The sequence below is a fragment of the Mesoplodon bidens genome (genome assembly GCF_964165515.1).
Source record: "Mesoplodon bidens genome assembly, chromosome: 18".
Lineage (NCBI taxonomy): Eukaryota > Metazoa > Chordata > Mammalia > Artiodactyla > Ziphiidae > Mesoplodon > Mesoplodon bidens.
This window is the reverse complement of record NC_138175.1, coordinates 34,347,599-34,489,687: the sequence shown is the minus strand read 5'-3', so window position 1 is coordinate 34,489,687 and position 142,089 is coordinate 34,347,599. Positions and strand designations below refer to the sequence as shown.

Below are 142,089 nucleotides of genomic sequence, written 5' to 3'. Positions count from 1 at the left end.
CTCCTGGGTATTTGCAGCCGCCCTTGCTACCCCTGGCCATGTGAGGACCAAAGGCCCAGACTTGATTCCTACAGCACTTTCCAGGTTTTTGGTAGCTGAGCAATCTGGGTCATGCAGATGGAGGTCAGGCAGGCAGTCTGAACTTGGAGGGGTCCTTGGCTTGGAATCTGAGAGCCTGGATAACAGAACTGGTTTTGAGTTGCCTGTGTGACCTAGGCCGGGTCACTTGGCCTGATTGGCCCTCAATTGTCTCACCTGTAACACGGGGCATAACACTTTCCCTGCTGTGAATCTCAGATGATAAAATGAAGTTCAGGCACTCTGTAGGCTTTGAAATGCTGTTCAGAGGTTGAGATGCAACAATAATGTGACACCTGACAATTTCTGAGTCTTGACAAGGAGTGACTTTACATGCATCATCTCATTTAATCCTCAGCAATCCCAGGTCATAAGGTACAGTTACCCTCTTCTTAGAAGTAAAGAAACATAGGCCCAGAGTTACAAGTTAAAATACAAGCCCAAGGTTGCACGGCAGATAAGTTGCAAAACAAAGATTCCAGAATTTGAGTTATTCCTAACCCGTGTGTGTGTGTGTGTGTGTGTGTGTGTGTGTGTGTGTGTGTGAGAGAGAGAGAGAGAGAGAGAGAGAGAGAGAGAGAGAGAGAGAGACAGGCTGCTAAGGAGACCTTTGCAATATTTTAGAGAGATTATATAGAGCTTGAACGTTACGTGAAAAGCATGGGAAATGCTGTAAGACACTCTGGGTGTTTCCTGGGAGGACCAGGAAAGGTCCGTCTTTCTGGGAGCACCATCTTCCTGACCTTCGAAGTTATTAAAACCTGCCAAAGTGGAAAAGGGTGGCGTCTAAGCAAGACTGGGACCAGGAAGGGTGCACGAGACCTCTGACCTACAAGGGGCTGACCGCTGTGCTGGGGGAGTGGGGCATTGCTGTGGGAGGCACCGAGGTACCGCAGGTCTGGGGCTCATGGGGCTGAGGTGGCTCTGAGGGGTCGGAGTGGGGGCCGGGGCTCAGCTGGGCTTACACGGGCTGTGCCCTAAATACCTGAGCACTGGAGAGCCACGTTGGTATGAGGTGCAGCTGCCCACTCCACAGATCCTAAATCCCTGCGTTGGAATGGCAGGCACTGTGATCACGTCCCACAGCCTGACTCCCCTTTCTTGCTGATAAAACCCTAATTAGATGGCCATGTCTTCAGGGAAGACTGGCCGTCCTCCCAGTCAATGAGGTTGATCTTGACCATACAGGGCTAATCACACAAATGTCATTCTCCTGGGCAGAGACGGGCCTGTGATGGAATTCTGGCTCAATGAGGTATGAGGAGAAGTCAGGGGAGGGGCCCTCCTTAGCTTCTAAAATGAGGCTCAAGGTAAGGATGTTTCCTTTTTCCACCTTTGGACATTATTGTGTGAGGATGTGATGCTTGGCACAGCTGCAGCCATCCTGTAACCATGAGGAGAAGGATCAGCTCTCTAAAGGCAGCAGAGCAGAACAAACAGAAACATGATGGCTGGGAGTGATGATGGAATTAATTGACCAAATGTTTTGTGAGATGATACATTTCTCTCGGTTAAGCCACTTTGAATTGGGTGCTCTGTTAATTACAGTCACATGCAACCTGTCCTTGTACATTTTGCTGAGGTAGGAACAGAGTCAGAGTGGGAAGGTGAGGGAGACACTATCTAATTAAGTTAAGATAATTATCGAGTGCTTTAATCTCAGGACTACTTTACACTCCTAAATGTACTGAGGACCCCAAAGAATTTTGTTTATGTGGATTACAGCTATCAATATTCACTGTATTAGAAATTAAAACTGAGAAAATTAAAAAATGCTTATTTATTAATTTTTTAAAAGTCCTCTCATGTTAACATAATGTTTTCCAATGAAAAAGAACTAGATTTCCCCCCCAAAAAACGATTTGGTAGGAAGAACGGCATTGTTTTTCACCTTTGCAACTCTCCAAATGTCTGGCTAATAGAAGACAGCTGGATTCTCCTATCAGCTTCTGCATCCAATTTGTTCCAACATCACACGTCTTGTAGTCTCTGGAAAACTCCACTGTACGCTCAGGGAGGAATGAGAGTGAAAAAGGCAAATGACGTCTCAGAATTTGTATTAGTTTTCTGTGGCTGCTGTGACCAATTGCCTTAAACTTGGTGACTTGAAACAACAGAAATTTATTTTCTCACAGATCCAGATGCCAGAAGTCCGAAATCCAGGTGTCAGCGGGACGATGCTTCTTCCACAGGCTCTAGGGGAGAATCTATTCCTCGCCTCTTCCAGCTTCTGGTGGCCGTCTGCATTCCCAGGCTCGCAGCTGTGTCACTTCCATCTCTGCCTCCATCTTGACACCAGCTTCTCCTCTGTGTGTCTATCTTAGAAGGCCACTTATCATTGGATTTAGGGCCCCCGTGGATAATTCAGGTCGACCTCCTCATCTCAAGATCCTTAGTAACATCTGAAAAGAATCTTTTGTCAAATAAGATCACGGTCGCAGTTTCTAGGGATTAGGACATGGGAATATCTATTGAGGGACCACTATTCAACCTACTACAGTATTATTATAAAAATACTTTTTTTTTTTTTTTTTGCGGTATGCAGGCCTCTCACTGTTGTGGCCTCTCCTGTTGCGGAGCACAGGCTCCGGACGTGCAGGCTCAGCGGCCATGGCTCACGGGCCCAGCCGCTCCGTGGCATGTGGGATCTTCCCGGACCGGGGCGCGAACCTGCGTCCCCTGCATCGGCAGGTGGACTCTCAACCACTGCGCCACCAGGGAAGCCCTATAAAAATACTTTACCCTGTGGATCCCCTGAAAGGATCTTTGGGATTCCTGGGGTCCCTGGATCACACTTTGAAAACGAGGGATCTAGTTCAATGGTGTCCACACGCACATGCATAAGTAGTGCCCAAGCAAACAATGGAAGGAGGGCCAAATACGCTTTGCCTAATAAACCAGTGAAAATAAAGTTTCTAGGGAGAGTCCTAGGGGAAGGATTCCAGAAAAAGTAGATAGATAACTGTCCAGTGTGTGAGAGAAGACCCAGGCCAGGTGGAAGACTAGGGATTGTGGTGGTGGTGGGGGCAATGGCAGGTGAAGGGCTTCTAAGTACAAGAATGCCTAGTTTGGGGTTGTTTGCTGGGTGGTATTGTGATATAACCCCCTCCATCATCATAAAACCGATCAAGGCTGATGTCCACAAAGAGTTTTGTATGAGTGATGCTAGAAGAGAGAGAGGGTATTCAAGAGAAATGGCTGGGGCTCCTGTCTGGGGCAGGGGCTGGACAGGATGTGGTGGGCAGGATGGTGACTGACCCATCACTGACCAGCTCAGATTAGGACATTGAGGGCAGGGGTGATGGAGAAAACCTAAGAGATTCCCCAGAGATTGTGAGAGGGGAGGGTGTTCCCATTCCTAAGGCCCCAAGAGCTGGAGGAGAGATCAGCCTGGATGATTGGTACCTCAACCAATACCCAAGATATTTAGTTGAACCATGAGTGGAACCAGGAACCCAGGAAAAAGACAGCTCAGACCTCTTCCCATGTCCTACCTCCCCGAGGGGGTCTGTGGGGAGTCTCAGGACTCCCGAGCCTTGTGGATCACATTTTAAACATCACAGATTTGGTCCATCCCTCCCCATTTTACAAAGGGGGAATCATAAAGAAAATGATTGTTGGTCATACAAATGCCCCAAATCCTCAAACCCCACGAACTCTTTTGTGGCACAAAAATCACCTTTAGAATGGAAAAAAAGTAAAGTTGGAAAATATCTGCAATATATCTGAAAGGCAAAAGATGAATACCTCTAATATGCGAAAATAAATCCAGTATGCTCGGCAGAAAGAAAAATAGGCAAAAGACATGAACAGGCAACTTAGAAAAGAAGTATAGATGGCTAATTAATATGAAACAAGCTGTTCAATCTTACCAGAAAATGAAAGAAATGAAAAAATATCTATAATAAGCTGTGATTTTTCACATATCAGTGTGGCCAAGACTGGCAATTCAAATAATTGATAGCATCCAGCTTTGGGAAGTATGGAAGGAAAATTGAACTTTTGTGCTGTTGGAGGGAGAATTAATTGGTCTAATGGGATGGAGGGCAGCTAGAAAATGTGAATCAAGATGGAAAATGGACCTGCCCTTTGACTCCGCAGTCCCACTTCTGTAAAATGGGGACAATAAAAGTTCCTATTTCAGTTAATCGTTGAGAGGCTCAAGTGAGCTAATCCATAAAAAGCATGTAATGCAGTGCCTGGCAGAAAGGGCTAGAAATATTAGCTATTACTAGGAATTTACCCTAGAACATAAGCCCCCCCAGGCAAAATTATGTGTATGCAGGGGATTGTCCTTGTGGCTTTGTTTACAACAGCAAAAAAATTGGAAACAAACTGATTGTTCATCAAGAATCAAGGAGGCTGATTCCACGAGGGTAATGCTCTCTGTGATTGCAGGATGAACCAGAAAAATATCTGAAGGTCTTCGACTGACACTGTTTCTTGAGCTGGATGCTGGTAACAGCTATGTTCACTTTGTGAAATTTATCAGGCTGCATCCTTGTGATTTGTGCCCTTTTCTGTTCTACTTCAACAAAGAGTAAAAAAACCCTGTCTGTATTAGGATATGATCTCATCTAAATAAATATGTACATATACATGTATAGAAACAAGTCTAAAGGGACGTTTACTCCATTATATTTAAAATGGTTTCTGGGTGTTGGGAGTAAGAATCATTTTTATTTTCCTTTGTGTGTTTATCGATATTTTCTGCTGATCTTCAACAAGTATGTATCACTTTTGTAATTAGGGAAAAACATAGCCACCATTACAACTCTTCGGTTGTAATAGTCAGAAACCCAACTCAATCCTATTTAAAGAAAAAATGCAATTAATTGGCACCTGTGACTGAAAAATTTGGCCATAGATTTGGTTTCAGGCCTGGATTCAGGCTCATATGAGGTCATGGGGATCCCATTTCTCAGCCTTCTTGGAGTTATTGGCCTAACAGGGAAGGTGAGAACCAGGGGGTGTGTATCCATAGGTACAAGTAATCAGAGCTGCTGTACAATGCAGAAGAGGGAGACTCCTTCAAGGGCCTCTTGGAGGAGGAGGCCACTGAGTTGGGCCTTGAATGATGGGCAGGATTTTCATGGGCAATTGGGGGAGAAAACGGTTTCTTGGTGGAGCACAAAGCTCTACAAAGTGCTGGGTTCAGGATGGCATGATGAGCATCTCAGCTGCCTGGAGTAAGAGGCTCATTATTAGAGACAAGAATGAAAATGTGGGCTGGGGTTTGATTGTAATGAGCCTTCAATCCTAGGGGCATTAATCAAGTTTCTCTAGGTTTATAGTTGCAGAACCCTTATCCAGATGGAACCCTCAAGAAGAGTGGGTTTCAGGCAGCAGCTAGTTCCAAGTGCTCAAACTATATTTGTTATCAGGACAGAGTCTCTCTGATTCTCTTGATCTTGTGTCCAGTTTCCTCTCTTTTGATTTTATTCTCAGAGTGCCCCTCCCTGGCAGCATCAGGCCCAAATCCTACTTAGCAGCCCTGGGAGACATCGTAACTTTCCCCCAGTAATTTCAGCAAAACTCCAGGATTGATGCTCACTGGTTTGCTTTGGTTTATGTGCTCATTCCTACACCAGTCACTATGGCTGGGGGCATATTTTCTTGAGGAATCAGGTCTGGTTATGAGTTCACTCCTGGAACCAAGGGCTGGTTCACACAAGTGATTCACACAAGTCACTCAGGAACAAGAAACTATGATCAGATGAAGAGCAACATGCTCTCTGGGTAGGCACAACTGCAGTTGTCCAATAAAAGGATGACAATCTCCTCTGGAGGCAATGATTCAGGCTGCCCAGAAGGAAGACAGCTTTTCAATGTGGTGGGGCACTAGAACAGGAAGTCCAGTTTACCCTTATGTCTCCTCTTCCCCATGAAGCCAGAAGCTCAAGAAGGCTGGGTGCCGTTCTTGACCACCCTTGCATTTGCCATGCTGCCTGGCGCGTTATGGGTTTGTGTGGATTGCATTTCATGGAGTCCATGTAGTGACCTCTGTTTTAGCCAAATCTCTTTAAGTTGCAAGTGACAAACACTCAGTTCAAACCGACATAAACAAACACAGGGAATTTATTGCCTTTCATGTAATTAAAAGTCTTTGGGAGTATTTTTGCTTCAGGTATGGCTGATTCAACTGCTTAACAGATGCCATCAGGTCTCTCTCTCTGTCTCTTGGCATCCTCCATCTTTTTTCCATGCTTTCTTCAATTTGGCCTCATTCTCAGGCAGACTCTTGTGAGTTGGCAAACACTGTCCCCCATGGCTCCAGGCTGACATCTTACCAGTTGAGCAACCCCAATGGAAAGCAAATACCCATTTCCCAGTGATTCCATCCAGAGTCCTGGAACAGACACTTATTTGTCCAGCATGGGTCACGGGACCAACTCTGATCCAATCACTGGCCAGAGGATAATGCTCTGATTGGCCAGCCCAAAACATGGGCTCATCCTTAAAGCTACAGGTGGTTGAGGCTGGTTCCTTAAAGAAAATCAAAGTACTGGAATGATGGATGTTATCCAAGCAAAACTAACATGCATCCACCCACACTGACATCAGACCTTTGGGCTTCCCTGGTGTTGGGGACCAGGCAGAGCCAGTAGCTCTGAGCCCACAATTAACACCTTTTTTTGGAAGGACCCGTGGCTCCCACCTCCAGAGGCTCACCCTGAGTGGGGCAATGAAAGGAAAGAACAGGGGAAAACCAGCCATCCCTCCCCTCTGGGGCTGCCGGTGCCAAGTTTCTGGCTGAGCTTCTCTTAGAAGACTGGATCACAAAGCTCTGGAAATGGGTGTTTGGGATGGAAACACAGACACACAGTTAATTATGGCGTCCTGCTCGGCGCCACCCTAATTAAGGCAGTTCCCTGGTGGAGGCCAAGATTTAATGCTCTCTTTTATAGTGCTTGGTGGCAAGAGGGCGGCCCTGTCCTCTCCTCTCCCTCTGATGCATCCCCGTCTGGCTGGCCGAGAGCTGGGTGGAGACGGTGGCCTGGCTGGCTGGCAGGGAAATGAGAAGGCAGTCTAGGCCCCATTGGAGTGACATAGCTGCCCTCCCAGAACAAGGGACAGGACAAGTGGGAGGCAATGTGAGGGGCAGGAATGTCAATCCTGGCTGTCTCCTGCTGGTAGGTGGTGACTGGGCAGAAGTGTCCCAAGTTGAAGGTGAGTGTTAGGACTCTCTTGGCTCTGGGGCCCTCCAGGAAGTGGGAAATGGCTCCCAGAGGGCTGGCCAGGAGCACAGTCAGCTCCTGACGTCTGGCTTCATGACCCTCCCTGATACAAATAAAACAAGGAGGTCAGATCTACTGCCAAAAAAATATATTAAAAAGTCCATAGAATTTCATTTGAAACCAACTGAATTTCCCTCTACTATCCACAATGTAGAATTTTCCAGGCTGCTGTTATAGAATTCATCGGACCACAGAGCTGGCAGGGACACAAAAATCATTTCATATAATAGGTAAATAAATAGAGGCCAAAAGAGAAGTGTTTTTCTCAAGATCCCAGAGTTTGTTCGATTAGTGTAGGTGACAACTGGCAAATAGATCTCACCTTGTGTACCAGTGCTGAATGATTGGGCAGCTGGAAGCTATGATGATATGATTCTGAGGGCTTCATGTGCAGTGGGGAACAGGCACTTGATCGATTAATGATGTCTGTCATGGGCACTGGTGGGAATGTGGTGGTGAATGTGCATAGTTTCTGCCATCCCTGCCTAGATGTCAGAGGGGTGCTCTGAGATGGACCCTGAAAGTAAGCCATCTTGGAGGGTTTTGGCTGGATCGAGAAGACGAAAGTCAAAACAGGTTTACTAAGAGAGACATGAAATTCTCAAAGCTCCTCAATGAACTACCTTCTAGTTACCACGAGGGATGGATGGTCAGGATTGAAAAATGGGAATTCCCAAGGTTTTTCACTCTAAGGAATCTTATGATGAATCTTGGGCTATTTCTCTGGAGCATTGCCTGGCCCCCAGAACTGTGAGTCCCCTAGTCCCTTTCCTTGAGGGGCTATGGGTCAGTGGTCTTGGTGGTAGATTCCAAGACCTTTGGAAGAACTGGGTCTTGTGTGGAGACATTGATCTGGGATACTGGTCACAGAGTACAGAGCTGAAAGGCCCGAGCTGAAGGCCCGAGTGTCTTGCTACCAAAGTTCTTCTCCTGCCTCCGCTATCACCACTCTGTACCTGGAACAAGCCTCTTTCTCCATTGAACTTCATCTACACAGTGAATGAAGGTCTCAGTGGTCTTATGGGTTCCTAGAAGCTCTCACACTTGACCAAATCATCTAGCTTTTTTTTTTATTACGATAAAATACTCATAAAATTTACCATTTCAACCACTTTAAGTGTATAGTTCTGTGATATTCAATATATTCACATTATTGTGCAACCATGCACCTCCAGAACTTTTTCATCTTACCCAACTTTAACTCTGTACACATCAAATAATAACTCTAGATTTTCACGTGCCCCTGGCCCCTGGAAACCACCATTCCACTTTCTGTCTCTCTGAATTTGCCTATTTTAGGCACCTCATACAAGTGGAATCGTATAGTATTTACCTTTTTGTGACTGGTTTATTTCACTTAGCGTAATATTTTTGAGTTCCATCTGTGTTGTAGCATCTGTCAGAATCTTTCTTTTTAAAGAAAAAGAGCCTGAATAATATTTAATATATTTTTAAAAATTTAATGTTTAATTTTTAAATGCTGAATAATATTCTGCTATATCTATCTACCATATTTTGTTTATCCATTCATCTCTTGAAGGATACTTGGGTCACTTCCACATTTTGGCTACTGTAAATAAGGCTGCTGTGAACATGGGTGTACATATATCTGCTTAAGTCCCTGTATTCACTTCTTTTGTGAATCTGTACACCCAGAAGTAGAACTGCTGGATCACATGGTAATTCTGTGTTTAATTTTTGGGGACTCGCCATACCATCTTCCACTGCAGCTGCACCATTTTACATTGTCAACGGCAATGTACAATGGTTCCAATTTTGCCACATCCTCATCACACTTTTCTTTTTTGCTTTTCAATAATAGCCATCCTGATGGATGTTAACTGGTATGTCATGGTGGTTTTGAATTACATTTCCCTCATGATTTGTGATGTTGAGCATTTTTCATGTGCTTATTGGCCATATGTATACCTTCTTTGGAAAAATGTCTATTCAAGTCCTTTGCCCATTTAAAAATCAGATTGTTTGTTTCTACCTTGGTTTTAATCTTCTAGCAGGGCCCTGAAAGATTGGTACTAAGGAGTGGTAATTTTGTTTTCCAGGTTTATTGCGGTATAACTAACAAATAAAATTGTAATGTATTTAAAATGTACAATGTGATGATTTGATCTATATATACATTGTGAAAAGAGCCCCACAATCAAGTTACTTAACACATCTATCACCTCACATGGTTACCTTGTGTGTGTGTGTGTGTGTGTGTGTGTGTGTGAGAATGTTTAAGATTTACTTTCTTAACAAATTCAAGTATACAATACAGTATTGTCAGCTATAATCATCACGCTGTACATTAGATTTTCAGAACTAATTCATCTTTTTCTTTTAAGGAAAAAGTTTTTTTTTATTAGTTTCTGCTTTATAACAAAGTGAATCAGTCATACATATACATCTGTTCCCCCATCCCTTCCCTCTTGCATCTCCCTCCCTCCCACCCTCCCTATCCCACCCCTCCAGGCGGTCACAAAGCACCGAGCTGATCTCCCTGTGCTATGCGGCTGCTTCCCACTAGCTATCTACCTTACGTTTGGTAGTGTATATATGTCCATGCCGCTCTTTCGCTTTGTCACAGCTTACCCTTCCCCCTCCCCATGTCCTCAAGTCCATTCTCAAGTAGGTCTGTGTTTTTATTCCTGTTTTACCCCTAGGTTCTTCATGACATTTTTTTTCTTAAATTCCACATATATGTGTTAGCATACGGTATTTGTCTTTCTCTTTCTGACTTACTTCACTCTGTATGACAGACTCTAGGTCTATCCACCTCATTACAAATAGCTCAGTTTCGTTTCTTTTTATGGCTGAGTAATATTCCATTGTATATATGTGCCACATCTTCTTTATCCATTCATCCGATGATGGACACTTAGGTTGTTTCCATCTCAGGGCTATTGTGAATAGAGCTGCAATGAACCTTGTGGTACATGTCTCTTTTTGAATTATGGTTTTCTCAGGGTATATGCCTAGTAGTGGGATTGCTGGGTCATATGGTAGTTCTATTTGTAGTTTTTTAAGGAACCTCCATACCGTTATCCATAGTGGCTGTACCAATTCACACTCCCACCAGCAGTGCAAGAGTGTTCCCTTTTCTCCACACCCTCTCCAGCATTTATTGTTTCTAGATTTCTTGATGATAGCCATTCTGACTGGTGTGAGATGATATCTCATTGTAGTTTTGATTTGCATTTCTCTAATGATTAATGATGTTCAGCATTCTTTCATGTGTTTGTTGGCAGTCTGTATATCTTCTTTGGAGAAATGCCTATTTAAGTCTTCTGCCCATTTTTGGATTGGGTTGTTTGTTTTTTTGCTATTGAGCTGCATGAGCTGCTTATAAATTTTGGAGATTAATCCTTTGTCAGTTGCTTCATTTGCAAATATTTTCTCCCATTCTGAGGGTTGTCTTTTGGTCTTGTTTATGGTTTCCTTTGCTGTGCAAAAGCTTTGAAGTTTCATTAGGTCCCATTTGTTTATCTTTGTTTTTATTTCCATTTCTCTAGGAGGTGGGTCAAAAAGGATCTTGCTGTGATTTATGTCATAGAGTGTTCTGCCTATGTTTTCCTCTAAGAGTTTGATAGTTTCTGGCCTTACATTTAGGTCTTTAATCCATTTTGAGCTTATTTTTGTGTATGGTGTTAGGGAATGATCTAATCTCATACTTTTACATGTCCCTCTCCAGTTTTCCCAGCACCACTCATTGAAGAGGCTGTCCTTTCTCCACTGTACATTCCTGCCTCCTTTATCAAAGATAAGTTGACCATATGTGCGTGGGTTTATCTCTGGGCTTTCTATCCTGTTCCATTGATCTATCTTTCTGTTTTTGTGCCAGTACCATACTGTCTTGATTACTGTAGCTTTGTAGTGTAGTCTGAAGTCAGGGAGGCTGATTCCTCCAGCTCCGTTTTTCGATCTCAAGATTGCTTTGGCTATTCGGGGGTCTTTTGTTTTTCCAAACAAATTTTGAAATTTTTTGTTCTAGTTCTGTGAAAAATGCCAGTGGTAGTTTGATAGGGATTGCATTGAATCTGTAGATTGCTTTGGGTAGTAGAATCATTTTCACAATATTGATTCTTCCAATCCAGGAGCATGGTATATCTCTCCATCTATTTGTATCATCTTTAATTTCTTTCATCAGTGTCTTATAATTTTCTGCATACAGGTCTTTTGTCTCCTTAGGTAGGTTTATTCCTAGATATTTTATTCTTTTTGTTGCAATGGTAAATGGGAGTGTTTTCTTGATTTCACTTTCAGGTTGTTCATCATTAGTGTACAGGAATGCCAGAGATTTCTGTGCATTAATTTTGTATCCTGCTACTTTACCAAATTCATTGATTAGCTCTAGTAGTTTTCTGGTAGCATCTTTAGGATTCTCTATGTATAGTATCATGTCATCTGCAAACAGTGACAGCTTTACTTCTTCTTTTCCAATTTGGATTCCTTTTATTTCCTTTTCTTCTCTGATTGCTGTGGCTAAAACTTCTGATTCATCTTATGACTGAAAATTAGTACACTTTCATCAACCTCTCCCCATTTCCCCCACCCCTAACCCCCTGCAACCACCACTGTACTTTCTGTTTCTATGAGTTTGACTTTTTGTTTTTAAAGATTCCAGATATAAGTGAGATCATACAGTATATGTCTTTCTCTGTCTAGCTTATTTCACTTAGCAAAATGTCCTCTTGATTCATCCATGTTGTCACAAAAGGCAGGATTTCCTTCGTTTTTAAGGCTGAATAGTATTACATTGTATATATGTACCACATTTTCTTTATCCATTCATCCATTGATGGACACTTAGGTTGTTTCCATGGCTTGGCTATTGCGATAATGCTGCTCTCTCTTCAAAAATGATTTCATTCCCTTTGGATATATACCCAGAAGTGGAATTGCTGGATCATAAATAGTTCTATTTTTAATTTCTTGAGGAACCTCCATACTGTTTTGCATAGTGGCTACACCCATTTACATCCCCACCAACAGGGCAAAGTGTTAGGAAGGGTAATTTTTGATGGAAGAAGAAATACAGATGAAAAGGCTCAAGGCTGAAACAGTATTCTAAACCTGATTTCTCTCTGTCTGAGCAGTCTCTTCATTCCTCGCTCTGTGGTGTTGGCTTCATCCTTGGGCTTCCAGTGGTGTCTGTCCCTCCCCAGCCCTGGTTGCTCCAGAGCCTCCTCTGTTTTTTTTGGATTTTAAAAGTTTATTATTTAGAAATATAAGCCAAAGTCTGCCCAGTAGCCTACAGAGCCCTCATGATCTAGCTTCCCGCCACCTTCCTGACTCTTTGTGTTACATCCATTTCGCATACCATCCCAGGGCCTCCTCTTGTATCACCAAAATAGAGGGAACAGCAGCCAGGTGAAGAGCTCACACACACTCACTAGAGCAAGTCTCTTTCCCCAACTGTCCAAGCTCAGTCTTGAGGCCTGGCTCTCACTGGACTCATCTAGAAGCAGGGGTGGAGCCTCAGGAGCATCCCTGCTCCTTGCAAGAGGCTGTTCATGCCACGAGGAATAGAGTCGCTCAAGTTATCTCGATAAAATTGTCCGAGACTCTCTAAGAGTAGGGATGGTCACTGCTATGCTGAGCGGTAGGGGACTGGAAAGGCGTTCAGAGTGCCCGGCAGCTGTCCCCAGGGGTATGCCAGCATGGAGGGCAGAGTCCTCAGCTCAGAGGAAACATCCAGAAGGTGACTCTCCTATTGCCTCTCCACCTCATGTCGGCTTTCTCCTAACTTCTGCCAACTCAAGGCCTCCACTCCCTCGTGGCCCCTGTGGCTCCGTCTCTGTCACAGCCTCTCAGCATTCATTCCCCTCATGTTTCCCAGTCCAGAGAGGAGAATCAGACTGGCTCAGTGTATTTGACACTGACCAGACGCCTACGACCCCACCTGCTCTCGGCCCTCAGCCCCTCGCTCTGTCCCCAGCCCGAGTGGTCCCACAATGGTTAGTGCTCTTCCTGCCGTCGGAAAGCCCTGTCTGCCATCTCTGTCACCTCATCTCTCAGCACTGCTGGCCACCTCAGCCTCCCTCGGGGCAAAGCTCCGGCTTTGGTATGGCCTCCACCGTACCTGCACAGGTGGGAGAGGCCTTTGGGATGGATCCGATGGGGCCCAGGGAGGCACTGGCTTCACCAGCGGCTGCTTGGAGGGGCTGAGTGATGCATGGAAGAAGAGCGACCACCCGGTGAGGCAAACCTGGATGAGCGAGAGTCAGGAGATGAAGCTTCTCACCGGTCTTCCCTCTGACAGACCCTTCTGAGATGCAGCACTTCCCCGTGTCCTCTGTGGAGGTGGACCCATCACACAGAGCTGGTCAACCCACTGGATTTTCTGGGCTGCTGGAGTCAGCTTACATTTTTATTTTTTATTTATTTACACTTATTTATTTAGTTATTATTATTTTTAAATTTTAAAAATTAAAAAAAGTTTTGATTTTTATTATTTATTTTTTTATTTAAATAATTCATGTTTACGTTTGAATGGTGCTTTCCCCCTGTCACTCTTGGTTCCCTGGGAAGCAGTGCCTGAGATGGAGCTCAGCACTCAGGGGGTTTATTGAGGGTGCTCCTGGGGTCACTGCTGGGGGACTGGCCAGATGGAAGCAGTGCTGGGCAGAGGGAGATGTGAGTTGTGATTTAGTTTCCCTGATGGGAGTCTGGAAGCTGGCATGACCTTCAGAGGTGTCCAAAGTTGGGGTGAGAGGCCCGGCTTTTAATGCCCCTGTGCTTATCAGCTATTTGATGGGCTGCTCCAGGAAGGGGACATGACCTGGAGCCAGGTGACTTCAGTGAAAACAACTCCAAAGAGGACTGGCAGCTGGGGGCCGTCCTCCAACAGCACTCCCAGGAGCTGGGGGAGAAGTTCTTCACTTCTGAAGGGGGAGCCACTGTGCCCTTCTTCCCTGCCTCACTTCCGTTTCCCCTCCTTCTTGCTCCACTGGAATTATATCTACCAAAGAAGCATTAGGAGATAAGTTTGACCCAGGTTCTGCTTTCTGGGGAATCTGGGGTAAGACATCCACTAAACCACCATCATTGCTATTGGGGAGGTTTTTGCATCGAGATGTATCATAGGCTGTTGGCTAACCTATGACATAACTTCCCTTAGGTCAGGTGATCGATTTGACCACTCATCTCTGGTCAGAGGCAGGATGGGACAGACATTGGCCACCCAGGCTCCAGGGGCAGTCTGTCCCCTCTTCCCTCAGTAGGGGACAGTGGGCATGGCAGGCGCCAGCACTGACTCATCAAGTACAGCTGGGTGCCTGCTATTGGATGGACTTGACCAGGCAGGGGAGCAGGGAGAACAGGAGGACTTAGGCATGATTTCTGTCCAGGGTGCTCACAGTCCAAGTGGAGTCACCCATCTTTTCTTCTCAGAGCCCTCACGGGGGAACCCTAAGCAGTGGCGGAGGCAAACGCTCTTGGTTGCCCCCTTCCCCCTCAACAGCCGTTCCCACCTACCCTTGCAGTCTCAGGGGTTGACTTGTGAATGTTCTAAACTCATGGTGGCCAATGCTTGGTTTGGTTCTGGGTATGGGACTCAGCTTCGTCAGTGGCCCCGAGGCAAAGTCTCAAAAGTTAGACTTGGAAAAGGAGTTGCAGAACTGCGTGTGATTTTCTGAAAATGCTGCAAGTACAATGTGCCCGTCTGTGGGGTTGGGGAGACATGGTGGACGTGATAAAGACAGCATCTTTGATGATGTCGCTGAACCGCAGAACTAAGCCCCCAACAAGAGCTCTGGTTCTGGGCTTGTAGTTCTATGAGGTAATTGCATCCTTACTAGTGCAGCAGCCAAGACCAAGGTCTCTGAAGCCTGACTACCTACAATTTACTAGCTGTGTGACCCTAGGCAGGATGCTTAACCTCTCTTGTCTCCATTTCCTCATCTGTAAAATGGACATAAAATAAGACCCACCCCATAAGGCTGCTGTGAGGTGTAAATGTGTTTGTATACCTGAAGGACTTACAACAGTGCCTGGCACTCAGGAAATGGCATATAAGTATTGACTGTTATTTAGATCCCCTTTAAAAATAGATCTAAGTTAAAGGGTAGACAGAATTGGATCAATCATAAGCCTTGATTCATGACATGCCATTGGTATATTTATTAAAATAACAAACATCTGTGGACCCATTGCTCAACTCAAAACTCAAGAACTAGAATGTTACCAATCGTTGTTGCTCCTCCACTGGCCCCCTGACCATCCCCCCCCCTTACCCGCTCTCCCACTCCTGAATTCTACATTTATTATTCCCGTGTATGTGTGTGTGTATGTGTAGCTTCGTCACATATAAAGGTACATCCAAACAACATATTGCTTTGTTTTGCCTGCTTTTGAGCATTATAAAAAGGATACACACCACGTGGTCTTCTGGGAGTTTTTCTGCAAAGACACGCTTATTTGGGGGCTTCTGCTCCACACAGCTGAAGGCAGTCCAGTCACATGGCGCCTTCTTGAAGGGAGAAAGAAAAGCCCACTTTCAACAGAAAGAAACAAAAGTTAAGTCTTTTCTTCTTTCTTGCCCTTCATTTGGCTGCAGAGGTGTACTGGCCCTCATAACGGTCCTTCCAGAATTGCCTTCCTTCTGAATTAGTGTGTGAGGGGGTTCATGTCCTTCTGGCCTGGCTGCCCTGCTGGGCACAGGGTCCAGGTGTGAGGGACCAGGAGATGCGACTGCATGGAGACCTGGCCCATGTGAAGAGAGGCTGTGGCCCCTGTGGAATTTTTCTGATGCTTCTGAATCCCCACTGGGAGTCATTTTCCCTTTTCCATCCCAAATATGGGCTCAGTTCTGGAAGGCGTGGGAGAACTAATTTGAGGCGAGTGTAAACACTTCCATGCCGGTGGAACCCTGGCCAGGAGGAATTCCAAGCCATTTGAGAAGTCTGCCAGCCTAGAGTTGGACTTTGGCTGGGACCCTCTGGTGTAGCTACTTTTAGCTGGGAACATTTTTTCCCAGACTCTGGAAGGCCACACTTGAAGGATTACGATTTACCCCAAACTGACCGGGAGCATTTCTCCATTGAGTTGGCCATTTTCATGCCTGCTTCCCAAATTTTGCCTTTCTAGAGAGTGGAACCTACCTACTCGTTAAGACCCAGAGCTTGGGAGGCATATGAACCTGGCTGTACCTCTGGGTCTACCACTTGTTGACTTTGGGCCAATTACCTAACATGTCTCAGTCTGCTTCTTCATCTGGAAAATGGCGATAATAATAATACCTATTTCAAGAGTTGTGGTGAGGATCAAGTGAGATCATATGCATATGAAAATTCTTGTACATGACAGTGCTTGTACCAGTCAGTCCAGGCAAGGCTATGCTGCAATAACAAATATCCCCCAAAAGTCAGCGGCTTAACACAGCAGAAGTTTATTTTTCACTCTTACAAAGTTTGTTGTTGGTTCAGGCCACTCCCCAGGGCAGCATTCCCCCACATGTGACACATGATCCAGAAGATCAAGTTCTGGTTCCACCATTTCAACAAGAAGCCCTCAGGTTCACTAGAGCAGAGGAAGAGATTAACTAAAGAACAAGGCAGAAGACTTTTGATTTCCATTTTAACTGACCAGAACTAGTCACATGGTTCCATCTAACAACAAGGGTGCTGAGATAATATAGTTTTCTATACGTCCAGGAAAGAAAAGCAAACCCGATGTTGGGGAGCATTTGTAATATCTCCCACAGTGTTCAATAAACAATATTGTCCTGCCTTTATTTTCTACCCTCAGAGAGTTTAGAACTTTTCAAGGTGACGAGGCAGAGATAGATGAAAAGATAAACGTATTTTCTTAATTCCTTAGAAGCATGCCGGCCTTTGCATTTTGTAGGAGGCTTTTTCAGCTTCATTTCCGTAGTCTTCTGGGGAGGGTTTTTCCTCCGGTGTATAAGGAGAAGGAAGCTGGGAAATAAAGGGCTGGGGGCCTGCTCAGTGACTGGACAGGCAGGTGTCAGAACCAGCTGGCTTTGCAGAGGAAATCCACTTGCACCAAGCCTCAAGGAGGGCAGAACATGAGGCTAAAAGAAAAGGACATCCCAAGTGCCAGGTATCAAGCCAAATGCTATACATGCTGTCACTCATGTAGTTATAATGACTGCTGCAATTTTACAGATGAGGAAACCGAGGCTCAGAGAGCCAGGCAGCAATGGCACAAGGAGGAGGGAGGGATGACAGAGGCCTGGGACCGTCTCTGGCTTGAGGAGTGGGACAGGGATGCCGGAGTCCTCCCTCGTCCTGACTACTCACGCTATGGCTGAACAGCAAAACAGAGGAAGTTTTTGGCAAAACACCAAATGTGACAACACCTGAGAGGCTCTTAGCAAAAATCCAGAGTGCTCATGGGGATTTCTTACAAATAAAAAATGAGTTAACTTTTCTGTAGTGTAGAAGCAACAAGTTCCCCCTTTTGGATAGAAGGGAGTTGGGGAAGGAGGGAGGGATTGTGTAGAGTGAGGGAGGGGGCTATCCTCCATGTTGGGGTCTTGGGTGGGCTGAGATCAGAATCAAAGTCTCCCTTCCTTATTTGGGGAAACTGAGTGCCAGAGAGGGGAAGGGTTTGTTCAGGGCCACAGAACCAGGAAGCAGCAGAGGCAGGTGAGAAGGCAGGTCTCCTGATGCTTTTTCCTTCCCACAGCCGCTCCATTGCTGCCTCAGGGCTAGAGAGAAAGGGAGGTGTGAGGGCCCCAAGTCCACAGCAGCTCCCAGCAAGCCCTGTATGCAGGCAGTGCTCGCCCAGACCCCCCCTCCAGCCTGGTCTGTCCCTGCAAGCCCACAACATTACAGATAGGAGGGAGGCAGGGGAAAAGTCACCTCTACTCACTTCTCCCCAAAGTACCCCATTTTCTATAAGAGTGATGGGGTTGCCATGGCATTTGTTAGGATTCTGATAAGATGGAAGAAAACTCAAGGCCAAGAGGCATAAAGAGAAGGAGATCAAATGGGGGATCCCTTTGTTTCTGTGTTTACCAACCAATGCACCAACGAAGCAGGTCCCCCCACTAGCTCTGCTTTGGCCCTCGCTAGGCTTATGTTCCCTATTCTGCATGTGACCTGCTCCCCAATCCCAGAACGTGGTTTTGCCGGGAGCTGAGATTTGGAATGTTCACACGTGTATAGGCTGCTTGCAGGCGGAGGTGGGAGGAGCTTCCCACCCCTGGGCGTGCACAAGCTGAGCGGGGCCCAGTGTGGCACTCTGCAGGGGTGTCCCGCGGTGGATGGCATGCCCATATGCCCCTCCAGATCCCGCTCTGTGCTCGGGCAGCTTCACCTCTCCATCAGCGCCTCCCTCTGGCTTTTGCTTGGGTTTGGCCCATGGGAGGCACCATCTGGGGACAAGAAGGTGGTAGGAGAGAGCAGTCATGCTGTTCATTCCCTGCTTCTCTCCCTGCCTGGCCACAGCGCCTACCGGGTGGCCTCTCCAGATGCCACCCTCTCTGGGTTCTGGTACCTGCTCCATCATCCCCTCGTTCTTTCAGTCCTTGTGGTAGTAACCACTCCCCACGGGTGCTCACTGTCTCTGGGACCTTTCTGGTTCCCCTTCCCCTGTAAATAGCCCCGTCATAAACTACCCCCACTTTCCCTTTGGAGGATGCCATCTGTTTCCTGCAGAGATCAGACTGATACAAAGAGGAAAGATGGGACGTCAACCCCCTGGACCTCGTCTTTCCCAGAGGCCGAGGTTCACAGGCCCCACGGTCGCCTTGCCTGCCCACACTTCCGCCAGCCCGGCCCCTCCTCGTGCCAGGCCTGCGCCGCGCTCCCGCCAGCCTTATTTATTTATTGAACAACATGCAAGCTCAGTTTCCTTTTGTGTTTAATGTGTCAGCGTTTCAGTGGATTCGGACTTCAAGGCTTGGATTTTGTTGACAATAATGAGATCACCCAGACAATTATCGTTTGATTTTTCAGTTTGCCAGAGAGGAGAAGATTAAAGAAAAGTTAAGAAGCTTTGGCTGTTTCCTGTTATCCGTTTGCTGGGAGGGGTGGGGGTGGGGTGGAAGGGCCGGGAAGAAGAGAAAATCTGCTTAAAAATGACCACATCAGGAGACAGGCAGACTGTCTGCTCCCCGCCGGCTTCGTATGTCTGTGATGGTCCCACGTGGGGTGACCCAGGAGGCACCTGGAAGGCTCCTTCCCCACCTCAGGCCACAGGGTCTGAAAATCCATCGGCTCCAATAGGAGCCATAGGAGACTGGAATTCAACAAACATTTTTTATTTTCAACCACTCACTGGTTGATGTGGGATGGCTTCATGCCTCTGGCCTCAGTTTCCCTTCTGCAGTGACGAATGCTTGAATGAGATGATCCAAACCTACCTCAGCCCTGAATTCACCACCCATTGCCACCTCTTATTTGTGTGGCTGGATTTTTCAGATGCGGAGACCCCAAGGAGAGGGTGCTAGAGTGCTGAAGGAGAGGAGGAGGGTGCTGGAGGGACAAGCAGGTGCTGGAGCCTTCCTTCTTCCCATCATGCTCTCCTAACGGGACCCCAGCCTTGGAGGAGCACCCCCCTCAGCTGGGCACTTTCAGAGCACATGTCCCAAGGAATTCTGGAAGAAGCAGTGGTGCTGGGAAGGCAGGGCAAGCTGGAGGGTCTGTTCCCTTCTTCCATCCCTCCATCCGGGGCTCCTATGGGGACTCCTGCTGTGAACTAACCCCACTGACTGCCAGAACATGGCTTTTATGCTCAGGAAGACCATCTAGAAAACGACTCTACCTCTGGAAATGTTCTCATGGCCCCGTCTACCTCACGCCCCTTTCTAGAACACCGCAGAGACCCTCACCCCCAGTGGTTCCGCCTTTTCCTTGCTTGTCACCTTCTCTCTTACTCCCTGCCCCTTCTCGCTCGGCCTCAGCGCCCTTCTGCTGCTCCCAGGTTGTCACTCTGCTGGTCTGCCTTGGTTTTGGCACTTTCAAACAGCCTGCTATGTATGGGATGTTAGAAGATGACCATTGGGACAAAGCTGTTTGTCACTGAAAAAAAAGAGAGAGAGAAAGAGAGAGAAATGATGGGGATGGGGTGGGGTTAAGGGGACTCAGAATCTTTGAGCAAGAAGAATCCTAGACAAATGGGAAAACTGAGGTCCACAGAGAGGACAGAACCCGTGTCCCCTAGTCTGGCTCTGAACTGCAGGCCTTCATCTAGGGTTTGAATTCCCCACAGCCAAATAAGGCCAGTGAGGGCAGTATACTGAATTCTTCATAAAGCCTTTTATTCTGAGTCTGTCCTTCCTATTTTTGGCGTTTCAATGTCCCTTCTTTTATGAAATCCTGGTGATAATGAATAACTGCCGATTTCCCTTTTCAATGGACTTGCTTGGCATAAGATTTAAATGAAAAAATTGGCAACATCAAATTGATAAGCCAAATTTGGGGGAAATCTGACCGTTGCCCAACAGCGAATGTCTGAGAACGTACGCCTCCCAGCACTCTGAGGAAACGCAGACCAGCATTTGCTGAATTCCTCTCCTGACGGGGAGCTCCCTACCTCCCCTGCAATGTGGTTCCGAGGAGCACAGGCTTAGGGAAGCCCAGGCTCACAGCTCTCACTGGCCCAGACCCGGGCCTGCGGGGGCACCCAGAGCCCCACTGTGGGAGGGACTTCACAGTTGAGCCCCAGTCACTCTGATTCCCAAGGTCTTACATCACTGTGGGTCAGAAAAAGAAGGACCAGATTTTTCCAGCTCATTCAGTGATTAGGAAGGATGTTTCACTTTCTTTGCTGTGTTTTACTATTGTCTGAATTTTACAAGGAGCGGAATAACTTCTACCGCCACCTCCGATAAATCATCTCTATATTGATAAAACGTAAGCCCGTAAACCTTTGCTCTCCAATTTTAAAAGTAATAATTGCTCGTGGCACTGAGCTGGAACACCCAGGGAAGGATGATGAGAATGACTCCCTCCGCCCTGCTCCCACAGGAGAAAATGGCCAGGAGTTTGGGTCTCCCCTTTCCATCCTTAGGACCACTTAGAAATGGAGGACACAATTGGCTGTTCTGTGGATGGTCGTGCAGGGCAGGTAGCAAACACCTTTGCTCTGGGAGGACCCTGGTGCCGAGATTAAGTTTGTTCCTTCTGGGGGCTCCCCTCTCTCTTCTGCTCGTCCACTGACCTCCGCAGACACCGATGCCAGCGCAGCAGGGAGCTCTCCTGCTAAATATTTGTGGAGCTGAATAAAGAAGCAGCAGAGAAGAGTGAGCCCCGTGAGGTGCGCAGCCACTCCCGGCCCCCAGGAGGACTCTGAAGGACTTTGACAGACAGGGGTTTGTTTCTTCACGTTGTTTAGCTCAAAACAGAGCTAAGACTCCTAATCGTCTCAAATGACCTGAAATGGTTTCCCAAGCAACCTGGGCAGACCCTGGGGGGTCCAGAGGGCATTCAGGGGCCCTGGGCCTCTGGGGCTGGAGGCCTGCCCGCCCCTGCTCAGCCTGACACAGATTCCAGAAGGGCGGCAGATGCCTGGTGCCGAAGGGCTGGGGAGGGGGGCGGTGAGAGTGTGTGCTCCTTGGTGTGGGGAAGGGCTAGGCGGGGAGCAGGGGCTCCAGCCTGGGCCCAGGGCATTGTCTGCAGGGGCAGGCAGGAGGAAGTGGCCTGGGGTAGCTGGGGACAGCGATGAGCCAGAAGAATGGGGTCATTCTTCCAGAAAGCTGAATGCTCAGAGCTGGGGTAACTCCCAGGGGTGGGGGGTCCCGGCTACCATTTGCACCGGGCAGGGCAGGCTGGGGGTCAGCGCCAAAGCATGGCTGGGGGTGTCCTGCTGGAGCGGCCGGTCCCGGAGTGGAGGGGGAGCTGGTGCTGGCACCCCATGTTGCTCTGGGACCTGGGAGGCCTTGCAGTGGTCAACAGGGTGGGGAAGCTGAGCCCCAGGGAGGAGCAAGGACTCTCCTCATCTCCCTTATGAGTTACTGGCAGAGCTGGGACGTTAAGCCTGGAGATGCTGGAGATCTGGGTTTGAATCCCAGGTTGGTGGCTTATGAGGTGTGTGTGTGAGCCATGGGGCCTCAACTTTTCTTTCTGCAAAACGGAGATAATTACAGTCCCCCAAGGAGCCGATGCAGGACGCAGGGCTAAGGTGTGCAAGAGAACTTCCTTGCGTGCTCTTTATAACTGACTCCGAAGCCTAGTCTCCACACTCCTGCTTGTCCTCAGCGGCCCCTGACAAACACTCTTTCCTCCTCCCGTCTCCTCCGTTCAGCTTTTCTTGGGGACACTGGTTCTTCCCCTGTTCTCAGTGGAGGACTGGCTTTTCTCACCTCCCTACTCACCTCCTTTCAAATCGTATGGCTGGGACAGAAGCCCTTCTTCCAGTTCTGGGCAGGGCTGATCAGCTAGGGTGAGAAGCAGAGTGACTTCCCAGGGACTGAGGTGACTTGTCACCTGGGTTAATGGCTGCTGAGAGTGGGGGAGTCTCGCAAGGAAATCAGCATCTCTGTGCACCAACCATGTGCCTGCCACAATAGGGTCATTTAAGCCTCACAAAAGCCCTGTGATGTTCATGGTATGTATCCCCATTTTACAGATGAGGAAACTGAGGTCTGATTTGCCAGAATCACTTTCCTTTGGATGTTTTGCATCTATTTAGCCTGAGTCCTCCAGGCCTGGTGCTGGCACTCTGTCCTGTTTCTCACTTTGACTGGGCAGGGCCTGAGTGCCCTCTTACTGGCCAGAACTGACACTAGGCCGGTTCAACACCAGTTATTGGTGAGAGAGACAGAATTGGCATGATGGATTTAGACTGGTCAAGATTCGTCCTGAAGATGAAGTCCAGACACCCTCTAAAATCCATTACCTTAGACCTCTACCTTGAGGAAGAAGAGGGAATTCTAGTAACAAGCAATCAAATGTGTCTCCCTCATATATGTATCTATCTATCTCAGACAGACACACACACACACACACATTTGTTTGTTTGATTCATTTTTAAAGCACCTATTTAAAAATTCTGATTCTGGTGCCCCCCCCGCCCCCCCTGAGATTCTACTTAATCGGCTGGGTCTCACCTGGGCTTCAGGATGACTAGCAGCTGCCCAGAGATTCCAACATGCAGCTGGGTTGAGGATAGAACATAAGACACCTGGGCTGGTTCGCATCCCCACTATTAAGACAGCCAACACTCAGTATCATTTTCACCTTTGCCAATGCTGTGGATGAAAAACAGTACCTCCCTGCTGTTTTAATGGGCATTTCTCTGGTTACTTCTGAGGATGGGCATCCTGGTGTCTCCCCAACCCCATGATTTTCTCCCCACACCCTTGCCCATCTCATCCCTCCCAGAGCCAGAGCCCTTCCATATTCCTGTCTCACTGGGTCTCCTGGGGTCCCTGAGGGACAGGCAGAAAGGGCTGTGGGTCCATTTCCCATTTTAGAGAAGTGGACATAAAAACCTAAGAAGGACCAAAGGTCACACAGATCGGGATAAGAGGCAGAGGTGCGTTCACACCAGTGTCTTCACACTTAGGTCCACCTCTGTTTTCAGGACGCTGATAGTTTCCAAAAATTTTTACATAAGGAAGAAATTCTTTTTTGACATCTTACGTGTAACCCTAAGTAAAAACCAGAGAAAAGGGCTGTCACTGGGGAGCATGGTTTAAAGTCTTGCCTCTCTGTCACTCTGCTCCTTGACGGCAGGGGCTGGGTCTTCCATGGTCCCTGTTTTGTTCTCCATGATGCCCAGGACAGGCCATGGGCTGGATGTGACTTGTGGTGCTGCTTTGTTTGGCCCACAGAGTGATTTTTATTTTATTTGTCATGTTTTATTAAGGTATATTGTTTTATAAGGTATAATTTTATTATACAATTTACATATAGTAAAATTCATATGGTATATAGTTCTGTGAATTTTGACGAACTACAGCCATAAGCAACACATAGATCATCTCCATCACTCCCCAAAATCCCCCGCATGCCCATTTTAGTCTATTCCTGCCCCATTCCCAACCCCTGGCTACCACTGATATGTTTTCTGTCCCTATACAGTTTTGTCTTTTCCAAAATGTCATGGAAATGGAATCCTACATTAGGAATCTGTTGAGTCAGAGGTCTTTCACTTGGCAGAATGCGTATGAGATTCAGCAATTTTGTTGCATGTGTAGGTGGGTCATTCCTTTTATTGCTGATTAGTATACCACAGTTTGTTTATCCATTACCCAGTTGAGGGAACATTTGGATTGTTTCCAGTTTGGGCGATTACAAATAAAGCTGTTATAAACATACACTTACAGAGTTTTGTATGAACATAAATTTTTATATCTCCTGGGCAATACCTAGGAGTGGGATGTCTGGGTTGCATAGTAAGAATATGTTTAACTTTATAAAAAACTGCCAAATTGTTTCCAGTGTAGTGGCACCACTTTGCATTCCCATCAGCAATGTTAAGATTTCTAGTTGCTCCACATATTTGTCAGCACTTGGTATTGTCAGTTTTTTTATTTAGCCATTATAGCGGGTGCATAGAGTTATCTTATTGTGGTTTTAATTTGTATTTCCCAAATGACTAATGATGTAGAACATCTTTTCACATGCTTATTTACCATCTGTATATCTTCTTTGGTGAAGTGTTCAGATCTTTTGTTTAATTTGTTTTTAATTAGATTTTGAGAGTAATTTACATATTTGGGTATGATATAAAGTGTTTTTAAAAATCAAAATTTGTTTATAATATTTAAAAAGATTTCAAGAGATTTCATGTAAAAGTTGGATTTCCGGTTTAATAAAAAATTGGAAGATCTGGCAAGGTTGAGCCCTGTATTCCATGAGGCAATAGTGGCTGAGGCTGGGTAGTTCCTGCACCTTTACATGGGCTGCATCCTTCAGTCTCCTGCCTCTTTTACTTGCCAGCCTGGTTCCTCTAGGTATTTGAGTTTGAGACCCTCTGAATAACATGGTCTTTTGTTAGACCTGTGATGTGTTGGCCACATAGACAGCGCCCCCTAGGGCTGAGTTCAGGTTTTGCACTGTTTTTCTTCTCTTCTCAATCACCTCTTGCCTGGGGCGGAATCCCCAAAACCCACTTATTCAGGTGACCACAAGACCCCTCCTCATGCCCCCTGGTTCCCTGATGTTCCCCACTTGGTCACCATGTTTTGCCATTCAGGTGGTAGTTTGTGTGCATGGCGCCCTCTGGAGTTGTGCAGTGCATGACCCACACTGCCACCTTACATGATAGCCAAGTCCTTTGTGCCCACCTAGCCCAAGACTCAGGGGTTTATTGTTTGCTCTCCAGGTGGGAGGATGCTATGCAGCTGAGACTAGAGCCTGAAGTTGTCTCAAGACAGTCCCACTTTCTTGGGTTTTGGTTTTAAACTTATTAATTCACTGTAACAATTATACTGGACCAGTGGTTCTCAAACTTTAGCATCCATTAGCATCACTTGGAAGCCTTGCTGAAACACAAATTGCTGATCTCCACTCCCAGAGAGTCTGATTCAGCAGGACTTGGAGGGGCCCAAGAATTTGCATTCCTATCAAATTCGCAGGTGATGTAGATGCTGCTGGCCTAGGACCACACTTTGAGAACAATTGTCCTAGATCATTCCAGAGTGAAGGAGTGGGAGGACAGTGATTCTGAGTGGGGGAGGTTGATTTGGGGAGAGGAGGTGATAAGAGGAAACTTAAATTCCCTGAGGGAGGAAAGGGCTGTGTGGAATTCTCAGATCCTTAAAGTAACAGGACAGAACCTGGGGACAGGGGTATGGTAGCCCCTCCGAAGGAAATGGCCACAGCTTGGGCTGCTGGACTGAGAGACTCCAGATCTTAGCCAAGATCCCATGCCCAGGTGTGGCTGGAGGCATCTGAGCTGCAGCCTCTGAGGGAGTCTTTGGGGTTGTCCAGCTCTGCCTTGGCATGGGGACTGATCAACAGTGACCAGGGGCAAATTTCTAGTCAGGCTGCTGGGAGGGTGCTTGGAATCATGTTTAATTTGATTTTAGAAGAATAAAATAAGAACTTTTTTTTACACATCTAAGATCATGGAGTAAAATTCACACCTGCTCTAGATGATTTAGTTGTAAGCACCTCTGTCTCCACGATTGTAGGGTTTTGCTACTGATAAATAATTCTGTCTTTCCTGAGCATATGCAGAAACTGATGATGGAAAGACATCAGCAGATAATAAAAATTAATTTGTGGATACTCTGCAAAGTGGAATAGTCAATAGTTGGTTGAAATTACTGCTTGTTCTCCTCGTCACTAAAGATTTCTAATGTAATATAACAATGATGATAAAAGCTCTGGCCAGGTGCTGGGGCTCTGCTGCATCAGGTCCTATGTACAAGGATCTCCAATTACATTATTTATTTTGAATCTCCGAAAAGCCCCATGAGGTAGGAATTTATTTCTCCCGCCTTATAAATAGGAGAAACTAAGGTTAATAACCTGTCTAAAAGCACACGGCCAGGGGCAAAGGCAGGATTAAAACCCAGCTCTGTCTTACTCTGTTTATCTGGGGGATTATATGGCTGTAAGCACAGATAATCTCTCAAATCACCTTAAATATAAAGTGATGCTCCGCAGGAAGGATACAGGGTGATGTCAAAGGGCAAGGGGCGGGTGAGGCTGCAAGACCTGTACACAGAAAGTAGAGGCTCCTCCCTCGGCTCTCTGGGGCCATCTGGGCTCAGCATCTGTTTCTTTCTGCACATCAGCTTCATCCTTCTTTCCTTTCGGACATTTCATCATCTTGCTTGCCTGTGGTCCAGTTTTGGTCACCTCAGCACAGCTTTTCACAACTGGACTCCACTCTCCTCTCCCCAGGAGGAAGGAACTGATTGGTCCAGCGTGGGTCAGGTGTCCACTTCTGGCCCAATTGGCTGTTGCAAGGGAGGGCATAGTTGGGGGGAGATAAGCAAGGCTGCGGGTGCCTTGGGGGTAGGGAGGACCAGTCCTGGGTGGAAAGGTTGTCCTCCGAGCAGGCAGCCCCCATGTTTTATAGGAGAACCAGAGGCTCTGAGAAGTAACCACGCAGCTCATGGTGAACCCAGAACAGAACCACCCAGACAGGCAGACCTGGGTCTAACCCTTGTACCCACTGGGTAACCTTGGGCAAGTCCTTGAGTCTCCAAATACTCAGTTTTCTCAGTTGTGAAATGTAGAAACTATAACTCAGCTCATACGATTGTCGTGAAGAGTAGATGATGTCTACTCAGCTCCTTGCACAATAATACACCCCAAGTGCTAACTTCAAGCTTCCCTACATTACGGGAAGACACTTTCGTTGTGCTTTTCTCTTCCAAAATAGTTATATTGGCCATAATATCAAAATAAGAGAGGACAAATAAGTGTTAATTCCCTTTGTCTTGTAATTTCTACTTCTCAACTCTATCACTACCCTCTGTGTGACCTCAGGCCAGTTATGTGACTGTCACGCGGCCTCAGTTTTCCCATCTGTAAAATGGGCACAACCATTTCCCCACTACACCCTACCACCTCCACAGACAGGGCTTAGGTTCTGCTGGGCCCAGGGATACAAAAACAGGAACTTCAGGGGAAACAGTAGTTTAAAGCAACAGTTTTTTTTAAAAAAGTCACCTGAAATGCCCCATGGATGTCACTAGGATGAGGGAAAAACCTTTAGAAAGCTGGTTAGCTCACTCCCTCTTCAGAGGCCCAGTATTGCCAGGTATTCTGATCTTTAAAAGAAAGGAAATAGAAGGGAACTACTCTATTTCTTTAAGAAATATTTAAGCATCTGCTATATTAAAATTTAAAAACATATCAGAATTAAATATTTAAATAAAAAATCACCATGGGGGTCAAATAAGACCTTCCCGGGGGGCTGCCAGTTGGAAAGCCCTCCTCGGAGGCAGGCAGGGAGGTTTGGGGTCTTATTCTGAAGGCCGTCCCCCACTCAAGCTCTGGTCCAAGCCTCTGGCCAGGCTACAGCAACCCCTCCCCAGACCCCCTCCCCGCCTGGTGCCAGGGGTGACTTCAGCTGGAAGACAAAGGGGCCTTCATGTTCAAAGGCCGGCAAGAGGGTTCATCCGTCCTCCACAAACAAACAGGGCGGCTTTGATCTGGCCGGGGGTGGAAGCAGCAGCTCCCATTAGGAGATCAGCCCGTGACTGGGCTAAAGACTGTTTGTAATGAACTAAAAGAGCTAAGTGGCGGCAATGCAGGGTAAGAGAACAATGGCGTCACTCGGGATTCTCCCTGAGCCGCCCCATTTGAAGTGGATTAACCGACTGGTACAGGACAGGACAAGGGGCCAGTGCCCAGGGCCCGGCCCGGGACTCCGCCTCACCCCCAGTCAGGGTGGGGTGGACCCTCCTGGGTGCATACGGAAGGGCACCCAGAGGAATCTATTTTCTGAAGCATGTCCCTCCTCTCCTTTGCAGACACTGCCCCTTCCACCCAAGTGACCGCCTTCCTTCCGTCAAAGCGTGGGAGTCCAGACCTTCCCTGGTGACCTTCCTGTAGGGAAGACACCTCTGCGGTCCCAGCCTTGTCCCCCTCACCTGCTGTGGGTTTCTTCGCTCTGTGGGGCCTGACCCATGGAGTTTGGTTCTGCGTTACAGCAGGACTTGGGCTATTTCCTGCTAGAAACGTTTGTTCCTTGAGGGCAGGAACCCTCACAAACTGGAGATGGCCATTCTTCCTCAACGTTGGCATCCACCGTACTCATTATGGAGGAAGGTGCACAGGAACGACTTTGAGTTCAGGCTGATGGTTTGGTAGGTAAGCTTACACAGACGGAGGCACATGGGTGGTATCTCCAACGTGGCAACTGTTTTACATTCATCATCAGGGTTGCTGCAGACGGTTGTTCAGACTGTGCACTGCACAATCCTAGGGATGTCATTTACAGTCTAGGGATTGCCTGTTCCCATTATTCCATTTTTCTTCATGATAATGCTGCAAAGCAGTCATTTTGATTCTCAAATGAGGGAACTGAGGCTCAGAGGGGTTGAATGGTATCCCCCAAGCAAGACGACTGAGTTGGGAATGTGGGTCCTCCAGACCCTTGAAGTCCTTATGTTACCACATCAGGATACGACACTGAAGATGACAGCCTGGAATAGGTATTTATTTAGTAGACACTATTCTAGGGCTCTATGCATAAGAACCCACTGAATCCTTACACATCCTGATGAAATGGTTACGATGATTATCATCTTCATTTTATATATAAATTAGGAAGCTGAGGCAGGGGGTGGACTTGAAATAACTTGGACATTTAGCAAACAGAGTTGCAGGTATTTGAACTCAAGGAGCTGGACCGTCAAAGTCTTTTTTTTTTTTTTTTTTTTTTTGCGGTACGCGGTCCTCTCACTGTTGTGGCCTCTCGCGTTGCAGAGCACAGGCTCCGGAAACGCAGGCTCAGCGGCCATGGCTCACGGTCCCAGCCGCTCTGCGGCATGTGGGATCTTCCCAGACCGGGGCACGAACCCATGTCCCCTGCATCGGCAGGCAGACTCTCAACCACTGCGCCACCAGGGAAGCCCCGTCAAAGCCTTTGATGTTACCCACTCCACCATCTTGTCATCATTACTACCTTGCGTCTGGCTACTTGGTCTGATTTTCTGGTCTTGGTTTTTTCCCCCTTTTAAATTGGTAATTCCATTCACCTGAGAAAGCCTTGGGGAGAATATTTCTTCTTTCCTAGACCAGGTTTCTCCCCTCCATGTGGGCAGGGACCCCTGGGCAGGAACTTCCTGGGGTGAGGGATCTTCCTCCTTCTTGGCACCCAAGCCATGCAGCGTGCCTCTCCCTGCTCTGTCCTCTCCCCCTCCCTCCCTGAAAGAAGGTCCTACTTCTGGGGAAAATGCCCAAGAACAGCCTGGATTTATCTAGAGTATACAAAATAGAAGGCGTTCCTTTCCTTGACACGGAATTCCTTTAGCTTTTATTTTATTGTTTCAGTTTCTAATTATTAACTTCAACTAATTTGGTATGACTTGATATCCACTGCATAACCAGTGAGTAGATGTCATGGGGATATTAACCTTGTTCCTGTTTCCTCCGTGACATGGAAAACAACTCTAAGAGTTTAAGGCAGTTGTCTCCCATCCTCCTGGTGGTGGAGGAGGGAGAGGGCTCCAGGGAGGCAGTTCTGGAGTTGTGACTCTGATCTAGCTCTTGAAACAGAGGAGATTTTTGAGCCTATGTGGTCAAGCCAGTTTCTCTCTGAGCAAGCATAAGCAAATCCAGGAGGTCACTCTGGAGGCAGCTTCCGAAAGACACACATGTGTGTTTTTCTTCACATTGGTCACAGACTTTTAAAATCCATGAAATTTTGAGTTAGGTTCACAAAGTCATACCTCTGCCTACTTGCACGCTGGCCACATTGCTGAGCGTAAATCCAAGCAGACTCAAAGCACAGTGAAGAGGGTCTCTGCCCTTTCCAGGATTCTGGGTGCATAAGGCTCCTTTGCTGGCAAATTCCACCTGGCATTCCCACCCACATTAGGGAGGGCAATCTGCCTTACTCAGTCCCCCCTGATTCAGATGTTAATCTCATCCAGAAAGTTCCACACAGACACACCCAAGCTAGTGTGTAACCAAATGTCTGCACACCCTGGAGCCCCGTCAAGTTGACACATACAGTTCACCTTCACCACTGCCTACAGAAGCCAACTCTTTAGAAAAGAGATGGACATTTGTCCCTGTGCTCGCTGCCTTGACATTGCTGACGGAAAGGTTTGTGCACAGGGAAAGACTTGAGCCACTCTGTGTGCCACTGCGGGGACTTTTGAGGGTCAATCTAATTTCACCATCCACTCATGAGACCTTAGCACCCCCTAAACTGTACCCCCCCCCCCCCTGGTTGTTGTGCTTTCCCCATCCCACCCCTCAGGCCTGCAAGTGTTCCCCCTTACCCTCACATCCAATCCCAGAGCCTCGATGCTGGGTGGTCCCAGCCGCCTCTACCTCCTGGTTGACACCCCCCTCCCCTCTTGCCTCCCAGAGGCCTCCTTCTCCCTAAACCTCCCCGGGCTGCTTGGGTGGCCTTAAAAATGCCCTTCATCCACTCGTAGACCAGTGTGGTTATTGGAACTGGCAGGGCCTTTAGGGATGGTGTATCTTCTCCAATCCTTCTCTCCTTCCTTACAGCTGGGAAGCTGAGGCCCGGGGAGGGGAAAGGACTTGCTTAGGGTGGCTGCCCTGATCCCTGGGCCATGGTCTTCCTGTGTGTTCCCAGGAGGCCAATGGGGGAGCAGTGAGGAGAGGGCTGTGGGCCTGATGGGGAGAGAGGATGTAAGTAACGTGATTAGGGGTGGAGGTGGTGGAGGACTGGGGAGTATGTGAGTGTGAGGTGGAGGTACGTGACACATACATGTGCCGTGTGCACGAGTCGGTATGTGAGTCCGTGCAACTAATACAAAGTGACAGTGGATGCTGGATGGGGGGTGGGGGGTGGGGAAGGGAGATGGGCAAGGGCCAAGCAGTGTCAGCTAGTTAACAACTTAAACTGATTCTCTAGGAGGCTCATGATGGGAGTGAGATCTTCACCCCCTCCAGATACAACCCACTTCCACACATGCCTCACTGGGGGCTTCCAGGGGGGCTATTCTCCTCCCAGATCTCCCGGGAGGGATGGGGTGGGTGTAAAAGCTTACCTGGGGTCCTCCTGCCAGTTGGTGCCTGTCTGGAGGCCACCCCAGGGTCCAGCCCCATTGAACCATGCTTAGCTCTGCCCCTGCTAGCACTCAGCCCTCTGGGGTGTAATTTCTCTCATCTGTACAAGAAGGGGTGTGTCAGGCTGGAGGCGGTTTCTAAACACCCGTCTTCTAGGCCAACATCTGCCCCCTGGCCTTGGCACAACCAGAAAAGTAAGGACAGTGCAGTGAGCTGTTCAGAAATCTAAATGCATAGAGTTGAATGGGCTATCCTTTCTTCTGAGATGACGTCCTTCTTCTTTCTGATATTCAAATGCCCTTTTAAAAATCAAATGATAGAAGCTATGAGTGTGTGTGTGTGTGTGTGTGTGTGTGTGTGTGTGTGTGAGCGCAGGCATGCACATGTGTATGCTTACGGAAAAAGCCAGTGAAAGTGAATAGTGAAAGTCAGTGCGTATCAAAGTGTGGTCTCAGAATGCCTGGGTCCCTGTCAGGGAGTCTACAAGGTCAGAACTATTTTCATAATAAGACTGAGATGCTATTTGCCCTTTTAACTGGGTGGACATTTGCACCGATTGTGCAAGAGCAAGGGTGGGTAAGCCTCCTGGCGCTGGAGCATGAATCAGGCTGTGATGCAGTCCTGGTAAAACAAACACACAAACAGAAAAAACCAGAAAAAGAGACAGTCATCATGTTAGAATGTCCTTGAAGCAGGAGAATTGATTGATTTGTTAATTTCTTGACCTTTGAGTACAAGCCATTTTCATGTTCTGTGTGACCAAATGCATAAAGCATTTCTCCTGCTGAAGTACAGTAGTTGTCTTGAAAAGAAGTACTTGGGCAATGGTTTGAATTGTGAGCTGATCTAACTGAACACCATTTTTACTTGGGAAAAAACGACTAAGAGAGAAATTATGGTTATTCGGACTTGAGTATTGGAGACATTTTCCCAAAAAGGAATGAAACGTGCCTGTCACTTCAAGGAAAAAAATTGGACAGTGTTTGTTGTCAGTGATGTAATTCAAGCTTTCAAGATAATGGATGCCTGGACCAGAGTGGGTAGGCAATACATGCTAGCCTTCCCTCTTCCCTGCCCCCAGTTCTCTCCTTCTTTTCCTCTCTTTTTGGTGGGGAGTAGCTCCTGGGCCATGTCTGGCAAAGTGTCTGAGGATTTGGTATGAACTGGAAGAGGAGCTGTCAGTTAGGGCACAGGTACGCGGCTGTAAGAACAGCGCCCCCATATATGGCAACTTAAACTAGGTAGAAGGTTATTTCTCTCAGGTAAAACTCAAGTTAGGAGGTGGTCTGGGAGTGGAGGACAATTGCTCTCCATGAAGTGGGTCAGGGGCCTAAGCAACTTCCATCTTGTTCTCTGCTCATCCCCATGGCTGAAGCCGGATCTCTACCCCATGTCTATGTTCCAACCTGCAAAAAGAGGGAAGGACAAGGGCAAACACACATCCCCTCTGCTAGTGTGCTGCTCACACAGGGCCATGCTTAGCTGCAAGGGAGGTGGGAAAATGGTGTCTGGGGCTGTGCGGCCACTCTCTTACTAAAGCAAGTAAGGGAGAGTGGATACTGGAGTAGAGATAACTCTTTCTGCTACAATGGGAGTGGTGTAGGATCAGGAGAGAAGAATGTGGGAAGAGCAAGAATGTGGCACGTATAGGCTCTCGGACACAAAGAGATTCTCAGGTGAAAGCCCAGAGAGGCCCATGTAGACTCAGCACACTGGCATTCCTAAGTCTCCTTACCTTGTCAGGCTCTTCACATGATCTAGGCCAGGTGCATTCATGTTTGCCCCAAACATCTGAACCTGTTGGATTTAGAAGAGACCTCAGAGATACCCCCCATCCTATAAAAGGGGAGCTGAGCCCCAGAGGGGGAAGACTCTTGCCCAGTGACTCACAGCAAGTCCAGGGTGTCACTAGAACCAACTGTCCTCCTCCTGGCCCATGGCTTTCCTGCTGAGCCACTCAGTTCTCTCTGCTCCCTCCTGGACACATCAGGTGACTCCCTACCTGAGCTGACCACCTGATTCCTTGTTCTGTGTTACCTTGCAAAGCACTGACATACTTTAAATAGGAAAGGAATAAAGCAAACCTGTAGCACACAATCAAAAAGAACAAGCAGAGAGATGTAGCTGAAGAAAGGTCATCCACGGAAGGGGTTTTCCCATCCTGTTTCTCACATCTCTCAAGATCTGCTTGGCTGCAAAAATTTCACTCATACTTGCTTACATAACGAAGGGGCATTTATTGGCTTGTATACTTACCAATTCCATATATATATATATATATATATATATATATATATATATATATATTTTTTTTTTGCGGTATGCGGGCCTCTCACTGCTGAGGCCTCTTCCATTGTGGAGCACAGGCTCCGGACGCGCAGGCTCAGTGTCCAAGGCTCACGGGCCCAGCCGCTCTGCGGCATGTGGGATCCTCCCGGACCGGGGCACGAACCCGTGTCCCCTGCATTGGCAGGTGGACTCTCAACCACTGCACCACCAGGGAAGCCCCCAATTCCATATTTTAATGGAAATTAAATTAGGTCACTTTCAACACCCCACTCCTGGTACCAACTTCTATGTCACTCCATGTGTCTTGTTGACAAAATGGAACAATGGGCTCCGGCTAACCTGAGCCTTTTGGGGACTTTTATCGGAATAATCTTGGGGTATTCTCAGAGGATTGAACATGGGGCTGAACAGCTGGATCTGGAAGTTCTATCTCAGAGAATGTCAGCAACAGGAGTGTCTGTCACCTGATGTTTCTTCTGCAGCCAACTTCCACCCCTGAGTTCAAGGGCCAGGTCTGGGGAAAGGAATTCTGATTGTATGCCCAACTCTATCTGATTCCAGAAAAAGCTGGGGTGAAGAGGGGGAGCTATGCCTGACAGACAAAAGCAATCACCATCACAACTTCCATCTCCCATAGATGTGCCCTGTTATCCATGTTTGTTTAATGGATTGGTTATGGCTTTTTTTCTCAAGTTTAACTTATAGATATGTATCTAGACCCTACTGATGGCATCTTTCTAATGGAAGGCAGTACATATAGCAGTTAGAAAACCTTGCTCAACACTTATTAACTATACAACCTTGGGCAAGTTACTTAACTTCTCTGAGACTCAATTTCTTCATCTTTAAAATGGGGACAAAGATTCCTTGCAAGGTAGTTGAGATAGTTAAAAGATAATTCATGAGATCTTGAAGTAGAGTGAGCATTCAATAAATGACAGCTGCTTTTCATTGTTTTAATCTCCCTCTCTCTCTTCTCTCTTAGGTCGGGTTCCCAGAAGCAGATTTCAAAAGAAGGAAATGTGTAGGGGGTTAGGCAGGTGAGGCCAGGAAGGGAGGGTATCAGGGCACAGATACCCAAGCCAGGACGTATTATCTAGCAAAGATGTGGTATCAAACAAAGTCCTCCAGAAGGTAATTTGGGCCCACTCCCACAGAGGAGATCTGTAGTCATATGAGCTGCGTGAGCTGGGGTAGTGATACTCCCAGACTGATGGACATTGGCTGAGGTCTCTGGTTGCCTCTGGGTCAGAACTCGCCCACCCTGTGGCTCCAGGACTCTCCTCTTGGAGCTGCCGATTTGCAAAGCCCTTCCAAGTAGGAGGCTCCCTGTGCTCAGCTCAAAAGCTAGCAGTACTCGTTTGAAATCCCAGCCTGAGGAATTAAGGATTTAGACCCAGAGGTCTATTGCACTGTGGCATTTCACTAGCAAGCCCTGGGCTGGGCCAGGCTGCATACGTATATTAGCCCAAGCTCAAATCGTTCCTGCTTGCTCACATGTTGAGGGTCTAGAGGCAGTTGGGGCTTTCACAGTTGGCAAAAGGCTCCCTTGCTCAGGCATTCTCCCAGTACTTCCTCAGCACCCACCAGGCACCAGGCACCGGCCTCAGTGCCCGGGAAGACCTCAGGCCTCACAAGGTCACAGATGACTTCAGGTCCTGCCCAACATCAGAACAGAAGGACAGATCAAGCGGGTTGGGATGCTGAGGAAAGATGCCACTTCCCACCTGGGGCTTAGGGAAGGCCTCAGGCAAGGGTGGCTTCTGAGATAGGCTTGAAAGTATCTGAACTTACTGAACTGGGAAAAGGCAATCAAAAATGCCTGATTTGGGCTTCCCTGGTGGCGCAGTGGTTGAGAGTCCGCCTGCTGATGCAGGGGACACGGGTTCGTGCCCCGGTCCGGGAAGATTCCACATGCCGTAGAGCGGCTGGGCCCGTGAGCCATGGCCACTGAGCCTGCGCGTCCAGAGCCTGTGCTCCGCAACGGGAGAGGCCACAGCAGTGAGAGGCCTGCATGCCGCAAAAAAACCCACAAAAAAACAAACAAAAAAAACCTTATTTAGCCCATGGCCTAGAAGTTATATCTTTCAATATTTATTTGAGAAACATTCATATGGCACTTACTGTATGCTAGAAAAATTCAAGAGCTTTGCAAATGTGAATTCATATCTTATTTGCAGGGAGTGTGGAGGTTCAGGGGATGTTTGTGTGGATTTGGATGCCTAGAACCTGACCTTGTCCTCTTTAGGAGTCCCACCTGTTCTTTCTCTAGTAGCATCTAGGGTGTGGCTGCACCAGTGGGGTGCTTCCCTCTCCAAAGAAGCAGGAGAGTCAAAGATTCCCCCTCTGCAAGCAGTGGCTTAAAGAACTAGTGCCCAGAGTCCAGGTAACCAGTGGTGCTCCCATTTTGACTATGCCTCTTCTGGCCTTGGCCCAAGCTGCCTGATTTTCTTGCTTTCTGCCCATTTTCTCCATCTGATTTTACAGGTACCTCTGAGTCCCTTTACTGTTAGGGTTCATCAGGGTTGGATTCCGTTTTGGCACCCAGAGTCTTGACTGGTTCAGAAGAGGAAGCGGGGAGATGAGACCAGAGAGATAACTGGGAGTCAGACCAAGGAAGGTCTTGAATACCAGGCTAAACATTTGTGACTTTATCCTTCTGGCCAGTGGTTCTTAACCAGGGGTGTACTTCAGAATCACCTGATGTATTAGTTAGCTATTACTGCAATAATGCTGTGTAACAAGTGACCCCTGAGGCATACAACAACAAAGATTTATTTTTCTCACTACAGGTCGGCAAATCAGCTGGGGTGACTCTGATGAACTTGACTAGAATTCGCTGAGCTCGAGTCCACACTGGGGGTTGGATTCAGCTCTGTTCCGTATGTGTCTCATTTGGGGACCCAGGCGGAAAGGGTAGCAGCTATCTGGGGCATACTCTTTCATGGGGAATGGCAGGAGTGCAAGAGGGAGGAGTGGAAGTATGCAGTGCCTCTCAAGGCCTTGTCTTGGAACTGGCACAGTGTTGCTTCTGTCCATATTCAATTGGGCAAAATAAAAAACATGGTCAAGTCCACTGGTGTGGGAGCATTCCCTCTGCTCACTGGGACTCATGGTACAGGTAGGCGAGGAAGAATCATTGGCAAATAATTTTCACCATCTGATACCCTGATTCCAAGCCTTTGAATGAAATATCTGTATTTTGATAAAGATGCCCTGGTAATTCTGACGTGCACTCCCAAGGGCTAAGTACTGTTGTTATGGCCAGTGAGAAGCCGTTGAAGGCTTCTGAGCATAAGAATGACACCCTCAGTCCTGGGTCTGGAAAATAGCCTTGGGAAATAGATGGGTGTGGAGGCTGGGAGATCAGTTAGTTAGCAAATAATTCCAGCAGGAAAGATGAACGCTTGATGCTGGTATTCAGGTACTTATTGCTGTGAAACAAACCACGAGAAAACTCAGTGACTTAAAACAACCCTTTTATTACCTCTTGTGGTTTTGAGGGTTGAATGGGCTCAGTGGGGTAGCTCTTCTGCTCATGTGACGTCGACGGGGGCTGCTGCCATCTGGGGACTCTTTCATTCTAGACGTCCAAGATGGCGCCCTCCCATGGCTGGCAGTTGTTGCTGGCTGTCCGCTTGAAGCTGAGCTGGTGCTGCTGACTTGCAGAGATACGTGACCTCTCCATATGGCTTGGGCTTCCAGCATTGCAAATGGGTTCTGAGAGGGAATGTTCCAGAAGTGAGCATTCCAAGTGGGAGAAAACGAAAGCTGCCTGTCCTCTTAAAGTCTAGGCCCAGCACTTGCAAGCCTCACTTCTCCCACACTCCGTTGGTTCAAGAGTCACAGGGTCAGCCCAGACTCAAGGAGGAAAATAAACACCTCTGTTCCATAGGGAGAGCGACAAATCATGTGTGGCCATCTTTAGTCAGTCACACCCGGACAGTGGCAGTGTGGAGGGAGGGGATGCAGATCTAAGGGGGATTTCAAGAGAATGGACAGGAGCTAGCACCTCATTGGTCATGGAAGGACGACTTGGGATGCCCAGAAATCCTGGCAATGGGGATTTATTGGGGTGGCCGCTTCAAACCCTAGGGCCAGCCTAGGGAACAATCCCTTTCTCGTGTATTAAGTGTGTCCCCTGGGAAGGAAAGGTGATTGGCACTTTTACCCAGGCCAATTACAATCATTCCAGCGGCATCAGATAGATTAGCCAGGCTCCTCATAGAGCAGTAAATGAAGAGGCCACAGGAGACGTAAGTTTGGATAACAAAAACGTAGGAAAGGAAAAATACTGGATGCTCCTGGGAGAAGAGGGTTGCAGAAACCAGACTAAGATGTAGTGTGAGCAGGTCAGGAAGAGGGACAGAGACTGGCCTCTGATTATTCTGAAAAGTAAATTTCTTGCCTATATCATCAGAGACTGAATTATTTGCCCTCAAGGGTGGCACCTGGCTTCCTCCCAGTGGTGTCAGTTGACCCAGGTGATCAGTCTTGATGGCAACGTCCACTTCATCATTGTCCTCCATCTTTGGAGGCCCATGCTCATCTGGAGAGGGAGGGCTCATGGTTCTACTCAACAGGAGAGAATCCAAAAATCCTCTTTCTCAACATCAAGACCAGGTCTTGGAGGGCAGCCCTGGGTCATGTATGATATATATTTTTCTATCCTTTTTTCACTAAAGTATTTTTTCCCCCTCTGGTTCCCTCACCAAACCAGCTTTCCTTTAGACCTGAGGATTCTGGTCTCCAAGTCACCTGTTTCAAGGTCAAGGACAGCTGCTAACCTGCTCCTCAATTTGCTCAGTCTCTCATTCGTGTGTCTCTACTGTCTTCCCGCTTGCTTTCCCAGGGGTCAATTTCAAGAGGTCGGGTTCACCCATTTAAAAACGTTTCCAAAGATCGAGCTTGGCTCTGGACGCAGCTGGACTAGCCCAGGCAGGCAGCCAACTAAGTTGGGGAAACGTGAGTGCCTGTGCATGGTCAATCTTTCTCTTCTTTCTGAAGAAAGAAAGGGATTAGATGTGAGGAAAACTATGGAGGCAGAAGTTCCTAGACTGAGTCCCTGGGCCACCACTTACAGATCATGTGACCTTGGGCAAGTTATTTCATAGATTTGAGACTCACCTTCCCCATCCATAAAGTGAGGATAATACCTCTTTGACAGGCCCTGAGTTCATGTATTGGAAGGGTGGAGTTCTGAGGACATTCTGACTTCCTCAGGTAAGATAATGTCCCCTTTCCCCCTTCCTTTAGGGGACTTGCTCCTTCTCATCCACTATTGTCATTGAGATGGGGCTGCCTATCAACTCCATCTGGCCAAGAAGTTGGCCATCGGACGCAAGTTGGACCCACCAAACTCCTCTAGTGATTGGTCCAGGAACGTGTACATGACCCAAGCTAGACCAATCAGGGTCCTTCCCCGGGATTTTTCTCATCTGACCGGGGGGAGAATAATTCTTTTTTTTACTCTCAACCCAAGGTTGTCAGGTTCTAAATTGAAGCTGCCCATGATCTGTCCTCCCAGAACCTGGGTTGTGTGAGCCCATAAAGTTCCTTTATGCTTGGATTAGTTTTAGTGGGTTTCTGTCCCTGTCACTTCCAACCAAAAAGTCCTAAAGAAAACATTATTTTTTTGGTGTTCTTATAATAATAAGGATGAGATCCCTTTTACCGCATATCTGCTATTTACCAGGCTCTGTGCTAAGCCTTCCCATACCTTAGCTCATGATTCACCTCCATCGATGCTATTGTGTGCTCATCTCCCAAGGTTGGGTTTGTCTCAGCACTGCCTAGAGCACCCAGCATGGTGCCTGTCCTGCACGGGGTGTAGGGCAGCCTAATGACAGCCCCCTCAGTGGGTCACCTTGAACTTAGCATCCAGTGTATGGTGGATGGGGTGGTCAGTGCAGACAGTCTGTCACCCCACGGGTTCCACAGGCTACATGGAGTTGGTCCTCTGGCCAGGGGTTGGTTTGGGACTGATCTTCAGAGGGTAGCCACTTAAACGTGGGATGGATCCCCATTCTTGCTCATCCTGTGAGCCCCAGCCTCGGCACTTCCTTTCTGATTAGTATGTTAACAGCTGGCCCCAGAATTCCATCTGGGGGCTGTGAGAGTTGGGGATGAGTAAGTGTGTTATTAAGTCACTTGGGTTGAAGGAACGAACTCCCCAGGGCTCCAGCTGGACACTAAGACAGGAGAAGGGCTGCTGGTTTATAGAGGAAGAGGTGACATCCAGGCTGGGCCGGAGTGGGGAGAGCAGTGAGTGGAGCAGCAGCGAGAGGACAGAGGCAGGAGGCCACCTGGCTGTCTGAGGAGCTGGCCAGAGGCTGGAGCTCGAGGAGGCCTGGGCCGATGAGAGGGAGAGTGGGCATCCCAGCACTTGCTTCTGACATGCCGGCACATGCTGCTAATTTTTGAAAACAGAAAAGCTGACATTTTTCTTGGCATTTAACATTTTTTGAAATCTGAATGATTTTCATCTGAAGTTAGAGATATTCAGAATATTACATGTGCATTAAAATGTTGACTTGTATAAAGGGGGCACTGGGTTTGAGAAGGACTACAGTTCTCCTCTGTTCAAATCTCTTTCAAGATATTTAATTGCGGGCTTCCCTGGTGGCGCAGTGGTTGAGAGTCCGCCTGCCGATGCCGGGGATGCGGGTTCATGCCCCGGTCCGGGAAGATCCCACATGCCGCGGAGCAGCTGGACCCGTGAGCCATGGTCGCTGAGCCTGTGCGTCCGGAGCCTGTGCTCTGCAACGGGAGAGGCCACAACAGTGAGAGGCTCGCGTACTGCAAAAAAAAAAAAAAAAGATATTTTATTGCTGTTTAGCTCCCATTCTCCGGGATTTTAGTGAGGCCGAGGAGCTTTTTAAAGGTTTACTAGTCCTCTGCATGTTCCCTGAACCATTTGGGCCCCCGAGAGCATCTCCTACAAAGAGGGAGGTTAAGGGTTTAGGGGAGGATCAGGGAGCAGAGGGTGAGGGGTTTCTGGGCCCAATTTTCAGCCTTTCCCTCCTCTCTCCTTTTCTTTCTGAGGCCAGTGGCCTGACCTGCCAACCTTGGATAATGGGTTTTGGCCAGCCCTCCTCCCCAGCGTCCTCCCTGGAGGAATCCAAGGCAATGGATGGAGGAGCTTCAGCCCTTGCCCCAGCCCCCCTGCTCAGGGGGAGAGCACGCCAGGGTGGAGGGCAGCTGACACGGCGGGCCCACTCCCACTCCACCCTGTCTGGGGGCTCCGTCACATGACTCCTCTGTTGCAAACGTGAAAGGTCAGCTGTGCTGTGCAGCCCAGTGAATTCCTTGGAAAGAGTTGGTCTGATGCCTGATGGGAGCATGAACCATGGGATGCTTTTATGCAGGAGGGGGGCATGGCCCCTCCGGAGCATGGTCCCGGTGGTGGAAGGTCACAGAGGTGATGATGATGACAACAGTTAGGCAACATTAATGATGGCTGATGCTTACCGAGAACCCACCCTGAGCCGGGTGCCGTCTGCCATTTTTAGATGGAGGAAGTAAGGGTAAGTAGCAGGTCACGGTTACCCACCTGGCAAGTGAAGAAGGCAGAGTTACCTTGTTTAGCCTAGAATCCCTCTCCAGTTGTTCCAGGGATGTTAGAATTACTTCCTAGCTATAACCTCCATTTACAGATGAGAAAACTGAGGGCAAATATTGGAGCCAGGAAGTGCTAATGTTCTGCTTTGCTTCTTTCAGGTACCCATGGAAGGTGGAAAGTCTGGGCAAAGGGGGACATTTTTTCTTCTCCAGGAGCAAGATTTGTGCTGGAAAGAGGTTCTCAGGGGAGGCCCCAGCCTCAGCATTCTTGAGCTTTATATATACTTTGATGAACATTTAATTTGTTGTAATTTGTCTGTTCTACCACAGGGTTGGCATGTACAGTTGCACAGGTTACACACTGCACAACACCAAGAGTTATGTGGCATAAACCTGGGTCATCCATCTTGCAGGTCAGTGTATAGTAGTGGCCACAGGCAAGGGCTCAGCTGGCAGGCAGTGGGGAACCTAGTCTCTGTCACTTTGTTGAGAAGTTCTGTTATTCTTCTTGGGCTCATTTCCTCATCTATAAAGCAGGGATGGTAATCATAGGTCCCTCCTCCCCAGGGGGTTGTAAGGATTCTGTGAGGTAACAAAATGCATACAACCCTTCACACAGAGCCTAGCAACAGTGAGCCCTCAGCACAGCCTAGCTTGCCATACTTCTGTCTGCTTGCCTGGACTTATAGAGTCCTTTCTGATTCGTTCCTGTATCCCCTGCACCCAGCCCAGTCCTGGCATATTGGAGGGACTTGGTACCCATTTGACGAGAGATTGGAGGGAAAATGCTGATGGCAGAGAGGGTGTTTGGGGGACACTGGGGCAGGAGGCACCACTCTGCCATCATCTCCCCTCTTTTCCCCTTTTGGAGAGAGCCTGGGCCTGGTCTGAATTATTGCCTTCCCCCCATCTTGCCCGTCTCCAATGTACATTTCCTCTGGATGAATTTACCTAAGCAGAAGGTGAAACTGCTGCCCAGGGGCTGGATCCTAGGAGGAACACATGTTTCATGTGTTCCTACACTATGACTTAAAAAATTTTAAGTTAGCTGCCAATATTTTAAAATTTGGAGATTTCACTTAGAAACCTGGATTTGCAGCTACTCCTGAAAAATCAAAAGATCCAGCAACTATGGGCCCTTGGGCTGGCGTTGAGCTGCAGCTGGCCCTTTAGACTAGGCAGATGCCACCAGCTCTACCTGTCCAAACCCCTCTTTTGTGTTTCCTGACCTTCCCCTGGTGTACCCGTGGCCGCTAGCTCTGTGGAGCTCCTGGGCAGTCCCGGTGACCTCTCAGGTCTGCGTTTGGCAAATCATGGCCATGCCAGGGCTTTTGTCCGCGTAACAAGTGTACCTCACCAGACAGACTCAGCAGAGGTTCTCTCCAAATGTGCCAGCCAACGTGCTGATGCTCACGGCCAAGCCTCCACTGTAACCATCCTGCTGACTTTCTCTTCCTCCGCTCCCTGCGCCCCCCCACCACCCCGCCCTGGCTCCATCCATCCAGCGAGGCTGCTGCATTGTTTTGGGACACAAACATACACACGTTATTAGAACCCCAGATCAAAGGCGGCGTCCCATGGCCTGCCTCTCAATGGTCCCTTTGTGCAGACGGAAGCCAGTGAGAAAGAATCAGAACCCAGGGAGAGAGGGAGGGGCCGAGGAGGGGGGCTCAGTACAAAGATACTTGTCACCCAGAGAGGTCCCCAGACAATGATGTTAAAAGAGACGCCAGGTGGAGGATGTACCCCCGCTCTCTGTTGCAAGATGCAAATGGAGAATTCTCCGTTCTGTGGAGAAGAGAACACTCATCCCAGTGGTTTCAGAGAGATGGGATGATGGTGGCGGGGTGTCTGAGCACCTCCGTCTGCCTTCCTGCCTTGGCTGGGGGTTGGTGTGATGCGGGTAAAAGCTGCTTGGAGCAATAGGAAGGCAGCGACCTTCTCTTGGGCACCGAGTCCGAAGAAACAAAAGTGACGTGGGAGGGGGTTTTGGAGAACTCCGGGAGATGCCGTGGGAGACAGCGTCACCCCTGGCCAGACAGGCCCATTTGCTCAGTCATTCCTGCCTACGGCGAACATTTCTAAAGCCCCAACTGTGGGCCAGGCCCGCGGTGGTGTGAGGCAGGCGCAGGCATGGCTAACTTGGGGAGGGCAGGGTTCTCTGCTCTAAGCGCCTCATCAGAGACAGCTGGCATCCACCGGTCCCGAGCTGGACGCCCGGAGCGCTTCATGCACGTTGTCTCGTTTATCTCTAGGGCTGGTTTGAACAAAGAACTGCTTTGAGACTTGAGATGCTGAGCCAGGAATCCTGCCTGCTCTGGGGAGTGGGGGTGGGGGTAGGGTGGGGGGGATGGGTTAGGGCTTCAGGGGTGGGGTGAGCAGGTGTGAGAAGGATTTACTGAGCAGGGGGTTCTCTAGGAGGGCAGCCCGTGTACACTGGATGGGGGTCATGAGGTCGCGGAGCCACTGAGATTCCGAGGAGATGGGCAGATTCTTGCCAGTCCGTAAATTTGCTCTGTCCTTGGCCCTCTTCTCTTCTCTGTCTGCACTCATTCTCCTCACTGGATCTCATCCAATGTCAGGCTTTAAATTCCCTCTCGAGGTTTAGGACACCCAGGTGTAGCTCTCCGGCCTGCAGCTTCTGAACTCCAGGCGCATGGATCCAACTGCCTACTTGATCTGGCTGCTTGGATACCCAAAAGGCCTCTCAAAATGACGTGTTCCAACTGAGCCCTGAGCTTCCCTGCTCTGCAGACAGCTCCTCGCACAGGCTTCATCATCTCAGTTAATGGGAGCTTCTTTCTCCCAGTGGCTCAGGCCAATGATTTTGGCAACTTCCTGAACTCTGCTCTTTCTCTCCCACCCCATGCCAGTGTATCAGCTACTTGTCGCCACTAACTTCCAAATGCATTCGACCTCCAACCTCTCACCTCCTCCACTGCCATCACCCTGGTCTAAGCCACCATCATGTCTTGCCAAGGCTGCTGCCATCTCCTCTTGGCTGGTCTCTTGCCTCTACCTGGTCTCCTGCCACCAGCCCCGCATCCACACTCTGCTCTCAACCCAGCAGCCCCTTCACTCCCGGTCACAATCCTCTAATGGCGCCTATCTCACTCCAGTAAAGCTGAAGCCCTTGCCAAGGCCCACAGGGTTCTTATGATCTACGCTTGTCACCTCCCAACCTCATCATCCCCTCCCCCCCACTTTCTCTGCTTCAGAGCCACTGGCCTCCTTGTTCCCAAAATATTCGTGGCATGTCCCCACCTCAGGACCTTTGCACTTGCTGCTCCCCCTGCCTGGACCTGCTTTCCCCTGGCGTCCTTATGGTTCCTTTCCTCATTTTCACATTTTTGCTCAGAGGCTACCCTCTGACCCCTCTACCTAAAATTGCAACCCCTCCCCTGGTGTTTCATTTCCCTCTTTCTTATGTGATGTTTCCCATAGACACACCGTATATTTCACTAACTTATTTTTGTCTGTTTTGTTAACATAACAGCCTAGTGTAAATTAGGCCCTCAACAAATCTTTGTTGAATGACTTAATTAATAAAAGAGAACACCTTTATTTCTCAGGTCCCTCCTCCCTGCCGTCTGTCTCTCCTTCTCCTGCCCAGTACTGCTACTTACTCAATGAAGAAGCAAGTTCTATAACCCTAGTAGCTGCTGAGAAGCCTTCACTTTCTAGAGCCTCGAATGCAGTCTACAGACCAGGAGCTTCATTCTAATCTGGGAAGTTGTTAGAAATGCAGAATCTCAGGTCCCACCCCAGACTGCATTTTAACAGGATCCCAGGGGATTCATATGCATATTAAATTCCAGGAAACCTTCATCTTGGTTCTTTGACCCCAGCCTAAAACAGAGGGACCAAGGGTCTCTCAGGGACCCAAGGTCAGAACAGAACATACAGGCAGAACTAACAAGGCTAGGAGCTGGGAACGGATAGTATCAGGGACCAAGACAGTCTGTGTGTCTGTCTGTCTGTGCATCTCTCTCCACCTGGTTTACTGTCTCTGCCTGTCTCTGACTGCTTCTACTCCTGCTTCTTTCTGTTTGTTCATCAGCCCACATGGACTCCCAAGCAGCTGCTCCAGCCTCTGGGATTATGGAGCCCTTCAGCTTCAGAGACCACCAGCAAACACACCCCAGGCCCTGGGTCTTGCTCTTCAAACTCTGCAAAAAGATCCTGATTGGTCAGGCTCATGGGTCAGGCATCCAGTCAGCTGTGGCCAGGGAATGAAGAGGTCATGTGGTACCAACATGGCAGCAGGGCCACCCTGAAGCTGTGCTCTCTGGGATGGAAGGAGAAGGTGGTGGTGGTGGGGACTGAGGAGGAGGAGGGGGGAGGGGAGGCTAAGCTTGAAGGGAAAGCAGGTGAGGCAGGCAAACTGACCATGAGCTTTGTAACAGTGATGCTTTTCCTTCTTGCCTTGAGCTTTGGCCTTAAGAAGCCCCACATGCAGCCTCATGCATGGGAGGTGTCTGATTGCTCAGAGGCCTGGAGCTGGATGTACGCGTTCTGAGACATGTTAAATGCACATCATAAACACGTGGGTGTACTCCTTCAGGGAGCCTCCCCGCACTGGCTTTGTCCCCAGTGAACTTTCCTTCCTGTCACCCTCCTAGGCTAGGTCCCTGGATTTAGTACTTGGAATTTCAGATTAGAAGGCATCTTAGAAGCCACCTAGTCCAGCATTTTCCAAAGTATGTTCCATGAACATTTGTTTTCACTTGCACCTCTTATAAAGGATTCCCCAGTCTAGTGAGTTTGAAAAACACTCCTTAGGATGCCCTCCTCTTGGAGAATCACAAAGCTTCGCTACTCACTGAAGATTCTGACAAGTCCTGCAGAAAAGGAACCTGTCTCCCTTTGCTAGGCCAGGACTGCCCAAAGTTTCCTACGGAGCCCTTTCTTTCACACAATAAGAGCATCTCACAATTCTGGTGTTCACTGGAACCCGTTTCAGCAAATAGTGAATAGTGCTGGACGCTTCCTTCTATTTTGTGGATGTGCAGACTGTGTGCATCTGGGTGATTAGGCCCAGATGGTAACTGAAAAACAAAACCTTAAAAAGATGGGAGTTTCTTTCTTCCTTTTGTGAAAGAAGTTGGGAAGTAGACAGAGTGGTGCTGTGACTGGAAGGGCTTCTCAGAGGAGCCTGGAGAGGAGCAGAGGGGCAGGGACTGGAGGAGAGCAGGGGCAGGATAAGGCCAGGCTCGCTGTCTCCCTCCTCAGAGGTCACCTGGGAAGCCTGCATTCTGAACTTGCTGAGACACCCTTGACCTGGGACGTGTCGGCAGCACAAAAATTCAATTCACTGAGGCTCAAGTAGTTGTCTCTGGGGAGTCTTTCCTCTAACACCTGAACAGAGTGGCTTGAGGACCCTACCCCTTGTCCTGGGGGAAGCCCAGCCTCCCCCCACCACATCTCCAAGGACTGATGCTGGGGCTGGCGTTCCTCCCGGCTGCCTCTTGCTCCCATCTTTTCCTGCTGATGAACATGTCCGCTCGGAAGACTGTCTGTGACCCGTTGCCCTATGAAGGGTCTGTGCTGGGCTGTCTTTCTGGTTCCTTCCTTCTGTCCTCCGCCACTACCCCAAAGACGTGGTTAGGATTTTGCCAAGGTTTGGAGGGATGAAGGGCGATTACAGAACAAAGCAGAGCAAGTGACAACTGTCAACCACATTTTAGACTTCACTGTCCTGAAAATGAATGGGCTGCCCCTACCTCACTGGATTGCCCCTTCTTAGGCACTTAGATTCGTCACTCGCTTCTCATATTCTTTCCCTTGCTACTCTTTTCTTCCCTTTCCTGGTTGCCATCTTGAAAGTTCCTGTGACTTTTTCATGCAGGATAGTTTAACTCTCCTCTTCTCACCCAAACCCGGTTTGGCACTTAGCAATGCCAAAACTCACCAGGGACCTGTGGAATGAAGCAACGCCCGGGACCTCGGGGGAACCGGCAAAACTGGGGCATTCATTATTTCTTCAGTATACCCCAGATCATATTCTTGGGAGCCCTCCCACCCTCTTACCGATCACAACGCGTCACTGGGTAGAGACGGGACTGGGCCGGTTCCTCTCGTTTCATATAGAGCACCTCCTATGGGCAATGCTGGGTACTGCATCTAGAGATGTGAGTCAGACAAGAGCCCACCTCAAGGAGCCCAAACTCTAGGAGGGAAATTTAGCTCCATCCTTAAAAATTAAGGAGCGCCAAGTGGAGAGAGAGAGGAGGGGACCTTGGCTCTTTCAGAGTGGTCAGAGTTCTTCAGATGGGAAGGTCAAGGAGGGCTTCCTCTAGGAAGTGGCATTTGAAGGGGGCCAGAGCAGATGGCTTATCTTGGGGACGAGCGTGGGGCAGCCAACCAGGGTGATTTTTTTTTTTTAAACCTCCCAACTTCACGTCTAACAGATTTCACCTAAACCAGCCTTGCTAAATCTCAAGCCCCATGAAACCCGTTTCTGTTATAATCTCTCTCTTATCTCTTCCTTGCCTTCCTTCCCCATTCTCCTCCCCTACAGGATGGGAAATCTTCAAAGAAAAAGATGTGTCACTGTAAGTATACAGCCCAAGAAGTGGGCCAGATAAATTATTAAAACACATAAAAAGACAGTGAGTTGTGCGGCAGGAAACCAGCAAAGCCCGAATAGCCACCCCAGGTGGACAGTGGGCTGGTGGCCCCTGGGGAGCCCCTCCTCAGAGGCCTGGACAGGCTGAGGTTTTACCACCAGGCCCACCTCTCCTGTGTCTCCCCCCAGGGCCAGGTTGGTGGGGGTGGGCGTGTCACTATTCCAATAGCAGTGAAGTCCCAGGCGCCTGCTGGGCTGGGAAGGGTCAGGCTGAAGGTGGAGGGGGGCCTTTGCATCTGGGCTGGACATTTGGGATTTACTTCCCCCAAGACTTAAAATGGTAACTGCAGAGTTTTAGTTCTTGCTTTTATCTCTTTTTGAACTGTAAAAAGAAATTCCCAAGGGGAAGAGGGGTTACTTTTTTCTCATGCAAGAAGAAAGCCATGACCGGTTTAAGGAAGTAACCAACTTTCTGAGCACTGTGAGAAAGACCGCTCAGAGTTTTGCTTTGATTTAGATGCACCCTGGCGCTGGCGGGGGGCGGGGGTGAGAGAGACAGAGAGCACCCCCCAACCGAATTCCATTTCCTTTGGAGGGGTCTGCAGGAAAGCTCCTACTGGAACTCAGACACACAGAGCCCCCCACCTCCCTCCTACTTCTGATTCCTACCATCCTGCTCTGCTTTTCCATTTTCCTGCAGCTCAGGGGTTCTCACTTTGGCACTATTGACACTTGGGGCTGGATCACTCTTTGTTTTGGGTGGCTGTCCTGTGCATTGTAGGATGTTTAGCAGCAACCCTAGCCTCTACTTGCTAGATGCCTTCAGACATTGCCAAATGTCCCCCAAAGTGCAAAACTGCCCACAGTTGAGAACCACTGGTATAGCTGGTGATGCCTTCTAACTTACCATACTGTTTGCCCATTCAATTATGTTTACTGTTTTTTCTCTGTCTTCCTCCCAGTAGAGTGCAAGATCCATGAGAGTGGGGATTGTTTGTTTTGTTCACTGATATATCTTAAGTGCCTAAAACAGTGCTTGGCACACAGCTGGCACTGAATCAGCATTTGTTTCCAGATGGGTGAGTCTCTCTCTAATGGTGGAATGTTAAGTTTGGACAGCCTGGTGTAGTAAAAAAACAACATGGGCAATGGAATCAAGGGGCTTGGGTTCAGTTCCTAACCAGGTCATTGCCTAGCTGTGTGACCTTGGGCATGTGACTTCACCTCTCTGAGCCTAGTAGTTCCCTCCTTTGTAGAATAAGTACGAGCCTGCATCAAACAGTGGTTGTAAGAGTTATACATGACTTAGGACAATGGCTGACACACAGTAGGTACTGAATAGAGAACTGCAATATAAAATGGACAATAATAATGTTTTGGGGGGTCCCAGCACTCCTCAAGTGAAACCAGCCTGCTATGAGCGTTAATGTACCTGCTTATAAGATTAGCCTTCATTTCCACACAAATGGGTGTGTAGAAAGCAAGTTTGGAGAATGGAAGTAAGACACTGTTGGTTGAAGGGATTTATGACTCTGGAGGCCCACGCAGTTCCCAATATACTTTTGAGACACGTAGATGCTCCAGAGTTATGATGTCCAATACAGTAGCCACCAATCACCCATAGATATTGGTCACTTGCAGTGTGGCTCGTCTGTGTTGAGATGTGCTCTAAATGTAAAATACACACCAGATTTCAAACAGTGCAAAACAAAGAATGTACAATATTTCATTATAAGTTGAAATTAAAGCATTTTTGATATATCAAGTTAAAGAAAATATATTAAAATAAGTTTAATGTTTCCTTTTGACTTTTTAAAAAAAATGTGGCTACTAGGAAATTTGGAAATTACATATGCTGCTCACATTATCTTCCTTTTCGGCAGTGCCCCTCTAAGGAGTTGGCAAGAAGCGCAGAATTGAGCCTCCATTTTACAGACCATAAAACTGAGGCTCACACAGAGAATTCAGTCCTAGCACAGAGTTTTCTTTTCCCACGCCTAGGCTACCGAGTACCAGGACGAACTTAACAGGCCCACAGCGTCCCTAGAAGAGCAGGCGTTCTCTCTGAGAACCACAAAGGTGGAGTGGAACCCCTTGATGTCGCCCTCCCCTCCGCAGAGACCTCCCCAGACAAAACAAACAAGCCCTTGGTCTGGCGAACTGCAGCGGGGAGCGGAAACCAAGGAAGATCAAAGACCCAGCGGTTACCCCCTTCCGGGCTGCACAGCTGGCAGCGCGCCCCGACCCCCGGCGGGCACCCTCGGGCCCCGGGATGCGGGGACAGCGATTGGCTGGCAACTCGTGGCTTTCGGACACTTGTAGCCGCCGGGAGTTGGCTGGGTCCACAGCTGGCCGGAGGCGCAGTGGGGGCTTCTCCTGCACAACCAAATCAAAACGTCGAGAGTCGGAGGAGAAGGTGGGCGGGCACGGGGCGGGTAATAAGCGAACACTTTCTGCAAAAGTCCGATCGTGCAACGGAAGGGGCAACGCTGCGGGCGCTCCAAGCTGCGTCTCTTCTCCGACCTCAGTTTCATCACCTGTAAAGTGGAGCCGCTGAGTCCTCCTGTCCGCTGCCAGGAAAAATAGAGCGGAGGGAACGCACAGCCCCGTGAGCCAGAGGAGCGGTTATTGTAGAGCGGGCAGGACCCAACAGGGTGTCTGTTCCAATACTCCTCCTGGCCAGAGCTCCTCCGCCTCCCATCACCCACCCCCCCCAACCCCGGTCCCCAGTACCGGGTCCCCAGCCACCGGCCCGGGTCAGAGACCGCAGCCTGGAGCGGGGGCGCTGTGTCCAGCCCTGCAGCGCCTCTCCACGCCCCGCCCCCAGCCGGCCGGCCCCGCCCCCAGCCTTCTCCCTCCGCGGCCCGCCTCGCCTTTGATGCGCCGCGCCCGGCCAATGGGCGCGCGGGGAGGCGCAGGCTGCGGCGGCGGGCTAGGGGTTCGGCGCGCCCGGGCGTCAGTCCGGCCGCGGCGACGGCGGCAGGATCGTGTAGCGGCGACTCTTCACGATCCGCCCGGCTTCGGGGCTGTTTCAGGAGGAGGAGAGCGAGGCGCGGCGCGGCGAGCCGCAGGGCCCGCGGGCCGGGCGCATGGCTTAGGGACGCCCCCTCCCGCAGCGCCCCCAGCATGGGGAAACTTCACTCCAAGCCGGGTCAGTGTCCCCGCCCGCGTGCCGGCCCCCTGGTCCCCGCCGCCCTCGCCTCCGCGATTGCTAACTCTCTGCCTCTCCTTTCTTTCCGGCTCCCGCCGCCGCCGCGCGCGATGTGCCTGCAGCCGCCGTGTGCAAGCGCAGGGAGAGCCCGGAAGGTAGGGGCGCGCGGGGCACGGACCGGGGGGGATAGACTGGGAAGCACCGCGGACGGCGGCGGAATGGCCTAGCCCGCGGATCTTATTACCAGGGCCACCCCCACCCGCTACTCCAGTCACCAGTCCCACAAACCCTCTCCTTGGAGCAGACTTTGTGTCCCCTCCTCTGTCCATCCTACCCGCTCCCCGCTATCCTGTGCTCTCTCTTCTGACTCTCAACCCCTCCTGTTGCGGTACCCCGACCCCGCACTCACTGCACCCCCTTTTCAGGCTCCTAAGCCCCTTCTCCAAGAGCCTGCGCCCTCTCTTTCTGGCCCTCAGCCCCCTCTCCCGAGATCTTGGCTCCTGCGCCCCCTCTCCCGACGCTCAGTTCCCCTCTTCCCCTCACCCCGTGTTCATCCCTCCCCTCCTCAGTCCTGGCCTCTGGCGCTCGCTCTTCTGATCCCCAGACGCGTCTTCCTGGGGTCCTGCTTCCCCCTTGGCTCCGCTCTCGATCCCCGCTCTTGGGGCTTCGCTGAACTCCCTTCTTCTGACTACCTGCGTCCTTCTCTCGGATTGTGCGCGGCTCCCAACACCCTCCGGGTCCCTGCTGCCTCTGCCTCGCCCACTCTCTCTCTCCTCTCTCGGGTAACTTTCAGCCTAGGGGCCAGACTCAGGGGCTTCGTGTCGTCCCCACCTCAGGTGACAGCTTCGCTGCGAGCGCCGCCTGGGCTCGGAAAGGCATTGAGGAGTGGATCGGGAGGCAGCGCTGCCCGGGTGGCAGCTCCGGATCCCGACAGCTGCGGGCGGCTGGCACCGTTGGCAGAGGAACGCGGGTACGATCCCCACCTACGTCCCTTTCAACCTCAGAGATGCGTCTCCATACCTACCCCCCGACCCCCAACTTTTAGCACCCTCTCGGCGCAGCTTCTAAGTCCAGAAATCCCTTCTCAGCTGCCCCTGACCCACCAATATGACCCTGTACACCCCCTGCCTTGGGGAACCTTATTGGTGACACAGGTGGCAGTCTCCTGTTCGGTTGGGGGCAGAGGGCTGCCGGGGGGGGGGGAAATGTCCTAGGTGACGTGGTGGTGCAGGTCCAGTTGATGGGGAAGCTTGTCTGTCTGGAAGGATCTGGGGGCCTGCTCTGACTTCTACCTTGTTTCTCTGGCCAGCATTCAAAGGTGGATTTGGAGTTGGGGCTAGGGAAGTGGGAAGGCATCTGGGGGTGTCTGGGTGGAAGGCAGGACTGTGCCGGCCTCCGAATGTGTTCCAAGTGTGTGACATTCATCAGTACCATCTGCCCTGCAGCCCCCGTAGAGCCGGCTGTGACCTGCTGGCGGGCAGAACTTGGGGGGTACTGAGATCTGGGAGACCCCTTGGCTTGGCCCACAAGGAGAGAGAGAGGGCCTCATTCTGCTGTAGCCTGGGCCTACCCACAGCCTTCCCCCAGTGGGTCCCTGAGGTTAGAGTTGTTCCTAGGGGAGCAGTAGATGTGACGGGAGTGAGTGAGTCCGGCCTCAGCTCCTGGCCTGGCACTGGTGTTCACAGATGTCCTATGGGCTCCAGAACTCTGCACAGGGCTTTCAGATGGTCTGCGTGGAACTCGAGCAAGCCAAGGATCAAAGGATGAATCAACTTTTTGATGTGACATTTAATTTTTTTTTTTTAACTTAGAGGAGAACAGACTGAGTTTAAGGTCTGGTTAGTTCTTTGGTCTTGTCCATGGGCTGGGGAGGGGCCAGTGGACTTTTCAGATGTGTGTGTGTGTGTGTGTGTGTGTATGTGTGTGTGTATTTGGTGGTGGGACCTGGACTGGGTGCAGCCAGTTGGAGGAGGTGAGCCTGTGGATAAAGTTGACTCTTGTGCACGTATGAAATAACCCCTGCATCTGGAAGAAGCTCCCATCTCCTCCTCCACTGCCACTGCTGAGCTGGGGGCCTTCTCTTCATCTGTTGGCTGGGTTAGAATTGGAGCTGCTGTCCCCTGGGAAAGGCCGAAACTGGGTGGGCGGGGGCACTGCAGTTGGGGCCCTTTAAAAACAGAACTACAAACTTCCCTTTCTTCCCCCACCATTTCTAGTTTTTGATCTCCTTATTTATTTAAAGCCCAATGAAAATGATCCGATTTAGCCATATGAACAAATGCATTTGCAGCTGAAGACAGAGGCCAACTGAGTGGATTTCCATTAATCAAGTTTTGGGTTTTTTCAGCCTGTTTATTTTTACAAAGTATTCCTGCAGAATGACATTTATTTGCAGTCCCCCCTGCTTTTTTTTTTTTTTTTTTTCTTTCCTAAACTGCCAGGCAGCTTGCTCCATGCTTTAGGGGAAACTTGAAATACAGCGAGGGCTTACTTCAATTGACTTTTATCTTCAAAGCCATAACAAATGTTACCCGCATGTTTTTGGTAGGTCTCCTTGGCATCCAGTCCTGGAGGATGGGAGGGAGGAGGAAGGAAGGAGAGGAAAACAAAAGTCTGTCGTTTTTAATTAAATAGTAGTGTTCCCAGCAAGAGGAATGTGAGCCAGTAAAAGTTGCCATTGGGGGAAATGAGGGAGGGTAGGGAGGGGGCCCCAGCTTAAGACTGTGGCTTTGGTAAAGTCACGGAATTTTGTTGCCTGGTTTCTTCCCCCAGCTGAGGACAGCATGGGATGGTGTTTGCCCCCTCCTTTCCCAGCCCCCTCTCTCAGAGAAATGCTGAGGGGTCATTAGTGTTTGTTCAAAGCACTTTTGAAGATGTGAGACACAGAGCCATCAGCATGACATATGTTGGGCGGTGGAGCGTGGGACCTGCCATCCAAGATATTAAGGGAAGGGAATCTCTGCTGCCTTGAGAGTTGTGCTTGGAGACTGGGACCTGGATGCCTGGGTTCCCACCACCGCTGGCCTCGCTCCTGAGCCTGCAGAGGTGGCGATGGCCCAGGGAGAAGTCAGGGTGAGCCCAGGGTGTGGGGCTGCACTGTGGAGGCCTGTGAGGTGATTTCACGTGGTACCTGGAGGAATATTTCTTATCTTAATAGTTACTTTTTTTTTTACCAGAAAAAAATAAATAACTGGGACATAAAACCCTTGAATTCGCACATATTATTGCTTAGGAGGAAGCTAAGTGGAAAGAGATAGTCTAAAGTCAATTCTGAGAAAAATATTAAGTACAACTGGTCAAAATTGTGAATGAGAACGGAATGCCCCAAATTTGGGAAACGTTGAGATATTGAACAGGATAGCAGTAGGCAACCCTCGGTTCTGTTTAATTTCTGTGATTTCCAGTGGCACGGAAAGGGTGGCTCCAGGTTCTTCCATTATCTCATCAGGATGTAGGAGGGCGTGGGCTCCAAAGTGTGCTGAGTTCTAAGGGCTGGCAGAGGTCCCCTCACCAGCCCCAGACCTGTCCTGGGGTTGGCCTCTGTGTCCACTTGGTCACCCAGCCTTTCACCAAAATGGCGGGGGGCACATTCGTGGCTCATCCAACCAGCATTTTTACTGCAACAATAACTACTATTTATTAAGCGCCTGTGTGTGTCAAGCACTTTGCTTACATTATCTTAATCCTCCTCATAACCCTGTAAAGTTGCCAGCCGGCTGGTGTGGACTCTGGTTTTCTCCCATTCTGGAGTACTTTCTAGGACAGTGGAAGCCATGTGTGGTAAAGTTCCACACCAGAACATCTGCCTGGAGGGGGTCGCACTTATTCATTCCTGAGAGGTGGCACCCTGGCCGGCTGCCGAGTACTTTGGGATGAGGCAGGTTGTGGGGCAGGCAGAAGCATGAGGGGCCCCTGCTTGCCCTCTTCCTCTCTGAGGGAGCCTGAGTAGCTTAGTAAATGTTTAAGTTGGGTCTGAGTTTCATGCAAGATCCTGGGATATGAGAGGGTGACCTCACCGGCAATTAACCCATGCCTGCCCTCCCAAATACAAAACTAAATGAGGTCAGTCTCGGCCACAATAGCTTGTCACCTTGTATAAGCCATTTTACCTTTGTCTACCTTACTTAGCTCATCTGCAAAATGGGTGTAATAACATGCTCATCCCTGGCAGGGTTCTGGCAGATAACTCTTCACTGAAAGTAGAACGTGGGGAGAAAGGTACTGGCAGGGTCCTGAGGCCCTGGGAGAGGTGGAGATGGGGGCCCATATTATGAAACCAGAGGCTCCCCCTCCCCCATACTCTGTAGCCTCACTTGGAGGGACACAGGCTAGGGCTTCTGCCCTTTCAGTGGGTACATGCTGAACTTCAAGGGAATATGAGCTTGGAAGAGAAAAATAATGAGAAATGTGAGCTGTACAAGTACTGCAGAAGATGACTGATATGTGAACAATTTGTATGCCAGACAACAATGTGCTAAACAATTAGAAATTAAAATAAGCATAATAATCTCAGAGATAAAGGGTGATATTAGAAACATGAAGCAGCAACAGGCAGTTACAAAAGAAAACCAACTGGAACTGTTGGCTCTGGAAAATATAATGGATGAAATTAACAAGTTTAGTAGATGGATGGAGTAGCGTAATGGACGCAGACATGTTGATAGGAGAACACTCAGAGAAGCAGAATCTGCGTGTCTGTGTACGCTCCTGCAGCGTGTGCACACGTGTGCATATATGAATGTGTACAACTGGATTTAAGACCATCCCCTCCCCCACCCCCCAGTTTGGTCCTTTTGTTCTTTTATGGCAGAGCCGCCTGAAGAAACAGGCTGAGAGCTTCGGTGCAGGCAAGTCTGCCTCTGGATCAAAGGTGGCTGCCAGGCAGTTTGGTAATTTGATTAGGGGGCACCTAGTGCATTTTGATGTTTGGGGAAGATTGGGAGGGTGCAGGCCCTGTTGGAGCCCGTGGGGATGTATGGAGCTGGGTGATGAGATTGGAGGCTGGCCCAGCTGCTGCCTGAGTGCCGGATTCCAGGGGAATTACCCTTGAATGATACCAGTTGGCACAATTAAAAGGCCCCATGTCTTCACCATATGGAAAGTGTTAGGCCTCCTTACGTGGTTTCAAAGCTATGTGCCGGGAGGTGGACTTGACATTTGAGGTAAAGCATAAATTAAATATTTGGTGTTTCAGAATTAAAAGATGATTTGCTTTGAGGCTAGTGGAGGCGTTTGGACCTCCTCTCACTGGCTTCTTTGAGTTCTCTGCGGAGGGTGCCCTCTGCTCCTGGCACCCAGGCCAGCTTCATAGCCCCACCTGGCAGCTTTCTGGACCCCTGGGGAATGGGGAGGAGAGCTGGGGCAAGCTGGAGCTGGGCAGAGTGCCAGGTGGGGCTTCTGGTTCCTGGTAGGTCTGGATCCCTCAGGAAGGTGGGAGGTGGGCAAGGGTGTCATTCTGGGTATGTTAATGCCTCTCTGTGATGGGGTCTCTGGTAGAGGTTTCGAGGAGTGCCTTATCCTCCCTTCGAAGCTTTTCTTCTTTGAGAAGGACACTGGTCCCCCGAGTCAGGCTGTGTGTGTGTTGTGTCCCTCAAACTCAGGAACAGACCCTCTACATTCATATCTTGTACAAACTGTCACAAACTCAGGGGGAAGCTAAACCAGGAGACAACCTCGGCATGTCCCACAAGCTCCTAGCCTTGGGGAATGTTCCATCCCCTCACCCAGTGGGAGTGTCAGAAGTGAGGAGAGAAGGTGGGTGATACACAGACAGAGTGAATTCCTCCTCATAACAGGAAGCTTGGGCCCCTGGGCTCAGGGACCATATTGTCCCTTTGAGGGCTTAAAGCAGCAAGGCTGAGCTGTCAGCAATGGAAGAATCACTTTCTGAGGAGTCCGTCTTCCTTGTGGCAGCCCTGGGGCACATGGTGGGCTCTCATGATATATTTGCTGAATGAATGAATGAATGAATGAATGGAGATAGATTAAGTCACCATCCCTGCCTCTTCCTCCCCCAGGTTCTCTTCCCCAGCCAGGTGGAGCTGGAAGGAGGAATAAAGGGAAGAGTGGAATTAGGCCTTTTCTTTCAGACACTCAGCTATTAATTAATTATGATCAATAATGAATTGTTATCAATTATGGATTCCCTAGCTGTGCCGGGTGTTGGGGCTACAGTGGCAAATCACAGAGCTGTGGTGCCTGTCCTCCTGTAGCTTCCAGTCTAATAAAGGAGACAAGGAATAAGCTTGGCCACAGGCACACTGGCAGACAGTAACACTCATGAGAAGCTGAGGCAGTGAGGAAGAAAGTGTGGGAAGAGGGGATGGGTTTGTGCAGTGGGAGCTGGGGGAGACGCCTTGCTCGCTAGTGTCCATGGACAATGCGTGGTGCTTGGGTTGGGCCCTTGAGAAGGGACTGTGGGCTCCAAGTGGCTCTGCAGCCTGTAGGGTCTGGAACTCTCTCTGGTGCTCATTCTTTCTGCAAAGCCCCCCATGTTAGTGGCTCTTGGCACGTCATGTGAGCTACCTTCCCCTCTGGACAGGTGGGTGGGGCGGAGCCAGGCGGGCAGCCACCAGCGCACTCTGTAGAGCTGATTCGCATGCAGCATCCTGCACAGGGACTTGGGGCATTACTCCAGCTGTTTGGGTGGAGGGGCGGCCCCTGCTGCCCTGCGGGGGAGGAGGGTCAGAAGCCCAGCCATGGTGGGATTGGCAGAGGGAGGCACCCCAAGAGCCAGGGGGCAAGAGGCAGTGACAAGCCAATCCCAGAGAGAGCCCATCCTGCCCCAGAACTGCTGTGAGCCTGTGCCTGAGGGAGGAGCGTCTCCTGCCTCAGTTTACCAGATGTGTCTGAGGAAGGGGCATGCAGCCTGACTCTCTGGGCAAGAGGCAGGGGCCCACGAAGAGATCTGCAGGCACGGGGGAGTCAGGGACCCCTCAGTTCTCCTTGCTCGGGGGGTTCTCGCAGCCTCACTCACTGGCTGTAGGTTCACAACTTTGGAATTTTTAGGTCGCTCGTTGGATTCCAAAGCAGGCACTTCCGGCTGCCTCCCTGACTTACCGCTCTCTTTTCTACTCACGCATGTTCTTTTTGTGGCTCTTGTCTCTCACAGACATTCTTTCTCTTCCTCTCGCTCTCTCTCCCCCCTCCCTTCCCCACCCCCTCCCAGAGGAAGGAAAAAATTCAGACTCTCACAAACAAAATATCTGCCATTCCATCCGAGGGAGAACTGAGGCAGAAGCCCAGAATATCCTGGAAGAAACGCCAGAGAGAGCTGAAGGCCTCAGTTGTTTAATCTGGAAGGCAGTCTTTGATGTCACCGTGCTCCGTTTATCCTGGGAAGCTGCCTGCTTCTTTATGGCTGGCTTCAGACTCTGTGCATGAAAAATGGCCGAGTCCCTTCACGAGCTGGAGGGAAAGCCTGATCCCTCCCCAGAGGGCAGGCCTGGTGTTGCTGCCGCTCCTGCCAAGCCCAGGTGGGCTGGAGAACATTTTCCAAACAAGCATTTCCAGAGACATAAGTAATTCTTTGATAACTTCCCGGGAAAGCAGAGGAGGCTCTTTATCCATGTGGGTACCCGTCACGGGGCTTCGCGAGGGAAGCCTCAGGTCCCTCCACTGAAGTCATCCTTAACCCCAGAAGGGCGGCACACAGGAGCTCTCACCAGACGGCTCTGCCCTCCGGGGTGCGTCCTGGATGTGTGTTTGTTTAGAGGGCTCCGAGGAATTGCTCTGGGCTTCACTTTCCTTACTTGTTGAGCCATATGGGCTGCGGTTTGTGTGTGGCTGACGCCTTTCAGAGGATCCCAGGGTAGTGGGTGGGCTTCACAGTGGTGTGGCATCAGCTGAAGGATCCCCCCACCCCTTCTCTGGGCCTCGGATCTTCTGGCTGAGAAGTAGGATAAAATCATTTATTATAACTTAGGAACTATGTATTAAATGCATTCTATTCAAGTCATTCATGCATCTGTGCAATAGAAATTGAGTACTTACTTTAGGCCAGGTATACATTTGCTCTGTCAGTAGAGCATGGTCCTGGTTTTCATGGACCTTACGCTCTAGTAGGAAAAGATAAGTATTTTTAAAAACACATTACACAACCTAAGCTGTGATTTATGCCTCAAAGGAGAAGTGCTGGGTGCTTTGAGAACATTTAATAGGAATCAGACCTAATCTGGGTGGCTGTTCATTCTGCAGATATTTGAGCATGGGTAGGATGTTGTAGAAACTATGAGGAATAGAACATAGTTCCTGCCTCATAGAACTTGGAGTTTAGTGGAACTAAACTTTCATCTTTGCCTCTCATCTATTTTTCTTATCTTATTGCATTAGTTAGAATCTCCTCAACTGATTAGTAACTATTAAGTATGATGTTCATTGTTTATCTAGTTAAGAAAGCTTTCTTCATCTCCTGGATTGCTAGGATTTTTAAAACCAGGAATAATGATTGAATTTTATCAAATGCTGTTGGGGTGTTGATGGAGCTGGTGATTCTTTGCTAATATAATGTATGATTTGTATGCATGATTTACATAACTAGATTTCCTAGTGTTCAACTTTCTTTGCACTCCTAAATTAAATCCCTCTTTGCCATGATAGACTGCTGCTTTAAATGTTGCTGTATTTGATTGGCTAATATTTTACTTTGCCTTGATATTTGTGTTTGATTGGCTCATGGTTTGGGAAGGTAGCTCTTGAATAATGAAGACAATGTTCAGGGAATGTTAAGAGGATGCTCTGGAGGTTCTAGAGCAGGAAGTACCAACTGGTCCAGGGTCAGAGGTAGTCTCAGAGGAGCTGTGATTTAAGGCCAAAGGTGCATGGGGGCGGTGGGTGGTGAGCAAGGCAAGGGGAGAGGACATGTAACAGCCATGAGTGTTTGCCGGACCGACCGGCCACATGTGAGAAAGCCCTGTAGAGAGGAGTGTGGTTCATTTGAGATGCTGGTTGAAGTTCAGTTGGCTGAAGAGAGGCCACAGCCTGGACCTGGGGGCCTTCTCAGCCATGTTATGGAGTGTGGTCTTTGTCCAGAGGGGAGACAAGTGTGTGAAGGGCCTGTGTGAGGGGCCAGCAGGAAAGAGGTGAGCCCTGTGATCTGGGGGGAGAAGGAATGTGGGGTTGGGCTCTCCCTTGTAAAAATACTTTGGAGGATAAAGAGGAATCAAGTGACTATATTCTGTGGGCTCAGTGAGAGATTCTGGAAGGTCTGCACTGGTCCAGGCACAGTGCTTGGTTCTCGAGTGTCACCCAGGGGACTCTTGAGAAGGCCATAAGCAGGTGAAGGACCAGGAGAAGTAGATTAGGACATCAGGCGGTGTAGGGTGGTGCTTAAAGAACGAGAACTTTGGAGCCCGGTGTCTTGGGTTCAGATCCTGCTGCACCATTTTCTAACTGTGTGACCTTGGGCATAGTGTCAAACCTCTGTCAGCCAGGGGTCTAGTGGGAAACAGATGCACTCCAGAGAGTTTAAATGAAACTAGCTTCCAGAGGTATGGGCAGGGTTCAGGGATACTTTATGGGGCGTTGAGGTACCCAGGGACTGATGGTCCCTGGCAACAGTGGGAAGCTGTTACCACCCCTAGGGCAGAAAGGGCCAGGGGAGGAAATGTTGGATATTTTGGATTGATCCCTGTAGGAACCACAGCTGACGATGGGTGGAGACCAGGCAGAAGCTATAAAGATGGAGGATTAACCACAGTCAGAGACATGGTACAGAAGTAGTGAGGGAGTGGAGAAGAAATACCCTAACTCCCATCTCCTCGCATCCTCTCGTTTCCTGCCGGGGCTTCTCATTGGCTGAATTCAGAAGCCAGAGGCCAGAAAGCTCCAGTGAATTGGTCCACAGGGTCAGCTTCCTGAAGGCACAGGGCAGTACAGAGAGGGTGGGGAATGGATGGGGGTGGGGATGGCAATAGAATAATCAACTCTGCTTGTGTTTCCTCATCTGTAAAGCTGGGATGATAATAGTACCTGCATCATAGGGCAGTTGTGAGGACTCAAATTGTAAAACAGTTGTAATGTCAGGCGCACCGTAAGTGCTCAACACAAGTTCGCTCTTACAGTTATAAGACCAGGAAGAGACACAGGGTTATGGAGATTCGGGGGGGGGGGTGTTTCTGAAGGAGGTGGCATGTCAGTATGGCTCTAAGGATGGTAAGACTGGGACCAGGGGTCAGAATCTAAAGGCCAGAGAAGTCATATTCATGAACGCAGCAGGCTGGGAGGGAGACACCTGGGAGGTGGGGGGACTAGGGTGCCCTGGGGAGCACATGTCCTGAGTCAAGAGAACAGTGTCCCTCAGCCCCAGCCAATTGTTGTCATGTGGGAATGTGGCCCTGGTATTGCCACATCTTCTGATAGTTAAGAGAATCCAGCCATCTGGATTTTTATGTGAAATTTTTCTAATTTAAAAAATTATCATCAACTACATAAAAATTTTCAAAAACACTTTTTTGGGTGGACCCAGATAGCTGGATTTGGCCTGGCTTGTGATTGTTGATTTAGACCTACAAGATTTTGGTGGGGTATGAATATGTTAGTGATAATAGTATATACAAGGGAATATTAAAAGTGCCTAATGCTTTACGTGCATTCTTTACATGTATTATTCCCCTGTGTACAGATGAGGAGACCAGCTCAGCAAGTTAAGTCCTGAGCCCAGCCAAGGGAGAGTGGATTCAGGCTGCCTCCAAGGCAGAGGGTACAGACCAAGCCAAGGCTGGGTGCTGGGGAGTCATGGATAATATGTTTCAGTTGCCGGGGAACAGGATGGGAGGGCAGGTGGGGTAAGTACAGTATAGATGTGGTTTGGGCCACTTTATACTGAGGCCCAGCATGTGCATGTAGTAGGTGTCAGGAGTGTGTTTAGAGCTTTCAGAATCAGACTTCTTGGGTCCAATTTCCAGCTGCACCTCTCCCCAGCCGAGTGGCCTTGGGCCATGTGACGGCTCATTGCTGATCCTCAGCTTTCACATCTGGTGGAATGGGTAGTCATGGTTCCTTCCTCATGGAGTTGTTCAAGGATTGAAATGAGTTCACGCTGGCAAACCAGGGAGAATAAAGCAAACGTCACCCCTCCTCTTGCAGCTTTCTCGTGTGGTTAGCTGATGATCACCCAGATGTGCGCTAAATGTGATGAAGGGAAAGAACAGGGCATGGTGAGAGAGAATGAGGAGAGTTCTACTTTGCACTGGGGAGTTAAGTTGTTGAGACCCAAAGGATAAACAGCCAGGTGATGAAAGGTTTAGTAAAAACATCTCAAAGGGTTTGGGAAGTGCAAAGGCCAGGAGGCACGACTGGCAAATAGAGAGTCTTCAACCCACTTCTGGGTGTCTGGCTTAGGACAGAATCCAGTCCCTGAGATGTTCAGGCAGAAATACGCGGTCCAGCACCGGGGGTGGGTAGCTCTTGGGGGTTGCGGGACGCGATGCTATATGTTGCAACCTGTTTTGGTTCTTTGTCCACCTGCTGCAAATCTTCTTCCACAGTTTTATTTTTATCCATGTCCGATCACTCCAGCGTCTCTCCTTTCTGGCTGGGTGGGAGGTTGGGGAGAACCTCCTGGTCCCACGAAGTAGTGTCAGCTGGGAGCTGATTGGCTGGTCTGCCATGTGCTGCCCAAGCCCCTGGCCTTGAGCTTGAGTACAGAGCTGGGGCCCTGGAGAGGGTAGGGCAGAGCATAAAAGTCCCTGTCAGCAGGATGGGCCTGGCCACCCTCAGGCTACAGGTGAGGCTGGGGAAGACCAGGACCTCCCTAGTGGGCTCAGGCCCAGGGTGTATCTCTAACTGCAGAAGTCTGCGCAGGCTGGTGGGCCCCTCTCACGGAGGCTTTGGCTGACGGCGGCTCCACTGTGTAGGTTTGGGGGTGCTACCTTGGGGTACTGAGGCCACTCCAGGCCTGACTTCCAGAGGTAACCTTGTTACAGGGCAGTTTTTGACCCTGACCTTGTTTTACCCTTCTTTCCCCTAGGGATCTAGATAGACTTCAAAAGCAAAAAGATGATGTCAGAAAACTACTACAAACCAGGAACGAGGTTGCCTTTTCAGTGCATGGTGGGAGCACTTATCTTGCTCCCCTGCCCTGGAAATCCCAAGGAGCCCACTGCCCCGGTCAGTCTTGGGTATGTGCCTCCTTTCTCAGTGTTCTGTGGCGGCAGCCTCAGTGTGACTATTAAGTGCTTGTGTATGCTGAGCCCTGTGCTGAACCATAGGTGCAGCATTAAGTATCTGCTATATGTCAGGCCCTGGGCCAAGAGCTGTCCCTACCACTCAGTTCTCACAACACCATTATGAGGCAGGTACTATTATTATCCCCATTTTACTGCTGGGGAAACCGAGGCTTTTAAAAAATTATTTATTTATTTATTTATTTATTTATTTATTTTTGGCTGCGTTGGGTCTTCGTTGTGGTGCACGGGCTTTCTCTAGTTGTGGCGAGCAGGGGCTACTCTTCATTGAGGTGCGTGGGCTTCTCATTGTGGTGGCTCCTCATTGCAGAGCATGGGCTCTCAGCGCATGGACTTCAGTAGTTGTGGCTCGCGGGCTCAGTAGTTATGGCTTGTGGGCTCTAGAGCGCAGGCTCAGTAGTTGTGGCACATGGGCTTAGTTGCTCCGCGGCATGTGGGATCTTCCCAGACCAGGGATCGAACCCATGTCTCCTGCACTGGCAGATGGATTCTTAATCACTGGGCCACCAGGGAAGTCCTGGAAACTGAGGTTTTAAAGAAATCTACTGTCTTGCCCAAAGTCACTTGACTTGGAAGTGGAATCTTGCTCTAGGAAGATTCAAATTCAGATCAGTCTGATTTTAGAGCTATCTTAAATCATTATAGGTGAGTTTTTTTTTCCTTAAACTGTACGTTATAACCCCATTCATGGCTCATGAAATCCATGTAATGACCAGCATTAAAAAAAACGAAATAGACAAAAATAAAAATGTAAGAGAATAACCTATATAGTAATAGTAAATATTGCTTTGTGTAACTTTCTGTTTAGTTTATAGGTGTGGATAGCCATGTCTATAGATGATTGATAGATAGATATGGACATATAGACATAGGTATCCATACTGATAAATAGATGGATGTATTTATAGATAGATATGTGTATATCTAAATGCACATCTATACCCAAACCCATATATACAGAGGCCCATTATAAAACATAATTCTTATTGTGGGTCACTATCAAAGTGTTAGAAAACACTGGTGTTTGGTCACTGGTCTAGACTCTGAGTCTGAATACCTGGTTTCAGGATCTAGCTCTGCTTCTCACTAGCTGTGTGACCTTGGGTAAGTTCCCTAACCTCTCTGTGCCAAAGTTTTCTTTCTTGGCTTCAGAGCCTTTTGATTTGTTGACTTTTTGGCCAGAACAGACTCTCCCAGGATTACCATGGTTGCTGTCTTGTTCATCAACTCCATTTGCTTAGGGCATGAAGAGGGCTCTTGGGGACCCCCATGTCCTCTCACTTTAGAAAGCAGCCTCTGAACATGACAAGCAGCAGCTGCACCCTGGCAACTAAATCTTTCTGGACAGAACATTGTTTTGGGAATCCTGAGCCTGGGGGTGGCTGCAGCTTAGCTATTAGGTATCTATTGTGATCTCTCCTGGCCTTTGCTTCCTCCTCTCAGAATGTAGTAAAGAAAAGGTGGATGTCTAGGTTATCTTTTGCTGTGTGACAAATTATTCCAAAACTCACTGACTTGATATTTTATGATCTGCTTAAGATTATGCAATTTGAGCAGGGCTTGGCAGGGGCAACTTATCTCCAGCTCCATGTGCATAGTTGGGTTGGCTCAAACAACGAGGAGGGGCCACCTGCCACAGATCCACTTGGCTTACATGTCTGGGGCCTCAGTTCTCTTCCAGGTGTCCTCATCACTGGTTAGCTTGGGCTTCCTCGTAGTATGGCGATCTCAGGGTAATCAGACTTCTTACACTGTGGCTGGCTTCCCAAGAGTGCAAAAGTGAAAACTGCCAGGTTCTTTAGGTTTAGGCCTGGAATTGGCAGTGCCACATTCTCTTTGTTAAAGCAAGTCACAGGTCCAGCCCCGGTTTAGGGGAAGAGATTACACAGGGGCATACATACTGGGAGGTGTGATTGATTGGGGGCCATCAAAGTAGTGTACCAGAGAGGATGTGGTCTCCCTGAGAGAAGCGGCTGAGAGACTGAGTAAGGAAAAGGACTGAAAGGTGTCCACTGGATTTAGGGTCCTTGTGGTCACAGTCCAGTTTGACAGGAGCTGTCGTGGTGGAATGGCAGCCGAGGTGAGATTGGCATGGGTCCTGAAGGGACTGGGGAACACTAACATGGGAGCAGATGCACATACTTGTAAGAACATCCATGGCTACATTATTTGGAAGAAGGAAAATTTGTAACAACTCAAATATTCATCACCAGGAGACAGGCTAATAAACAGTGGTGTAGCTATTCCATGGATCTCTCTGCAACTGGTAAAACCAGGTTGAGTGAGGGCCACAGGCTGATAGGAAGGAGGCCCTGAGATGCTGTTGAATGAGCAAAGCAAGAGCAGAACATCAGTATAATGTGGCCCCGTTTTCTGCACTATACAAAGGTCTGTTCAGGCCTATGTCTCTATATATTTGCAGGTGCACATGGAAAGATCTGGAAAAATACACTGTCAAAGTCTGTTTCCCTGAGGAGTGAAGTGGTGGGAGGTGGTAAGGAGAGAAGGAATTTCACTTTTCACATTATATATTTCTACATTGTTTGACTTTTTTTTTCCTCAGAGAGCGTGTACTACTTTTGTATTTTTCAAAGAGCCAATACATTTTATTTTTATTTTTATTTTTTTAACATCTTTGTTGGAGTATAATTGCTTTACATTGTTGTGTTCGTTGCTGCTGTATAACAAAGTGAATCAGCTATACGTCTCGGGACAAGCTTTTGTGGAAGGGGTGGAGAGAGAAGCCGGTAGCTGGAAGGGGACGTGGGGCTGGGATGGACTCAGGGTACGGCCGGAGGACCACCTACATCTGAAGTTCTGAGTGCTGTTTAAAATGCTGAGACCTAGAGGCCCCTCCCGCCGCAAGCCCTCTGAATCAGAGCCTCTCTGTGTTGGGTGACTGGACCCTGTAGGAAAGGTGTTGGTGGGAGGGAGCTGGAGGGCTTAGGGTGGAGGGAGGGAGGGTGCTCCCCATCTGTAGAAGGGTGGGGATCGAGTGTGTGGCCCAGAGGAGAAGCCGGCACAGTTCCTGACTCATGACATGCTTTCAGTCAGTGATTCTGTCTCCTGTGCAGTTCCCTATGGCTGTGGATCCTTACCCCCTATAAGTGAATTTAGAACTTTGCTGACATTTATTGATACCTGGCCTCTTTTTCAAGACCGGCCAGGCCCCTCCTTTTATAACTGGAAGGGGGGAGATGTTAAAGGGATATTTAGTTTAGTGATAGAACTTTCTGTGATGATGGAAATGCTCTATGTCTGCACTGTCCAATATGGGAACCATTAACCACCTGTGGCTACTGAGTGCTCTGAATGTAGCTACTGGGACTGAGGAGTTGAATTTTAAGTATATTGTATTTGAGTTAATTTAAATGTAAATTTAAATAGCCACGTGGGGCTAGTGGCTTCTGCCTGGATAGCACAGCTCTGGACCAGTGGAGGAGATGCAGCACTGCCGTGCATCATCAGGCTAACCCCCATCCCGAGGCGGGTGGGAGGGGCTATTTGCAGCAGATGATGGTGGAAGGTGAGCTCTGCCCCCAGGAGGCACTGGTGAAACCCTCCCTGGGGCCTCTCCAGACCCTGCTCCTGGGAGGCGCAGCTTCCCTTGAGCTTGGAGGGAGGAGGCCCAGGCTGGCCACTGCTGTGGTCAGTGATGGGAAGGATGGTGGGTCTCCCAGGTAGGTGGATTGGTGCACCTTCTCCTGGTGTCATAAATTGGGGCCTTCTTAGCCTTCTCAACCTTGGAGGGCCTGCTTGGCATCTGCTTCTGGGGTTCGTGGGTGAGGACTTGTCCCCTTGGCTCTGGTCTGAGGAGCTGGAAGGCAGAACCCGTTCATGGGGCTGGGGCTCGGCATTGAGTGGGACCAGCTTTTCCCCAGGAGTCAGAGGCAGCATTCATCTCAAGCTTTATGGTTGGCAAAGCCTTACTCGCAGTGATTTGTCAGGCATTTACTATTTGCAGAAACCTGGCCAGGGTCAGTATTAATACTATGGGGAAACTGAGACCAGACTGCAGAGTCCATGGGGCAGGCTCTGTGTGTCTCACTGCTGCGTCCTCAGGGCCTTTTGCACTGCTTGGCACGTGGTGGGTGCTCAAGGAACATTTGCCTGGTGGATGAGGCTCAGGGAGGCCTAGCAGCTTGGCCAGAGGGCACATAGCCTCTGGAGGTCCTGTCCCTCCAAATTCCACCTCCTTTTGGCCTTTGATGAGAGCCTCCACTTGCATCTCCCCTGCCTTTCAGAAAGGGGCCTCGCCAGTTTTCTTCTGGTAAATGAAATCATGCACACGGTGAAAAACAAAAGGAAAAGAAAATTCAAAACAGTACTAAAGGGTATGTGATCAAAAGGAAGCCTTCTTCCCACCTCTGCCAATACCATTGGTCTCCCAGCACCCCTCTCCCAAGGCATCTGCTTTTTCTGGTCCCTGGAGGTGCTTCTAGCCGTGCTCTGTGAGTATGGGCCCTTATCTCTGCACAGACAGTAAGCAGTCCTCTTGGCCAATAAGACTGGGAAGCATTGGTATTTGTAGGTTAATTGAAAAATTCATTTAAGGTGGGGATGCATAAAAAAGTGATAGAGACTTTCTTTCCTTTTAACCTAAGTTGCCTGTTATAATCTTGTTCTGTACCTTGCCTTTTTAACTTAACAGTGTATCTTGGAAATCATTCCATATCAGTGCATATAATCTAATTGCCCGTCAATCTTATTGCTCTTCATGGCTCTCAAGGCCTTCCATTGTAGGGATGGACCATACTTCATTGCACTGATTCCCTGTTGTTGGGCATCTAGGTTGTTTATGGGCTTGTGCCTATAGTCTAAAGTAGACTATTAGATCAATGTGGTGCATTTCTGCAGCTGTGCTTCTGCACACACCCCTGCTGCCCCAGCACACACACTGCACACCCGATGTGAGCTCCAGGCATGGTTCTACTTCTTTTCTGGCGAAGCCAGAGTTTCTCCCGCAGGCCAGGGTCTTCAAAATCCAGGAGGGCAGCAGCTTCACGGGGGTTTGTGGTTAAGTACGTGCGACCTTTCTCTGTGTGGATGAGTCAGAATCCTTTGGTTTTTAAGCCCATCTCAGCTGTTTCGTACAGCCGCACATTATTGGCCTGTGTAAAGGGGAAGTTGGGAGGGTGAATTGAATTCAGGGACAGCTGGGTCCCAGCTCCAACTCTGCCCTCAGCTCTGGTTTCTTTTGGGTCGGCTTCATTCTTGGGCAGACTCTCCCCAGGTAGTGGCAGTTCGGCTCCCAGCGGTCTGGGCTTCCATCTCCAACTAGAAGAGAGAGTTTCAGCCAAAGCTTAGTCTGGCTCCCATTGTTTTGACTTGAGTCACATGTCCATCCCAGAACCAAACCCTCTGCCTCTGCTGGTTCTGGGTCATGTGGCTACCCTCGAGTGGGGGCTGGGATCGACTCCCCCAAACCTCAAGGGCTGGGAGTGCGGGGGTGGTTCCCTAAAGAAAAACCACCTGTGAGGAAAAGGCTGCAGAATGCACACTGGGTGGACAGAAGCAACATCTGTGCATTGTGTAAGACTCACCGACCGCAGCTCCAGTCAGCAGCTGGCAAGCGTGGGTGGGAACGAGGCAGTCTGACAATTAGCTGACTGTCCGGGGAGAACCACTCCTCGCCATCGGATCTTGGAAGAGCCTGGGTGATTTGCCGTCACCTCCGTGCAGCCCACATGGGTCACAGCTTTCCTTTCAAGCTCCTAGCCTCTCCATTATGATCATAGGTGATTCTTAACCCTTAGGGGGTAGGTAATAAGACCCTTTTGGGAATCTGCTGTATTGGATGGTGTCTTTCTCCTCACGTAAGTGCTCTGACACCTTTACCCCCAATTTCAGGGCCCCCAGGTTAAGAACCTCTGCCTCAGTTTGTATGGATATTTTTAAAACCTCATTATTTAACTTTTTTTTTTTCCTATATGGGTCTTATCTACTCCAGGGGGCACAGAGCTTTGGACCTGGTCTTCAGATCGGGGTTTGTACTGAACTGTATTCACTGTGGGCTTTACTTTTTTTACCTGTAAAATGAAGGAAAAAAGTATCCATCTCTTGGAGTCATTTCAAGGATTAAGTGAAACAACTTATGTTGTGATTTAAGGCTTAGCATGCAGTAAGCACTCAGTAAACATACTCAGTAGTCCGATAAGGCCTCTGGAGCTGCTGATAGGTTCTGGAAGATTCCCAGTGAACCTACGCCATCTCTCTGAGGCCCATGACAGTCTCTGGAAGGGGCTTGGTTGCTGTTTGATGGATGAAGAGGTTCAGAGAGATCATCTTTGTTCACTCAAGAGTTCCCTGGAGTGATTGTTTGCCATGTCCAGGTGGGCAAACTAAGGCCAAGGAGGTTTCAGTGACTTATCCAGGCGTCTTGGGGTTAGTTTGGGTTAGTAGTGAGCACTTTTACATCCTGATCTTAGGACACCCCTCACTTATTTTATAAACTGTGCCTCCTGCATGGCCATGGACAGGCCACAGGTGACAGCTCACCTGTGCATGATGCCTGCCTGCAGGAGTTCCCTGATCTCAGCAGCATCCTTTCCGGCCCCTGAGCCCCAGCCAGTGGCTCCTCTGCCCGCCTGGCTGGACACCAGGTCTCGGGTGGTGGGTATTGTTCTGTAGAAATGCAGACTGGTGCTTTGAGAGTATGAAGACACAAAGTCCCTGTGGTTAACAGCAAATCAATCACAGCATTAAGGAGGGAATGTCTGGGTAGACGTGACTTCATGAGTCTGTCATAAAGTCTGTCCCTGCCGTGTTTCACTCTCCAAGATTTTTGACTTTCAGAAAAGGAACCACAGATAGAGTTACCAAGTTTTACAGAAATATTTTTACTGGGCAGAAGATTGCTTTCTGGTGAGAGCCAGTTATTTCAGGAGACAAGCAAAGAGCCCTTTATTCTCACGTTCTGTGGGAGGAAAATATTATGCTAGGAAGCCCGCTTCTTGGACGGGCTGTTTGAGAGGCCGGGCAGCATTTCTGCAGTTGGGAGTGGGTGACATGAATGGTGTGGGTGCCTGGGGGGCTGCTGGGTGTGCCTCCCTGGGGATTGATCTGGGGCTCGTTGTATGGGCATAAGGGAGCCTAAGCTACAGAGCAGGGAAGGGAGGTGATCAGAACTGGGCTTTGACCTGGGAATGCATGGCAGAGAAAGGAAGAAACAGGGTTGTATGCCAGCGTGGGAGCCCCCCAGCTGGAGAGCAAGCCTGGGGTCAGCTGGCTATGCCATTTACCGGCTGTGTGACTCTGGGTCCTCACCCCTCTGAGCCTCCATTTCCACATGTAAATTGGGGATAACGAAGTTATCCACCACATGGGCTTGTGTGAGTGTTAAATGAGATCATCTATGTCAAGCATTTTCTCATTTACTCAATCTGTGATATCCAGTGGTGACTGTCAGAGGGAGGGGGATGGGCCTTCTTCCTCCACATTCTGGAACCAACTCATCCTGCAGCGCATCCTTTGCTGGTGCCTTGGAGTGCAGCGGGCATATTTCCTGGTCCCAAATGTGACTTCCGGTTGGATACTGTGGTGGGGGATTGGAAATCTGGGTCCCTCCAGCAAACTGGAGATTTATGAGCCTCATTCCTTGAGCTCTAGTCTGTACTTCAGCTCATGGAAGGGACTGTTTTCTCCTGGAAATTAGGGGAAAACAATATGGGCTTGATTGTATTCAAGGAGGATGGGTTTGACCTTTGTGGATTAAGAGTTTTTTTCCCGGGCTTCCCTGGTGGCGCAGTGGTTGAGAGTCCATCTGCCGATGCAGGGGACACAGGTTCGTGCCCCGGTCCGGGAAGATCCCACATGCCGCGGAGTGGCTGGGCCCGTGAGCCATGGCTGCTGAGCCTGTGCGTCCGGAGCCTGTGCTCCGCAACGGGAGAGGCCACAACAGGGAGAGGCCCGCGTACCTCAAAAAAAACCCCCCAAAAAACAACAAAAAAAGACTTTGTTCCCCCCTCCCCCCATGACGTGGAAGAAGGATGCCTGCCAAGAGTTTTGTTTGTGTCTGGAGCAGCCATGTGTCTGATAAGGAGACGGCATCCTTGCCCTCTTCTTGCTTCTGAGCATAATCCCTTTTAAGTTGGGCAGTTGGAGAGGGTTGATTTATTTCGTTCTCTTCCTCACCTCCCTGTCGTTATTTAGAATGTGAAGGAGAGTTTATCTTGTTCTCCAGGAGATCTATCGTTTCAGCTTTGGGATGGTACCCAAGTTTATAGAATGGAGTCTGGTGCCCAGAGCCTTCTGGTAAATATTTTGGGAAGTGGGATTCCTCTGGCATTATAGCCCGTGAGTTGGGCAATGGGTGCTTTTCCATGACTTGAAGATTGAACTTGACCTCTTCTCATACAATGCCCTGCACACGGGCTACTTGGGGCTACTTGGGGCTACTTGCTAAGGCATCTCAGCGCCCAGAATTCCTGCCTCTTAGGGGTTCTCTTGTGCTGTGCCTTCCGCCAGGAATCCACGCATCGCTTCTTCATTCCTTGCAAGTGCACGTGCCCCTTCTTTATCCTCAGAACCTGGCTACCTTCTTCCTTCTCATGTAACCTCCATCGTTCATTCATACCCCCCCCCAAAGCCTTCCCTCAAGGCTGCCCTCCTTGTTGCTAAAAGCCTTTCCATTGCTTTGCTGATACCTCTTGTGTTCTGCCCTGGGTTGGCCAAGTCAGATAGGATGGCCCTGGACAAGATCCATGTTCTTTCAATCTGTTTCCTCATCAATAAAATGGGATGGTAATATCGACCCCCCCCACCAGGATGAGTGGAAGGATGAAAAGATAATGAGTGGGAAGACTCAGGGCCTGGTGTGCAGTAGGGTTTGGTAACTATTTCGCTCCCCCTCTTAAATTATAAACTGCTCGAGGGCAAATGCCAGTTCTTAGTCATCTTCATATCTCCTTGAGAGCATCTTAGCCTGGTGTCTTGTTCATAGTGGGCCTAAGAACACAGTAAGTAGGACCCACTGGTTAGGAGTGGTGGTGACTCTCCAAAGGGTTCCTTGGTTGAGAAAGTCTCTCAGAGCATCATTTTCAAGGCTTTGGGGAAGATAAACAATATTGCTTTAGCTGAGGGGTTAGGGCATGGGGGTCACTGTCTGCTATGTGGCCACTAGCCTCACATGGCTGTTGAGCATTTGAAATAGGGCCGGGCTGGGTTGTAAATAGCCAGCAGATTTCAAAGGCTTCGTGTTAAATCAGAGAATGTAAATTTCTCCTTAATAAGTTTTACATTGATAACAAAGAATGATGATATTTTGAAATGGCAAGATTTTTGATATTTTGGCTTAAATAACATTATTAAAATTAATTTCATCTGTTTCTTTCTCTCTCTTTTTTTTTAATGTGGCTACTAGGAAATTTAAAATTACACATAGGGCTTGCATTCTATTCCTATTGGGCAGCACTGGTCTAGACTCTAGTCCATTCTCAATGGTGATGATATTGCCCCCAATATGCGTGTGTGTGTGTGTGTGTGTATACACACACACATACATACACGCAAATAGACAAAACAGTATACCTATGGTATACCCAAATTTCATGTTGGGGTGATTAGGAAAAAAAAGTGTAAATAGGCTCAATATGGGGTAGGGGCAGATAATAAAGAATGAGAAGTGCTCCAGAGACAGCCAGACCTGATGCAGTTGCTGACTTTGCCACTTACTAGCTATGTGACCTTGAGCAAGTTCCTTAACCTCTCTGTGCCCCGTTTCCTCATCCGTAAAATGGGAGGAGAAATGATACGTACCCCACAGAGCTGTTGTGTAGATTGAGAATGTCCGTGAAACACTTAGGACCTGACACACACAGAGCAGGCCATCAATAGGGCATTTATTACTGTGGTTCATATTGATATGTAGTAAGCGAGCCCTCTGGAGGCAGAATGCAGTAGGACTTCCACTTCCAGAATTTATAGTGACCGTAATGTTTGTTAGCCTCGGTTTTTCCATCTGGAAAATGTGTCGCTGCTGGGGGGACTGTAACATCTGTGCAGCACTTCGTGCTGAGCGAGGAACATGGCTGCAGAGTATTTGAATGATGTGTTCCCCCTACTCCCAACCGTACCAGCACCATGCCAGGCACTGAGGGATTTCACACCGAGGGCTGGTCACCAGTGGTCTTCTCCGGGCTCCCGGCAGACCCTTCTGGCTGTGAGGGTGTGCAGCTGTCAGGGCTGGGCCACGGCTATGCTGGGCAGCTCCTCCCTGGGGCTGCCTTCAAAGGGAGAGCTGGAAGGAAGGTGGAGGGGGGAGGAGGGGCTGCCCATTGACTGCCTGACACAGACAATTGGATTAAAGGTCCCTTTCAAGGCCTTGGAAATTGTCAGTGACATGGGCCCTGGCTTGGGGACTGCAGATGGCAGCCTTCCAATAACTAAACCAAGTTCCCTCTTCTGAGATCATGATTTGAGAGACACAGTTGCTGAGGCTCTGCCTTCTGTGGGAAGAGGTGATGGAGAGAGGCCAGTCAGCAAGGCAGCTAGGATGAGGATGACCAGCTGGCTGCACGGCTGGGAGGACCCAGGCTGTATGTACATGGCGGCTTTGGGGGTTGCACGGGGGCCTTGGGAGTTTCAGGTGGACTGAGACCTGGGTACCACTGCTTGGTACCTCCTCTCAATGTCACTCACGCATCCAGACATAAGCTGTCTGAAACTACCCTCTTCATCTTCCTAGGGAACCTGTGGAGGTTCCTAGGGACCTCCCTGGCCCAGTGACTGGCCCTCTGTTCACCTGTTGTTCAGGTCAGAACCTGGAGGTCATTCCCAACTCCTCCTCCCCTCCCTCAACTGAATAGCCAACAAGTGGACAACTTTTGTCAATTAACCAGTGCTTTTTCTTCCACCGTACATGTTATTTGGGGGTTGGAGGTTGGGTGCTGCAGGGTCATGTGCCCCACCCCCTTCCTTAGTGCTCTAGCAGGGCAGGGGCTCAGGGAGTCTGCAGTGGGACCATGGAAACAAAGAAATCCTCTGTGCACAGCTAGCCCATCCCTAAAAATGGGTGCTCACCAGCCCCCCAGTTCCTCTTAACCAGCTTAGCATCAGCAAGGTGTTGGGGCCCAAGTGTGCCTCTGAGTCAGGCAGAGCTGGATCCAAAGCCAGTCTCTGCTGAGCCCAGAGGATGTGGAGGTTAGAAGGGGTGCTGACGTGCCCATGCAGAAGAGGGTAGGAGAGTGGGCTCTGGAATTGCATGAGTTTGATTCTGGGACCTGTTACCTACTAGTTGTGTGACCTTAGGCAACTTTCCTAATCTTTCCTAATCCTCAGTTTCCCCACCTATAAAACGGGACTACCAGTTCACCCTCCTTCTTGTGATTGGTGTATGAATTCAGCAAGGTCGTGAACCCCCGGGGTCTGGCATAGATGGTGCTCAGTAAAGCTGCTCTTATTATAACTACTAACTATTCCCTTCAAGATTTCTTATGAGGGAGAAGGAGATAGAAGAAGGAAAAGTCTTTCTGGAAGTTTTTTTCCCCTCTGGACAAATGTTTGTTATTTCCGTCCTTTCTGGAAAAGCCCCAGCCCTATCCTTCAGTACCACCCTATCCCTGTCCTACCACTGTCCCCCTGCACCCTGTCTGGTCACCAGGTAACTCAGTTTCTCCAGCTGGAGGGTTGCTATGGAGACTTCCTTATGCTGAAATTGCCCTGTGGCAGGGTGGATGTCCCCAGTTTCCCCTCTCAGGCCTAGGGGCTATGGTCAAAGGTTAAGGGGACAAGGGAAGGCTCAGTTTGGAGACTCTGGACATCCATCCTCCCCTTGATCTGCTCTGCGGGGTGAAGGCGGATCATGGGGGGAAGAGCCAGCAAGTACTTTCTCGGGTCAGATCAGAATTCTGCCTGGTCTCTGCCCCGCCGGAGCTCCCCTCGGGGACTCTCATCTTGGCTCAGGTCTGGGAGAGGGTCCCGTCCTGACAGCCCTTTGGAATCTGAGACCCTTTGCAGATGTGCGGCTTCCTGGGGGGATTAACACCCTCTATGAGCACAGCCTCTGGGCCGTCTTGAGTTTTTCTGGCAGCTGTTCCTAAGACTGCCTCTTGCGCACCTGGGGAAATGAAACAAATAAGTCACTTCTGGGTTCAACCCCTGGCAATTCTGATTCAGTAGGTGTCTGAGAACCCTTGTGGAAACAGGTCAGGCCCATAGCCACAGGGATTGAGAGAGAGGAGGCGGCAACCCAAGGCGTGTCAGGGTGCTGTTACCCCAGGTTGGGGAGGGGTATCTGGCCATGGGAAGGACAGCTGTCTTCTATATCTGTCTTCTGTATCTATATACACATCCTCTATATCCGGGGTGCGGCACAGGAGTCACTTTTTAACACATATGTACATAGATGTGTATGTATATACATATACCTCTCCACATTTTATTTGTGCCTTATCACAACTTTTTGAGGGAAACATTCTCACTCCCATTTTACAGATGGTAAAACTGAGGCTCTGAGTGACAAGGTGCCTTCTTCCAGGTCACATGGGTCCAGTGTGCTGGGACTGTGTATTGGATCCAGCCTCAGGGCTGCCCATGTTCATTCTGCCTCACCACTGCCTCTCTTGGGACTCAGTGTTCCTGCCTGTCAAATGGGTATCCTACATTGACCTTGACCACCTCCTGGGCAGGCAGCGCTTGGAGAGTGGGGCTGGGGATTGGAAACTGGCGTGTGTGAGTCAGCCCTCCCGGCTGAGGGTGAGCCTCTTGAAGTCAGGGCTTGGGGCTGAGGTGTCCAGGGAGGGCCTGTTTGGTTTGGTTGACATTTCTGAGGGATGCTGGGCCTCACTGGTGCTCTGGCTGAGCAGACACAGCCGTCTCCCTCCAGGGACTAAAATTAGGATTCCTCGGCACTTGGCTGGGCCTCCTCTTGTTTTTGGAAAGACTCCATTTTGTTCCTTCTGCTGCCGGCGGCCGAAGCCCAGCCATGGCCAAATGACTGTCCTGCCTGGTCTCCACTCACACGCTCTGGGCTGCATTGATCTTGTTGGAGTTAATTAGCAGCTGGCCCCGCAGGCCTGGCCTCCAGCGGGCAGGAGGAGGCGGCAGGGGTATGCTAGGACCAGGGGGTCCCCTCCCCACACCCCTGCCTCGCAGCCGCCTCAGGCAGAGGCCCTCTGAGGGAGGCTCCGGGGTTTTCTTTGGCACTCAGGGAGCTAATGGCTCCCTCTCCCTTTTCTTTGGAGCCCTGTAAAAATAAAAAGTTAAAAGACCCTCAAGTTTGAACAGGAAAACCAAATACATGAAACCAAGCTGTTTCCACGTGGGGGCCACGGACTGTGAACACCCAAGTTTGAAACTTCCTCTCGTCGGAATTTATGGAAGCCTTGGAAGCCTTGGAAACTTTTCCTTTTCCCTTTAAACATCAGAATTGGCTCAGGGCATTCTTTAAAAGCATAACCCCGGTGCTGCTCACAGCTTGATTTAATACAGCTTGAATACAATAGTAACTTCTGAACCCGCTCTCTTCAGAGAGAGCTGGAAAGTTGTTTCATGACACCAGTAAGTAGGGTTTTTTTTTTTCTTTTAGCCAAAAAGTATATTCTAAGATTTATTAGATTCTCCACTTCCCTCCCCCTAGTAACCCAGATTTTCACTCGAAGTAAAGGAAACTTGCTTAGAACAAGTTCTTTAACTAGGGGCTACAGAGCCCAGTCCTCTGGGGGAATGTTGGCACTAAAAGATTCACCAGTGCCCAGAGGCTGGTTGTTGTTATAGGTGGGTGGTTCACAAGTATCTGCTTCATAGACCAGAACCACACAGGGCCTGGGCTCTAGAAACATCAGCAGGAGGGTAATTGTGTTTTGGGGAGAGGGGGCTAAGTCGGGGTAGGGATGTGCATGAGGAAATTCTCTCAGTTTTTCTGCAAAGGGAAACTGTTCTTCGGGGGATAGTTTGTCAGTCTGTGTTCCTGGGAGAGGGTGTTTGCAAAGTGGGTGAGGTGGTGACATTATTCCCCCAGAAATAACTCGATTCCTTGTCCGTCTCCACCTTTGGAGGAGGAGGAGGGCTCTTCCAGGCTGTGGGGTCTGAGCTTGGCTTGTCGGGAGCTCAGGGCCTCCAGTGTTGGGAAGTGGGTTATGTCCTTTCTCGCTGTCCTTCTAGACTTAGCAGAGGCTCGGCCGGTGACCTGCACACACGTTTTTTGGCTCTGGCAGCGTAAGCAGATTCTTTTTAGTTAGTTAGTTGCCAAAATTTAAACACTGGGACATTTCACGTAAGAATCCAGGTATGAGAAGATGGAAGATCTGAAAGAATGAGGCTTACATTTTGGCCTGGCCGCCGCTGGTCACAGCCTAATTTAGAGCAGCATTTCTCAATGGGATCGCGGACACTGGCAATGTGTGGAGGCGTTCTTGATTGTCACAGCTTGGGTGGGTGTTGCTACTGGCCTCTGGTACGTAGAGGCCAGAGGTGCTGCTCGACCTCCTACAGTGCACAGGATGGTCCCACAGCAAAGAATGATCTGGCCTCCATAGTGCCATCCTGCTGCAGGGGGCATGTGGGCTCCACTTGGCTGCAGAGTTTCCACCAAACCCACCTCTGGCTTCTAGACAATTCTGAGTTCCTGAGATTGGTCACTAGCTTCTGGGCTTATTCCTGCCTTTTGTTCAAAGTTGGAACTGTGTGATAATTTGCCCTCACCCCACCCCCCTGCCCCAGGGCCCTGCTCCGGCCCTGGATAAATGGCTGCTTGGTAGCTGGCAGATGTGTGTACTGCTAAGCATGCCCCAGAACTGCTGGGAGAAGCAGCTTTCCCTACCCCCCACGTCAGATCACATGAAGACAGCTGGCCACTCACCCCTCCTCCCCTCCCCCAGGCTGCAGAGAAGATGCAGACCCCCCACCCCAGTGATAATAATGCCTGGTTTAAATATTGATAACTAGTGACTAATAAGATTGTTGGGAGAGCTGGGTTAGAGAGCTAGATTTGGATGTGAGCCTCCCAGGTCGGCTCAGGAGACACCAGAATTTGGCCCGAGAGACTGTGGGTTGACACACGACTCCCAGCAGTGACTGTTGAGGCCCCCTCTGAGCACAATGAGGCTGCATGAGGCACGGCCTCAGCATCCCCTTTAGGAGGTACCAAGTGTGGTGGGAGGTGCACAGAGTGATTTGTGGGAAAAGGTGTGGAATACAGGAGGGCTGGATGGAAGGAACAGGGGCTTAGGTCAAGCCCAGCTCTACCTCTCCCAGCTGCTTGACCTTGGACCTGTCATTGCATCTCTTGACCCCATGGCCCTCACTTGTCGATGGAGATGGTGAGAATACCCTTCCAGCAGGTCACTGGGTGGGTGGGCTGAATACACTCGGAAAATAGCTATTGTTTTTTCCAAAATAAGTTTTCATAAGGCATTCTTGATCAAGGTAGTAGGTGTAATTAAATTAGGTCTTAAAGTTGACCTCTATTTGGGGGCTTTCAGGAGGGCTGCATGTAGGAGGAGGTGGCTGATCTGACTTGAGCAAGGTGAGTTTTTTCTGTATTGCTTTGGCCTTGAGCTGCTCACCGTGGCGAGGATCTCTTTTCTCAATCCATGGCATTTTCCTTTCTTTCTTCCTCCTGGTTTAGATGGGGTAACCTTTGTTGTTGTAGCAAAAATGTAAACCTTGATATTTCAGTGGCTTAACACATAAGAATTTTATTTAACACTCATGTACCAGTCAAAAACAGGTATCTTAGTTAGAAGTTGACTGTCACCCATGTGGTGATTCAGTGGCCCAGGCTCCTTCCATCTTCTGGCTCATTCATCTGCTTCTCTGGACCTCTGCCTCCAGCTAGTGACAGGGAATGAGAAAGTGGAAAACTGTACGCACTACTTAAGATCCCTGGCTGTGAGATGGCGTGTCATCACGTGGTCCCATGATGCAAGGGCTGCTGGGAAATGTAGTCCTGTCTGGGCAGCCACCTCCCACTGACAACCCCACACTGTGGAAGGGGGAGCATGGCTCTTTGGGCACAGGTGTCCATCTCTGCCACCACCCCAGCTTGAGTCCTGTGCCCTTTGCTGGGGCTGTTGGTGCCTGGGCCTCCTTTTCTGCCGATTTCCTCACCTGGCTGTATCTAGCTCTGTGCTCCAGAATTGTCTGCCTCTTTTCCCATGTGGAGTGGTGTTGCCCCTGGAGGGCTGCTAGTGCTTTGCTGAGAGACTCATACTCAGGTTCCAATTGGATGCCCACTCTGCATGCATTTCTTTCACTGCTGTGGTTGTCCGTCTGATTCTGAGAAATGTATGAGGCAAATATACCTTCCCTCATGGTTCAGAAAATGCCCAGGAGGCCTCCTGCAGGCCTGGGTCCTCCTGGGCAACTTGGAGAACCAGCCTAATTGCAGCACTGGCTGTGTCTGGTCACTGCTTTCGTGACGCCTCCACCCGTTGGGAACGCAAGAGTTGCCATGCCCCTAGGGAAAAGTCATTTTACATCCATGGGCCTCATCTGTGAAAATAAGTAAATAAGCATTCAAAGAAAGCCCTGACTGTGTTATCACATGGGCCGTTCTGAGGATCCAGCAAGCTCATGGCTGTGCACGTACTCCTGTAGTCTGACCTGTTACACCCAGGTTTTCTGTCTGTCCCCTGAGCTAAGCCTTCCTTTGTTAAGTATCTCCAGGTGGGCTTTTTGTTTTTATTTTTGATTTGAGAATAGACCCCATTTCTGGAAGGGACCTTAGCGTTATGATGCCATGAAGGGTCCTCTTGATGGCCCGGCCACTCTGGGCTCCCACTGTGTGCTGGGCTCATAGCTCACCCTTGCCGCATATGCCAGGGTGAGCCCAGGCAGAGGAGAGGGCCCAGGGCTTGGGGTGGAGCCTTCACAAAGGCAAAGCCCACATCTTTGGGAGGCCTTCACTGCATCTGGCATAGGAGCAGGTACACATAGGGAATGCAGTACACGTGCTGCATGCAAGGGACAGCACCCAAGATGGCAAGGACACTCAGACCCTACAGCTCTGCTTCCCAAGTGTGCCTTAGCCAGAGAAGCTTGGGAAACAGGTGATAGCACCAGGTTAATGAACATTTTACTCTCTTCCTTTTGGCAGAGATGGCAAATTCGTGGCCCAAATCTAGCCCCCAGGAATGTTGTATTTGACCCACTCAATTAAAAAAAGAAAAAATAGAACCAACATCTAAAAATGGGGGATCTCACTTAGAAGTCCAGATTTCTGACTTTTGTTATTTTTTTCACTTTTGAAAGGTTGAAGTATGGTTGATGGACAGTATTACGTAAGTTACAGGTGTACGACATTGTGCTGTGGTGACACTAGCATCAACTTCTTAGCCTGGCAACGTTCAGCTGGAGCCGAGAGTGGCCGGGGCTCTGGGGGGCGCACGCCAGAGCCCAGTAGCGCCCACCAATCCTGTTTCTCTCTCTCTTGCCCTTTGTCGCTGCTCTTGTGTATGTTTTCCTGTAGAGATATGTTTCTTTTCAATAAATATTTCTATTTCTCTCATAGAAAACACATTTCTATCAGAGATGGGAGGAAAAGATGAACCAAGTTGGTACTTTGTTTTAAGAAAAATGAGAGAGAACATATTTCACCTTTTCATGGAGATGAAAGTTTCTGTATGTCTCCCAGGCAAATATTAAACCTGGCCCGCTTCACTTATTTGGATAACTGAATTCCTATAGGATTGAGACTAAGACATCTGCCCTATGCTGATGCCCTATGCTTCCTGTAGGACAGTATTTCCCAAATCCAGTATCCCACTAGGGTTTCTGGGGGTAAAAAGATCCTGTGTTAAATAGGTTTGGGAAACAATCGATACAACAACCAGTTAAATGAGTTTCTTTACTGCAGGACTTTTCAGAGCCTTTGTCGTGCTAAGGTGCATTGTGAATCTGGAGTATGGGGTTTTAGTATAACTCAGTGCTCCTTCCATTTGGGGACCAGTTTCCCAAGCTCCCCGCTGAGATTTCGAGTCCTCCTTGCTATGTGCGTCCCCAGCCACTTGCTCAGAAGCAACTTGGATTGAGCAAGCTGGCTGAACAGCCAGGGCCCGCTCTCTGTGGTGGGTCTGTGGCTCTGTGTACTTTGTGGGCTTCCACAGAGCTGGTGACTTGTTTTTCTGATCCACGATGATGTTGGGCAATTTTGCGACAGCTCTCGGTCTCTGTGAGCCTACAGGGCTGGAGGAGTGCTTTCTGGGGAGGGTGGAATCGTGGGGGTAGGGCGATTGCCTGGTTGACCTCCCTGAGCTATGCATGCTGTAAGGTGTATTTCTTGCCCAGTAACGCATTTGTCTCTTTGCCCAGCCATAGTAAGGCAGCTCATGGACCAGATGCCAGCCTCGATCTGCTGAGTTCCCTGGGATGTTTCCGAGAAGGCCAGAGTGTGTTGCCCGCCCAAGGATGTCTCAACTAATTAGTCCATTTGCGCCGATGGGCCTCAGATCATGAATTTGGAGCTGTCTGCTAATTATGCCTCAAATGTGATTTTAGTTAAACGATTAAGGACTCTCCCGGGGCGGCCCTCCCTACAGCAGTCCCTCAGGCCTCTGCCTAGAGCTCTTGCCAAGATGAGATTCTTTTCTGTCCCAGGGCTCGAGGGAGGCTAGGTCTTGCAGGTACCCATTTCCAGACTGAGGTCTTTGCAAAGAACGTGGTGGCCTCACACCTTCCAGATGTCCCTGTGTGTATGCAGGGATGGGAAGAGCCCCATTCACGGGTCATCTCACTCATTCATTCTGGACAGGACCTCAGGGGCCTCCGGTGACCCAGCAGGGATTCTGGGGTCCAAAGCCCGCTGCCTTTGCCTTGGTGTTCTTTCCAGACCTGCCTGTGGTTCTGGTGGGAATGCCCATCTGCTTATTCAGTGTGTATGCTGCAGACCCATCCCAGGCTTGCTGCCTCATGTGGATGAAGGTATAAGACCTGTGACCGCTGCACTTCAGGATGTGGACTGCTGCTGACCTGGGTGTGGGGTTGAGTGGGCTGCGTGTAGGAGGTTGTGATGGATGAAAGTGGCTGCAACTTCTTTGTTACCTGCCCCCCGCACCCCGACAGTTTATTCTCCTACCTGAATCTGCACAGGCCCTGTAACTGCTTTACTCTGTAGAAGGCACTGGAAGGAACACCTAAGAAGGCCTGGCAGCTTCTGCTCTTGTGCTTTAGAGAGCTCCAGGCTGCCCTGTGAGAAGTCCAGCAGCCTGGCTGGAGAAACCACGTGCAGAGGTCACACAGAGTGAGGCTCGGAGGCAGAATGGAGCAAGAGAGAAGGCCAGCTCTGCCAGTGTCTCAGCTGAGCCTGGCCCTGCAGCCATGCCTGCCAAGGGGCCAGACACGGACTCACGGACTGAACCCTTTTACGTGCTCCAGCCCAGTTGATCTCCCAGTGACGGCAGCCGCAGCCTCCATCTGCCAGCAGCCACGTGAGAGGCGTAGATACAATCAGCAGAGCCGCCTGGCTGAGGGCTGTCAACCTACAGCATCATGAGAGATAAGGAACTGGCAGTTTTAAGCTGCTACGTTTTCAGCAGTTTGTTACACAACAGAGAACCAAAACACAGTTGTAGCTTAACATCAGCTTGCATGGGAGAAAGCTGATGTGTCCCCTGGCACGTGCTAGAGCATTGCCTCATGAGTGTGGAAGAGAGCAGGGACGGGGCAATAAATGGTTCCACCTAGGGGACAGGTGTGATGGAGTGACGAGGGTCACGGCTACAGATGTGGCCTGATCCCTTCATGGGTGTTTTCCAGAGTTCTAGACTCATCTAAGAACAGAAACTCATTGACAGTCCCTCATTTAGCATCAACCCCTTGATTTGAACGGGTTTCTCATTCACAATAGCGCCACTATTCACTTTGTTAATCTCAGGAGGTTTTTTCCCTTTGTCAACGAGAATAAGCAGTAAGAGAGAATATGTATGTGTGCATATATATATATATATATATATATAGTGAGCTATTGCTGTGTAACAAATCACCCTAAGACTTAGTGACTTAAAACAACCATTAGTTATTCCTCACACATCTATGGATTGGTTGGAGCAGTTTTATTGATCTGGGCTGGACTGGGCTGGGCTGATCTGGATTGGGCTTACTTGTGCTCCTGAGGGCAGTTGGCCGGTTGACTGGCAGCTGCCTGGTCTAGAAAAGAACTGTATGGGACAAGTTGACTCTCCTTCACGTGCATGTCATATTCCTCCAGCAGGTAAGCCCAGACATTTCTCATTATAGTGACCGGCATCTAAGAAAGGAAGTGGAAACCCCAAGGGCCTAATCAAGTCTTTGCTTACATCATGTTTGCTACAGTCAGCTTGGCCAGAGCAAGTCACATGGCTAAACTTAGAGTCAGTGTGGAGAACACTGCCAGAGGGGGTACCTGCAGGGGGCTGTGAACAAATCGGGCCATTAATGCAATCAGCCTGCCACAGCTGGGCTGAGGGGTCTTTTCCCTGCCTACGGGCCCTGGAGTTGCCACTTTCTAAATGTATGTGTAACGTTCGTCATTATTCAGCCCGTGTCTCAGTTTTTTTCATCTATAAAATGGGCATAATAACAGAAGGGATGTTGCAAGGGTTTAAAAAGAAGGTAAGTAGAAAGCATGTAGCACAATGCTTGGCACACAGAGTAAGCACTTAGTGGATGTCAGCAATTATCATAATTATCAGGCAACTTAGAAGTAACCCTAGGTCACAGGCACATTGTAATTGGTAGCGACTGGGGCTGGTCGGTTTCTCATCTTTGACGTCCATGAATGAACGAGTGGTCTGTTCCACCTAGGGTGGCCCCCGCTGAGCCCATCTGTCCCTGACTGTGGGTGGCAGGGGCCTTGTGACACCCTAGCCCCCATCCTGCAGCACCTGTATCCCTGAGGGCTCTGGATTGTCATCTGTAGATGGTAACAAGTCCCAGACACCCAGACTGAGCTCCCAGACGTGGGCCTGGGTGCACACGGGCTGGCTGCGCAGAGCCTCCTGATGAATGGACCTGCGGTGGGACCAGGTGGTGGCAGTTTCTTTGGCTCCCTTGAAGAATCACGGACAGTGGTAGATTCAGGCTCCTGCTCTGGATAACAGAGAGGGTTCTTTTTTGTTTCTTTTCCCTTAAAACTTGGCCTTTCATGGGATTTTATTCCAGGGTGGGGATACCTGTCTTTAGATGCCGATTTTGACCACATGGTGTCTGCCACTGTAAAGGCACTGAGGGCTCAGGAGGGGTGGCCAAAGCCCCTCGCTGGCATTTGTACCAAATATGTGGCTGAAGCGGGGCCTGGGGACACTGGCGGTTCCAGTCCGTCCACTCAGCAGCTGGCAGGACCTTGGTGGGAGTGCAGGAGAAGGCGCCCTAGCAGCTGGGCTATGTCAGCCTCGTGGAGACGAGGTCCCTGCCGGCCAAAGAATTCTGGGCCTAAGTCTGAGATGAGGCTGCTTTGGAAGCACATCCCGGGCCCTGGAAGAATCTGAGCGCCCTGGGCAGTGGGCCTGACTGGGGACTTAGGGCCGGAATGCCGGGAACTGAAAGCTGGCCTGACTTCTGAGGCCTGAGGAGCTAGCTCTGTGGATGCCTCACTGCCTCCAAGATGCAACCGCTCAGCTCTTACCCAGGCAGGGCCTTCCCCTCCTCCCCGCGCTGCCCTCCTCAGCTGTCAGGGTCTCCCATCCTTCCTCTCTGTAACCCAGCCCCCTGGGCTGGGCACCGTGATCTGTGTCGATTTTTTTCTCTTCTCTCCTTCGAATCTGGTAATTGTAATAAAAATGACAGCTGCAGGATCTGCAGTGATAACAGCCACCGTTTTCGCAGAGACTTCTGTGTGCCCTGACATGCCAAGTGTTTTTGTTCGTATTTCACTGAGTGCACTATTTCATGCACATACCCAGTAAAGCTCACCCTTCCTTTGTGTTACAGGGATGTTTTGGTCCACTTTTTTGTGTTTGTGTTTCAACGCAGTGCTTACTGTGTGCCTGGCACTGTTCTAAGTGTGTTTCATGTGATAGATGCTGTTACTATCCTCACGTCCCAGACAAGAATCTGAGGCCCAGAGTGGTCCATTCACACGGGGAACTGCGACTTCAGCTCCAGCAGTCAGGCTCTGAGCCTCGGCCGTGCTGCCTCCAGGCCAGGGCTGTGTCCCTCTGAAAGACTTCCATGGTCTGACATTTTTAGAAGATAAGTTCCCATCAGGGTTTAACATTTTCACCATGTCCTGTGAGCAAAGTCCAAATTGCAGTTACTTGAAGATGCCAGCGAGTGGGGTCTGCTTACCTATGGCCCTGGCCCAAGGGTGAGGGAATGGGGTCTTCTTTCCCAGGGTGAAAGCTCGAATCACTGAGCCACAGAGGTATCGCCTTGCTTCAGAGTAGGGGTAGGCTGTCTCCCCACGCCCCCTGCCATCCCCAGCCAGGGGTCAGTTAGCTCTACCTGCTCTCTGAGGACAACCAGTGCCACATGTCTGGGATCCAGGATGAGGAAGGTGCTTGGGCCAGAGGGGTAACAATAGGTCCCATCATCTGTTCGGACTCCTAAGGCCACAGAGACTTCCTAGGTTCCCACGGATCGTTATCCACAGCCAGCTGTTAGTGGGGAAGGAGGGCATTCTCACCTTCCAGTCCTCCAGCAAATTTAGGAAACATCTTCCTGGACTTGGGATTAAAGAGGAAAGTCCAAGCCAACAAACTTGACTCCTTCCTGAAGTAGGAACCCTCTCCAGTACACTTTGGACAGAAGGCCACCCAGCCTCTGCTTGAATGCCCCCCCCCGTGATGGGGAGCTCACCACCTCAAGTGGCCTCTTTCTTTGTTGGATGGCACCAGCTCCTAGAGGGATAGAAGGTTTGAGTCCTTTCTGCCGTGAGTTCTGCTTTGCCTTTAAGAGGCACCCAGAACTGACCCTCTCCCTCTACTGAAGGGAGGAAGCCGGACTCTCCCGCCCTCTCCTGCAGGTCAGCTTGAGTTTCCACCGCTCCCCCATCGTGCTGTGGGCTCTACCACTCTGAAGCTGTGTGCTCTGGAGTGGGTCACGTAGCCTCTCTGAATCTTAGTTTCTTTATCTATAAGGTGGGGATTGTGATTGTTCCTACGTCAGTTGCTTGTGAGGATTACTTGAGTTAATATTGTAAAATACTTAAAACAGGGCTTGGTACCTGCTAAGTAAATAAATATCAGCTCTAACTATGCAGTCATCTTTCCGGTTATCATTAGACTAGGGCTTCCTGAACTTGAAGGGGCATATGCATTGCATAAAGATCATGAAAAAAATGCAGGTTCTGATTTAGTAGGTGAGGTGGGGCCTGAGACGCTGCATGTCTAACAACTTCCCAAACTATGTGGAGACTGCTGGTCCTCAGGCCACCCTTTGACTAGCAAGGCTAGTGTACCCATTTCTTCACATATGAAATTTCGTTTTCCAGGCAGGGCCTATACTATTCTAGTGATAGTAGAATCATCACCTCCAATGATCCAGAGGTCATACTTTTATTAATGCAACCTAACATTGTATTATGTAGGGGGGGGGAAAGTATTATCTTGAATATCAAGATAGCTTTAGTCCTCTGGCTTCTGAATCTGAACTAGTGATTTATGGAAAAATTGTCCTGCAGTTGGCATGTATCTTGATGGATCTGAAAGAACCTGAGGATCTCTGAGAGACATGACTTGCTTCTGGACATCCTTCTGCTCCTGGGATGTGTCATGTGACTAAGCCCAAAGGGAGTCCCAGAGGGTCCAATAGAGCAGATTTCCTCAGGTCAGGGTTGGCCAACTCAGGCAGGTAGTGAGTGAAGCGGGCCCGGTGTGGGTGAGGGGGCAGCACCCTGGTGCTGATGGGATTCCCTAATGTGTCCATGACTTGCGTGCATGGAGAGGCGGCACCTACGCCCATTCATACTTTTACTGCTCAGTTCATTCAACTTACACGTCTAAGCAAAGAGCCAATTTTTCTTAAAGATTTAAATGCTAATTTCAAGTTGAATTCCCATAAACAAGTGGGGCTGAGAGTAGGCAGTAGAATGACAGATCAGATACCCTAAGAGCGGATATCATAGTTACCAAATTTTCTCTGCACTTAAAATGAAATCCGTTCCAAAGCTATGGTGATGCTACAGCTTTAACCCATTGTTGTTTCTATATCTGACCTTGCTGGACCACGATCTGCTCTGGGCTGACATGGAACAGCAGTTCAGTATGGTGGTTAGAGCACAGCCTCGTGCACCACGTGGCCTGGGCTGACACTTCTTAGCCACTTGCTCAAGTTTCTTAACCACTTCAGGCCTCAGTTTCCTCACCAGTAGAAAGGGGGAAGTAGCAATGCCTACCTCACGGTTGTTGTGATGGTTAAATGAGTTAGTAGTGTGAAGCTCTTAGGATGGTGGCTGGCTCACAGTCAGTGCCTCACAACATCTAGCCCCTCCTGTTTTGCTGTGATCTCGCTGTGCCTAAAAGAAATCTAGCATCTTCTCAGAACCCAGCATCACAGGACCTTGGTTGTTGACTCACTGTTGCCTGGTGAGCCTTGGGCCTGGCTTCTTCTCCCAAGAGGATTCAAAGTCATGCTCTTAGTCTTCAGGCTAAGCTGCCCTTCCTCCCAACCTCTCAAAAAGTGTTCATTACAGGGCTTCCCTGGTGGCGCAGTGGTTGAGAGTCCGCCTGCCGATGCAGGGGACACGGGTTCATGCCCCGGTCCGGGAAGATCCCACATGCCGCGGAGCGGCTGGGCCCGTGAGCCATGGCTGCTGAGCCTGCGCGTCCGGAGCCTGTGCTCCGCAACGGGAGAGGCCACAACAGTGAGAGGCCCGCGTACTGCAAAAAAAAAAAAAAAAAAAAAAAAAAAAGTATTCATTACAGAAAATTTCAATACACAAAGTAGAGAGAATATGGAAATGAGTCTCCTTGAACCAGTCACCCAGGTATACCAAACAGTTAACTTTATTGACTTCCTTTTTAAATGTTAAACTTTACCTGTGGCTTAATAGGGCTTTTAAAGGGGTTTTCTTATTTATTTATTTATTTACACCTTAGACAAATTTTTAAATTTTTATTTTATTTTGGTAAGAACACAACAAGAGATCTACCCTCTTAACACATTTTCAAGTGTCCAATCATACATTTCTGTTGACTGTAGGTACAGTGTTGTACAGCAAATCTCTAGAGCTTATTCATCTTGCTTTACCAAAACCTTATGGCCATTGATTAGCAGCTCCCCCTTTCCCCCTGCCCCAGCCCCTGGCAATACCATTCCACTCTTTGATTCTATGAATTTGCCTGCTTTAAGTACCTCATATAAATGGAAGCATGCAGTATGTGTCCTTCTGTGACTGACGTTTGACTTATCATAATGTTCCTATGTGCAGCTCATCTGTGTTGTTGCATATTGCAGAATATCCTTCTTTTTAAAGGTTGAATAATATTCAGTTGTATGTATATACTACATTTTCTTTATCCAGTCATCTACTGAAGGAAATTTAGGTTGTTTCTGCATCTTGACTACTGTGAATAGTCCTGTGATGAACATGGGTTTGCTAATATATCTTTGAGATCTTGATATATTTAAAGTGCTGAAGGAAAAAAAACCCTGTCAACCAAGAATGCTATATCGAGCAAAACTGTTCATCAGAAATGATGGAGAGATAAAGTCCTTCCCAGACAAACAGTAGCTGAGGGAGGCCAGTAGACTTGCCTTATAAGAAATGCTAAAAGGAGTCCTTCAACAGTGACACCATAGTATAAGAAAGTATAAAACTCATTGGGAAAGATAAATACATAGCCAAATACAGAATACTGTAATGACAGTGGGTAAGTCACTTTAAATTCCAGTACAGAGGGCTTCCCTGGTGGCGCAGTGGTTGAGAGTCCGCCTGCCGATGCAAGGGATGCGGGTTTGTGCCCCGGTCCAGGAAGATCCCACATGCCGCGGAGTGGCTGGGCCTGTGAGCCATGGCCGCTGAGCCTGCGCGTCCGGAGCCTGTGCTCCGCAATGGGAGAGGCCACAACAGTGAGAGGCCCGTGTACCGCAAAAAAAAAAAAAAAAAAAAAAAAAAAAATTCCAGTACAGAAGTTATAAGACAAAATATTAAAAATACCTATCACTAGAAAATATATTAATAGATACACAATATAAATAGATGTAAATTGTGACAACCACAATGTTAAATGTGGTGGTGGTGGTGGGGGAGGTGTTGAGTTTTTGTATGCTTGAGTTTTCAGCAACTTAAAATAAACTGTTATAACCGAGATATTCTGTGTAAGCCCTCTGGTAACCACAAAGAGAATACCCAGAGGAGCTACACAAAAGGAAAAGACAAAGGAGTACAAGCATAACAATACAAAGATTCACACAAAAATTCACCAAAACAGGAAAGAGAACAGCAAGAGGGGAAAAGATGGGCAAAAGAACTGTAAGACTAACAGAAAACAGGGAAGAAAATGGCAATAGTGACTCCTTCCCTTTTGATAGTTACTTTAAATGTAACTGGCTTAAACTCCTCAGTTGAAAGACTCAGAGCAGCTGAATGGATTAAACAAACAAACAAACAAAAAACAAAGGAACTATGTGCTGTCTACAAGAAACTCCTGGGGTTTTGTTTGATTTTGCGTTTCTGCAGTCCAGTGTGCCCAGTAGTGCTGTGTGGCAGAAGCCCCTTGTGACCGGGGCTTGCAGGCTCCTCCCCTAGTCAGGGGCGCTATGAAGGCAGGGCTCTGCCTTGCTAGCACCATCCTGTAATTAGTGAAGCTACCTTGAGGGTTCATCTGGGAGGGGGTGGCTGCAGTCCGGGCCATCCCTGCTCCCCTGTAAAGGGACTGTGCAGATGGCTCACGTGGGATCCCTCTTTTGACCCTGGCGTTATGAGTAACCTCTCCTGCCAGTCTAGTCTTCCTGTTTCTGGAAGAGGCCCAACCTTTTCCAGGACTGTTGGGCCCAACCTCATCACCCCATATCGATCCTTTTGTGCTTGTACAGATAATACAAGAACATATCAGTACCTCATGTAAGACTGGCATACACCCAATGGAAGAAGCAAAATTATCCACGGAAATTTATACCTTCCTATACGTCAAAGCCAACCAATGCTAAAGATATTCACAAACAGTCATCCTTTTTGGTGGGGAGGGGAATCATCCTTCTTTTCTATGACGAGTACCTCTTTATATATTTTATTGTAATCTTTGGTTTTATTTATTGAACAGACCTTTATATAAGAGCTTCTGACGAGCCAGGCACGGTTTTAAGTACTTTACAAATATTACTGAATTTAATCACCACAATGACTGCATGAGGTAGGTATTATTATTTCCCTATAATTCAAAGGTGATAACGGAGGCACAGAGAAGGTAACAACTTGCCCAGCATCACACAGCTGGTAGGTGACAGAGCCAAGACCCAAACCTGGGGAAGACTGGGCCAGAATCTGAGCCCCACCCCACTCGGCGATGCTGCTGGTACCTGTGGCACCATCCAAGCTCGTGGCCATTAGGACTCAACCTATTGTGAGATTAACCTTGATAAGTATTATTTTTTGAGGTGCACGTAGGCTGAGCTGCTGGGGTCCTGCCTTGAGTGTTTCATGTGTTTGCTGTTTCTCAGTCTGTGAGCTGTCCATTTCTCACTCCTGGGGCAGGATATGTGGGGCTGGGGGAGCTACGTACTGGGCCGATCCAGAATCTGATTGAGGGAAGCATTCAGATCTCACAGATCTCCTTCCTTCTCCTCAAGGCACTTTTGCTCCTGAGAGAGGCGGTCCTGAGAGCTGACCACTGGCTTTGCAAGTGGACAGTAGCCCTTCATGGTGGCCTGAAGAGCAGAGGAAGGACAGAGGTCAGGGCTTGGCTGGATGGGCCCTATCGTGAGCCCATGGAATCATGGACTGTTGGAGCCCCCTTTGTATAAATGGGGAAACTGAGGCAGAATGCGCAGCTCCCAAGCTAGTATCCCCCCACGCCCATAACCACTTGTCTCCCAGTGAGCAGGACTGGGAAGGTAGGGCAAGACTACAGCAGGATTTGAGTTGGTCAGGAATAGGGAGCCATTGAGGGCTGTAGAGCAGGGAGAGGGAGCCTGTGAAAATAAAGCAGTGGTGTGCCATCTGAACGGGCTGTGAGTCAAGGAGCTAGTGTGGCAGTGTTCTCCGGGTAGCTGACCTCAGGCTGGGAGCCTGGCTGGACCAGGAAATCAAGTGAGGAGGCTGCCCCGGGGTAGGTCAGGATTGCTGTGTGGGAAGGGGCTGAGCAACCCAAGGGGACGCTGTCTGCTCATGAGTGGAACAGTGCGGGCTGTGTGTGGGATGTCACGGCCTTGGTCTCTGGTTGGAGAGGCCCTTTGCACCTGCCCAGTTTGCATTCTGGGCAGTGACTTGGCTGCCGCTGCTGAGGACAGAGCTGGCCGGGGCTGCGGGGAGATGCCGGGCCTGTGTTTTGAACAGGATCCAGGGCTGGATTTCTGGAATAGGCAACCGGCCTAGGTCCAGTCCATGCTGGCCCCAGATCAGTGAAAACTGTCTCAGGGCCAGTGAGCTGCCGCCGCCACCGCCTAGGGGCTGCCGACCTGGGCGGGGCCTTCTGGGACTGCTGTCCCCAGAGTCCCTGGCTCTGAGATCATTATTAGCACGTCCTGGCCGGCCGGGGGCAGGCCGTGCCCCTGCCCCACGCCCTCCCTACTCCGTCATCCTGGTCCCATTTGGCCCTGCTTGACATCTCACCCAGGATGGTTTTATCAACGCGGAGAAAATACAGGATCCGCAGAGAGGAGGAGAAGGAGGGGGTTCGCTGTTTACCTTTTTGGCTGTCGTTTTATGTGTTCCAGGCACTGTGCCAGGTCCGTAGGGCCTTCAGTAATGAGGAAGAAATGTACAGTCCCTGTCCTTGATGGGTTTAGCCACGAGGGGAGACTGGCCATCCACAAGTAGTAGTCATACAGACCACTAAGGACAACGAGGGTGTCCCAGGCGGCGGGGGGACACAGAGTGGGGGACCATACTGAGTCTGGAGGCCTCAGGGTGGCTTCTCCAAGAGGGGACGTTAAAGATGAGGCAGAAGTAGCTAGAAGGAGAGAGTGGGGGGAGTGTCCTGGGCAGAGGGGAGGGTGGACAGGATGGAAGGCATTGACCGTGGGTCAGGTGGAGGTGGGTAAGGTCAGCTGTAGGTCAGGCTACCACTGGCCTGTTGACCCTAGACAGTTCCAACCACTCCTATTGTCCTGGCCTGGTTCTTAAAATTGTCCCCTTTCACTCTTAAAAGTGTCCTGGTTTGAGCAGTGAAACTATATGGACATGGCAGGTATAGGTACTAGTATCTTTGCTTTACAGATGAGGAAACTGAGGCTCACGAGACTTGCGTTATTTGTGCAGGGTCCTGGGATGAGGATGGGACAGAGCTGGGATGGGAAGTGAGCCTGCCTGACTCGAAAGCCCAGGCTTTCCCATAATCCCACACGACCTTGCACAGTAAGGTGTAACGTTACAGACATATGCAACTGAAATACTCTCTGATCATGGGCTCTGTGCCCAGCGTTGTGCCAGGGGTGGGTAGGGTGAGAGGAGGCTGAATTGAGCAGGACTCATTCATGACAGAAAACAAGCTCAAACTGGTTTAAGCAAAAAGGGGACATTTAGTGGCTCATGTAACTGAAAGTCTAGGGGAAGCACTAGCTTCAGGCATAGTTTGATCCAGGTGCTCAGACAATGTTGTCAGGACACGTTTTCTTTTGTTTCACCTCCTGGTTCTCTTTTCCTCTGTGATGACTTTTTTCTTAGACAGACTCTCCCTGTGAGGAGGTAAAATGTTTTCCTCAGTGTCAGATCCCTACCCTCACATCTCATTAATGTCACCAGAAAGAGAGCAGATGTTCTGGGCAACCCCAGAACATCTCTCTGGCCTTCTTGGGTCATGTGCCCAGCCTTGGCCAATCCCTATGGCCAGGGATGTGCAGAGTTCTCATTGGTCAGGCCTGGGACATGTGTCCATCCTTGTTGGGTTAGGGGGAGAAATCAGCCCTGTCCACACCTCTTGGATGAAAATGGTGGAGGGGTAGGGTTTCCAGATAACATATAGGGTGCCCAGTTCAGTTTGAATTTCAGATAAATAACACATTTTAAAAAATATAAGTATATCCCCAATACTGCATGGTACATACTTATATGAAACAATTATTGAATTCGATATTCGAGTTTCACTGAGTGTCATGTGTTTTTATTTGTGAAATCTGGCGAGCCTATGGAGGCGTGCCTCTCCAAGGAAAATCAGAGTGTTGCCAGAAGAAAGAGGAGTGGATGCTGAGGGGAGCGGGAGAGGTGGTTCAAGTCACAGGTGCCCAGTGCAGAGGTGATGAAAGGGATGAAAAGCTTTCCTTCAGCCTTGGACTCCCCCTGAAGGCACCGTCTGTGAAGGCTGCCCTGAGAGCTGTGGGTAGTCAGCAAGAGAAGTCCTGGGGGGCGTGAGGTGCTCAGAGAGGGCTTCCTGTACTTGAATTAGGCCTCAAAGAAGGGGAGGCTTTCTTGAAGTGGGGGTGGGGTGGGTGGTGGGTGGGAAAAAATGTCTGTCCTCACCTGCCTGCCACTCAAGCCTGAACCCTGACATTAGGGCCCCTGGTACTTGACCTTGCTGGCCATGGGGTGATGCCTTTATCCGAGACTAACGGGCCGGTCTGCTCTGTGTGAATTTGCCAAATGTGTCAGGGTTCCTCCAACTACCCAGGTAGTTCAGTGGAGAGATGGCTTAGGTCCACAGGTACCACGGAGGCAGAGCCTGAGACGAGGATTGTGTGCCAGTGATTCATGGAGGTCTGTTCTCTGTCTCTCCCAGGACAGACCAGTACGGGAGGGGAGGACACAGGACAGAGAAGGGGAGGAAGGCAAGCAAGGTGCGATTGCAGGCAAAGTCTTGGTTTTAGCCTGACCCTGTGGGGAGCTCTGGACTATAAACTGTGGCTCAGAGTCAGTCCCCTGACTGGAAGGCGTGGAAGCTGGGCTTTCATTCTGCTCCAGGCGGTCACTGGCGCAGGGCTACCTGGTGGGGGCGGGCTGTGGGGTTTGGGCTTCTTTGACCCCACAGACAAAGCCCTAGGGCTGTTCTCTGAAGAAACCTCCCAGGTGTGGGCTGATGGCGGGGACTGCACACTGGAGGAGAGGGTTGGGGGGTAAAAGAGACTGAGAGGTGAGCCTACATCAAAGGATCTAGAGGAGTCAGGGAAATCCCGCATGTGGTGGACACCTTGAGGGTGTTCCTAATGCAAATAGTCTATAAAGGCTTCAGAAGTTCCCCAGCAGATCCCAGGATCTTCCCCAAACTACATGGACCACGGAACCCGGCTCACAGAAATGCTCACTTCCCGGCCTCCCGTGGAGTTGAGGGGCTCTGGTCTTTATTTCCGGCCCATGTGGGGGCTGATCTTTTGCTGCCTCTTTTGCTGCTGGTTTTGGATGCTCTGGATCTGATCACGGCTCTGCCACTCTTCAGCTTTGTGACTCTGGGCAAATCCTGTCACTTTTTTGAGGCCTCAGTTTCTCCATCTGTACTCTGAGAGTCCTTAACCTAAAGTTCGCAAAAAGGTTCAATGTGCAGTTTTATCTGTATGGAGTTTTTCTGGGGGGACATTCTTAGAGGGGTTTGGACCTTTCTGAATGAGGGTTCCAGTCTGGCTCCAACACCTGTGGTCCAGGAGGCTGTGTGTGTGCGTGTGTTGCAGGCTTCTCTCCTGCTACGCACAGGCACACACCAGGCGTCCTGTCCCGAGAGCCTTCCTCCCAGGAGGTCCTGTACCTCCCAACTGCTCACATTCTCACCTCCTCTCTCAGAGCCTCAGTCTCCTCATCTGTAAAAGGGGGTGATAACTCCCTTACTGACCTCCCAGGGTTGTTGGGTGAGTCAGATGACCCAAAGGCTACAGAGGAACAAGGTACAGGTGTGATGGATGAAGTCACTGCCATGGATGCCTTCTTGCCCCCAGACCCAAAAGCATCCTCAGACCTTGGATGCTGGCCACACAGCATCTTCCAGACCTCCATGGACTTCCCAGAGGACCACTCTGTAGCAACAGTAGTCCTAGATGTGGGTTGCTGACCAGACCAGCAGGGGCTGCCTTCCTGATCCCCCAAACCTACATTTTCCCCTCCCTCCCTCCCTTCCTTGCCTGAGAATGGAAACGCAGAATTTGGTGTGCAGTGGTTGGGTTGAGAGGAGGGAGCTGCCACCCTCCCCCACTCCCAGTGACAGCCCAGTTTGACATGCTCAGCTGGCCCCATGCCATTTCTGGAATCAAGGCCTTGTCTGCATTACATGACCACAAAGAGGGGTCTTGCCAGCCCCTCGGCTTCCTATGCGTGTGCAGCCTAAGGCAGTGGGAAGTGGCGGTTTTCTGGCAATGGTCTCTTCATGGTCGGTGAGCATGGCATGGCTGGGGGAGGGAGCAGTGGGGTCTGGGGTGCAGAGAAGCCCAGCGCCTCCACCTTCCCTCCCAGCGAGGACCAGGAAACCACCCAGTTCACTGGAGAGTTGCAAACCTCACCATCTGCTGGGGCCAGGACGCTGCTGGCACACTTCCATGTGCCAGTCCTTCTAGAACCGGCTCGTGGGCCCATTTTTGTTTGCTTTCATGTGCTTTCTTCCAAATGCCTGCTATTACTTATGATCATAGAAGTCCTCATGCACGTTGATGGCAAACAACTGAAGACCTTGAATCCGGCGCCCAGGAACAAACCTCTGGGAACCTCCTGGTGCCAGTCTCTCCAGATGGGTCTCTCTGACTGCACTGCATGGAACACATGCAGATAATTTTAGCAGATGCAGTCGGATTCTCTCTGCTCTTTGGCAACTGCTTTTCTCTTTCAAGAAAATGCGGGGAATGTCTTTCTGAGTCAGTAAATATAGAGCCGCGTTCAGTCGTCAACACGTATTCGTTGCATGCCTCCTCTGTCAGGCACTGATGTGTGTGTCAGATGGTGGTAAGTGCCCCAGAGAAAACCGAGGCAGAGAAGAGGGTGAGGGGGTGGAGGGGGCGCTGCAATTTTAAATAGGGGGGTTTGGGACTTCCCTGGTGGCGCAGCGGTTAAGAATCCGCCTGCCAATGCAGGGGACACGGGTTTGAGCCCTGGTCCAGGAAGATCCCTCATGCTGCGGAGCAACTAAGCCCATGCGCCACAGCTACTGAGCCTGCGTGCCACAACCACTGAAGCCCGTGTGCCTAGAGCCCGTGCTCTGCAGCAAAGAGAAGCCACAGTCATGAGAAGCCCGCACACTGCAATGAAGAGTAACCCCTGCTCGCCACAATTAGAGGAAGCCCATGCGCAGCAACAAAGACCCAATGCAGCCAAAAACAAAAAAACAAACAAATAAATAAATAGGGGGATTTGGAAGGCCTCACCCAGGTGATGAGGTGATGGTGACGAAAACGTGAAGGAGGGGTGGGAGGAGGGGATATTTGGCAAAAGAATTCCGGGCGGAGGGAACAGCAAGTACAAAGGCCCTGAGGTAGTGCCAGGCATGTCTGAGCAACAGCAAGGGGGCCTGGGTGGCTGGGGCAGAGTGACAGGAGAAGTAACAGACGAGGCTCGGGAGGTGATGCAACAGGTTAGGTGGGGCTTTGCGGGGCGTTAGGAGGACTTGGAGAATGGGGTGGGAGGTGGGTGCAGAGAATAGAAAATGATCGTCATCATCCTGGCGAGGGAGGACGGCCTGTCTGCATGGCCTGGAGCACAGGGTGGATGTGGAGGAGGTGAGGACCTGGTGTCAGGGTACCTTTTTTTGGGGGGGGGGTTACGCGGGTCTCTCACTGTCGTGGCCTCTCCCGTTGCGGAGCACAGGCTCCGGACACGCAGGCTCAGCGGCCATGGCTCACAGGCCCAGCCGCTCTGCGGCATGTGGGACCTTCCCGGACCGGGGCACGAACCCGTGTCCCCTGAATCGGCAGGCGGACTCTCAACCACTGCGCCACCAGGGAAGCCCCAGGGTACCTTCTGAAGGCAGAGCCAACAGGATGTGTGGTGGATTGAACAGAAGGGTTGGAAGAGACGTGGCAGGATGACTCCTGGGTTTCTGGCCTGAGCAACAGGAAGGAGGAAGCTGCCCCAGTTGGACACAGGGAAGAAATCGGGAGCAGGGTTGGGACACGTGAGGTCTGAGATTCCAGCCCAGTGGCTTGATGGAGCTGTCAGGTAGGCAGGGGAGCCGCGTCATTCTTCTGCATGGATCAAGTTTAATTTCAAAATTTAATTTCTTTCTAATAGAAAAACGTCGCATGTAGGGAATTCCCTGGCGGTTCAGTGGTTAGGACTCTGAGCTTCCTCCGTAGGGGGCACGGGTTTGATCTCTCGTCAGGGAACTAAGATCCCGCAAGCCGTGTAGCGTGGCCAAAAAACGGGAAAAAACCCCAAAACAAAAGCAACAGCAAAAAAACATTGCCTGTTCTCGGTTTAAGAAAGAAAGAAGAGAGACAATACAAAATCCAAACAGTCTAGAAAGCTGGACAGCTGGAGGGACAGCTCCTCAGCTCCCCAAGAGTAGCCACTACTATTGCGTGTCCTTCCGGAAGCATTCCGGAGAATATGCCTCTTTTCTTTATAAAGACAATGGGACCAGACTCTAGGCTGTTCCTCACCTGCCCACCCACCTGACAGCACTATGGACCCTGGGACCCCTCACTCCCAGTGTCTTTAACTCTTCTGTTCTTTCATGGCAACCTCCTGTGTGACCCTCAGGACACTCCTGGGTCACAGGCCCATTTTACGGATGTGGACACTGAGGCACAGATTGGGCGACACATCATCAACTAAGATCCTGAATGAACTCAGTCCTCTGGGAGTCCAGAGGGGTGACCCTTGATTCTGCCCCAGTTCGGTGGAGTGGGGATGTTGGGAAGCAGCAGTCACACCAGAGCGGGGCAGGGGTAAGATTTCACCCGGCAGTCAAAGGAAGAGGGCTCTCCCTGCAGAGGAGAGAGCACAGGCAAGGTTTGGCGGCCCTGAGGCAGGCGGTCCAGCCTGCGAGAGTGATGGTGAGGGGTCGTCACAGCTGGGGTATGGGGGTGTGGTGAGGGACCAGGAGAGAGGAAGGCAGGCCTGGTGTCAGCTAGGATCAGAGGGGCAGGAAGATGACTCCTGCAAGAACTTCAGGGCCAGGTGGGGTGGGCTCTGTGTGTGTGTGTGTGTGTGTGTGTGTGTGTGTGTGAGAGAGAGAGAGAGAGAGAGAGACAGCCTGTGTGTGTGTAGCAGGATGGTCCCAGAGTCTGGCCCAAACCATTGTTCCCTGGTTCTCTCATGAAAATGATGAGGACTCTGGATATTCGAAACAGGAGGATCTTATTCCATCTATTTAAATTAGCAGAAGCTAGAGCCTAAGCGTCTCACTCTCAAGGCTGAGACAAATACCACACTTCCCTGGGTACCCTGGCCGCACGGGGCCCCCGACTGGGCTGGCCCTGGCCCCGAGCAAGGGCACACGACCTTTCCCCACAACAAGTGGCCCGGGGTCTGGGGAGGCCCCATTTTCTGCTCAACAGACGACAGCGCCGTCTGTCATAAGCAGCCTGGCTCACGGCCACCCTGCTCAGCAGGGCACACGCGCTGGACCCTGGCAGCAGACCTGGGGCCTGTCCCAAGGCCAGGAGCTGCTGGCAGAGGCAGGCCCAGCTGCTCCATCAGAGGCGCACCCCAGCCCCTTTGGCCTCTCCCGTTATCAGCACTCGGCTGCGGGGCACGGCAGGCCAGCGGTGTGGCAGGCCAGTGGTGTGATGACCAGTGGCATGGCAGACCAGTCGCGTGGCAGGGTCAGCTGGCGGTGGCACGGCTGGCCAGTGGCCAGGCAGGAGGCAGAGACTCTGAGAGGTGCTGAGTGCAGGCAGCCTGCCGGGGATGCTGCTTGAGGCCTCGTAGGATGATTGAGGCCCTGCTGGGTCCGGCTTTGATCAGCTGTACGGCGTCCCGAAGACAGCGGGGGTGGAAGAGGATGGGAGGGCAGAGAATGAAAGAGGGGGCCCAGAGAGAGAAGGAACAGCTGTGTTGACGACATGCTGACTGCCTGGCGTGTGCTGCACGCTTCCGTCAGTGCTCCCATTTCCCCTCTGCAGCTGCCCTGCCAGGCGGGGGGCCGTCATTTCCATGTTCAGATGGGGAAACTGAGGCACAGACAGGTGAAATCATTTGCACACAGTCACTCAATACACAGCAGAGGAGCCAGGGTCCAAATCAGACCGTCCAGTGAGCCACTTAACCTCTCTAAGCCTCAGTTTCCTCGTGGCTGAAGTCGGGCGACCACGGCACCCAGCTCGTGGGGCAGTTTGGAGCGTTTAGCAGCGCACCTAACGTGCTGAGCAGAGCGCTGGCACATGCCGGGCCCGAACCAAAGAAACGCTGGTTATGATTATCACTGAGCCCTTTATATTCGTGACCTCAGTTACTCCCACGCCCCGACAAGCCCGTTGGATCCTGGTTTCCATTGTAGAAGCTCCTTTGAACGCTGACTTGTAGGAAAATTCCAGTCATGCAGCAGCAAGCCCCGTTCTCCGCCCAGCCTGGACACTCTGCCTTGCGTTGGGTCATCTCCTCCGAAGAGCTCTGAAATCCCGGGGGCTGGAGCTTAGGGCGCGTTCTGGGTCATGCTAAACTTTGCCATTTTCTGCTGGCATCAGCCATTTTCTGCATGTCCAGAAATCACATTCCAAAAGCATGAGCTCTAGAAGGAGGGCCTGTGGTTGCTGGGGGGTGGGGAGGTGGGTGGAGGAGCATCTGTTGGGCCGTGAGAACCTTCTTTCATCCAACCTCACCAGCTGCTTGCCTCGCCCGCCCGGTGCCTCCCCTCTTCCCACCTGTCAGAAAGAGCCTGATCGCTCAGAGTGGAGGTGGGCAGACACTTCAGCTTTGGGCTCCTTAAACCTTGTGGTTCCCGGAGCATGTTCCACGTTCTGCTGGAGGGATGGCACTTGAGGTCAGTGGTGGACATCTTGTACTTCGATGGTCCTGTATTTGTTTCATATGCATGATATTTTTTAAAACCCCAACTCTAACTAGGACATCACACCCACGATTTATTGATCTTCTTGCTTATGGCAAGACTAGTTTTTTAAAAAAAAGAGAGCGAGCCAATTTAAAGAAACATATGAAGTACTCGTGGTAGCCCAAGTGGGACCCAGTTCCGGGGGAAGTTGGGACAATGGCTGATGGATGCTGACAGCTCGCGGGGGTGACAGCCCAGGGAGTGGACTTTGCTGGCTCTTTGCTGCCTGGGGCCGGCCGTGTCGCCAGGACGGGACAAACCCATCTTTGGGGATTATTTGTACCCTGTAGGGTCTAGGACCTGGGGCTCAGAGGAAGGGGATGTGGTGGCTCCAGAGTCTGGCACCAAGGGTCAGAAACCCTCCCTGCCATCCCACTCCCTGCCCACTGTCCACCTTCCTGAGAAGCAATCCTTCAAGCCCAGGAAGCAAGCTCAGGCTGGAGTCCCTGGGATGTGGGCCCAGGGATTACACCTCGAGCAGATTAAAAGCAGCCAGGGAGAAATCTGAGGAATTTTAATTACTGCCACACATCCCTGGAGTCCTGCAGTCCTGGTCCTGGCAGACCAAACACGCCGGCCAGCTCTGCGGGCCCGCCTTCCCCTCCTCCACACAGCTCGCTGGGCTCCCACAGTGGGGCTGGGCTTGGGGACACTCGTGGAGGTGCTGCAGCAAAGCAGGCGGTGGCAGCTTCCTCCCTCTGGCCTCCAAGCTTGGCTGGGGATCTTGGGCTCGGGTTTTAGGAGACTGTGGCTTCGTGCTGGGGGTTTTGGGGGTCGGAGCTTCTGGCTGTAAGTAACCCGAATTGGTGTGAACAAGGAGGGCAGTTTAGTGGCTTCTGTAACTGTCCTCCAGGAAAGGCCGGTGAGGGTGGGCCTGACTCAGGATTCATCCAACAGATATTTATTGTCTACTATGCATCAGGCGCTGTCCCAGAGCAAAACAGACCCGGATCCCTGCCCTTGGGGAGCCTACTTGTTACAGAAGGCTGGGCCTGAGGCCGTAAGCGAGCGCCCTCTCCCAGCCTTGGCCTCTCTCTGTCCCTGGGGGAGCTCTCTCCTGGGGTGGGCCTTCTCCCGCAGCTGGAGAGGAGATTAGATGCAGCCTCGGCACCAGAGAAGACGTCTTTCCCTCCAGCTCCCGTGAGAAAGATCCCGGGGATGACTCCACTTGGCTTAGCGGATGCTGGGGGACAGGTGCTGGGCCTCTAGTGCCCACGGGTGACCTGCGACCGTGGGAGGCTGCGGTGTCCTCAGGGGAGTGGCTGAGGGCTCTGCCCCATTTTGCTCATTTGGGAGGAGGTACCATTTCTCTTTGGAAGCTGCCCCTTGAGATCTGGGTTCTGCTGAAATCAGGTCCAGGAAGAGTGAGTCTGTTTCCCTTCCATCCCTGGGGAGGAGGGAATCCCCAGCCCCTGACACTGGAGCCAGGGCCCCCAGAAGCCCCCCCTAATGCTGCTGCCAGCGCTCTCTATCCCTTCCCCCCGCCCTTGTGGGTAGAGCAGACTTGGGAGGCCAGAGAAGGCTCTCAGGGGCAGCAGTGTGAAAGGTCCACAAGTTAGAGGCATATGTTGGAGTTGGGGACATTGAAGCCCAGAAAGTGGACGGCCCTGGTTTTCCTCTCACTCTTGATTCCTGAGTGTAGCCCAAGAGAAGGAGCCAGCCCCCTGCTGGGAGAGGGGGCTGGAGCCCCAGAAGGTCTGTGCTCGAGGGGACCACGAGCATCATCGTGGCCTGTTGCCCCATTCTCAAGACAAGGAGCCCGGGGCCTGGGGGCCCTAACCCAGCCCTGCCACTTTCTCTCTTTAAGTGACCTTGGACCAGCCACTTAATCTCCTGGCTGATCCCCAGTCCCCTTTTTTGTCAAGTGGGTTATTGTGTGCGGTTTTGTTAAAGTAGGTTTTAATGACCCAGGTGACACATGAATATACTTATCTTAAACATTAGAACAATTCTGATAAAGTTGAAGTTTGTGACTCCTATTTCCCTCCATCTCGTCTCCTTCCCCTCCTTGGGGGTAACCATGGATGTTGGGGTACCATGGGATATTGGGATGTGGGTGATCTCATGGTACATGTGTGTGTTTGGTGTTTTCTTGGGTATGCAAATGGCATCATACCCTGTGTGTCTTCCATGTGGTGCGGGCTCTGTGTGTCAGTGTGTACAGGTCTGCCTGGCTCTTTCGAGCCACTACGTGGTTTTCCACTGCGTAGATCTAGCACACTTTCCTCTGATGGGTGTTCAGCGTGTTTCTGACTGTGGGTTAATAGGAACAACGTTGCCCTCAACACGACTGAACTTGAACATGCCTCCCTGGTGCACACGCGTGAGTGTTGTCCCAGGGTGGACACTGAGGCATTGAGTCACTGGGTATTAGGGTTTGGCAAAGATAAAATATGAGACTCTTCTGAGCACGTGGCAGGAGTAGGGTGCTACAGAAGGAGGAGAGAAGTTCATGCTTGTGTTCCCACCTTTGCATCAGACACCGTCCTAGATATTTTGTCTGCATTTTCTTACGGAGTTCTCTTTGACATCGAAATCCCCATTTTTACAGAAGAGCAAAATGGGGCCCAGAGGGGTTAAGTAAAGCATCTGCTATCACTCAAGCTCCCAAGGGCGGGCAGGCAGGCGCCTGCCTCCCAGGTCCGGCTGGGTTCTGGGAATGGAGCATCCCTGCCCTGACCGGCCAGAGCTTGCTCTCCAAGGGGCCTGCCCACAGCAGCGCCAGTTCCCCAGGAACGCTGCCTCTATGCAGTGTGCTGGGAAGAGGGAGCTCTCCAGGAATTTCCTGGATCCGGTCCAGGGCAGACTGCTTGGATCTAAGGGTTACAGGGTGGCTGGGTCCTGCCTCCCACCCTTCTCTTCCCCCGGCATGTCCCAGCCCTGTGCATTCTTGGAATCTATAAGTTGTGCCGTGTTCTGTGGGCACCAGGAGTTTCCTTTGAAACCCCGTGGCACCAACATCTGTTAGTTCTTAGAGAACAGAAAGATTGACAAAGAACTGCTGGGGCAGGCGATGGGGAGAGATATTAAGCTCAGGGGTATGAAGTCTCAAAGACAAAGAGGAAAAACCCCAACCGAACTCCAGCCCGCTCCCCAAGGCCCTGTTTTGATGTGGGTTCCCGTCTCCGGACGCCTTATAAGGCATTGTGCCTGCAGTTCTGGGCTCTGGGCTGGTGCTGGCTGCACTCTCGGCACCCAGAGGAGCTGCCCTCTCTTCCTGGGGCCCAGCGTGGGGCAGAGGAGGGCAGTGCTGGGACTTGGGAGGGAGGCAGGTCCAGATCCTGTGGCCTGAGAGGCCACCAAGCCCGGCCACTAGGCAGGAGGCAGCCTGGCCCCAGGCTGGGCGGGGCAGAAGGTCTGGGGATCCAGGAAGGTCTTTGATGAGAACTTGGAGCAGAGGCTGAGTCTGACTGTCCTGGAGGCCAGAGCAGAGGGGGCTGGCACCAGGGGGCCAGAGTGATGGCTGAGTGGACAAAGGGAACAGTAAGGGAGATCGCTGCATACCATGCCCCGAGTGTGGGCTTCCTGTAGGGCAGTGGCGAAGGGTAAGGGTTTTGGAGCCAGGCAGCCTGCCTTCAATCCTGGCTCTGACACTTACTAGCTGTGTGACCTTGGGCAAGTCACTTAACCTCTATGTGCCTCAGTTTTGTCATCTGTAAAGTGGGGATAATAGTGGTTCAACCTCAAAGGACTGCCCTGGGGATTAAATGCAAAGCACTAGAAATGTGCACCAGGCAGGAGAAGAGCATGTTTCTCGGTGTCTGCAGGGGCACTTTGGGTCTGGTGAGCTTTGCCCAGCAATGTTCTGGTAGCCATTTGACAATAAGAGTCGGAGTAATAAACAGTAAATACTGTCTGTTGAGCCCCCATCGTGGTATCAGCTGTAATGCTAAGTACTTTTCGTGCAATGGCTTGCTCGATCTTTACACACACCCTGAGACAGTGTGACTGCTCTCATCCCTGTGCACAGCTGGGGAGACTGATCCCTGTGCACAGCTGGGGAGACTGAGGCACACTGGAGATAAAGCTCCTTTCCCCAGATGACCAGCTTGTGTGATGCAGAGCTGGAATTTGAACCAAGGTCTGAGCAACGCCAGTTCCATGCCCTGCACCCTCCGTGCTAGGGTTCCCACTGGGGCTCGTGGCTGTCGAGGGGTACAAGTGCCTTCCTGCAGGATGGTCCTGAGGGCCTGGCCCCAAACCTTGCATGCAGGGCTCCCGGCTGACTCTTGGCCCTGTCCCAAATCTAGTGGGGAAGAACCGTGGGGCTTTTGAGTCCTGCAGGACAGATGGGAGTACTTGGCCCCTGATCCACTGGAGCTGCTGGCTGGGCTGTTTTCTTGCACTTCTTTAAGCGTGATTCTTGGTCCCTGGCAAGTGCCAGGACTCTTGGCCACCTCTGTCCCCATGCCCACAGGAGCCCCGATTCCACTGTACAAGCTCAGGCCAGGCACTGGGAGGAGGTGGCTCAAGTCTTGGCTCTGCTGATGATCCAGAGCCAGTCTCCTGGCCTCTTGGAGGCTCCTGCTCATTTAAAGCCAGGGCTATTGGGAACCCTGTTCTCCGGAGGTTCTGGTGAAGATTCCAGTTGGTCGGTGCCTCATACACCATGAGTGCTTGGTGATGTAAGTGACTGTCATTGGCATCATCTTCCTGTCTCATTCCTTGCAGGTTGGGGCACTTTCTTTGTAGAAAAAAACAATAGCAATTATACCTCTCACTTTACAATTTGCAAATCATTTTTTTGAGCATCTGTTCCTTGAGAGATGGAAAGAGCAGGGCTGCTGTGATGATAAAGGGAGGTAATATAAAGCGCCCGGCACATAGGAAATGCACAGTAAGTGTCAGTTGTCTTCTTCTTGTTGTGGTTTATCAACATGCCCATTTTACAGGTAAGTAGACTGAGGTTCGCAGAAGGCAGTGGCTGGCGCCACATCCAGGGCGAGGGCGGCCATGGACCCAGGATGTGATCCCGTGTCTGGCTCAACATTTTACGTTGCCTCTGGTGCAGTGATTCAAAGCTTGAGGACCACAGACACGGCACTCCTCAGGCCCCGGGCTGTCTGGGTCAGTGGAGGAAATGAATTGTTGCCAGAGTTGGGCACCTGCACTGCACTGTGTGTCAGTGGACCACGGTGCTGAGGAGCCTTCGATCTGTTATACAGAGCAGGGTAAGGTTTACCGGGAAGACACCAACCCCAGAACTTGCCAGAACTCTGCTTTAATATGCAGAGACATATCTTTAATATGTCAGAGAGCTGAGTCCTCTCAGCAGACAGTTCTTCTCAGAGAGCATTGAAGCCGTCATCAGAGTGATGACTGTGGCTGTGTTATACATACTGCGAGGTATCGTTATAGGGCTTCTAGACGGCTGCTTTGCTGCTGGTGACATTTGGAGTCTTTAAACTCCTCTGAGTGTGCCAGTAAAAAGATGCAGGTGCCCAAAAGTTTCCATCTCACGGGTCCTGTCGGCCTTGCCAGGGGTGGTCAGGGTGGCACAGAAGTCAGCGCCGGCTCCCAGCCTCCACAAGGCCCCAGCACAATCAGGTGTGTCGTTTCCCTTGAAGATGGTCGTCCGCTCCTGTGAGGAAGTGCTGCCTGCCAGCCTTTCCAGGGAAGCGGCATCCGTCTTCCTCTGGCATGAGAGATGGGCTTTAATTGGCTGCTGGGGCATCCCAGCCATCTAATGATGCCAGCCGAGTGCGGCCCTTTCCTGTCACCGTCTCCCAGTTCCCCTGTCAACTCCAGCTCTGTTAACACAAACAGCCGGTTTACAAGGCCGGGAAGTGTTCGGTGATTATAATAATTGGCAGAGGAGGAGAGAGAAGACATCCTGACTCGAGGAATAAAGTAGCCTGGTTTTGAAGTCCATGGGACACCAGGAGTCTGAATGACCACATTTGAACAACCTCTAAGAAAGAGTGTGTAATGCCCTAGAACGATTTGAAAGAAGAAAGAGAACAGAGAAAACCATCTCTAATCCATAAAACGTTAGCTGTTCATCTTTAAAAAACATGCATGCAAGAGACTTATCTCCAGCTGTGTCCAATTGATAAGATCAGCTATACAAAGCATTGTTTTTCTTTTGTTAATCAAGGCGAGCTCGGGTTCTTCTTTCAAGCATCTCCAGTGCAGGATTTTTTTTTTCTTCTGATTTTTCAAGAAGAGGGTGTTTTTTCTTTTTCTTTATACTTTTTTTCTCTTTTTTTCAAAAGGAGAAGTTGGTGAGAGCTGCTGAGTTTGGGCTTTTTTATTGCTTGCCTTTCTGTGGTTCAAGAAGCACTGCCATAGCATCCTGTGGGCATTAAAAAAGATAAAGCAGTGTGACACCACCGCCCCCCAACCTCATCTCTCCTCCCCCAAAGAGGAGCATTTCCCACCGTGGGTTCCTCAGAACACAAATCCCATGCGATGCTTTTTTTTTTTTTTTTTTTTTTTTTTGGCGGTACACGGGCCTCTCACTGCTGTGGCCTCTCCCGTCGCGGAGCACAGGCTCCGGACGCGCAGGCTCAGCGGCCATGGCTCACGGGCCCAGCCGCTCCGCGGCATGTGGGATCCTCCCGGACCGGGGCACGAACCCGCGTCCCCTGCATCGGCAGGCGGACTCTCAACCACTGCGCCACCAGGGAAGCCCCCCATGCGATGCTTTTGAAAAACAAAACTTCATGGTCTAAATAGGTTTGAGGGATGCAGCATAAGCTACTACTTAGATATCCACAGCATCCGTTACCATAGGAAGTCCTGCAGTAAGGGGTCTCGTTTACCTTTGTTTAAAACAGTCTTTTTTTGATCACTTTACTCCTCCTGGCAGAATACCAATAAATACAGAAGACGGTTTGACAAGCGCTAGTCTGTTCTCCTCTGTACCTAGAGTTGTCCTACTGGGGTGGGGTCAGATAGATGGGACCTTTATTGCCATCCCAGAAAATTTCCCAGCCTCCCAGCCTGTGGACCAAACAAACTTCCCTTGCCAGCCTGACAACACCTGAGTGGCAGCCTCACCACTGATTGCGAGCAGCTCTGCTACGTGGGATGAGATACCGGACATTTTAAACTCATGCTTGGGGACCAAGGCAAGGCGTGTGCAGGCCAGTAGCTGGAAGGTGTGTGTGTTGGGGGAGATGCAGGAGGCGTGACTGAAGGTCAGTTGAAGGCAGAGCCTATAGCTTTCTAGATATTGTGCTGAAGAGTTCGGGTTTGTGTTAAGGGAGCCTGCCCTATAGCACACCAGGTCCTCTTTATAAACCCACCAAGACAGCCCACCTGGGACCCTCTGGTAGAGGAAGGATCCAAACTGAGGTCTCTTCTTGGGACCCACAGGGGTGGCTATGGTCCCGAGTCCATCAAGTTGGCTCAGAGGGATAGAGGAGGGACATTTTCTGATCTCATCTTTCTCTTTTTCCAGGGTGGAGGGTGGAACTCCCTTTCCGGGGGAGAAGTGTGGTCCTGTGTAATGTTTTGTGGCGGGCTATAAGCTGAGAATAACTTAGTTCCTAAAAAGCAGTGCAGTAATTAGCTTTCCAAGTGTGATAGGATCTACATAGTTGACCTAAATTCCAATCAGAACAGGGTCCCTGCTTCTTTGCGACCAGCCACACACACGTTCACAATGCCACCTTGACTGTAATGATGCCAGGTTCCTACCTGCCCCCAATACCCCTTTAATATCCCTGCTTTTTCTTCCTATAGGAGCTCGTGGGCGAAGTTTTCAGAGAAACGCTCAGCGAGGAGGAAGAGGAAGACTTTCGGTTAGAAGGTATTGGAGTCCATTGCTTTCTTCCCAAAGGCAGTGAGGTGGGGAAGGGCCATCTGGTCTACCTCATGCCCCAAGTACCCTCCAGAAAACCTGCAGACCAGGTGGAGGAGGACAGAACTCTGACTCTCGGTGGGGGTGGGCTGGGAGTAGGTGGGGTGAGAAGCAAGAGGGAAGTGTAGCATCTCGTAGGTCCACTCCGGGAGTGGATTCAGACCACCCAGGCTCACATCCTGGCCCTGCTCCGTGTTAGCCGTGGGGCCTTGAACAGGTTGTTTGACCTCAGCTTCCCCGTTGGGGGTGATCACAGTGGCCACGCATAGGCCCCTCAAGCAGAGTTAGGTATGTAGTAAGCACTGCATGAAGTAGCCCTTGTGTTTCTCTGTTTGTGTCACTCACCTGGAGCACGGGTATGCGCGCACACACGGACACCCCCAGCCCCTCCCCGCTCTCCTCGGTAGCTCTCACTCCTTTCTTTCTTCAAGGAGAAGCACTGCATTGCAGAAAGAATTAGGACACTCGAGTAGAGGGCCGGCCAGCCACTGGCATGCTGATTTGACTTTGGGAAGCCATGTACCCTTTCGGAGCCCAAGTTTCCATGTTTGTAGAATGGGAACGAGGGCCTTTTCCTGCTTGATTCCCTGAGTTGGTGAAAGGACTGGATGGGATCGGAAAGCATTTGCTGAAAGGGACAGCGTTTCCCTTTTTTACTCTGAATCATCACCGAACTGGGGCAGCCTTATGACAGTAAAGCCCTCTCTGCTGGGACCAGGACAGGCCGCTGTTAGGAGAGCTGGGTGCCCAGGGGTCTCTGGGGGGAATCTAGACCTTGGAGGGCTTGTAGGGCCTTGAGAGGAGAGGAGACTGTGCCAGGAGGTTCTGGAGCAGAGCCTGGGCCAGACCCGAGGACTGTGGCCACGTGGGGCCTGAGAGCTGTGATAAATGTAGAATCCCTGGCTCCACCCAGGCTACTGAATCCAGTCTGCCCTGCAGTAGGCTCCCCAGATAACTTGTATGCTCATTGTACTTTGAGAAGCGCTATTTTGAGAGATTCATTCAGTAGCCCGGGAGTTGGAGGCTGGCTGGAGACCCAGATATCTCTCAGACTTTGCTCAAATTCGAGCAGGTCCTGAATAGAAGGGTGTCAGACAGCTCTGTCCAGGCTCTGGGGTGTTGCCCTTGAGCATGTTTGCCCGTGGATCTGGTGGCTACACTCAGGGATTCAGTGGCTTTGATTCTCATTGTTCCCTGGGCTCCCCCGAGCCTCAGCTGTTATCCTCAGCTCCATGGAAAGATGCTGGGGCTTGGTACCTAGAGTAGATCTGGGGAGTCAGGTAAAGGTCTGCAGGATGTAGGGTCTGTGGTGACCCCAGACATTGATTACATGGGCTTCAGCACTCATTCCATTTTCTATTCATTTGCTCATTCACCTGGTAACTTAGCAAGGTCATCCTCTTGTTCATCCATCCTTCTATCTATTCCATCCACCACCTATTCACTATCCATCCAAGCACCCACCTGTCCACCCATCTATCTATCCATTCATCTACGCATCACTCACTCATCACCCACCCAATAATCCATGACCCACCCTATCCAGCACTCATCCATCCGTTTGTTGCTCCCCCATCACCCAGCCATCACTGCCTATTCATTCATCTACATACTCTTTTGTCACCCATCCATCAGCTGGCCAGCCTTTATCTATCACCTAGCCACCCATAATCCATCCTCTGCCCATCTCTTCATCATCCATCACTTATTCCTTAACTTGTTTAACCATCCTCCAGTTACCATCCATCTATCTCACCATCTGTCTATCTAGTCATCATTTATTGGGTCCCTGGTCACTACCCCAAATGAGGAACTTCTCTGGCCATTGAGGCTCAGTCTGAAATCATGTAATTGATTTCACATGAGGCATCTTTCCCTGCAGACATGAAATGGCCTGCCCACAGAATCCACCTCTCTCTGCTTTGTTTGATCTCTCTGTGCAGAGCATGCGCCCCGTTGTAATGAAGTAGGAAAAGCACTTGGCCTAGGAGCCCATAGACCTGGCTCCCCTGCCACCTCCTCCCGTGACTTGCTGTGGCTCTTGCCCAGGCCCCTCCATCATGGGGCCCCTTCGCCCTCTGTAACGTGATGCCTGGGGATGTGGACTCTGTGGATGCTCAGAGGACGTGGGCACCTTGTAAGGAGGATGAACTGCTGTGGGGTGGTACTTACAAACATTGGTTGAAGGATGGGGGATAAATAGGAGGTGCCCGAGGGTCCCAGCTCCTGTCGGGGAAAAGTGTGGAGATTGGTGGCACTTGGTCTATCCCTACGTCCCGCCAGCTGCAGGTCGAGCTTTGAGGGCAGCCTGGGCACCTTGCCAGTCACTCATGGTGACCAGGCACATCAGTGCCACCACTGACGAGGGGAGGGGTTGGGAGTCACTAGCCTGACTCAGTTTCCCAACTGAGGGGTTAGATCAGGTTGCTGGTGGTCAAGTTTCCAGCCCTTTTCTTCAAACAAAAGCTTACACAGAAGCACAAACGGTAAGATAGACCAGGTTGCAGAGAGATGCGGTGTGTTATATTCAGTATGTTATTTTTTATGTAAAAAAGGGTACCAGACAATACTCTGAATTTCCTTGTATATATGAATGTATACCACATATGTATGTATACTATTGTGTAGCTAGAGGTCTAGATGGACAGAAACAGTAGTTCCTTCTGGACAGGGGAGGAAGAGACTAAAATTGGAAAGCGTGGTCAGAGGATTGTAGTATTAACTGTAATTCATGTTGTAAGTTTTACGAGAAGAATGTGATCGTATATTCCTTTGAAATGAAAGACTAATAACAGAATTAAAAAGTGAAAATCATAAGTAAATAAAGCAGTAGGGTGGGACTGCTCTGGGCCTGCCTGTGTGGCCCCTGAGACTCCTTGGAGGGGGTGCTGGCCCCAGTGACCGTCTGTGGTTCTCCGGCCACCGTTGGCGCCAGGTCCGAGGCGCCCCCTCCCGCCCCAGGATGAAGGACATGGCTGTGGACGGCAGGCCACCCCACGGCTAGGCCTGGTGAGAGTAGCTCTGCCGAGTCTGGCCACGGAGAAGCGTCCACCTGGCCTGGAGCTAGGGCTGCGGGCATCCCTCAGTGCCTCGGGCCAAGGGAGAACGAGCTGAATCCTGAATCTCTTCTTTGTCTTCCTGTCGGCCAAGTTCATTGCCTCTTGGCTGGCTGGAGGGCTGTTAAGGGGAAAAAAAGGCCATCTGAGGCGTGAAGATAAAAAGAAGTCTTTTAGCCATCCCAGGAGAGGATGGCTTTAGCTCCTGCGTTGTTATGTAAAGCCGGCCCTAATCCAGCGTCTTAACTGCCTTAACTGGCCAGCTGGGAGCTCACGGGATGCGAGATTAAGGCTGGGCTTGGAGCTAGGGCTGGGGCTGTGAGCTCCTTTTGAACTGTGCAGAGAACAAAGTAAGCATGAAAAGTCCCGCGCCCCAGAGCTGGCCGGGTGTGGAGGGCGGGACCCGCGGCTTGGGGGCTGGGGGGGTGGCGGGGTGGCCAGAGGGACCTTCCTCTGCTGACCCAGCAGGGCGCTGAGGACTGGGGAGGGTCATCCCACACTTCACTCCAGTGCCCACCCGACGTCCCCACCTCCCCAGTTGGGCAGGACGACCGGTGGTGGCAGCCTGTAGCTTGTGGCCCGAGGTGGGCATTGGTGTCAGGCCTCCGGGAAGCACTGTGTCTGGGGGTGTCCTCCCGACCCAGCAAAGACTGAAGTACTGTTCCCGTCAGGAGGGAGAGACCTGTAAATGGTCGCAGGTCCCTTCTCTCCAGGTCCCCTCTGTCTCCCACTTCATGCTGTCCTCACCCCTGCCCAGCGTCTTAGCTCCCTCCCGCCTCTCACCCTCAGCCTCTGCCCTCTGAGTCTGAGTACCGTGGCCGTTTCTTGTCTTTTGACCTCTTTGCTTGGAGGTGACAGCGGGCAGAGTGCCACCAGCTTGGCATCTTCCATAGAAAGTTGACTCCACAGAACCCAGTCCTGCCTTCATTAAGGACCAAAAGCCCCTGAGTCAGGCGGCCCTTCCCACTGGGGCCAGGCCCTCCCTCCAGGCTCCCAGGGCTGCTGCCAGGCAGGCCTCCATTTGGCCCACGGCGGGTTTCGCCTGGCAGAGTCCGTGGGGTCTCTGCTTCCCTGGCCCTGGTCCTGCCGAGCAGAGCAGTGGTGTTGGAACTGAGACCCGGACGGCTGAGCAGCCCCACTGTGAGTTCAGGGCCTGTCCCAGTCTGCGTGGCTCGAACTTTGTCTTCCTGCACCCCCGTCGGAGTGCATGAGAGGCACCCTTCTCCCTTTATTCTGAAGTCAGACCCCAGATCCAGCCTGGCTTTACCACCACTCCCAAGGTGTAACCTTGGGAGAGTCACTTGACTTCTCTGTGCTTCAGTTTCTTGTTGGGGCCCGTCATAGTATTCCTTCCTCAGAGTTCCTGTGCAGATGGCGAGGTTATATAAGCCCCGAGAACAGCCCTGGTTCAGAGTATGCCCGTGTCTGTGAGCTGTCCTGACTCTTGTCTCGTGGATTCCTCTTTCTTGAGGAGGAGCCAACTGGTGTTTGTAATTATTTACTCGTCCAGATCAAAGAAGGCCTATTTTCAAAGCTTCTTTAATCCTATTAGACTCTCTGAGTGTCTCCTATCACTCTCAGTGCGCAGCATAGCCTGGCATGCCATAAGTGCTCAATAAATACAGATCTTCCTTGACTTATGATGGGGTTACGCCCCAATAAACCCACTGTAAGTTGAAAATATCGTTAGTCAAAAATGCACTGCGTACAGCTGATCTACTGAACATCATAGCTTAGCCTTGCCCACTTTATATTAGCCTACACTTGGGCAAAATCATCTAACACAAAACCTATTTGTAATCAAGTCTTGAATAGCTCCTGTCCCTTATTGAATGCTGTACTGGAAGTGAAAAACAGAATGTCTGTCTGGGTACAGAATGGTTGTACATGTATGGATTGTTGACTCTCGTGCTCGTGTGGCTGACTGGGAGCTGGGACCCACTGCTGCTGCCCAGCCTCACAAGGGGGGTCGTACCGCGCGTATCGCCGGCGCGGGAAAAGATTCAGATTTGAAATTCGGAGTACAGTTTCTACTGATTGTGTATCATTTTTGCACCATTGTAAAGTTGAAAAATTGTCAGTGGAGGGGACTGACTGTGCTCACAAGAAGAATGAAGCCAACACCCTGAAGTCACTGGAGTCAGGCCCCCAGGCAGGCCCCATGTGCCCCCCTCCAGTCCATCCAGGCTCCCAGGTACGAGATGTCAACCATTCACAGAGCAGAGGAGCCCTTGGGAGGCCGTTAGTCCCCTTCCTTTGCGGTAAGAAATCTGAGGCCCAGAGAGGGGATGTGACCTGTCCAAGGTCACACAGCAGACTGAGGACAGTCTCTTCCTCGCTCAGCAAGTATTTACTGAGTACCTGCTGCAGGTGTGGGGCCTTGCTGGGCTCTGGGCTCGAGCCACCCATGAGGTTGGCAGACATTGCTGTCAGGGTGTCAACAGGGGGGAGGCAGGGTAGTGGATAAATAAGCCAGGGAGTGAGCACACAAGGCTCTGGGAGTGACGCTCTGTGAAGAGGTGACACCCAGGGAAGGGTGGAGTGTGACAGGCCTCTCTGAGGAGGTGACATTTCAGTGGACATGCAGGTACCAGGAACGAGCCGCCACAGGAGGATGTGAAGGGTGAGCCGAACCCCAGATGGGAGGAACGTGGGGTTTAGGGGAGCACAGAGGGGAGGCCCACGTGGCAGCAGGAGACCTGGGGTATGAGCATGGGGCCATGGGCTTGGGTTTCATGCTGCTTTTGGAGAGAAACTGGTGGAAAGTTTGAGGTAGGAGAGTGCCAGATTCTGACTTCCATTTTCACCAGTTAATTATGGCTCCTGGGAAGGATGGGTCATTCCGAGGAAGGAAGGAAGCAATGAAAACAGGAGGTGATTGCGATAGTGCAGGGGAGAGGTGATGGCCTTGGCCTAGCCTGGGGCTGAGGGACTGGAGAGAAGTGGATGGGTCTGGGGGAGAGGGGGGAGGCCTGGGAGACAGGAGGTGGGCGGTCAGGGGTGGGAGGGAAAGAAAGGGATACCGGGCACACCTTCGAGTTTTGCCTTAAGGAACTAAGGAAACGGTGCTGGTACTTCTGCGGTGGAGGTATTGGCAGGTGACAGGCAAGGCTTTTGTCTTTGGATATGTCCGTTTCAAGATGCCTGTTTGACATGCAGGTAGAGATGCTGAGTAGACAGTTGGACACCGAGTCTAGAGTTCAGGGATCATTTGGAGAAAAGAGAGAGAGAGACAGAGAGACAGAGAGAGAGAGGGAGAGAGTGAGGACTTCTCTGGAAGTGGCCACAGATCGCTCCATGGGAGTCCTGGGTGAGGCTTGTCAATCGGTGGGGCTGGCCGGTGGTTCCCATAAGTCTGGGAGGAAGGGGAGTTCACTGCAGAGCAGCAGGGACCCCCAGACAGAGGGGGCAGGCAGGCCACACCCCGCTGGCTTCTCTCCCTCAGTTCAGAGCCTGTCCTGCCTGTGAGTGTCAGTCGCCCAGACTCCACTCCAGTGCAGTCCCCCCAGAAGCCCGGGCTTCAGCCATGACAGCAGTTTCTCTCAAGTCTGTTCTTCATAAAAGCTCAGCTTGAACAGTGGAAATTCTGACTGGTGTCAGATACCGAGGAGGCTTTCATAGTTTCAAGTAGCTCGGGGTTAGATTTTGAAAGTTGAATTTCATCACATGTTTTAACTTGGGCGGGGATGGGGGAGAGTGGAAGGGACATGATATTTTTAGCCCAAAGAAGGCTTTTTTCCCTTTCCCTCTCCCTCTCCCGGCGTTTCCCCCTCCTTCCCCTAACAGATGTTTCGTCTCAATCCTATTCAAACCTCAAAGCAGAGTGGCCATCAACCTTATGCTCTGATGAGAAAAAAAGGCCAGAATGCTATTTGTTGGGAAGGGTTTTTTTTTTTCCCCCTTTCTTCTTTCCCCTCGGTCACAACTGGCCCTTAAATAAAATCTACTTACAGAAAAATGTAACCTGGGGAAGCAGGAGTGAGGAGAAAAAAAACCAGGAAGGGGTAGACACCTGCTGGTGGAAACTGCCAGAAACCAGCTTCGGGAGTATTGCACTGGGTCAATTATATGTTGCTGTTGGTTTTGTTTTTTCCTGAAAAGCAAGGGCTCCAAGTGATGGATCGTTAAGTCAGGATTCTTTGGGTTCTTTTGGATATGCAACCCTAACTCGCTTAAGATCTGGCTCATGAAATTGAAAAACTCTGGGGTAGATCTTGCCTAAGAAGGGCTGGTTGGATCCAGGAGTTCAAACCATGTCATCAAAACACACACACACACACACACACACACACACACACAGTTCATCCTGTCTCTCTCCATCATCTCTCCCTCTGCCCTCTGTTAGTCTCTCCCACTAAGGTGGCCAAGATGACTACCCTGCTCTGGGTGCTCACTTCCTACAAGCTAAGCTATCGCAGGTGAAAGAGAGCTCCCAAGTCCATTATTTCTTGCAAAAGTTTGATTCTTACTTTACTGGACAAAGTAGGTATAGATTTTGTGGGACCCAAGCTTATCCAGTTTGGTGGGGTCTTCTTTAAGAAAAAGAAGACATGCTTCTCTTTCATAACCATGAACCAGTTATATACAAATATATGTATTTATATATTACTATTTACAATATATTTCCCACTAAACCTAAATAAATATATCCCCAACTCACCCTCCCCTTAGCGTGATTCCAGAAATGCTCGTGTTCACTCCAATACCATGTGACACAAGGGGACGTGTGGGAAGTCAGAATAGGAAGAGAGCGTTCTTAACCGATTGAGGATAAAATCTCTAATTTTGAAAATGCCACAAAAACAACCAAACAGCCAATGCCAACACATTCCAACTTGGAAGAGGCCCGTGCAAGCGAGAGGCCCAGAAGCTTTAGCTTCGTTAGCTTCACGATGAACTGCCCTTTGCCACTGAGCTAAGTAAGTCACAGGGCCATCAGGATGAAATAAGCTGGTCGGGTCTGGGTGCTGGGCGCGTCCCGGAAGCTTGGAGTGGGATCAGCCCCTGGGAAACCACGTGGATCGAGGTGGGGGAGGGGTGGCCCCCTAGAGAAAACCCAGATGCTATTATCAGAAGGGCAGAATGGTTGTGGGACAGGCAGGAACAGGTGTTAACTATTGTTGTGTGACAGAATGGAGAGAACAGTGGCTGGGGAGGCAGGAAACTGGGATTTTAGTTGTGTTCCTACACCGTCTGCGTTCACATCCTGATTTTGTGCTGCTTCCTGTTGTTTCATTTTGATGATGGTGATGATGAGACACTTCTATGTAGGGTGGCAGGCACTGTGCTGTATGTTGGAGCTGCAGCAGGAGTGTTCAGTCAAATGAATAATGGTAATAACGGTGTAATCGGGGATCACTGAGCAGGGAAATCTAACCTAGCCCCTGAGGGCATGAGGGCATTTCTTCTCAGAGGTAGGGACGTTTACAGTGAAGACCTGAAAAATGAACAGGAGTTGGAGAGACAGAAAGAGTGCTCTTGGTGGGGAAAAGCAGCTCTGTGGAGAGATGGGACTGAGAGAAAGCAGCAGGGAAATGGCTCAATCAAGTTTGCTTTTTACACTTAGTTCCCTCTTGTAAAATGCAAACGGTAACGCACCCTGCATGGTGCTATTAAGAGGACTTAATGGAATAATGTGTGCACCCACTAACTTTACCAGCTTCCATGTACAGCCCGCTGCTGTGTGCAGGGACAAATAGATTTGTATATCTCTGGACCCTCGTTCCCCGAGGAGAGCCTCATGCAGATAATGCAAGAAACCATTTGGCCTGGAATGCACATATGATATCCTTCTCTTTTTACTGGCAGCAGATTTACCCTCCTAATTATATTTGGCATAAGCTAATATTAAAATTCATCTGCATTCCCTCTAACAGCTGCTTTTGGAGGGTTGGGGAGTCAGAAACATCCTGGCAAGCCACCCTGAGCCTAAAATATTTGTGGCAGATAATCTGGACGTGGACAATTGAGAAAGGCCTGTGGCTACATTAAGGCCAGGGTCCGAACTCCAGCCAGGAAGCTCTGGCTTCTGTTAAATCTTACTTACATTGTATCAACTGAGAAGAACTTGCCAGGTAACCAGGCTAAGAGAGGTGTGCACCTGGCATTTCAGCATTAGTAATTTCTGGTCTTTGGTGGGGCTGATTTAATCATACATGTTTCAAATTTGTCTCTTTTTCCAAAGTTTAATATCAACCAGGCCTTTCTGGATTATGTTCAAATAAGCTGGCATTTGCTGATATCATCCAGGGTTTGGATTTTAGCCGACGTCTGGCATTCAGGAAGACCTACCCCTTTTAAACCACCCCCTTCCCCATGCCAGTTCGCAGCCTCAATCACGCCAGAATTCATAGTGTTTGTTATGCAGCCTGCCTTCCGTCCACCTGTGGGGTTTGGTGCAGTGGACCTCGCTGGGATGGAGTATCTGCTCTGTGCACGTACGGTACGTGCTAGGCACTGTGGGCAGCCCCGGAGGCAGCAGCTAGCAGAGCCAGCTCTCTCGAGAAACTTGCATTCTGGCTGCGTGGATGTGACCTGCTCCCGTGAAGCCATCAGGAGATCCCAGATAGGACTGCAGACCGAATGGGTTTAGACAGCCCTCTGCTAGCAACAAATGCATTTGTACAAATTGGCAAAAGGGGCCCCTCCTCCAGACATCTTTCTGCCATCTGTCCGAAAACTGTCACAAGCAAGACCCAAATCTAGGATGTCCGGCATGTGAACAGCGCCCCCTAGAGTTCTACCGTGCACAGCCGGCTTCTCAGAGCCGGTCTCCCAATGACCCCAAATGACCCTGACCCCAAGGCCAGGGGGGGAAGAACCCTGGGGCGCTCCTCCTGCTCAGGAGGGTGGGGCCTCAGGAGGCTGGATCCGTTTCATTTCACAGCCCTTCTTCTTCTCATGCTTGGGCGGCGCCAGCTGTCAACAGCTCAGGCTGGGTGCGCTATGCCATCCTGCTCCCTGGGTCACTGCTAAACAGTCCCGAGAAAGTGACCGTGGCTCTCCCAGCGTGAGGTCCCAAATAAGCCTCAGATGCCTCCCATCAGGTCCCTGGGTGGGTGTCGGGGACCCATGATCAGAGTTGCGCCCATTCCGGCATTTCCTACTCTCCGCGGCGGTGCTCAAGCACTCTCCTCTCTCTCTCTCTCTCTCTCTCTCTCTCTCTCTCTCTCTCTCTCTCTCTCTCTCTCTCTCTCTCTCCCGCCCCACCCCCACCCCCTTTTTTTAAACTGGGGGAGGGGAGAGGGGAGAGACTGTCTTTGATCTCAGCGGAGGAAAGAAGTCTGTTCTGTTCAGGCTTTTGGCTAACACAACAAACAGTGTTTACACTTTAACTTTGCTTAATTAATTAGTAATTCTGTTTAATGCTGTCTGATCTCCCTCCAAAAGGTATTTTGAAGCTTGAGAAGGGAACATCAAAGGGAGCCGGGTGAAGATGGTCAAGTAATGCATTTAATCTGGCAGTTGCTAGGGGTGGAGAGATGCCAGGTTGGGAGCTAATGTGGGACAGAGCCATCATCTGGTAAACACAGACGGCCGGCTGGCTCCTCGTGGCCGTGGCCGCGGTGAGAGGAGGGATAGGGAACAGCTTCCAAAGAGAAGGAGCTCCACACGCTGCCCCAGACTTGTCTGAGCTAAGACCTGGTTTTAAGAAAGCAGAGTTGACGCTTTCTTTCTTCCATGGCCACTGTGTATGGTTGGGCAGGTTGTGGACTGCACAAGGATTTCCAGTCAAGCAGGTGAGCAGCAGGTGAAGCCTGCACCCTGCCTGTCAAGGATGTATCCTCGTAGGTGTGCAGAGCTGCACTTACCTAAGGCACAGTCCACATGCTTTACTGTAAAGGGCTGGGAAAGTCCATGTTTTAGGCTTTGTGGGCATTAGAGTCTCTGTTGCAGCCGCTCAACTCTGCTTCACCATAGACAATGGATGTGAGTGTCTCTGTGTCCCAGTAAAACTTTATTTACAAAAACGGGCGGTGGGTTGGCTTGCCTCTCGGGCTGTAGTTTGCCAACCCCTGCTGTAGGTCACCAAGGGTGCTTCATAGGCAAGTGAAAGGCTTTGCTTCCTCCCCTCTCTGTTCCTTCCCTTCCTTTTTCTCCTACCCCTTGCACGGCTTTCCTTTCTGCTTTCAAATTAGCAGTGTTGTTACTGTTGCAATTGAAGAGTGATCAGAGTCCCCCTGAAACTATGCCCCGCAAAAGATCACCTCTGGGGTGGGTGAGGGGGGGAAACTGCTGGGCTGAACAGGAGTAAGAGACAGGGAATGCGCTTGGACTCTGGTGCTAAAACCCATCTTGACAAAAATATCTCCAGTTGATTGGACCCAGGCAGCCTGTGGCGAGCCCCATTCCCCCTTCTCCCACCTGCCCATGTGCCCGAGGACAGATGCACGGAGGGAGGGCGATTTGTTCTGCACAGGGGTGGCTGGGACAGGTGGCGGTTTTTCATTGTTTGGTTTCAGTGGGTTATGTGGATGGAGGAGCAGGGCCCCTGAGTCCCAGCCCAGGCCTCTGGCATTGGGGTCTGCATGGCTTGCTGACTGGTTATCTGCCACCTCTTCTGGCCGCTGGGCAGGGGAGAGAGAGTGAAAGGGAGAAAGACTTTCTTTGGTGGGGACAAAGGGCCGCTGACTGTTCCTGGCCCCCAGACTCCAGGGCAGATGGCTCCCAGTCCTACGACCCGCCTGTACTTGGCCCCATGCTGGGAAGCGGCCCCGGGTGGGTGTCCAGGTGGTTTTCTGAGCTAGGGTGGGATGAGGGATCGGACCCGCTGGTGAAGAAAGGACAAAGCCCTGGTCCTTGGAGAAGACATACGATGAGGATAAGGGATGGAGGGGGATGTCCCCCTCCTCCCTGGGAGAGGAGAAAGGAAGGCAGGAGGGGAGGACCTGAGGAAGGACCGGGCTGTTTGGGTGTCGGGGCGGGGGTGCCCCGGAGAAGGAGAGAGCAGGGACAGAGGTTTCTTTTCTTTGGGTTTTATCAAGTGGAACTTGAAAGGCAACATTGAACCTGAGGGTGGTTTTCTGATAACTTCCCTTTGAACTTGAAGTTTGGTTTCGATAAGCCTGGCCGGCTTGTATCTCCAGCCAGGACCTCGGCAGAGGAAGGCAGCAGCTTTGAGGATGGAGCTGGGCTTCGTTTTTCTTTCTTCTTTTTCTTTTTCTTCTTCCCATGAGGGTGGCAGCTCTGGCCCAGCAGTGCACCGATAGATTTGAGATGGAGGGGTCAGGGTGGCGCAGGCTGCATGCTCGGCTGTCCTTGGGTCACTGGCCAATCTCCCACCTGACTTCCCTGGGGCTTGGAGTCACACCAGAGCGGGACACCTCCTGGCCCTGGAGCTGTTTGCTTTGGAGGAGCAGGGAGGGCTGGACTTGGTTTCATCCACTACCCCAGGAGCGGTCAGCACCAGTGACCTTCCCCTTACAACCACCCCAGTGATGAGGATGCCGAGTGCCCCCACCCCGGAGGAGCCAGATCTTTTAGGTTTATTCTCATCGGCCTCATTCTGTGAAACGACCAGGGAGGAGCCAGGGTCTGTGACTGAGACGGGATCTCTAGCCAGAGCCCCTGACAGCTCTAGGGAGTTGTTGCCTTGCTGCGGGGACATGCAGAGCTGGGGGCTCCCTGCATCCCACTGGGTGTGAAGAGAAGGACGGGGACACCCGGCGGTGGCTGCCTCAGCCCCCAGGCCCAGCCACCAGGGGAGCTGTGATGGAGCCGGGTCAGTCACTGGCCGCCATGGCCTTCCTGTCCCCGCCTGTCTGGCCTGTGACTGGAGCATCCTTCTCTTTACCTCCTTCCTCCCTGTCCTGCTCCCCACCCAGGCTGATATGACGCTTTGCGTCTGTTTGTATCCAAAAGCCTCAGTTTTAAAAAAACTTAGCTGCCCACTTCATGATTCCTAAAAGATTAAATGTGTCGGGACGTCATTCCCCAGACTATGACTGCTAATGCCTGGACCCCGTGTGCTGGCCCTGGCTGGGTCTTAGCCCTTTCAGTCATAGCTCCTTGAATCCACACAGGAATCCTCTGGGGAGGGGACTGTTATCATCCCCATTTTACAGTTGGGGAAACTGAGATGTCTAGAGAAGTATGTGACCTGCCCAGGGCCACACACAGTGTCGGGAGGATCAGGACCCAAGCAGAGACTAACCTCTCCCTGGGCTGGCACCAAGTCTCCTGAACCAAGCCAGGAATGGCATGGAGTGGTCGAGAGCATGAGCCAGGTCGCCTGGGTTCAAATCCCAGGCCCGTCAATTAGTAGCAAAGCACTTAACCTCTCTGTGCCTCAGTTTTCCCATCTGCAAAGTGGAGCTGATAGTACTAACTGCCTCACAGGGTTGCTGTGAGGACCGAGCGAGCCGCTGAGCGGTGTAGTCAGCCCTGTGTGAGGTCACTGCCTCACCTTTATGCACGGAGGCCACCAAGCCGTGCGGGGCCCCGCGGGAAGTGCTTTGGGTAACTGCTGGGCCCACGGGGCAGAAGCGAAGCAGGAGAGCTGGGGAACTTCCCCAGCAGCCACTCCTGGGTCCTGGTGTGCAAGGGAGAGTGAGAGCGGTGTGAGGACAGGGGTGGGGGGGAGGCGAAGCCCCCCACCTAGTTTCCTGGCCTGGTGGCTGCATTTCTCCAGGCTCCTGACTTCCCAAGAAAGTCCACCCATGGTTGGGGTCACTGCCCAGTCATCTCAGCCCCTTACATGGCCCTCCTGGGCCACCCTGAGTCAGGCATAAGGGGACAGTTCCTCACGTGGGAGCCAGGCTCCATTTGCTCCCCTGTAAAACAGGACAACAGAATCACTGCCCCAGGGCAGCTGAGGGAATCTAAAGAGAGGAGCTGTGAGGCTGTTTTGGAAAGCACATTTCTGAGCAAACTTGAGTCCCCTTTATCAGGCAGAGACAAAAGGGGCTGAAGGGGTCTTGTGGGACTTGCAAGATTTGAGGGAACCTCGTGGGCTGGGTCCTAGCTCCGAGATGATGGCTGCCCCCCTGCACTGTTCTCCTGGCACCTCTTAGGGGTATTCACGGGAAAATGGTGTCCACAGGCCCCGGGCTTTCGTGCCCACCTTCCCACTGCTCCTGGGAGGATGCACAGGACCATATAACCCTCTGCTTAATACCTTTGGCAGAGGGAAGACCCTCTAGGTGAGCAGAGGCAGGATGAAAGGCCCAGGGTGAGCGGGCTCCTGAAGATACCATGGTGTGCGTGCCTGCGTGTCTGTGTGTGCGCGTGTGCTCGTGTATATGCCCTTCACCTACCCCAGTGAACTCCATTTCTATCCCTCTTCCTGACCACCCACCAGTGTGCCACATGCAGGTAGCATGCAGTGTGCCCAGGCAGGTGGCATCTTCGAGGACACCACAACGTCCTCCTGGAAGGCAGAGACTGCAGAAAGTGGCTGTGGTCCAGAGCTCCCCCTGGGGGCTCCAAAAGCACCTCTCTGCCTTCATTCACTTGCCCTTTGGCCCAGCACTGCCCTGGGTGGCCTCAGGCTGCTTATCTGGGCTGCAGAGAACAGAGGCCTGAGAGGCCCACTGGAGTGACCTGAGCAGCGGGCAGAGAGGCACCCTGGGAAGAGGGTCTCCCAGGGTCAGCCCTGGGCATTAACGGGGCCAGAGGACAGAGCAGTTGGACTCCAGCAAACCGGCAGGGCAGAATGGGCCCCGCGCCATGGTGAGGACATCCTCGGGACAAAGCCACAGGGAGCTGGTGGCCCCGCAGCCCGGCACCTGGGCTTGGGAGGCTCGGGACCCACCTCCTCACGCTGTCTCCCTCGCCTCTGCCTGCAGTGGCCCTGCCTCCCGAGAAGACGGACGGGCTGGCCAGTGGAGATGAGGAGAGGATGGAGAAGACAGGCGCATCCTGCCCCGGCTCCAAGAAGCAGCTGAAATTCGAAGTAAGTTTCCTTTCCTGGTGCTGGGCCCTGGATGGAAGGGTTTTCTCTTCTCGGTGCTGCTTTTCGAGGAGGGAAGCTGAGGCCCATCCAGATGTGAAGGCCCCTCCCCTCCTGGGTGAAGAGCCGCCCTCTGGGAGAGGTTTCTCCTGCCACCACTGGGGCCGCCCCAGCTCAGCTCAGCCCTGGGGACTCACCTCTGCCCTCCCCTCTCAGCTTGGGGCCCCTCTCAACATGGAGGGGTGGCCAGAGGATGCCCCTGGGCTGTGGCCTGGTGGCCTGTGGGAAGGACAAGAGAGTGAACGGGGGAGAACGGCACCCTGGCCCTGGTGCTGCTGTTACTGCCCGGGTGACCACCCTCTTCTCTGGGCCTCAGTTTCCTCATTGGTGAAAGAAATCTTTGCTTCTAGCTCCCAAGGCTGTTCTGGGGAGCATGTGGGGACTCTCAGGTGGGGTGTGGATGACCAGGAGACCTGGGGCAGGTCCCTGACTCTGTCTGGGACTCAGGTGGTCAACACCACAGGGGACATGCCCGCCCAGAGCCCACAGTCTGTCTGTCCTGCCTCCCCGAATGGAATATTAAGCTCCTTCTGTGTACCAAGCACAGGGCCAGGTGCTGAGAGCGAGACCTAGACCTGCCCTCAGGGAGCTTACCGGCTTCTCCCCGCCCTCCTTTTACCCTCCCTCCTTCCTCCTCTGTCTCCTTCATGAGATCACTAGGGCATAGCTCTGGGGCCAGCAGGTGGGGGACAGTTCCCAGCTCTGCCCCTGCCTCACTTGCCCACCCCCCCACCGCGAAATGGCGATATCTATCTTATTGGGATGTCGGAAGCATGCTGAGTTAAGGCATCTCAAGTGCTTAAAAGGGGGTTCAATTCAGAATGAGTACTTTCCTCCTTCCAACCAGTGTTGAGTGACAACTGCGGGTACCAGGGAACCCGGCAGTGAACTGGACATGGTTCCTGCCCTCATGCAGCACAGCATGGCAAGGGGGACAGATGAGTGACCCAGGCCCAGTAACTGCACAGTTGGTGACGTGATGGGGATCTGGGAGCATGGAGGGGGACAGGGAGGTCACCTAAGTGAGGCCAGAGGGCTGCGGGGTGATGGGCATTTTGGCAGTCCAGACACTCGGTGCAGTGCCCGGAGGAGGGAGCCGTGGCTGTAGGAAGAGGTTGGAGGGGGCGAGTGTCTATGCTGAGCCTCTGGGCATAGGAGCACGAGTTGGGAGAGGTGATGCACGGGGGTAGCCTTTGGGCTCAGGAGGACACTTCTGGTGGAGGGAAGAGCAGGGCAGAGTCCTGCAGGCGTGGCAGTGCCGGCGGGCTGTGCGGGACAGCAGGCTGCACTGTGCAAGGAGTCGGGGGATGACGCAGGAGTGTGGGTAAGACAGGTCGCCGAGGGCCCTGGATGCAGGAGCTGAGGGGTCAGCGGCATCTAGTTGAGGAGCTGTGGGTGCTGAGCTTCTTCCTGAGCTCCCCGACCCCGGGTCCCTGCAGGTCTTCTGGGGGTGCTTGGCAAAGCCAATGCCAAGCCCAGTGGCAGAGGGAAGGCCCAGACCCAGACGTCTTCCCAGGAAGCCCAAGTGGGTCCACTTCCGGAGTGGGGCCGGCTGTTGCCTGTGACTCATCCATGGTCCCACAGGAAGACTCACCTGAGAGGTCCGGGGCTGGGGAGACAGGAAGGTGCACGTGATAGAGGTCACAGGAGGTGGGGGTAGTTACTTAACCCGTGTTTCTGAACTTCTAACCCGAGCTGTCTTTGGAGCCAAGTGGAGGGGCTGGGAGAGGGAAGCAGGTAAACACTGTGTGTGTGTGTGTGTGTGTGTGTATGCGTGTAGGTGTGTGTATGTGCGTGCATGTGTGTAAGAATGTGTGTATGCACGTGTATATGTATGTATGTGTGAGTATGTGTATGTATGTGTGGGAGTGTATATGCATACGTATGTGTGTCCGTGTGTGTGTGCTCGCAAGCGTGCACCCGTGTACAGGCATGTGTGTGGGCCGATTGCTGTGCTGCACGGCGCAGTGCCTCAGAGAGCAGAGTGGGCACTTGGCAGGTATCAGACAGGCATGTCACAACTGAGGGAAGGCCGACTTTGAACTCAGCGTGGGCCGCCCAAGAACTGCTGGAGGAAGCCGGCTTGAGCTGTGGAAGCCAGGGGCAGGGATGCCGTGCTGGAGCTCACTCCCACCAGCCTTGGGAGGCCGGGCACCTCTGCTCTCTGGGGGCTGAGCCTGTCCTCATGCAGAAGGAGAGGTGGGCCGAGGCAAGACGTGGAACAGGATGGTCTGGGGGTGTCATTGCTTGTTTTCATAGAACTGTGGCTCTCAAAGGCCGTTTGTGGATTCTCTTTCCCCAAATGGCCATCCTTTCTGGATCTCTTTGTCTGGGGTTCCGCCAGCCCCCCATATGTGCCGCCTGTGATGGAACCCCCGCTTCCCAGCTCCAAGTCCCTGTGGTTGGACACCTCAGGTTGTGGGAGTGATGATGATGACATCATCACTATATTAATCATTCCAGCAAACACAATAGCAGCTACTACCATCAGTTAGGCTTTTCTCTGTGCCAAGAGGCATATGCACTTGTTTCCAGTTCTCCTAAAGCCGACCCTGAGACAGGACTTGGGAGGTGATCCCAGGGAGTAGCAGGGAAGCAGGGGCGCCCGTGACGGGGGGTTGATGGGCGGGTCACGGGCAGCTGGGCTCTGTCCGCTGGGGCCCCTCGGAGAGCCACTCCGAATGCACTCAGGTGTGTCCCCCGGCCTGGCCCCTCCTTTGTTCAGGTTGTCGCTGGGCATTCAATCCTTGACTCCTTGGGGCTGCCTTCGGACAGGAAGCCGGGCACCTGAGGTGGGAGGTCAGGGACTGCCCACCGCAGCTACAGGGGAATGTGGAGGGGGCCGAGGGGACGTGGGACAGGGCAGTTAATGCTCCCAACGGCCTTCTGAGGTCGATACCATCATTTTCCATAATTTATGTGAGGGGAAACTGAGGCACAGAGAAGAGCAGGGCCATGTCCAAGGTCACGCAGCTGCGGAGGGCCAAGCCCGGGCTGGCACCTGGGGCAGACTCTTTAACTCTTAACGCCCCTCCTGTCCTACCTTCCAGGTCAGGTGGCCACCCTGGGTGTCCCGTCACGGCTCCCTGAGTCAGCCCTGCATCTTCCAGTAGCGTCTAGCCCTGGGTCCAAGTGCATTCCTCCTGAGGCCCCACAGCCCCCCTTGTGTGTCCTTGGCCTTTGAAGACCCAGAGACTCTCTGCACCCGGCAGGCACCTCTCCCCAGACCCATGCTCCCCTGCCCGGCTTGGCCTCTCTCCCGGGCCCGTCACGTCCTGGTCATCACGCTCTTCTTTTTTTTTTTTTTTAATACATGTATTTATTTATTTAATAAATTTATTAATTAAAAAAAATTTTGGGCTGCACTGGGTCTTCGTTGCTGTGCGCGGGCTTTTCTCCGGTTGCGGCGAGCGGGGGCTACTCTTCGTTGCGGTGCACGGGCTTCTCATTGCGGTGGCTTCTCTTGTTGCGGAGCACGGGCTCTAGGCGTGCAGGCTTCAGTAGTTGTGGTGTGTGGGCTCAGTAGTCATCGCGCTCTTCTTCACACAGAGCCTGGGGAGGACAGGGGGAGGTGGCAGCCCCATGACGTGGCCTACGGGCGTTCCAGCTTCCGCGTGAGCAACCACGTTCGTCTGTTGTCTGTTTGTGTCCAGGAGCTGCAGTGTGACGTGTCTGTGGAGGAGGACAGCCGGCAGGAGTGGACCTTCACTCTGTATGACTTTGACAACAATGGCAAGGTCACCCGTGAGGTGAGTGCACCCGCCTGGCCTCCCGCCAGGCCACGCCCTCGGGCGCAGGCCCGGTCACATGAGCCCGCCGCCGCTGCCCCTTCCCCTTCTCCTAAGGGTAGGTGGGAGGGCAGGAGCGAGGCTGCTGGGAGCTTCACGGAGACCCGTGAATGGGGAGAGGAAGGGCTGCCGGGCTGCTCTTGGCCGAGGCACCATTCCTGCTGCAGAAGGGGCAAGGGGCAGGCGCTGAGCCCAGGCCTCCCTAGAGGAGGACCCTGGGCCCCAACAGAGTCCTGTCCTGCCTCCTTCTCTCCCTGGTCCTGGAGCTCTGAGATCACCCCAGGCCGCTTCCCACCTCGGCCAGTCTGCCCAGGAGCTGGGGTGGGGCTGGGCAGACAGAGGCCGGGCAGTGCCTACCCCCACTGATGCAGGAATGAGCAGCCCCAAGGGCCTGGCCAGCGGCTCTGTTCACAAGCCCGTTCCTCCTCCCCCACTCCTCCGCCTACATGCCTGTGTCTCTCTCTGCCCTCAAATCTCCACACATCTCTTTCCTCTGTGGGTTCCTTGTGCCCTCTCTATATACCTGAGTCTGCATATGGCGCACCTGCTGTGTGCATCTCCCATGTACTGGGTGCGCAGTGGGCAACAGCACAGATGCAGTTTCTAGCCGTGTAGCTCCGCCAGTCTGCTGAGGGAAGCAGGGCCCAAACGGTCACAGGGTCATCGTAAGCTGTGATGTGTTCAGTGACGGAAATAAACAGAGCGGTATGAGCGAGATGGGCAGGAGCGTCCAGGGAAGCCTCTTGGAGGAGGTGACGTGGGCGCTGAGCTGGGCAGAGCCCTGGGCCAGGGAGAGTGAGAGCGCTCAGGGCATTTAAGGAACCAGAGGAGACTGGTGCGGTGGCTGCTTATCCAGAGAGACAGGGCTGCCGCCGGGAGCCGGCAGGACAGCTCACGCAGGGCTTCGCAGGCTCCAGCCAGCATCCTGACTTTGATTCCAGGTGTTAAGGGAAGCCAGGGGAGGGCTGGTTTAAGCTGGCGAGTGTGATCTGATCTGGGTTATTGCTGACTGTTGCTGCCTCTCTTTTGCTTGGGTCTTGGTATCGTCCCTTCTGCCTCCTTACTGCCTTTTCTGTCCTGTTTCTCTCTGACATCCTCACCCTCCCCAGGAGGCCCCGGTGTTCAGGTGCGCTACGTGTAACAGATCTGCACGGAGAGAGGTCTGAGATGAGCATGGCTGGCTCCACGCCCACCTCTCGCCCAGCACGTGAGGGCCTCGGGGTGTTCCCAGGGAGAATTGAAGCTTTGCTCACTTATCTCCCTGTCCCGGTTCAGGGCTCAGTATTTTCTTCTCTGTAGATAGTGCAGGAAAAGCTGCCAGAGGGGAGACCTGGGTGAGAAAAGCCCACCTCTTCCTCAGGCTGCGGTTTAGGGGATGTTAGAACAGGTCAGAGGAAGAAGCTGTGAGTGAATTTTAATCATCCAGGGCTCTTTGGGGCATCAGAGACAGAATCCCAGCACAAACTACAGTAAGAAAAAAAAAAAAAAAAAAAGAGGACTATATTGGCTCATGTAACTGAAACTTCAGTTCCCAGGCACTGACTTCAGGCATGGCTGGATCCAGAGGCTCAATGCCTCCAAGACTAGCTGTTCCTCACGGTTCTCTTTCCTCTGTGTTCCTTTATTATCAGGCCGGCTCTCCCCTTGGCAGTAGCGAGATAACGGCTGATAGTTTCAGTCTGTATCCCATGCTGTTTGCAACCCTCCCAAATTCAGAACGTCAACTGGAGTTCCGGAACCGAATCTGACTGGCTTTGACTGAGTCACATGTCTGCTCCTGACCCAGTCATTTTTGCCATAAGTTTGTGATGCTTTTAATGGCCAACTCTGGGTCCATGTGCTCATTCTGGAGTCAGGGGAAAGTTATTTGACCCGTGAGTCACATAGACTGAAAATGGGAGGGGGGATGGATTTGGCTTACAAAATAAAATCAAGGTGCTGTTATTAGGGGAAGAGAGAATGGATTCTAGGGAGGCAAAGCCCCCAGAGGGACCTGGGTGTGTGGGAAGCAGCGGAGACCCTTCCTGGTTTGGGACCCTGGGGAGATGAGGGATGGTTTAGGTGACACTCCCAAGTGCCCTCCAGCTGTGATGCTTTTTGTTGGGGGTCATTGTTCTTCCATAGCGAGGAGCCCCTGTTTCCCACCCCCCTGCCGCCGCCTGTTAGGGAATGGAGTCATTATCTTCACAGGGGAACACATTACAGGCTTGAAGCCTGCGTAACAGAACTTAACTGGGGTGGCAATAGGGGGCAGCCAGGCTGGGCTTCTCAGAGGTGTGGTGGCCTCTCCCCTCTTCTAACACGTGCGGTGGCCCAGACGGCTCAGCCTCTGGTAGCCGTCGTCTTCCTTTCTAGCTCAGAAAGGCCGAGGGAGCCTCAGGAGCTGACTGTAAAAGGGTTTGCCCCCCACCTTGGAGACCTTACAGACACCTTGCAGGCAGACACTGCTTTCTGATCCTTCATTCTGCTTTCCTTTACCCCTTGCTAACAAGACGAATAGCAAGGAAGTGAGGCTTTCCAAGGAGGGTGCCCCAGCTCGGCCCCTGGGGAGAGCCTTCACTGGTTTCTTTCTCCTGCCCAGCAGCAAGGAGGTTGGCTTCCAGTCCAGGGAAGACCCAGCCTGGTGTTTCCCCTGATCTATTTTTAGCCCCAAAGCCACTCCTCAAATCTGGCTATAAATACAGTTCCCCTCCACACCCTCTGGCCATCAGCATGCATGTTCCTGTGTGCTGGGAGGACGTGCTCCCGCCTCCCTGCAACCACAGCCTACAGCTTCCCAACTCAGAAGAAAGGACCTGTCCATCCTTCAGGTGTTCACTTGTACAGTATTTACAGGCACCTACTCCTCTCCGTTCCGGACCCTGTGCGGTCAACAGGGCTGATGTTCCAGCTGGGATAGACAAAGCACACATGTTCCTCGACCCTGAATCAGCTGGAACCCTTGGGGATCACACACCAGGGCCCCAGGCCTCGTATATGATGCTTAGGTGATGACGTTGGTAGACCTCACTTTCCTCACCTGTAAAATAATGACACCTCCTTACAGGCTTCCTAAGATGATGAGAAAGAGTGGGCAATCGCGGTGCAGAGCAGCTCAAGGGAAAGAGAAGGGGGAAGAGGGGTCCTCCGTGGGCCTTGCCAGAAGAGCTGGGATCCCCAGGGAGCCAGCAAGTGAGTAGCTGGAGGCCAAGTCTCAAACTGGCTGCCCCACCATCCCAGGATAGCCCTCAGATGTTCTGGCCCAGCACAGGCAACAAAAGCAAAAAGAAAGAGATGAATTGGACTACATCAAAATTAAAAACCTTTGTGCATCGAAGGACACAATCAGCAGAGTGAAAGGCAACCTATGGAATAGGAGAAAATATCTGCAAATCATGTGTCTGGGAAGGGATTAATGTCTAGAATATATAAAGAGCTCCTACAACTCAACAACAAAACAAACAACTCGATTAAAAAATGGGCAAAGACTAACTAGATATTTCTCCAAAGAAGATACACAGATAGGCAATAAGCCCATGAAAAGCTGCTCAACATCACTACTCGTCAGGGAAATGCAGATCAAAACCACAATGAAAAAACAAAACAAACCATAATGAGATAGTACCTCACACTGTCAGAATGGCTGTTATCAAAAGGACAAAAAAATAATGAGTGCTGGTGAGGATGTGGAGAAAACAGAACCCTTGCACACTGTTGATGGGATTATAAATTTGTTCAACCACTTTGGAAAATAGTATGGAGGTTCCTCAAAAAATTAAATATAGAATTACCATCTGACCCAAAAATTCCACTTCTGGGAGTATACCCCAAAGAAATGAGAGCAGATTCTTTAAGAGATACTTACACAGCCATGTTCATAGCAGCATCATTCACAATAGCCAAGAGGTGGAAGCAACCCAAGTGTCCACTGATGGGTGAATGGATAGGCAAAATGTGACATATCCATACAATGGAATATTATTTAGCCTTAAAAAGGAAGGAAATTCTGACACATGCTACAACACGGATGAACCTTGAGGGCATTACGCTACGTGAAAGAAGCCAGTTACAAAAAGACAAATGCTGTATGATTCCTAGAGGTTATCTATGCGGTTCCTAGAGGTAGTCAAATGCACAGAGACAGAACTAAAATGGGGGCTGCCTGGCTGGGGGCAGAGGGGAATGAGTTGAAAAAAATTCATTAGTTGCCGGTATCAAAGATTCTGAAGATTTAACAAGAGATTCTGGGTTTCTGGCTTCTCTGGAATGACCCTCAGCCTGCACTGCCACATTACAAGTCAGTTGAGCCGGGTGGCTGCCACCTCCTGTAGGTGGGAACAGTACCCCAGTTGGCCCCAGCATTCCTGGTCATCCATCCACCTACCTGCATGGCCATGGCAGTGCTTGGTGTCACCTCTGCCTAAGGCCTTATGGGTGAGGGGGCAAAAGGGGGCTGAGACTGTCTGTGTTCATGAAGAGTCTCTGGGCAGATAATCGACCATCTGTGAGCCTGACCTACAGAGGGCAAATACCCTTTCCAGAGGTTTCCAACATCATTCAAAGCAGGTGGCTTCCCCTCAGACCAAGGACCTTAGCAGATGCCCGGAACAAAGGGAGACCTAGTGAGGGGAACCTGCTTCCCCCTCCGTCACCCAATCAGGATTGGAGAGTGCTGTTCTGGTTAAGGCGGTAACTGAGGCCCAGAGAGAAGATGAGATTTGGTCAAGTTCTCACAGAATAGTTTATCTTTGTGGACACATCCACTTTTCCATTTCTCATGCAGGAGGTGCTCATCAGACCAGAAGTAGATGCTGTTGACGCCCACGCCCACAGTATCTGAGGCCCTCCTCCAAGTTTACCTGTTAGTGCCCAGCATAAGAGCTTTCTCTGGTGCCTGGGAGATGGCTTAGGCTTCTCAGCCTGGAAGTCTGGGGGGATGTAGCGTCCCTGGTGCAACTCTCCACCCATAGCATCCCTGGGGCAATTCTCTACCCGTGAGGGATGATAGTATTTTTTTTTAACATCTTTATTGGACTATAATTGCTTTACAGTGTTGTGTTAGTTTCTGCTGTATAACAAAGTGAATCAGCTATATGCCTACGTATATCCCCATATCCCCTCCCTCTTGCGTCTCCCTCCCACCTTCCTTATCCCACCCCTCTAGGTGGTCACAGAGCACCGAGCTGATCTCCCTGTGCCATGCAGCTGCTTCCCGCTAGCTATCTGTTTTACATTTCGTAGTTGTATATATGTCAATGCTATTCTCTCACTTTGTCCCAGCTTACCCTTCCCCCTCCCCGTGTCCTCAAGTCCATTCTCTACGTCTGCGTCTTTATTCCTATCCTGCCCCTAGGTTCTTCAGACCCTTTTTTTTTTTTTAGATTCCTTATATATGTGTTAGCATACCGTATTTGTTTTTCTCTTTCTGACTTACTTCACTCTGTATGACAGACTCTAGGTCCATCCACCTCACTACCAATAACTCAATTTCATTTCTTTTTATGGCTGAGTAATATTCCACTGTATATATGTGCCACATCTTCTTTATCCATTCATCTGTCAGTGGATGCTTAGGTTGCTTCCATGTCCTGGCTATTGTAAATAGAGCTTCAATGAACATTGTGGTACATGACCCTTTTTGAATTATGGTTTTCTCTGGGTATATGCCCAGTAGTGGGACTGCTGGGTCATATGGTCGTTCTATTTTTAGTATTTTAAGGAACCTCCATACTGTTCTCCATAGTGGCTGCATCAATTTACATTCCCACCAACAGTGCAGGCGGCTTCCCTCTGGGATGAGAGTATTCTGAAGCAGCTTCCACACAGTCCCTCCGAGGTCCCCGGTGTCCCTGAAGCCCGCTGCCCACGGCCCTTCCTGTGCACTCAGGTCATTCACTCTCCCTCACTCTTGCTTCCCCTTCCTGTGAACCCCTGACATCCTAGTGTTTGCCTGAGGCTGGGCTTTGGGGGAACCAGGGAGGTGTCGGCCTTTCAGATTCCGGAGGCCCTCCGATTCCTTTGTTTTAAATGCACGTGGGTCTCTGCTTCCCTTGCCATCCAGGACATCACCAGCCTGCTGCACACCATCTACGAGGTGGTCGATTCCTCCGTCAACCACTCCCCGACGTCGAGCAAGACGCTGCGGGTGAAGCTCACCGTGGCCCCCGACGGGAGCCAGAGCAAGAAGAGCATCCTTCTCAATCACCCCGGTGAGGGCTGCAGGGCCATGCTCGCCACGGGAGTCGGCCATTCCCAGCTCTCAGGGAGGGTCCGAGCCCCACCTGGGAGGAGTGGGAGGGAGTCCTGGGGCCTTTCCTGCGAGCTGCTCCGTGGACAGGTGGGATTTGAGTGGGTCCTTGAAGGTTGGATAGGGAAGGAATTCCAGATGGAAGGCCCTGCATAAGCAAAGCGCTGGAGGTGGGCCTGGGCGTGGCAGGCAGCCGCAGTAAAGGCTTCTGTGATGGGGAGTGTAGGTGGGCGGGGCCTCGAAGGCAGCTAAGGAGTCCGGGGAGGAGGTGAGTCTGGGGGAGGCATCAGGCAGGGCAGGTAGCTGCGAGACCCCTCTATTTAGTCCTGGCTGGGAGAGCCCTCCCCGCAGAACCATTGCGAAGCTGCTGTGGGCCAGTTTCAAGGGCTGTGTGCTAGGCAGCCTGGGCAGGGCCGGGAGGCCGATGGGTGCAGGAACAGGCTGCTCACCGGGCTATTTCTCTGGTGGGACTCAGACCTGCAGAGCACCAGACCCAGAGCGGAGACCAAGCCCGCCGAGGAGCTGCGAAGCTGGGAGAAGAAGCAGCGGGCCCTCCTGAGGTAGGGCGAGCGCGGGCAGAGCCGGCCCAGTGCCTCTGAGCACGGATTGAGCACTAGCAGTGGACCTGCCTCTAAAGGATTCCAGGCAGGAGGCTGCAGTCTACCTTCTCCTCGGGGGCAGGGCGTAGGGTGGTGGGCAGTGATTTCAGAGGGCAGGTTCACAAATCAAACTCAGTTGTCCAAAGAGCTAAATGTAGGCCCACGTTGCTTCATCGAAAATGCTTTGGGCCAGATTTGTTTTGGAATTCGGCATTTGTTGAGTTTTAGAGAGGTGCTCCCAGTGTATTTCTCTCTGGGATCTGCACAGCACCCCAGGATTTAGCACACAGAGGTTCCTTCAGGGACACATAAATATTCATGCTTCAGTGAGAGAAAGACTATAGCTACCTTCACATCTGTTTAGAGCAGGCTTGGCTGCCACATGGGTTATGGAAACGTCTTTGTTTTCAGGTGTTCTGGATTTCAGAATTGTGGCTAAGGGGTTGTAAAGCTGCAATTATCTTTCACCTGTTGTTATGTGACTGCAAGGACGGAAGTGAAGAGAGGGAGGGAAGAAAGGAGAGAGACTGGGTAAAGAAAAGTGCTGAGTAAACAGTAATATAAAGTAACAGTAATGTGGGGCAGTATCTACTGTGAACATGGAGAGGTAATGACTGGGATTTGAGAAGCAGTAGCATAGGAGAAAGAGAGAAGGTGGTCCAAACAGGGCCACAGCATGGTGTGGGGAGAGGGCTAGGAATTGGGGGTGCCCAGGCTGGCTGCAGATGTGGGGGGCTGCCCCGGGGCAGCGGGCAAGCTCGTGTGGGCAGATCACAGAGGCCCTTGAAGGGGAGGGGCAGGGGGAGCCCAGAATCCCGCAGTGGGAGAAAGGTCACCTCTCTCCCCCGCCCGCCCCTCCCTGCATCTCACACCACACTGGGAAGGCCCATTCTGAGCTTTGGGCAGGTTATGGAGTCCTCCAGCCTCAACTCCAATGGCTTGGGGGCTTCTGTTCTCCCCACCCCGTGGGGAGCCAGGTAGACATTAGGAGCACATGGTTTGAAGCCTGGCTCTGGAGCATCCTTAAGTTCTGACCAGTTACCTTCTCCTTTGCTTTGGGCCTGTTCAAAGCACAGTCCCTATCCAGTCCTCCCGAAAGGCCCAGGGAGGCCAGGCAGGGGAGGAGAAGGAGGGAGAGTGCTGACGTGGTCACTCCCTCCCTCCCCTGCTCCCAAGACCCAGACAGAAATTAACAGAGGGTCCAGAAGGGTTTGTCCTGGTGGCTTCCCAGGAGCTCGTGGGACCACTCCCACCGCGAGGCCAGGGCCCACCCTCTCGCTTGCCTTCCCTGATAGGTTCCAGGGTGACAGCCGTCTGGAGCAGTCCGGCTGCTACCACCATTGCGTGGATGAGAACATTGAGAGGAGAAACCACTACTTAGATCTCGCTGGGATAGAAAACTACACATCCCAGTTTGGGCCTGGTAAGGGAGCTCCTTCACTGGTGAGGGCGGCCAGGGCAGGGCATGGCAGGGCGGGCAGGTGGGCTGGCGGGGGAATGTGTGTTCGCTGGCCCCCTTGGGCTGGGGGAAGGCCTAGCTTTTACTGGACAGAGTATAGAGTCTTCTTGGAGGAGATGGCATGCAAAACATTTAAAACATTAAAGTAAAACATGCACAAAGTTGAACAAAATCAAGTAGCATCCGAGGGCTTATAATTCAATGAAAACAACAGTTCGGTGCTGCACCCCGACCCAGCCCTCTCTCCCAGTGACGACCTTGGGCTTCGTTAAGCAAAACAGTGCTCTGTCTTTTTTTTTTTTTTTTTTGTGGTACGCGGGCCTCTCACTGCTGTGGCCTCTCCCACTGTGGAGCACACGCTCCAGACGCACAGGCTCAGCGACCATGGCTCACGGGCCCAGCCGCTCCGCAGCACGTGGGATCTTCCCGGACCGGGGCACGAACCCGTGTCCCCTGCATCGGCAGGCGGACTCCCAACCACTGCACCACCAGGGAAGCCCTGTGCTCTGTCTTTACCAGCCCTTGACATCTCAGCTCTTGCTAAGATAGATGAAGACACGGTCCACTTAATTTCACTCCCCACAACGCCCTTCTCCCCTTCCCGCCCCCCCACCCCGTGTTTAATTCCTCTCTGAGTTACCTCTATAAGTTAAGGAACATGCTTGCAGATTTCCTTTGTGCTCCAGTGACCTTAGACAGTTTTAACAATGTCCCTGTCTCCTCTCTTTCCAAGCTCTCAGAAGGAGAATTAATTATTTTTAAAGACCTAACACAGAAACACTTTTTCCCACTTAGCAGATGGCAAAGTTCCATTCCAGAAAAGTTTCCTCCAAGGCAGAGGGAGGAGCCGTCAGTGGGCGGGGAGTCGAGGTGTCGGGTTAGCTCTGATAAGGACCAGCTGCCTCTATCAGCCTGGGAGAACGGGGGGGCGGAATAGTTTCCAGGGCACCGTGTGACACCAGCACACAGTAGGTGCTCATTAAACATTTGTTGAATTGGTTCCTAGGCTCCCCGTCAGTGGCCCAGAAGTCAGAACTGCCACCCCGCACCTCCAACCCCGCTCGATCTCGCTCCCACGAGCCAGAAGCCATCCACGTCCCACACCGAAAGCCCCCAGGCGTGGACCCCGGCTCCTTCCAGTTCCTTGATGCCCCATTCGCCAAGGTCTCGGAGGTCCAGCAGCGGCTCCGGGGTGGTACCCAGGACGGGAGCAAGCACTTTGTGAGGTCCCCCAAGGCCCAGGGCAAGAGCGTGGGTGTGGGCCACGTGGCCAGAGGGGCAAGAAGCAAACCCCCCATGGGACCTGCTGTCCCTGCGGTGTCCCCATCCGCCCACCTGGCCACCAGCCCGGCCCTCCTCCCCACTCTGGCGCCCCTCGGGCACAAGAAGCACAAGCACCGTGCCAAGGAGAGCCATCAGGGGTGCCGGGGCCTGCAGGCGCCCCTAGCCGTGGGCGGCACCGTCGTGGGGCGGGACCACGTCAGGGAGCTGCCCGCGGTGGTGGTGTACGAGAGCCAGGCCGGCCAGGCGGTCCAGAGACACGAGCATCACCACCACCACGAACACCACCACCATTACCACCACTTCTACCAGACCTAGAGCCCCGCCCCTGCCCTTGCCCCACCATATGAAGGACCCCCCTCCCCCTGCCCCCAAGGCATTATTATTCTATTAATTATTGTTATTATGACGATTATTGTTTATTAATAATTATTGTTACTCCACTAATATTCAGCTAGCCTCCATGTAGAAGATATATGGAAACACAGAACTAAACTTTTATTTATATGTCGTGGGGACTGCATAACTTACCCAAGAAATGACTCTGGGTTTGGAAGTGGCCTGTAGTGGCAGAGGCTCCCTGGCACTCCGGAGCTGTGGTGTCCACACAGGCCATTCCACACGCTTCCCAGCCCCGGGCAAGCCCTTGGCCAGAGCTCTGCCCCATCCCAGTCTCTTCCAGGAGAACACCCTTCCCTGGCCCGGCTTCCAGAGACCCTTGAAATCTCCGAGAAGATAAACAGCTGCTACCTCTTAGTATGATTCTGATTTTATTTTGCCCTTAACTGATTGTAATGTGCTACAAGGGATTTCAGTGGACTGCGCGACCTTCCCAGCTGTTGTGTTTTTATGTCCCAGCCTAGAAAGCTTAGCTGTCCTTTCTGGAGTTATCTTTCACACCTTTCCAGTGGGATCACGCCCCTGCCCCAAACCAGTCCCATCTTTTCTGTCATGCGCAACATGAAAATACATTTCTCTTTTTTCTCCTCCTCCTCTCTTCTTTAGAAAGATACACACCCATATTTAAAGACTGCCCCTGAAACCAACCTTCTCATTTTGGAAACCTCCGGAGAGGGAACCAACCACACAAACAAGTGTGGTTTTCCAAGATCGGGCAATTGTGTGTTGTTGGTTGTGACCGAAGATGTGGAAACCTGGTGTCCTACCATTGGCAAATATATACATACCTACGTGGTTCTCTAACAGAGCTTTCTGTGTCTGTAGATAGATGCCATCTGTCCATTTCTATGTATCTTTCTATAAATATACACTCTCAGGTACCTTTTCTGGTGTGCAGAAGTCCGTGCTTTGCTTCTCAAGACACATCCAGAGCCCAGACGTGACCCTGTGTGCCTCCTGTTGGGGCGCTGTTCATTAGATGCCAATGGCCACTTGCCTCTCATCAGGGATCCTGTCTCGAGGTTTGGGATCTGGCTGATTTTGGAGAGGACTGTTGGAGTACAGAAGCGTGGAGGGAAACGGGGACAGTGGCCAGAGTTGGGACCCTGGAGCAATGTCCTCTGTAGAGCAGAATTTTGTTTGATTGAGACCCGGGGAGGCCAGGAAAAGGACACCTGTCAACTAGTCAGGGACCCCGTGAAAAACTGATGACACTGATGACGTATACACACTCTAACTGGGTAATGGGTGAGGTTAATAAAGGGAATAGTTACATAGTGTGGGCAAAGCCTCCTAAAAGAGTAAATGATCCTGCACTGGCACTGTGGTGCCACGCCTGCCCCTGGAGTGGAGGGCGTGGGAGAGGGTCATCCTCAGCAGACACAGAGGGGTGGGGGCACCTGAAGAAGCCGTGACCTTCACTGGAAGGATGCAGCCAGCCTGTGGGGACCCTACAGGGAAATGACTTCCTGACCTCACTCTCTGCCCGCCTGTATCCTGCTGAGGCACAATTGGCTGAAGCCACCAGGAGCCAGAGAGTGAGGCAGCTATTGATGGGGGTCACACAGGCATTCTGCCGGGGAAGAGGAGAGTGGAGGGTGAATCTGGAGGGACACAGGAAGAAAAAGTGGCTCCAGGTGCCTGCCTTTCTGCTACTTGGTCTCCCAGCTGGCACCCCCTTTTCCAGAGCCTCTGGTGTTGGTTTACCGTGGTTGGTAAGGAGTTAGTTTTGAAGATAGTGTGCTGAGTTGTTGTCACTGGGTTAATTGTATTAGTTACTGGTGTGCCTGGGACTGGATTAGTACAGTTAATCCTTATGACAAGCCTGAGGCAGCCGGTGGAAGCTCAGGGAGCACAACAGGCTCAGGGAGGTTGAGTAACTCTCTTGAGACCACACAGCAGGTGGCAGAAGTGGAATTCTAGTCTTTCCCAGGATCCCTGAACCAGTGGATTTGGGCTTCCCTTGTTTAGGGCTATGGGCTTCTGTCAGTCAGGAACCAACTCAAACTGACAGGAATATAATTAACCCAGGGAAGGCAGGGAGGGAGCTGGCTTTGAGAGGACAGGATGTGAATGAAGCTGAGACTCGCTGGTTCTTATGGCTCCCTTTCTGGATTTCTACTTCTCCCCGGACATGCTTTGCGGTGGTGTGGGGACTGCTGGCACTTTGGGCTGCACAACCAGATGGAAAAGGATTTTCCACTAGGGCAAGCCCAGGGAAGGATTCTAATTGGCTGGGCTTGGATCTGGTACCCATCCCTGGACCAATCACCGTGGCTCCTCTGGAGTCACACGTCCAGCCTGTGGAGAGGGGGAGGGGCCTGTGCCAGAAGAAGGAAGAGGAGGGGTGCTGAGCAGACCAGAGCAGATGGCACCCCAGGCCCAGAATTGCTGCAACCATGGAGACAAGCCAGGCATTGGGTCCACGCAGGGAGCCTCTCTGTGGCCTGTGGGCTGAGAGCGTTTCCTCAGCCTCTGAGAGGAGGTCCCTGCCATCTCTCCCAGCCCCACACCTGTCAGAGTTCTCTTATTTCTTGGTACCTGGAATTTACCTAACTTTAAAAAGTAGTAATGTGCACATGTAGAATATTCAAATAGTACACAAAGGTGTACAGGAAGAAGTATACATCCCTCTGACTTCCCTGACCCCAGCTTCCCGGGGCCTTATGGATGTGGTGTGGTGGTGTGAGCACAGATGTTGGTGCCCAGCTGCCTGGTTCAAATCCTGACTCCTTCCCTTAGTAGCCCTGTGTACTTCTCAAGCCTCAGCTTCCCCTTTATAAGGGGGGTCAGAAGAGACCTACCCCACAGGGTTGTTGTGAGAATTCAGTGAGTTAAAACGGTGCCTGGACCACAGGAGCACTATGGAAGTGTCACTGCCACTTTTTTTTTTTATAAGAAGGAATACATTTAAATGAGATATCTCCCCATTTAAATTCTGTTGATTTTTTTTTAAGACTTTATTTTTTTCAGAGCAGGTTTAGATTTACAGCAGAATTGAGAGGAAGGTGCTGAGATTCCCCATATACCCTCTGACCTCTGCATGCATTGCCTACCCCACTGTCAACATCACTCAACAGATAGTACATTTTTTACCAAGGAAGGACCTATATCAACACATCATAATCACCCAAAGTCCACAGTTTACCTTGGGGCTCACACTTGCTGTCATACATTCAATGGGTTTGGACAAATGTCTAATGGTGTGTATCCATAACTATAATATCGTACAGAGTATTTTCACTGCCCTAAAAATGCTCCATGCTCTGCTTAGTCACCTCTCCCCCACCCCCAATTTTATTTCAAAAAGTATTTCAAAGTTTGAAACAGAAAACCGTGTAACCGTGAAACTCACCACCCAGATTTCACAAATGCTGACATTTTGCAGTATTTATTTCAGATCTATTTTTAAGAAAGAAAACTCTGCAGTTCCTGCTTAATCCTCTTCCCACCACACCCTTTTATTTTTACCCAAGGAGTAGCATAGTATTCATACTTAGGCCCTTTTTCTCTGCGACCTAATGTACTTGAAGAGCTCCCCGCATCCATCACAGAGCTCTGACCCTTCCTCTCTAACAACGGCTCAGCCCTCTCTTGGTCCAAGGCGCTATCGCGGGCTTGCGCATCCCCTCCTGCAGGCAGGTGGGTCTCATCCTAGGCCATGGCACATCCTTGTGCCCGGCTTGTCTCAGTGCCCACAAGCCGGAGCGCTGGCAACAGACTGCCAACGCGGAACAGCTGAGTTCAAGAGCATGTGTGATTTCAACGTTGATCGGTTGTAAATGCTCTAAAAGAAGTTGTACCAAGTAATTGGAAGTTGAAGGAAGAAGAGAGGAAAGGAAGGAAGGAGAGAGGGGGGCAAGAGGGAAGGAGGGAGGGAGGGAGGGAGGGAGGAGTGAACGAACGGTCAACCATGCTCCTTGGTGAGGTTTTGAGCACATTTTCCTGCGGGCTGGTGGGGGTGAGTATTGTCTTGTGTGCAAACCTGACACCCACTGCGCAGGAGCTGCCCCTGCTTCCCCAGGACCTGAGCTCTGAGCACCGGGGCTCCCTCACTTGCGGCTCTGCCGGCCTCACACACGCTTGCACAAAGCACTGGCTGGTCGCTAGGATGCCCAGTTCCGCTGATCTGTCACTGGCACTGTGGACGTCTGGTTAAGGCAGCCAGTGGGGCCGAGGCTCTCATCACCCAGGGCGCGCTGGGGATCGGGGAGCCCGGGGGGCCTGTGTGCTTCACACCCAGCCATGCCAATTACACTTCTTGGCGAAGGAAACAGCTGGGAGCAGTTTCTTTTACTCTCCCCCACCCCACCCCCACATTTTATTCTCAGTGTTCAGATGTCACATCATTACTGGGCCAGAAGGAAAGCAACCTTGCAGGTGACAGGAGGAGGGGAAGACTGCCTGCCCTAATAACCCGGCTTCTGTGAGACCTGTCAGTGCTCCTGGGAATGAAAGGGGGCCCCGGAGCTGTGCTCGGTGCCAGCGGGCTGTGGCATCCCACCCCTACCGTCCTCACCTCCTCACTGAAGGTAGGGCTTCACCAGCACGTACAGGAGACTGCAGGCCCCAAAGACCCCAAGGTGGCCTCACCCCTGGTCCAGCCAGCCCCAGAATCTGCCCTCCCAGCCCCTGCCTTTGCTCCCCAAGGCCTGTGGGTGTAGCCCCAGCCTCACCCCCACTCCCTACGTGTGCATGGCTGTGTTTTGCAGAACCAATACAGGCGGTTCAGCCAAATGCCTTATAGCCCCTAAAAGCTGTGTATTGACTCCTAACTGCTGTACAAGGGCACCCTTCTCCAATCACTAAGGCTTCATCACTTCCTACAGGCATGCCTCTTATTTGGGGGCTCTGATCTGGCTCTTGGTCTTGTCACCTTCTCCCAAACCAGCAGACCTCTGAGCCTGACCCCTCTTCTCGGGGGCTCACACCCTTGAATAATTGTACTGGTTAATGC

General features: G+C 50.9%; 1 protein-coding gene across 2 annotated transcripts; it reads left to right on the top strand.

The window, feature by feature from the left end:
- The first annotated feature begins 51,297 nt into the window (after positions 1-51,297).
- On the top strand, positions 51,298-138,018 carry NKD1 (NKD inhibitor of WNT signaling pathway 1). 2 transcript variants are annotated; one of them, XM_081217389.1, is made up of 10 exons: positions 51,298-51,474; positions 51,597-51,629; positions 52,311-52,444; positions 108,257-108,323; positions 123,217-123,323; positions 127,034-127,129; positions 133,209-133,356; positions 133,870-133,954; positions 135,289-135,416; positions 136,459-138,018. In XM_081217389.1, the coding sequence occupies exons 1-10, from the start codon at positions 51,450-51,452 to the stop codon at positions 137,049-137,051; spliced, it is 1,416 nt and encodes a 471-aa protein (XP_081073515.1). In that variant the 5' UTR covers positions 51,298-51,449; the 3' UTR covers positions 137,052-138,018. The 2 variants fall into 2 exon arrangements, with proteins under 2 accessions (XP_081073515.1, XP_081073516.1); XM_081217390.1 differs by lacking the exon at positions 51,597-51,629.
- The last annotated feature ends 4,071 nt before the right edge of the window (positions 138,019-142,089 follow it).

Excerpts from the sequence above, each read along its gene's own strand:
- NKD1 (XM_081217389.1), top strand. The coding sequence starts at position 51,450 with ATGGGGAAACTTCACTCCAAGCCGG. Across the intron at positions 108,324-123,216 it reads GGAAGACTTTCGGTTAGAAG|TGGCCCTGCCTCCCGAGAAG; the intron begins GTATTGGAGTCC and ends CTCTGCCTGCAG. Across the intron at positions 133,955-135,288 it reads AAGCAGCGGGCCCTCCTGAG|GTTCCAGGGTGACAGCCGTC; the intron begins GTAGGGCGAGCG and ends CTTCCCTGATAG.